At 37.0% G+C, this 144,179-nt stretch overlaps 9 protein-coding genes across 11 annotated transcripts in view; 4 read left to right on the forward strand and 5 right to left on the reverse strand.

Annotated features, from left to right (window-relative positions):
* Positions 1-1,011: 1,011 nt before the first annotated feature.
* Positions 1,012-2,185, reverse strand: LOC140147722 (uncharacterized). Its single transcript, XM_072169482.1, has one exon. It carries the CDS (start codon positions 2,028-2,030, stop codon positions 1,125-1,127), a length of 906 nt encoding a protein of 301 aa, XP_072025583.1. The 5' UTR covers positions 2,031-2,185; the 3' UTR covers positions 1,012-1,124.
* Positions 2,186-9,520: 7,335 nt separating this feature from the next.
* Positions 9,521-36,154, reverse strand: LOC140148770 (allantoicase-like). Its single transcript, XM_072170827.1, has 12 exons — positions 35,660-36,154; positions 34,490-34,552; positions 29,099-29,222; positions 28,406-28,498; positions 27,279-27,361; positions 21,112-21,232; positions 20,872-20,942; positions 20,082-20,216; positions 16,515-16,619; positions 15,923-15,980; positions 10,485-10,597; positions 9,521-10,013 (listed from the first exon to the last, which is right to left on the reverse strand). The coding sequence occupies exons 1-12, from the start codon at positions 35,708-35,710 to the stop codon at positions 9,786-9,788; spliced, it is 1,245 nt and encodes a 414-aa protein (XP_072026928.1). The 5' UTR covers positions 35,711-36,154; the 3' UTR covers positions 9,521-9,785.
* Positions 36,155-39,534: 3,380 nt separating this feature from the next.
* On the forward strand, positions 39,535-54,784 carry LOC140148771 (heparanase-like). 2 transcript variants are annotated; one of them, XM_072170829.1, is made up of 10 exons: positions 39,535-39,723; positions 44,754-44,873; positions 45,488-45,681; positions 47,165-47,338; positions 47,750-47,957; positions 49,839-50,090; positions 50,644-50,755; positions 51,229-51,377; positions 52,584-52,736; positions 54,401-54,784. In XM_072170829.1, exons 1-10 carry the CDS (start codon positions 39,584-39,586, stop codon positions 54,555-54,557), a joined length of 1,659 nt encoding a protein of 552 aa, XP_072026930.1. In that variant the 5' UTR covers positions 39,535-39,583; the 3' UTR covers positions 54,558-54,784. The 2 variants fall into 2 exon arrangements, with proteins under 2 accessions (XP_072026930.1, XP_072026929.1); XM_072170828.1 differs by lacking the exon at positions 44,754-44,873 and adding an exon at positions 44,922-45,044.
* A 2,308-nt stretch (positions 54,785-57,092) lies between these two features.
* Positions 57,093-69,254, reverse strand: LOC140148772 (protein farnesyltransferase/geranylgeranyltransferase type-1 subunit alpha-like). Its single transcript, XM_072170830.1, has 7 exons — positions 69,086-69,254; positions 64,215-64,329; positions 62,666-62,770; positions 61,450-61,722; positions 60,084-60,146; positions 59,269-59,440; positions 57,093-58,486 (listed from the first exon to the last, which is right to left on the reverse strand). Exons 1-7 carry the CDS (start codon positions 69,237-69,239, stop codon positions 58,379-58,381), a joined length of 990 nt encoding a protein of 329 aa, XP_072026931.1. The 5' UTR covers positions 69,240-69,254; the 3' UTR covers positions 57,093-58,378.
* Positions 69,255-86,035: 16,781 nt separating this feature from the next.
* On the reverse strand, positions 86,036-90,636 carry LOC140148776 (putative protein-lysine deacylase ABHD14B). Its single transcript, XM_072170838.1, has 3 exons — positions 90,269-90,636; positions 88,181-88,410; positions 86,036-87,442 (listed from the first exon to the last, which is right to left on the reverse strand). The coding sequence occupies exons 1-3, from the start codon at positions 90,528-90,530 to the stop codon at positions 87,257-87,259; spliced, it is 678 nt and encodes a 225-aa protein (XP_072026939.1). The 5' UTR covers positions 90,531-90,636; the 3' UTR covers positions 86,036-87,256.
* Positions 90,637-90,948: 312 nt separating this feature from the next.
* Positions 90,949-100,336, forward strand: LOC140148775 (putative protein-lysine deacylase ABHD14B). The gene is made up of 4 exons (XM_072170837.1): positions 90,949-91,063; positions 95,437-95,859; positions 96,583-96,806; positions 98,661-100,336. Exons 2-4 carry the CDS (start codon positions 95,487-95,489, stop codon positions 98,853-98,855), a joined length of 792 nt encoding a protein of 263 aa, XP_072026938.1. The 5' UTR covers positions 90,949-91,063; positions 95,437-95,486; the 3' UTR covers positions 98,856-100,336.
* A 10,290-nt stretch (positions 100,337-110,626) lies between these two features.
* Positions 110,627-122,240, forward strand: LOC140148778 (arylsulfatase J-like). 2 transcript variants are annotated; one of them, XM_072170839.1, is made up of 10 exons: positions 110,627-110,768; positions 111,870-112,029; positions 112,526-112,638; positions 114,246-114,356; positions 115,093-115,221; positions 116,212-116,338; positions 117,235-117,589; positions 118,061-118,206; positions 118,849-119,013; positions 119,905-122,240. In XM_072170839.1, the coding sequence occupies exons 1-10, from the start codon at positions 110,658-110,660 to the stop codon at positions 120,057-120,059; spliced, it is 1,572 nt and encodes a 523-aa protein (XP_072026940.1). In that variant the 5' UTR covers positions 110,627-110,657; the 3' UTR covers positions 120,060-122,240. The 2 variants fall into 2 exon arrangements, with proteins under 2 accessions (XP_072026940.1, XP_072026941.1); XM_072170840.1 differs by having other exon boundaries at positions 115,096-115,221.
* A 1,844-nt stretch (positions 122,241-124,084) lies between these two features.
* LOC140148779 (GATOR1 complex protein NPRL2-like) lies at positions 124,085-140,169 on the reverse strand. Its single transcript, XM_072170841.1, has 11 exons — positions 140,048-140,169; positions 138,403-138,494; positions 135,326-135,494; positions 133,096-133,204; positions 132,150-132,286; positions 131,463-131,560; positions 128,461-128,497; positions 127,820-127,913; positions 126,572-126,689; positions 125,576-125,713; positions 124,085-124,744 (listed from the first exon to the last, which is right to left on the reverse strand). The coding sequence occupies exons 1-11, from the start codon at positions 140,135-140,137 to the stop codon at positions 124,630-124,632; spliced, it is 1,197 nt and encodes a 398-aa protein (XP_072026942.1). The 5' UTR covers positions 140,138-140,169; the 3' UTR covers positions 124,085-124,629.
* A 244-nt stretch (positions 140,170-140,413) lies between these two features.
* Positions 140,414-144,179, forward strand: part of LOC140148780 (transmembrane reductase CYB561D2-like) — a 13,269-nt gene continuing 9,503 nt past the window's right edge. Inside the window, exon 1 of the mRNA XM_072170843.1 lies at positions 140,414-140,603. Coding sequence (XP_072026944.1) covers positions 140,450-140,603 — 154 coding nt within the window. The 5' untranslated portion in view covers positions 140,414-140,449. The remainder of the gene's footprint in view (positions 140,604-144,179) is intronic.

Raw genomic sequence — 144,179 nt, forward strand, 5'->3', positions numbered from 1 at the left:
GCCCTGGAAGATCTGTATGACAACACTTACGCATTTCCAGTCGCTATGGTTATTCAAACTAGACACAGAGAAGACTGTACAAATATTAATACACTTGTTATACGGTATCTTAACAGTACAGACATGTCATGATCCGAAGAATTTCAAACGAAATTATTTCTTGAAACACCATAAATATATAGAAAGATTATACAAATATTCGCACTGTATGCAAAGATTATACTAATGTTCGCGCTGCAACAACCACATAATTATTAAGAACAACTTTCGTTTCATTTTAAACCCGTCAGTAAAATGCAACAGCTATTAGCCATTATCGCAGAGTAGCTTAGGGATGAAATCAAATCAAAACTCGACCGGCGGTTGACCACCGGTTCCGTCCGGTTTCTATTGCTTTAAACAATGGAAACCGCCAGTTTTGATTTCATCCCTTAAGCTAATGGGTTTGTTTGATTGACGAGTCTCGTCAGATCTGATGTTTAATTTACCAATTAGATCTTATTTGCCAAGACTATTATATAGAAATATAGAAATATTAAGGTTTTAAAATAACCTCTAATTAGCTCTAATGAAATACTAAAAAAGGCTAAATACGTCCAAATAATTCTGGGAAAGTGTGTGTGCAAATCATACGACTAAAAAGATTTGTGACGTGGTATATCGAAAGGAGGCACTTTTGGGCAGGATCGTAAATGGAGAAACAGCAAAATAATCTGCCCGGGGTGATTTTTTTTCACAATTTGTGTTTGTTGCAAATTTGTGATTAATGTTTAAAATATTGTCTGATAGTTTCAGACCAGAATATAACTGGCATCTTGTATTTTTCTAGACATTTTTCAAGGTCATTCCTACCCTCAACATTGTCAATAATATTAATATGGCCGATATCTCAATTTCCAATTTTATAATACCATAACTTACACACTTGATATCTCCGGAGAAAACGGCATTGTGGATCAAAATATCACTATATTTAGGATATGTAAAACACTCAAAATTGAGAACCTGCCCAAAAGTGTCTCTTTTTGATATACCACGTCACATATCTTCTTGTGTCAACACGGTTTAATTTTGAACATATTTTATCACTTTTTAAGTCAGCATGTCACGAGAAAGTTACAGTATCACGATTCCCAAAATGTATTCTTGGTAAAGAAGGACGGGACATCTGCTGTTTCAAGGACATCGTTCCATTTCTTGCTGGACGGTTGTGGATGACTGAGTCTTGTAGTCAATCTCCGACCTTCCACTCTTCTGGTCGTTGACTTCTTATTCATCTCCACGGCGCTTGCAGTGTAATCTTCTTCAAGAGTGTTATCCGGTATCTCAAGATCATCTCCCCACTTCTTTAACTCTGGTTCCTTTGGAATTTCTTTAGCTCCAAGCTTAAGATCAGGATTTCTTACCCTGTTCTCAAACTTTCCCACTAAGTCATATTTGGATTTATGAATGACCTGATTTTTAGGCGCTGGGACGGGTTGTCTTTTCTTCTGTTTAGGTGGAATGGATGTAATTACTTTCGGAGGTTGCCAGTAGCCATTGTTATTTATCCAACCTTTAACATTAGTTTTCTTCACCACTTTATTATAAACTGGGTTTCCTTCCTCATCTAACTCATCACTTTCAATATCTTTCTTCCATTTTGTCAGTTCCTTTTCTTTTGGTAAAACTCTTCCTCCAATAGTCAGTGGTTTTGGTACGTGTTTAGCGCGATACCGGTCCGGTATACCTTTTGTGTCATCGGTTTTAGGTTTAACTTCTTCCTTGATTGGGACTTGTTTAGGTTTCGGTTGGAAGCTTTTCGGAGGAGGTGGAAGCATACGCCGGCCACCTTTATCGTCAATCTTACCAACCCAAGATGGTCGATATTCTTTACTTCCATAAACTCTTTCCCAAGCTTTATCGAAATTTTCCCCAGTATCGACATTCTGGACACCGCGCAACTTGTCCCTAGCAGCTTTCGCTGCAGCCGACTCACTGCTTTCATCTGCTTTTGGGATGGGCTTCTTTCTCATTGAATTAGCAGCCATCCTATTCAACCGAGTAGATATCCTCTGGTACCAATGAAAAAGTTTGCCAAAACTATTGGTGTTCGTTCACGTATTTTGATTGAATATATATGGTACACCCATATTAAATAAGGAAACCAAAGTAGAGTATAACAATGTATTCATTGGCCATTGCCAATAAGTGCGCTCAAGTTTTCAATAACAATCTTGGTGAGAAAATTGGAATATCTCGACGGTATAAGTGTACTGACAGTTTATTTATCGTTCCAATTAAGTGAACAGTTTAAGCCCTTCCTGCGAAGAAAATATGCAGATACGTAATCCAGATTATGCGTCACATGAATGTTATATAGTTGTTTTGAATATCAAAAACATGTTCCACATTAATATGCAGTTTGGAAGCTTGTCCAGCAAATCGCCAATGATCAGCATATCATCGTAATTCCCAAGTGCTTGATACTATTGCTGCGGTAATTCCTTCATTTGAGTTGTTTGTTGAGTTGTAATTACCCATCATTAGTGATAAACGCCTAACCAATTTGGGAGCTGTTGCGTGCGTACACCGAGCCAACGCCGATGCTTATTGCATATTGATCAGGAAAACCTTCAGGCACGAAAGGCCTTCATGGTAGATTATACTCATTGTAGTAAAAACACGCCCACTACACTTCCTTGATCAAACATGCCATGAAATTAAATACTAAACTAAAACGATCAAATCAATCCTAAGCAAAACAATCGAACTTAAAGTTAAGATGAACCGAAACTTGCGTTGTTTTCAACACTGTTCAAAACACGCAAGCAAGTAACGCAGCAATGTTGATTTTCCGCTTTTTGGAGATCCTCACAAAAATAACGTGTACAATTTGTTTCGACCGTTAGCTGTTCTTCCTCACCGCCGTGCTTTTTCTATATGATCCTCTCTTGTCGTTGTCGTCGTCGTCGTCATCTCTTCGTCGTCATAGTCATCATGATCATCAATTCATCATGATGAGATGTCATCATCATCATCATCATCATCATCATCATCATCATGTAATGTCGTTAGAAAATATAAACTTGCTGTAATATTAATTAGCAAGTTTATACCAGCAACGTAGGCTTTCCGGTTTCGGGATGTTCGCACAAAATACAAATATGTAATGTTCTTGCCGTTTGATTCGCTGTCAATGTTGCCCAATGTTGTTGCTGCGTTATTTTGTGTGTATATTTGATTACTTTTATTTTTAGTTAAGGAGTAAACATGTTTATATAAGAGTATTTTGACTCTTGCAGCTGTTTTACACGAGTTATTAGCTTCTTATACTACCTGATAATACAGACAAATTTGACAGTTATGGATGTTCTTTTTGTTCTTTTTGTTCTTTTTTACGCTCATGTCCTTAGCCATAACAATTGTAGGTAAAAATAAGCGTAATATGTTGTAATATTAATTAGCAAGTTTAATAGCAACGTAGACTTTCCGGTTTCGGGATGTTCGCACAAAATACAAACATGTAATGTGTGCAATGATGTCGTTTAGTACATTTAAACTGACGGACCATATTTTATATAAATTTTAAAAAGGGCTAAATTCAAATCACCACTATTTGACCGTTGATGAAATACAATATTTAATAGCAAACATGTCTAGTATATAGTTTCTGGGCGATGGTCATTGGTCAATGACATTATTATAAACCGAGACGAAACAGCCCGTGGGTAAGGGGCTCTTATTTCTTATTGGAATATGGGTACGGGGACGGCAGATTTGAGATACATTTTCAGGCTTTTGGGAATAACTTTGCGTCGCAATTTTCTGCAAACTGGTTTAAAAATGGGGTGGTTTTTTTTTCAAAATGCTCATCCCAAAATCTTGAAAAGGTGCAGATTCGTCGTTGTCTTTTAGCAAAAAATGCAGAATTTGGCAAATTTACTGCAATGTGTGTATATTTTTTTGGTCTTTTTTGTCAAATTCGGATATTTTGCGGGTAAATTTTCGGAATCCCAGCCGCCAATCCAAAAATTCTCTTGAAAACAGACCAGGCCACGTGCAAAGTGGCAGCAAACGTTTGTATGAATGTTGACGCTACAGGTATAATGTTAGCTAATCATTGACCACATCACAGCTTGGACACACAAATGGTTTCCGTGTTTTCAATTCACCTAGCAACCGTCAATCCGCGAGGAATATTTCTATTTATTTAGCATTACACATTTCTAAATTACAATTTTAATTTTTCATCAAAACATCATTATAGGCTGACATTTTCATTTTGCGTCATTCGGTCTTTATTCTATGGACATGAAGATTTGTCCGTATTGTAAAACAAATTGACGGTGGCACTTATTTTTAAAATATACGCTTTATACCTGAGCATTTTTCATAATACTGGATAATAAATAAATTATTATACCAGCTGTTGTAGGTCTCATGTCTTATTTTACTCTTTCAATTCGTTCTGTCTCCAAATTAAATAAGGCTACAATGAGACGCGTATAATTTCTAGGAAATGTTGATTTGACGTCGTCTTGGTTAAAAATTCATGCCGATAAAAAAAATCTACACTTGGTGCTGGATCTGTACTTGCTAACCATTTGTATTCTTATGTAGGTCCTACATTTAAAAAAATTACAACACTTTTTACCGTGCACCTGACAAAAAAGGGATATTTGACGACACAATTTTTATGTACAGTAGACTTTCCGGTTCCTGGATATCCATACTAAAGTAACCTCAACCTGGACTATTTGCTGTTGTCTTCGTCATCATCGGAAGGTAAAGACGAGATGACAACATACCACGGCCCCCAATTTCCTGCTGATCTCAAAAGATAATAATCGATCTTCTATATTATTATTATGTGTACCTTCCTCAAATATTTTTTTCAACAACGTGTTTAAACAATGTTCAGGTATTGACGCATTTTCATGATGAGTGACATTCTTAAAGGGACACTCTGATTTAGTACGAAATGAAATGTGAACCAAATTGCAGCTTGGCAAAAAGTATACCTTAAATGTGTTCTTTACTGCCGATATTATATTCAAAATATTATCGTGCAAATTGTAAGACACGCCCTTATGTGAACATGTCATTTTAAAATTCCGGCATAAAATGTAACTCCAGTATCATGTTTTTGGAAATTGGACGAGAAGCAGGTGTTTTAATGTTGCAGGATATATACAAGATTCTGGTCCAATGTACAAGGTATTGTACCTTTCCCTTCGAGACATCCGTATTATCAGATTATAGGATGCGACGACGCAATGGGAGGATGCGATCTTACAGACAAAAATAGGCTGACAAACAGTTATACATCAAAATCAAATATTACCCACAGGCGATTTGTCGCTGTATGGTTACAGGCCTATGCCATGAGCGAGGGCCATCCAGAGATGATTGACTGGACGAAGCCGGGGTAGAGGACAGGGCACCTTGACCTTGTGGAAAATATTTTGCTATCAAAATCGGGTCAAAAAAGGTCGACAATCGGGTCCACAATCACGAATCTCTAATTAAAAGAATCTATTCTTATGTTGGCAGTTTTCTTCACAAAGACAGGCTTATTGACATCATTTTGTGTTAAGTTTTAATTAGACCGATTTTAAAAACAATTCATAACACTTTGTAAAGTATTTTTACATGTCTATATATAGCCATGATACAAGAGCGTCTGACTTCATTTAATTATAGCTAAATTACTTAAACGCGATCGTCTTAATCAAAGTATTCTAGCCATACTTTGTCTTAATAGTCAAATATTTATATTTGAAGACAAAATCAACTGGATGATCAATATTCTTTGAGGGGGCAAAAATGCTATTGGCATAAAAATAACAAGGCAATTTATTAGGTCTTATTTGAAAATGCTTGAGTTGGCCAACCTCGAGCTCCATCATATAACAATGGACGACTAAATTATATGACCCCAGCAGCCAATGCTCCATATTTCTGTTTTTATTTGGGGATTTTCTTCTTGTCATCACCAGGCACAAAATAAAATTAAAAGAAATTGTGGTTATTGTAGAATTATGGGGGTCAATCTCAAATACTTACAGGTTATTATTTTCTATTCTTTCCTTTTGCTTTTATTCCATAATAAAATGCACTTCTTTAGAATGCGCTACTTTTATCACAGTAGTTCTTCGAAATGATATGTAATGAAATCACACAGAGTTAATATTTTGCTCGACTTCACACTTGTGGTAAAATTTATTTGGAAGACTCATAGTTGCCAAGGCACATGATTAGAGAGTAATTTACTCTTCAGTTATAATATATGAATATATAATCTTATTCTACATTTATTAATGATACTCTACATAATTTGGAAAATTCATTCTATAAAACAATACGCATAATTAATCCCACAACATATAAGACAAATATTAAAGTCAGTGGAAACCTTTTTGAAAATATTATAAAATAAAAATGTTGTGAAAATGTTTTATAACCTTTACTAGAGTCAACATTTTAATGTTCTCTGATAACCTTTGTTAGCAAGAAAATTAGAAAGGCTTTTGTGTTTGCTGGGATGTCACATTTGATATAAAATTGGATGGTCGAGCTATGAATTTTAAAATATTAGAACTCATAGCGAGACCAATACATTTGTGTATTGGGTTCAAACCATCCAATTGTATATCAAATGTGACATCCCAGCAAACACAAAAGCCTTTCTAATTTTTGGTAAAAAATGTGATTATTGGTAAAAAATTAGCGAGTCAAAAATGAGTTTTGGTCAAAAAATTGTAGAAAACAAAATTGTGGTCGAAAAAGTGAGCCTATCCAGCACAGTCCAAGTTTTGAGTCCATGTGTTGATTATATTGGACTCTTCAACTCTGTACAAAGTATAGGAAGGAAGATTCTGAGAACATAATAGGCCTAATGAATATAATTGTGCTGTATCTCTGTAAAAAAAAAACACTTGACAAGTAATGATATACCTGTACACAACAAAAATCATATTGCCAAGGAAATTAAAATTATCTTAAGAAAGTATACAATATCAGCAACCAACTTTATTGCATCCAAACACCTGACATAGTTATCTTTGGTCAATAATGGATACTTACATGAGGTACTTCTGGCATAAAAAGATCTAAACTGAAATCAGCATGGTAGATAATTTGTTGTGCTTAGGGGCTGTACAATAATTATGAGGCTTGGGGGAGGGTAAAATTGAAGGCAGGGGGGGGGCAAACAATTTTAGCAAGCCGAGAAGGGGTAAACGATTTTGGCACACATTTATAGTGCTCTAAAAAGGCTTAGGAAAACAGTACTAAAATGCCCTTTTTATACAAATTCTCATGATCGTTAGCTTGAAATATATACCTTGACTATTTAAGGTTTCCAAATTGGGAACCCAAAAATTTGCCATGTGCAAGGGGGGGGGGGGCAAAGAATTTTTGGCAGGCTGAGAGGGTGGGTGATTCGGGTTGAGGTGCCTATGTGTTGCCCACACATGGACCTCTCAAGAGGTGGCACACAGGCTGTTTGGGGTTCAGGGGCATTAAGGTAATAGCCTTAAGAATCACAAGACCAACAGAACTTTAATATGAATTCCTTGATGGATTCCTTCTACTGTGCACAAAGCATTTTTTTCTTCAAAAATCAAAGCAAAAACAAACAAAATACCTGCATGTAGGAAAATGGTAGCCATCTTGGATAGGCAGGTAATGGAAAACATATGATAGAATTCCATCTACAAGGATGTATGCCTCTAAGTAAGTGGGGTTTTTTTAATGAAAGGTAGTCACCATCCACAAAAACATTACAATAGATTGGTCTTACAATAATACATGTTTGAACAGCTGCCTGTGTCAGTAATGTAGTTGCTCAAAATCCAAAATAATGTTTTTGTGGGGAATGCCTGACTTTTGTCTCTTTCGCCAAACAATCTCTTGAGGCGTATATGCTTGTATATTGATGTACCATAGAATTCCATCCAAAGCATATTTGCCTAGAGGCATATGCTTGTAGATGGAATTCTACAGTACTTCAATTACTTCATAAACATTTCATATGATTATCCCTTATAAACAGTTTTAAAATTCACCCAAAACTTGCATTGTGAATACAATTTCCATGCCATGGCAACATCTTGGATGTGCAGGAAGGGAAATTCCAAGGTATGGGATGTGACTGTAGGAGTGTCAATGAATATAATAACATGTAAGGCTTCTAGATATATAAAATACTAATATATAATACTACTAAATTATAACAAACACAGCACACATTTTTAATATGAAAATTTGGGACACTATTAGCCGCCCCTACATACATGTACACCATAAGCAGATAATTGACACGTCTCACAGAAGTAAACTAAACCATTTTCAGTTTGCCATACAGGATAAGACACACATATATTACCCATTCCTACAAAACTAGGAATGTGGTCAAAAACGGTGGTCAAAAATTGTAGTTTTTGACCATTTTTGATAGTTTTGATAGATTGCTCTGAATAATCACCAAAAGCTAAATTTTTGTTACATAGGCAAGGTTATACATATAGGCAAGGTAGCTTTACATTAAAGGTTTACAAAACATAAAATCAACAATTAATATTTTGTTTATTACAATCACATACTGGAAAACCATCACACTGTTTAAAATTTAATTGCTCTTAACGTGTTTTTTTATCTAGGCAAGGTACGTATCTTTACATATAAGATTGACAAGAATTGTATAACATTTTCACCCCTTTCAAACTCAAATTAAAGCCTTGATATATGATTTAAGGCTCATATTGAAATTCCCTAACACAGGAAGGTGTGCGCCATCCTGCAGCTTTCCTGTGCTAGCCTTCTTTTGTTAAAATCCTGTGCAGGGTGTATCACTGATGCATATAATCCATCCGTTTTATGACCGAGCTTTCCTGAGGCGCGCGCTTAGCGAGGGGAATCCTGCCTTCTTTCTGTGTGAAAACGTGGTAGGGTATTTCAATATGAGCCCTTAATTTGTTATTCTTTGCCAATATTATTTTTAAAATATTATTATTAACAACCGTCAGGAAGTTTGGACATGTGTTGGGACATGTGTATTGTGTAAAATATTACAAATATGCCAACAAATCAGGTTTGAATAAAATTGACCAAAATCATTTTAAAAGCTTGTTTATTATGGCTTAAGCCAGCTTTTAAGTCAGATTGTTCCTGTTTTTGTAGGAACAGAAAACATACAAGAGAGTTAATGTGAAGACACACAGGACTTAAAAAAGATACTTTTATAATTGTTTGGAACAAAGATAGCCATTTGGAATCAATAGGCTAGTATTTCAAAACAAATTTGAGATATAAAGTAACTGATGGGTGCTGGGAAAGGTAAACTCATCACCATCAATTCACACCCCCGTCTTTGTCTGTTGTTTGTAGGCGTCTTTTCGTTTTTGCACTGAGGGCAATCACGTCTTTCGAGCTTTGCTCTTGTGATTGTCCTACCATCCTTTTCTCTATATTTTGTTACCTATATGATATGATGATGGTGAAATAAACTTGAACTTGTAATACTTGTAATACCCAAGACAATACACCCAGAATTTTGACAAACAATAGAATTTTGTACTTACAACAACTTAAACCAAAAACAAGATTTGTCTCTGGTCACCCGGGCACAAAATCATCAAAAAGTCCAGTGACCAGGGACAACCCTTTTTTTTTTGACTTAGTAATATTTCTTTGAAGACACTTCATAATTCAGTAAAAAATATAATAAAACTGTAGTCAAAGACCATCACAGAATATGGTGAAACTTTCCTTTTTTCAAAGAAGTTTTATTTCTATTGTCTTCATGGTTCAGCTTGAGTTTCTGCTTTTTCTTTACTTCTCTCCTCTGGAATACTTGCTTTTGGTGCTTTACTTTTCTCTTCGGGAATGCTTGGTGTACCCTGTTTGTAGCCCCATAGACGCATACGACTCACTCCACCATCAGGACGCATAGTAAGACGAACATGAGATATGGCACCGATATCTTGTACCTCAGCTCCTTTGAAGAAATGCTGCTTGTGGGCAGAAAGCTGAAAATGCATTTAATAAAATAGAGGTCAAACAAACAATGAAAATGGAACCTTAATATGCGATGTTTTCCACAAAATGCTAGTTTTCACTGTCAAATGTCCCGTTTTAATTTCAAGCTGAACAAATGAGATATTCAAAGAAAATTGCTATTTCATTCCAGCGCCTATAATTATCTTCACTGCATGTATCAGCTTGCTAATCGCTACTGAGCAGAGCTTCATCCACAGTTGTATAAATAAGATGTACAACTAAACACGAATAATGATATACAGTTTTTATCAATGATTCACACAAGCACAAGACATTTTCACCATCCCTAATATTTTGATCGGTGAACACGTTTAAGAAACCTGAAGGTGACGAGTGAACCACTTGTCCATACTAATGTAATCATATTTCTGTATAAACTGTCCTTACATGTTTACTCTCTGCAAAATATACTACAGTATTATAACTGCTTGCTAACTAACCTTGGTTTGTGGTAGAATGATCCTCCAATTGAGCCCAGTAAAACCCTGCTGAATGGGACCCATTCTGGCAACACTAACTTTTCTTTTATTTTTAGGCGCTACAACCATAGCACCTGAAATGAATCAAATCACAATGTTATTTATTCCATAGGAATATTCTAATATGTGACATGATCAAGGGGAATGAGTCACATGTCGACCCTGGTCGAAAATGAGTTTTACATACGTTTCTAAAGATGCCATTTAGAGCTTTCAGAAACTGAAACCACCATGTTGATATGACTTTTCATTGCAAAGTTACATCAATTTATCAATTGCTGAAAACAATATATAACAAAAGAATTTTAACACTTTCTTTGCCAATATCTCAAAATCGATATTAGCAATATCCAACTCATTTCCCTTGATCGTGTCACATATATGATGTGATCAAGCAAAATCATTGATATCATAAAATATTGATTTTAAGATATAGCCAAATAAAGGAAATATTTCCTTTTGTTTCCTTATGTTGGAAACTCTTTAACTGCTCATATCTTTTGAACTGGTTGTCCAATTTCAATGGGCTTTTCTGCAAAATGTAGCTTTGCAAATGTCTGTTACAATTTGATAAGAAACTGACAATTGTATATGACCAACTTCAGACTGATTTTGCTTGATCACACCATATATGATTGGTGCAATTGTATCAATTTTATTATTTTCATTCAATTAGATATAAAACTGGGTTTGTTTTTTTAACTTCTTCATAATTTGTTGCAAAATATTGAGCTGAAAAGTATCACCTTGACTGATTTTAGCCACAAAAAAACTGTGCTGATTGATATCTACATGTATACTAATGGATCCAAGCACATTTTTTGTGGGGGTGCTGATTTTGAAAAAGAGAACTTTTTTCCAAGGGGGAGCAATTTTGTGAAAAGTGGAATTTCTTCCCCAAATTTGGACCTTTTTTGACCAAAAAAGCTTTAAAAATCTGATTCTCAGCTCACTACACTTGCAAATTCTTAAATTGTGGGACTTTTTGTATACTTTTGCAATTGTTTGGGGGGTGCGTTGCACCCCCTCCCTCCCCCAGCTACGGCGCTGGATGGATCATTGTAATACACAAAATCAATGTTAATTTTAATATCTTACTTACTTACTTATACAAAAGTAAAAAGTAGGAAACTACCGTGAAGTATATAAAATTGGGCGAGCTTTCGGCCATAGGCCTTTTTCATAGCCATGATATAATACTTGTGAAAACAAAACATATACAAGGAATGAACGTTGATAAACGCGCGTCTAGTAAGGGACTAAAACGCGAGCGGAAAAGCACTAACAACGCGAACGGGAAGCATAAAAACGCGAGCGGAAAGCACAAAAACGCGAACGGAAGAAAAAAAAACGTGAAGGGCCTAACGACGGAAAGCGGGAAAATCAACGTTCATTCCTGCAGGCGTAAGTGTTCCTAAATTGAAAATTAGCTGCTGTTCGTCTTTGCGGCGACTTGCCGTGTTACCGTGGCATTTTTTGAGTCCAGTAATTTGCATGTCTTCTTGGCTGTGACCATTCGTTGAAAAATGTTTAGCAACTGGTTTGGTGATGTCCCTCTGTTGGTATCTCTGAGATGTTCCCGAAAACGTTCTGCTATCATTCGTCCAGTTTCACCGATGTACACTGAAGCGCATTTTCGACCGTAATGGCATATATGCAGTCCTTAGTGGTGCAAGTGAAGTCATCCTTGATGTTAAAGTTATCTTTGGGACCGTTGATTGTAGCAGTGTTATAGACAAACCGACAAGTTTTACATCGCGGTCTCTTACATGCGGTCATGGAGGCATTATCTTGCTTGGGTGAGACTAGGGAGTGGACGAGAGAGTCTCTGAGGTTTTGGTCTTTCCTGTTTTCTTTACTGCTACTTACTTACTTACGCGTTTTGGGTCAAGCTGGGAGAAAAAAATCCCAGGTCGACCAAAAATAGCGTATCGCACACGATAGACCACCTAAGTTATCGTAAAATGGTTTCTCCCAGGTCGACCGTAAATTTGGGGTTGCCACATTCGGCCCGCAAACACCAGGATTTTTAGCCAGGTCGACCCATGACAAGCATGCAAATATAGCCCTACATACGTGCCCCGACCATGGCGATATACATGAGTATAAACCATTGTACGGCATGATTCATCAAGCGCCGGTGTGATTTTTACGATATCAGTTTCAGTGTCTTGGCATTAATTCAGTCATAGGCCTACTCTCATTTTCGTATTTATTTAATAGAGTAGGCCCTATTCTTGTTTTAGTTTGCAAAATACAGAGGCAGATATTGTCCCGGGATATAGTCATACTTCCAAGTTTTCTACTTTCTTGAATTTGCGTCAACATGTAGGCCTAAGCGCTTAAGCTTACATCCAAGCCCCGCATCCAAGTTCGCATGGACGGTACTACGACTCGATGTTTCAGACTTTACTTGTGAGAAAAGGAAAGTAATAAAATATGAGAAGAGGTCACAAATAGGATCAAATAAAATAATCCAACAAAGAATCACCCTGCCTAAGTGCCGGACATAAGCTAGGCCTACATGTTTTAAACTTTATTATTATCCACCACGAATGGAGTGCCAATTTCTATTAGCCTAGGCTGTCTTTCTATCAACAAACGTGGAATCTCCCAGCTTGACCAATTTGGCCTTACTTACTTGCACATATCATGTCCCAGAATTAAATTAAATGCTTTAACTAAATTAAAGGCTTTGACTAATGGGCACTACCGACCCAGGTATCAGTCTTTAAGAACTATTTTGATTGGTAACAAAGAGGACTGTACTTTGATCAGCTCGTAATCGGCAGGAATTATTAGGCTTTTACCACTATGCCCAAAAGTACAACCCATGTTAAGAGTGATATAGTTGACCTGTATGGTCTATATTTTACGTATTAAAGAAATTAGACAAAGTATAGTACTTCAATTAATAATTTGTAATACTTCTGGCAAGATGTCACAAAACAATTCTCCAAATAAATTATATTAATATGTGATGTTACAAGGCCCACCGATTACGAGCTGATCAAACTATACATCACATATTGAGCCAATAAAAGGCATGGTAAGAATAGTAAGAATTTTGATTGGTTATTCAGAGGAGTACGAGGGGGTATCAAAAAGTTTTAGAAATCGCACAGAAGTGAAAGAGCTATATCAATGAAATTTTGTCAGTGCAATCACTGGTCCTTATGTACATTATGGTCCAAAAATGGTCTCATAGGTATGTTTACTTTTTTTACAGGTGGCACTAGATGCCAATAACCCGCTGCCCTAGTTATTGCGCATAAACTGCAAGATTGAGAAAATTGAGGCAAGCAGCATTATTAAGATCCTGCTTTTGAAGGGTTGCAGTGCCTAGAAAATTGATGATGAAATGAAAGTTATCTTCAATGGTGATTGTGGTATGTCACTGTTGCTTTTTGGAAAAGGAATTTTATTTCATCACAGATTTTCTGGGCACTGTAACCCTTAAATGGAACTTAATCATGCTGCATGCCTCAATTTTCTCCATTTTGCTGGTTATGCGGTTACATAGGCAGGTAGTGACATCTAGCTCCTGTAAAAAAAAGTAAACATACTTATGAGACCATTTTTGGACCATAATGTACATAAGGACAAGTGATTGCACTGACAAAATTTCATTGATATAGCTCTTTCACTTCTGTGCGATTTCTAAAACTTTTTGATACCCCCTCGTATATCATGTAATAAACCAATCAGGGGTAATATAAGAGAATATCAGTAATGCACACAGGGTTAAACACCTCAAAACAGACTATATAGTTAAGTTCAGGTGGAAATATGTTTATGCCAGTGTTCATATTGACATGCTTTGTTATTTCATATGACACTACTGATATCAAATTCACTAGTGACAGGAAATGTTTGTGAGTAAAATACAGGATACAGCAGGTGCAATATCACCTATCATAATACTGCAATATGTATACAAGATTGTGAGACTTTCTTTCTTGTTTCTATTGGTTTATACTTGGTCATCTCAGTTCGGTCTGCATTTTTTTGCCTTTTTATTTTGGTCTGAATGTGTATACAAGTATCCCATGTGTCATCAGTGGCGCACCTTTTGGCAACAGAATAAAGTTTATGGTACAAACGTGCGCGAGATGGCAGAAGTTGCCATTTTGAAGCTAAACTGATGAAATATGGTGCAAAAGTGGAATTAATTCATGCTATGCGCACAAAATTGTGCACTTTCGGGGCTAAAAAGGCAAATATGAGGTTAATTTGGTCAGAAACCCACATACAGGCATCAACATTGGGGAGGATGATTGTATGGACCATCCCCCGGCAAAATATTTGGGGATTTACCCCCCCCCCCCATCCCCGGGATCTATGCCTATGTGTTCGTTATGTATTTCCAGTGCACATGCACACTTATTCATTTCAATTATTTCCTACAGTGTCCATTATCCCTGATTGTTCGATTCTGATGAAATAAAAGAGTAAATAAGTGCCAGTAAACCTGATTTAGGATTTCAAAATCCTCTTCAAGTTTCCCTCTCCTCCAAATCAGCCCCACCCCATTTCCAACATAAAATAACAACATTACATCCCTGCATTTTCAAGGTTGTCCCACATTTTTTTTACCTATAGCTATGGGCTTGGGATATAGTGATCACTTGACAGATTAACCATAGTGTATGAAATAAATAAATAAATTTCAGGAATTTATACTGCACAATGACCACTGTGGCCCAAGACACACATTATAAACCATACAACATTCAGGGATGCAGCTTACCGTAACCACTCGGGTATAAGCCCACCCCCCTAGATGCCAGATTTCACTTCAAAATGGGGGTGGGCTTATACCCGGGGAGGGGCTAGTACTTGAATTTAGAAATAAGAAAAATCATCCCCGGGAATCATCCCCATTTGTATGCCCAATGTACCAGTAATTTCTATCATCTATGTCAATTTCTTAATCTAAATATTCTAAGTGTGGAATGTTAATTATCAGCTGATATTTTTTTTTATTTGTTATTAAATGTGAGAGAAAAGCATTGAGTTGATTTAAGAACTTGGCCAAAATTTAGTACTGGGCTTATAGCCGAGTGCACCCTTGTTCCCAGAATGTTTTGAAAAATAGGGGGTGGGCTTATACCTGAAGGTGGGCTTATACCCGGGTGGTTACGGTAATATAGACGCAGTTACCTAATCTATGTACACATTATAACCATCACAACCAGGATCAACTCCATGAGTAACCTACGGGTAAACCAAGACAAGCTAGTTCCTTGTCCAGTGGAATTTCATACTAGCGCAATTATTTTTTACAAGAACATTTTCCAATCTCACCTCTTTGTGCTAATGTGCTAACTTGATTGCCAATTACATCAGCATTTTGGCAATAAATAAAGTATAAAATGTGATATTTGTTTTTCACTCACCTTCTACTGTACATGAATCAGGAAAGTTGCCTTTGAAATGATTGGTATCTATCTCAACCTGCAACAAAAAATAAAATAGAAAAGATGATGATGAATTGAAAGAAAAGCATGTTTTAATTTACTGTCACTACGTAATTTTCACACATAGGAAAAAAATTCTTTAGTAGCTAGAAATTTTAACAAAAACTTAATTGAGGATTATTAACAGCAAGTCAAATCCTCTTGCAAATGTTGTAAATGATTATGCTGCAATATTTTAGTTGCTGAGCTTTTAATCCCACTATCATATCTTTATAGAAGACAAAATGACATGAAAATACACAAACAATCATGAATAAAGAAGTTTTATTTTTCTCTTCCTTGTTTCAACATTTTGCAATACATCCACCACAAATGGGCTGTAATGTTGACATTTTCACTTCCTGAGATATAGGACAGGCAACTTTTCTTCAAAATAAGCTTTACATTGATACATTACATGTCCCTGTTGCTTCTTTGCAAGGTAGTAAAAATCAGTAAAAGAGTTTTGAAATCCTTTGTTTTCTATTGTTTTCTGAGATTCAATGGAACACTTACTTAATTGTACACTTACTTCTTTAATAGTTCCATGATGCCCTAATCTGAATACACACCATTCACTCCCATCCACTTGTAGTACGCAATTCTCATCTGCTGTTAAGATGGCTGGACGATCAAGCTGTTGAGTTACACAGAGAAGCATAAATCAATCAAGCAATTGATCAATCTCCTAATCAATCAAACAACCAACCAAATCAGTCAGTCAATTAAGCAACGAATGAATGAATCAAGCATGCATGTTAATCTGTAGTTAAAACTAAATGGTCAGCGATAATTTCTGTTTGGTGCATCCTGTGATCCCAATACCAAGGGTCAATTGCTCATTTCAAAGTTACTAATAAGCTTACCAAAACACTCTTACCCTTTCCCTTCCTTCCTTCAGTTTTGTTTGTGATACATAATTATCGTTGATTAGTCCATTTCACTAATACCAAATGTATTCTACCCATAACCAATGGCCCTCAATTACATACATGTAAATGTACTTCCTTGATTTGTCTATAGTGGTATTTGTGCGAACAGCAAGCATCGTTATAAAAAACAACAAGAGCACCAAGGGTGCTGTAGCTCAATTGTTATTTGAAATTTAAAAAATAAATATAATGTTCAGATATATGTATAACCGTTGAATATATCAAATTGGGTTTTACCCCGCATGACTGCTCATATCCATAAGTACCAGACTTGAGTCCTGTTTATCAGGGACAGTCTGTGTAGCTCAGTGGTAAGAGCGCTCGCCCGACAAGCGAGAGGTCTGGGGTTCGAGTCCCTTTGACAGGCAGGTATGTCCGGAGTTTTTACTCTGGTATATCTGCCTATGCATGTAATGTTTCCATTTGTAAATTCATGTTTAATTGTGCTAGTGAGCGATGCGTAATTCTTCTTTCCCCTTTAAATAATATAGTATTTGGTGCATCTCACATTCTTACCAAGTTCAACAATATGACATGCTTGATCATACAAATGAATCCAATTATCTTGGTGTTACATTAGATCCACTTCTCATGGTGGGGATGTGAAACAAAATTTTAATTTTACGTGGCATAATGTACATGTATATAAAGGTCATTTATGTGCAACAGGGCCCTCCACCTTTGTTCCATAACCATTAAGGTATAGGAAATTTCTTTTGCTATAGCCCCCAAATGAAATGTATTTAATTATGTTTGTACTCACTAAGGTAGCATTGTGTGTGAATTTTACAGCCGAACTAAGTGCTATTCTTTTTTATGGTCATTTTAGTGACTAAAATGGCCCAAAATGGGCCCAAAATGAGGGTTTTCAATATTGCTGTACATTTCTAATCCCATAGACTTTACATGTAAAATAAAAAGGCCCATAAAAATTGAATAGCACTTAGTTTGGATGTAAAATTCTCACAAAATGCTTTTGAGTGATTACAAAAATAATTAAATACTTTTAATTCAGGGGCTATGTGGAAATTTTTTATTGTATTTCTTCATTTTCTTGTGCAATGACATATAGGTCCTTTCACAATAAAATGTCCATCTGAAACAAAGGTGGCCTTAGGGGCCGTCCATAATTTTCGCCATATTCACTTACGTACAAATAAAATGGCGAAGAATTTCCACGAGTAGGCCTACTACTAATAGCAAAATTGAGATGTTGGGTTGGGGTTGAGGTTAGAATTTAGGTTAATGGTTCGATTAGGTTTAGGATAAGGGTTATAGTAAGTGTTCCAAAAGGATAGTGGGTGTTTTTCCAGATAAGTTTAGAAATGCTAAAAAAACTTCCTTTTAAAATCATATTTTCATTAAAAATGAAAGCCATCAATAAATTTAAATATAGCTTAGAATACAGGCCGAATCTAAACCAAATGAATGGCTAATGCGCTCCACTCTGCTGATCATCCTAAACTCTCTTTTCCACAACCCCCACGATCACGTCATATATAAGGGGAACCAGGGGGCATCCCATATGTTTGGTGTATGTCCTTGCAATTAAACTATGGGTTTGATGTCTTTTGTCGCAAAATGTGTTCATCTACACTAGAGCCTTTGCTGCTATTGATCCTAGCGCAGACAGAAAATACTTTTTTAAGCATTTTGGTATGAAATAAATTAAGCATAATGTAAAATAGGACCACTGTGCATATTAGACTCAAAATTAAAGAGAAAATCATTTTTTGCATGGCATGTTATAGAAATTGTTAAAACGAATTGAAAAATTTGAGGTCAATTCGTTATAACTTATGAATAAAATATTGGAAAATACCATAATTTTTCACTTTCGTTTTTGTTTTATTGCTCAAACAAATCGCCATTTTTCTTACATTACACTTGCCCAGGATTTTTACCCCCTCCCTCCCTCTTACGTACGCTTTGTACGTAAGTAAAAATGGCGAAAATTATGGACGGCCCCTTAGGAACAACAGCATAGCCAGCATTTTAGTGTGCGGGAGTAAAGCCAAACTCTGTCCCCATTTGTCAATTTTTGACCTTTTTCAGTCATTTTAATGACACTTTACTCCGATCCCCATCTCCATTTTCATCACTGGAAATTTCTGTGTTGGGGATGCAACTTTTCCCCTAGCTCCCAATGCCACTGCTCAGGAGGGAGGCAAGGTGCTGAGGTTATTCTGCATATAAATTGTTAATGAATAATAAATAAATGAATGGGCACCAAATATCTTCGGGTATAAACTGACAGGAATATTAGCAGTAATAAATATTTGTCTTTAGGCATGTCCACACAGCTAGAGGAATTTTTGCTTGAGCAAAGCGGTTCTCGGACAAAAACTTGGGGAAATCTACCATGTGAACGCTCAAGGATTCCAATTACTACGCTTTACCCCAAATTTATCTGTGTCTGTTAATTAGTTGAATAAATGTAGGCTTCAAGACATCCAAATTGCACCTGCATTGCTGAAAAGCCACCCAATTTTACATGAAGATAAAAAAAGAAAAGCCACCCAATTTTTTTCTTAACCTGTGGGACAGGAAATTGTTGAAAGTCTCAAGGAAAATCTTCAAAAGTTACCCATTTGGGCTACCGAACTATGAGTTTGGCAACCCTGATTACTTTGTCCTTGTCAAGCACTTGAACTAATTCTTAAACAAACACTCTACTGTTGACAATAGGTTAAAGAGCTTTAGAATTTTACAATCTCACAGAAAATAATTACTATGTGAAACTATCCTCACAAATATCTGAGAGGTCTCTGCAAAAATACACATGCTCCAAATCTAAACCTCCATAAAACACAGTAACATCATTGGCAAAGCTAAAATGTAAACATGTAACAGATGACTTATATTGGAAAAACACCTAGGTTAAACCTGGTGAAGCATGTAAGAAATCTAGGAATGAGATTATTCTTGTGAAACTGCACAATTTTTTCGTGACAAATTGCTCGAAAAAGCACACTTCCTGTCCATTTTTTCCCAGCAAAATAAGTAACTTTCATGAACAAACTTGCAAAGATCGCCACCTCAAATTACCAGCTCCATTACTCAAACGATGTAGCAAGAGAAAGTAAAAAACATAGAGAAATTCGGATCATGTCTATAGTCTCAATTTGCCTTGCAAATTGAGCTAAAAATTATGTGAAGAAGCTCACCCTTCTTGCTGTCTCCCATCCATCCTTCATGACCTTTGATCTTGGTTTGGTCAGTAGATTTCTTGCGTGCCCATAATGGACATTACTATAACCAACACATACCCCACCATTCTCCATGGCAACCAGGTCTAAAAGCTACAAAATAAGGAAGAAATATTTTATACTACTTATATAACGCATACAAAGTTTCTTGTCATTTGATTGATCAACTACTATTGATTATTTCTGATATTTTTAGCGGCCAGCTGCAAAAGGAAAAAGGACATTGCACTTCACGTCCGTACAATAGTCATTTTTCCATTGCACGGATGCGGAACTACCACAGCAACACTGATGAACGCGCGAACATATAGCACAAGGTTTCCTCCTCGACTCGCCAATTATAGGTGGGGGTGTTGCTTCTAAAATAAATATGCATTTAGACATCTTTTTTTTTTTTTTTTTCCTGGTGATTTATAGAATTAAGTGGAAGCAAGGGAACTTATTTATGAGTTATATAAAACAAATACAGGGAAAGAATATTTCCATTTGGTGAAATATGAACTGTCCATATTTCACCTAATGAAAATTTTCTTACCATTGAACTCACACACATTCAATATTTGTATACTATTGACTGTAGCCACAGGAGGACTCCTCTATCCATCTATAAAAGCAAGGTTATTTTCAATAATATCTGCAATTGAACAGCTAGAACTCAATTGTGTTATAAAAATGTACATTTATGAGCATTCCTTTAATAGTAAAATTCTGTATTGATTGTTCATGTTCAAATAAAGACTACATGTACCTGGTTTGAAGGAATATTAGCCCAATCAGGACTAGCCACACCATATACTCTGAGTCTAGCAATACCGCCATCTGATACACAGAGATAAAAAAACAAACAGATTGATCATTGAGTTTTAAGACACTTTAAAGTACTGAGTAACCACATTTTGAAGAAATACATAGTACGCTTCTAAAAACCAACAAACAAGGTTCAGTAATTTAAATTCAAAATCTTTTGATCTGCAACACATTTACCTACCTGGGAACATATTCAGTCGTATGTGAGTCCACCTTTTACGTAGTGGAATTTCAAGTATGTTATTACATGTAGCAGGGTTCCCTGAGCCCATCTCTCTCATTGGTAGAATTTCATCCCAGGCCTTCAAGTAAAAAAACAACATATTATAGTAAATTTTAAAGGTCTTGCTTCTTCCTGGGGGGTGCAGAAAAGGTAAATTTTGCCGCCCCTTCATCAACAGCCCCAAAAAGGTTGACCCATTTGTTTTCAATGGTTTGAAAAAGTGAAGAGCAAAAAAAAAAAACAATTATAGGCACTAGTGACCTATAAGCCAAACAAGGCGGTTCTCGAACCACGAGTCTCGCCTGCTTTCGCGATCGCCTGCTTTTACAATTACTTTTGGTAGAAGTAAATGAACCTGCAACAACCCATGGCGATTTGCCTGTTCAATTTGAGCTTGATTGGACCAATATTGAATTTGACCTTTGATCCCTAAATTTTGGTGGGTCTCGGCTGGGCACAATTACCTGGCTGATGGTGACTGTACCCACCAAGTCTCATGCCCATCCGACAATTTTTACTAATTTGACCTCAGATGACCCCTACTGACCCCAAAATGACCTTCCAAAATTGGGCTCTAAATGTTGACTGTACATGTCATGCCCATACAAGTTTTTAGTCATTTGACTTCAGATGACCTCTGAGTGACCTCAGATGACCTTGCAATGACTGTCCAAAAATTTGGCTCTAAATGATGACTGTACCCACCAAGTTTCATGCCCCTGTGACAGTTTTTAGAAATTTGACCAGATAACCCATGGGTGACCTCAGATATCCCTGAAAGGACCTTCCAAAAATTTGACTTTAAATGTTGACTGTAACCACCAAGTGTCATGCCCATGGATGACCTTTGATGATCCCAAAATGACCTTCCAAAACATTGGCTCTAAATGTTGACTGTACCCACCAAGTTTCGTGCCCATACAACAGTTTTAGTAATTTGACCTCAGATGACCCTGGGTGACCCTGAAATGCCCTTCCAAAATTTGACTCTTAATGTTGACAGTGACCACTTAGTGTCATGCCCATACGACAGTTTTAGTAATGTGACCTCAGATGACCCCTGAGTGACCTTGGATGACCCTGAAATGACTTTCCAAAAAACTTGACTTTAAATGTTGACTGTACCCACCAAGTTTCATGCCCATATAACAGTTTCAAGTAATTTGACCTCAGATGACCCCTGGGTGACCTTGGATGACCCAAAAATGACCTTCCAAAAATTTGGCTCTAAAATGTTGACTGTACCCACCAAGTTTCATGCCCATACGACAGTTTTTAGTAATTTGACCTCAGATGACCCCTGGGTGACCCCGAAATGCCCTTCCAAAAATTTGACTCTTAATGTTGACTGTAACCACTAAGTGTCATGCCCGTCGACAGTTTTTAGTAATTTGACCTCAGATGACCCCTGGGTGACCTTGAATGACACCTAAATTACCTTCTGAAACTTTGACTCTAAATGTTGACTGTACCCACCAAGTTTCATGCCCATATGGCAGTTTTTAGTAATGTGACCTCAGATGACCCCTGTGTGACCTTGGATGGCCCCGAAATTACCTTCCGAAACTTTGACTCTAAATGTTGACTGTACCCACCAAGTTTCATGCCCATATGACAGTTTTTATTAATTTGACCTCAGATGACCCTTGGGTGACCTCGGATGAACCCGAAATAACCTTCCGAAAATTTTACTCCAAATGTTGACTGTACCCACCAAGTTTCATGCCCATACAACAGTTTTTAGTAATTTGACCTCAGATGACCCCTGGGTGACCTCGGATGACCCCGAAATAATCTTCCTAACATTTTACTCTAAATGTTGACTGTACCCACCAAGTTTCATGCCCATACGACAGTTTTAGTAATTTGACCTCAGATGACCCTGGGTGACCTCGGATGACCCCTGAAATAATCTTCTGAACATTTGACTCTAAATGTTGACTGTACCCACCAAGTTTCATGCCCATACGACAGTTTTAGTAGTTTGACCTTAGATGACCCCTGGGTGACCTCGGATGACCCCGAAATAATCTTCCGAACATTTGACTCTAAATGTTGATTGTACCCACCAAGTTTCATGCCCATACGACAGTATTTAGTAATTTGACCTTAGATGACCCCTGGGTGACCTCGGATGACCCCAAAAGAATCTTCCGAACATTTTACTCTAAATGTTGATTGTAACCACCAAGTTTCATGCCCATACGACAGTTTTAGTAATTTGACCTCAGATGACCCCTGGGTGACCTCGGATGACCCCGAAATAATCTTCCGAACATTTGACTCGATGTAGCACCCCAACAGAGACATTTTTGACATAAAAACCCGTTTTAGAAATTTTTTTGAAAAAATGCTTCCTTCACCCTAAAAAGGTGGTTTTAAATTTTCAGTTTCCTATACTTTTGTACATGAGAGACATTCTTCAAAGTCTTTTTTTGGCCTAATAACTTGACCTACATGACCGAAATTGATATATATAATGCGCAATATAAAAACATTATTTCATTAAATTTTTGACCCCCCCCTCAACTTCGAGTGTGTGGGAGGGGGCCACATGGGGGGGGGTGCTAGTGAACATTTGACTCGATGTAGCACCCCAACAGAGACATTTTTGTTATAATAACCAGTTTTAGACATTGTTTTGAAAAAATGCTTCCTTCACCCTAAAAAGGTGGTTTTAAATTTTCAGTTTCCTATACTTTTGTACATGGGTCACTCCATATCAAATCAAGGAGGCGCCCACCTGACCCCCTCAGATTTGCTTTATATCTTAGTCATATGTTGTACCTGTAAAAATATTAAAAACCTGCAAATTTGAGGTCTGTAGCTCTTACGGATTTTCTGTGGCAGCCATTTAAAGTTGGAGTAGGGGGTCTAAATTTGGACCCAAAAGTTGCCCTTTAAATAAATTTCATCTTTGGGCGTTTGTGCCTTCTTTATTAAAAGAAAGAGAGGTCTGAAACTTTGCATACACACTAACTGCATGCCCAATTTGTCAAAAAAATAAAAATAAAAAATTCTGTAATTGCTTGCGTTGTGTCACGGGCTCATTAAATATGCAAGAAAAAATGTAATGTTTTGTAAACTGGCAAGTTTAGCCCACCGAAATTCACATTTTTTGTCAGATTAATTATTTTTTGTTGTCACCGATGCTATATATAGGATAACTACATTGCATACCCAAAAAATTGGGGTCACAACTCATTTACATTTAGAACAGCGCCCTCACGAAGCTGGAATTTATTGCACATTCAACATTTTCAGGGGCCCAAAGTCGATGTGGTCCACCTTCAAAGTTTATAAAACATCACTTTTATATAACTACAAGTCTTAAATTACAACTTTGCTAAGTCCCAGTAATTGTATAGGTTGACTTCATATAAAATGACAAGCCCAAAGTTAACCATTTTCTTATGATTGCATGTAGTGCAAAAAGGGTGCAAATGTGCCTAATTCGGAAGGTTGAAAGTCAAATTGACCCCAATATTGAAAATAAAATGGAAATAAAAGTAAATAGGGCCAATAACTATGCATCTAGTCATTTATTTTCAATATTGTGGCCATTTTGACTTTTAAACCTTCCGAATTCGCACATTTGCAGTACATGCAATCATAAGAAAACGGTCAACTTTAGGCTTGTCGTTTTATATGAAGTCAATCTATAAAGTTAATGGGATTGAGCAAAGTTGCAATTTAAGACTAGTGGTCATATAAAAGTGATGTTTTATAAATTTTGAAGGTTGACCACATCGACTTTGGGCCCCATGCAAATGTTGAATTTGCAATAAATTTCATCTTCGTGAGGGCGCTGTTCGAAATGTAAATGAGTTGTGACAACAATTTTTTGGGTATGCATTGTATTTATCCTATATATAGCATCGGTGACAACAAAAAATAATTAATCTGACAAAAAATGTGAATTTAGGGGGGCTAAACTTGCCAGTTTACAAAACATCTTCGTGAGGGCGCTGCACTCCAACTTTAAATGGCTACCATAGAAAATCTGTATATATTGAAAACGAAATGGAAATACAAGTAAATAGGGCCAATAACTACTCATCTAATCATTTATTTTTAATATTGTGGCCAATTTGACTTTCAAGCCTTCCGAATTAAGCACATTTGCACTACATGCAATCATAAGAAAATGGTCAACTTTGGGCTTGTCATTTTATATGAAGTCAACCTATACAATTACTGGGACTTAGCAAAGTTGTAATTTAATACTAGTAGTTATATAAAAGTGATGTTTTATAAATTTTGAAGGTGGACCACATCGACTTTGGGCCCCCTGAAAATGTTGAATTTGCAATAAATTTCATCTTCGTGAGGGCGCTTTTCGAAATGTAAATGAGTTGTGACCCCAATTTTTTGGGTATGCATTGTATTTATCCTATATATAGCATCGGTGAAAACAAAAAATAATTAATCTGACAAAAATGTGAATTTAGGGGCTAAACTTGCCAGTTTACAAAACATTACATTTTTCTTGCATATTTAATGACCCCGTGACACAACACGCAATTACAGAATTTTTTTATTTTTTATTTTTTGACAAATTGGGCATGCAGTTAGTGTGTATGCAAAATTTCAGACCTCTCTTTCTTTTTATAAAGAAGGTACAGACTCCCAAAGATGAAATTTATTTAAGGGGTAACTTTTGGGTCCAAATTTAGACCTCCCTACTCCAACTTTAAATGCCTTCCACAGAAAATCCGTAAGAGCTACAGACCTCAAATTTGCAGGTTTTAATATTTTTACAGGTACAACATATGACTAAAATATAAAGCAAATCTGAGGGGGTCAGGTGGGGCGCCTCCTTGATTTGATATGGAGTGACCCACATGAGAGACATTCTTCAAAGTCTTTTTTTGGCCTAATGACTTGGCCTACATGACCAAAATTGATATATGTAATGCGCAATATAAAAACAATATTTCATTAAATTTTTGACCCCCCCAACTTTGAGTGTGTGGGAGGGGCCACATGGGGGTGGGGGGGTACTAATGTGCATCCTCTCGTCATACTACCCCCTACCACATTATGTTGACCGTACCCACCAAGTATCGTGCCCATACGACAGTTTTTAGTCATTTGACCTCAGATGACCCCTGGATGACCTTGGGTGACCTTGACGCACTAACCAATACAAACTTGTTCTGTCTGGGGTGAAGATGCACCCACCCACCAAGTTTGAAGAACGTGCGACCCCTAGTCTCCGAGAAAATAGGTTTTTGCATTTTATGCATAAATTATGCAAATTAGGTACTTAATTACCATATTTTGCGCTGAAAATCGAATCGGGTTGAGATCCTCTGGTCATACTACCCCCTACCACGTTTCATCATCATAGGGCTTAGGGATCTTACGAATCCCCCAGATACAGCTCCACAAGGCGGATTTCTTCAGATTTCCAACCATATTTGTAGAATCGTTCCATAAATTATGCAAATTAACAACTAAATCGCATACTTTTCAGCGAAAAACTAATCAGGTGATCAGCAGATGTGTATCATAGCTGACACCAGGTTTCGTTACCATGCGCCCGACGGATCTTGAGATAGTCTGTCCACAAACTCCGCTATCAATTTGCGCTGATTTGCGCATAAATTATGCATATTAGCTATGTTAATTTGCATATTTTCCCCCGAAAACATACGGTTACGGAGCAAACTTGGATACCCTTCCTCCCACCAAGTAGCGTCGCCGTAAGTCTTACGGTTCCCCAGATACAGCTCCGGACGGACACACATACATACACACCCCCCCCCCCACACACACACACACGCACGGACAGACAGAAATAGTGATTACTAAGTCCCATCCTGAACAAAGTTCAGGCGAGACAAAAATGATGTATAGACCATTTTCCAAATTTTTAAACCTTTTTCATAATTCTTCCGCCCTTTTTTCTTTGATAATTCTTTTTGCCACCCCTTCTTCTTCCACCACCCCTTCTTTTTTGACACCCCCGGACTTTCCCCCAGGGGGCTCGCGCCCTCAAAGCCACACCCAAAATATGCCTATGCTATTAAACAGGCCTGAAAATCCAATAACCATTGGTCCCAATATAGTTTTGGGTTGGTAGGCAAGATGGGCATTGTTATGTTACAAGTATTACACACCTCAGTGTTCAATTTCTTCATGGCTTCAAATTGCTCCTCTGACGCAGCTGAACCCATCTCTGAAGTTCTCTCTGGAAAACCATCTGAAAAAAAATTAAATAATAATATCATTTACAGGAAACAATTTTAAGTACAAACAATTTGTGATCTCCAAGTAGCCCTACAAGCCTCAAATTTCAAGTAAACAGATCAAAGCTGCAGATAAACTACCAGAAATTGCTAAACTTAATAGTTTTATGTTGAGTGATTGAGTAGTAGTACATTGTAATGATTGTATTAAATTTAAAGTATGTGCACTTTCCACATTATGAGCTGAGATGGATTGATTCATCTTTCTTAAAGATTAACATTACGCCAGGTTGTTTTGATTCAAGCCATCGCCGCCAAGATACTTGGCGGCTAGCGGTGTACCAGTGCAGTACCACTGCTGGTGGGTCCTATGTAGTACCACTGTCCGGGGGGGGTCACTGCCATGGTGGCCTGTACACCATCCGCGATAATGAAAACGCGTAAAATGGGTCATTTTTTAGGTGGGTAGGCACGATCTGCCGTGTCGCGCTTAGGGTGTCAAAAACATGAAAAATTGGAAAAAGGGTAGCAAAATTGCAATTGCTAAATCACGCGAAATGAAATTTAGGGTATGAAATTTGATGTTAGGAATGAAATCCCTGTTTAGGGTGTCGTTTTAGCCATGGGTTAAATCCATGTTTAGGGTGCTTTTCAAAAGTTGATTATCGCGGATGGTGTACAGGCCACAATGGGAGTGACCCCCGGGACCACTGTGTGTACCATTCAGGTACTTTGGAGATGGTGTATCTGTGCAAGTGGCCGCAATAGGAATTTTGCAGAGTAGTATAAAAGAGCGTCTAATTCTCCTAGGCTAGCAGAAACCAGTGCACACTAACTTCAATTGTGGGATGCAATTTGACAATACAGGCTAAAAATATTGCAAGAAAATAAAGAATGCTGGCTGCCACCCCAGCCCTAACCCTATTAATCAGGACCCTAATCTCAATATCCAAATCATGACCCTAAAATCTAACCCCAATCTCTTTGGGTGGCAGTCATAATTCTTAAAATTCTGAATTGCCAAATATTTATTTTGAGGCCTATCTGTATATACTTACCATCATTTTCTAAGCAGGCAGCTTGTATTGATACTCTGGGTGCATAGTTACCAGTGAAAAAGGCTGTATTTACATCAAAGCCATAGACAAGGCCTGGGGTAAGAAGACATTAACATATGACAGGTTAAATGAGTGAAACTGAGGTAGGAAATATGATATGAGTGTCACTTGACTTATTTTAAACACACTATTTGATGCTAGCATTACCCAAATCATCTACATTTATTTAATTGTACAAATGTTCAGTGTAACTCAACTATCACTAGAGAAATTTATGATGAGAATTCTTTCAAAACAGTGAGAATTGGACAAAACAATGAGAATTGAAAATTTTCTCATTTCTATCAAACTTTCTCATCCAAATGAATGAGAAATACTAATTAACCTGTCAACAACCTGTCACAAATGGTTGTTTGACACTGAAATTAATGTGAGATTCATTTTCTCATAAAAAAATTATTATGATTACTTTGTTTTGATGCAAAACGCATACCTTACGTTATTTGTGTCCAAATAGGTGTATATAAAATGTAAGTAAACCAAGATCTGAGATTTTAATCTGGCAGAATAACAATTACTTTTTATTTGATCATACGTGCCCCATTGATAGAATACCTCCTTTTAATTTTTGCATTTTCTCTGTTTTGTTGTTGTTGTTGTTGCCGTTTCTGGTATTTGTTTGCTTTTTGTTACCTGGAATGCCCAATTTGATGATGCACCAATCATGTCCTGGTATCCTCTTCCTCCTGGTCTCCCATCCATCCATCCATTTACCAAACTCTGTGAAATCCTCTTCTTTCCATACTGGGTTCTCAGGCTGAAAGCAAACAGGCATGTGTTATTAAGTTATTACATTTTTACATGCACAAATACACATGAATACCATTAGGCTAAAAAAATAGTTGACTTGCCCTTTAGGTCCCAACACCTGGGTCGGTCGGTCGATATTTAAAAAAATTTCTTTTGTGATTTCTGCAAAATACGACGTGACGCCTAATACTTTGCACAAATGTACGCATCTTCAGGTGCATATTTTATCGAGAATACTAGAGAAAAATGTGATTCAACTCAATGCAGGAAACGCGACTGAACACAATTTCCATCCCCCATTTCCCTGTTAAAGTTAGAGCATATGTTTACGCTGCCAAAATTAACGAAACAAATGCCGAAATTGAGTCAGAATTCGCAAGAAACTGATGATTTTATGTGTTTATACTGCACTTTAACGTAAATAAAAGCAGGACACCATCTGCCGTGTCTGAACACAGTACGGATACCAATCACCAAATTGACTGGGACAATGTCAAGGTTTTGAATCGTGAAGACAGAGAATACCCGCCCATGGTGCGAGAGGCGCCCTTCAAATCAGAAAACACACTCCAGCGCTCAACCGTGATCAAGGACTTGAGCTCCCTTCATTTTATAATGCCCTAATCCGATCAATAGAAAGGACATCAAAGGTCGAGAGCAGGACATTCAACACCATCAGTTCATCATTGGAGCCCTCCTGATGAGGATGTGTGTTGTACACATTGAAATATTGAGGTAACTATCTCAATATGTATATGTTTGTGTTGAATGACAGTTTAAATAGGGATGACCAATGAACCATCAACTTGATTAGAACACTCCCATAGACATGCAGGGAGCTCAACTGTGCACTGCTTGCACATACATTTCTAAATTGATCTCATTCTTTTTTTTTTCAATATTTTTCTGTAAAATTTGGGGAAGTTACTGCCAATTATATTTTGTAACTATCTTGCAAATTACAGCAACATAACTTATTTTGTTTTTCTGTAAGTGCGAGTCAAAATTGGTCCATCGCCACAGTGCGCTTAATTGCCAGTGGCTGAGTTTAGCACTGCTCAAGAATGGCACAAAATATTCAAATCAGTAAGATCAGGTGAAAAACGTGGCCTACTGAGCTGTAATTTGGCAGAATTGCCAGTAATACCTCTATCATACCCCCTGTAAAAAGGTTTAAAAATTGAACAAGTAGATCTCGAGTTACAAATTAAATCACCAGCTTCCCTTTGGAATTTTTATATTCCTTTCAAATCATGTTAAGAAGACACCTTTCTGAACATAAATGTGAAGTTTCGTGCTCATGCATTCGATGTATTGTTCACCTGATCTTAACCCTAAACGTTTTCTTATATTTAGGCCTATAACATCTACAACTTGCTGCTGGCTATACCTTGTTTAGGACTTTCAAAAGAAGTACCTGAATGTGCAACCATAACTGTTTCAAAATAGCCCGCGATAGTCATGCAGGTAACTCCGAGGTCAAGCATTGAATTGGTTTGAACAAAGATACTCATAATGTATTGAGTGCTACTTTGGTTTGAATGAGGAATACTACAGGAATACACATGAGCATGATGAGGATAATCTCTATTGTTGTGAATGAGTCAATGACCTTCAAAACTTAAGATTTTGTTTACATACACCTACTAATTGGTCATATTAAACCCAATAACATTGAAATTCTTGGTTGTGAAAAAAAAGTTCACCTACTTTAATTTTAATAGTGCAATTTTGATTTTGTGCCATATCGGCTATCTTGGATGATTTTTGGGAAATGTCCTCTAAATGCATGATTTCAATGCCTTGGTTTGAAAAAATAAGTTATGCCAGTGACTAGTTAAGTGCCATTTCATAAGAAACCCCTTTGATACTTTCACAATATGCTTGTTTCATGTTTGCAAATATGTTAAAATATAGAAATATATAAAGGTAAATATATGCTTATGCCAATTTTGCTCCCAACTGCTACTTTTGGACCTTGTCATTTTATTTCGCTCCAATGACCGGTCAGAATGGGAAACTTTGATAATTCATAATTCGAAAAGTTTTTGACCGATTTTGACCATTTAACCACCAAAATACTTCTGTTGATTAGTTCTACTCAGAAAACAAATCTTTTGTAGCAATAGGGTCAACATGAAATTTTGATGGTTATCCCTAGTTTAAATCTACTTTGCATAAATAAAACACATATTTTGAATATTATAAACCAAAATATGACATTTTCCTACAGTCAAATTTTTAAAAAAACGTGACCATGTTTTTTCAGATTTTTGGGTCGGTCGATAAAGGCAAGTCAACTTTCTTTCTTTTTTTTAAGCCTTACCACAATTTGGACTTTGGTTGCAAAAAAACTTGCAATATATAACACAATGGTTAGTTATGAAGATTCTTCTAAACAAAACCAAATTTTACTCCCTAGTTTGATGGTTTCCCTTTTCATGGTTGAGAAGCATCATCAGAATGCTGATTGATGATTACTTCTTCCGGTCGGACGAACCCAACCACAGAGGGTGTAGAATGATCCTCTACTGAGTAACAATTCTACATCCTCTGTAGTCGGATTCGTCTAACCGAAGAAGTGATCATCAATCAATAGTATCTTGTCCCGTGCAATATTATATAATATTTCTGCACAGCTTTTAATTTACTAACATTTGTTCTGATTAGTTATCACATGAACAATCTTGGAATAATAATGCTGGTAAGCGCACTTTCCAAATGAGAGCAGTTAAACTTTGGAATAATCTTCCTGTTAGTATTTGTAATAACTTTGATAATATGAGTATTTTCCAACTTAAGAATGCTGCATTTGTAAAACCTGCCTTGAAATAATATTATTGTAAAATGTTGTTATCACTGTACATGGTGATGTCATGTAAATTAATTTTAATTTATATTATCATTGTACAAATCTGCATCTCACATTTTGCTGTATTGTATTAATTATGTTATGTTTTAACTATGTTATGTTTTAACTATGTTATGTACTTGCAGGGCCTCCTTGGAAATCAGTGCTTTGTCATTGAAGAGGCTACCCTGCCTAAAGAAAGTTTAAATAAATAATCACTATCCAGGAGTGTATGAATGACATACCACTAGCGTGTCCAGGGGGGGGGCTTTGGGGGCTTCAGCCCCCCCGCAAGCACGGACCCCGAAAAAAAAGAAGAGGAGAAAGAAAGGAAGAAAGAAAAGAAAAGGAAGAAAGAAAAGGAAAGAAAGGAAGAAGTAAAGGAAAAGGAAACAAAGAAAGCCAATGATAGCCAACAATATTTGAGCCCCCCCCCCCTTCCCCCGCTTAATGGATTTAGAGTACCCGGTATGCCCGCATATTACAGGCCTATGATACGTCAGAATAGACGTAGGTAATCCAGGGGAATGGAGGAGATATGCCCCCAACATTTTAAGTGGGGGGCTGGAGTATCCTTTTGCCCTGCACCTCCCCAAAAAATCACATATAGGCCTACCCTTTTTTTCTTTGATAATTTGGTGAATTTAGACTAAAAGAGGGCCTGAAATTATGCATTGTTAGTTCACCAAATACACAATTTTCTTATGTAAGGGGCCCCCGCCAGGGGGCCACCCCCGTGGACCGCCGCAAACGCTTGGCCTGCCAGTGTTGACAAGCTTCCTAAACCCACGATCCCAATAGTGTGCATATGTATATGATCAATGTGATTTATTATTTGAGATTAGACACTTTCTAATTTTTCTGATGCGGACTTTTTGGAAACTTATATTGAATGTATTTTGATTTTTTTTTCAAAAATGTCTAATCCAAATCAACCGATTTTGGCAAAAACAGAGCTGGGTTTTCAATGATATGGGCAAAATTTTAACAAAATATTCCCCCAAAACACATTTGGGTCATCCGGCTGGTATAGAACAACCTATATTGGTATCGTCTCATCGCCTTTTCTAGAAATATGCGCCTAAAAGTATTTACCAATTTGCATGATTCCAGTTTCAAAAATACAAAACATTTTAGCTTCTCAGAGGACACATCCCCCTCAGACACCCCCGGCTATCGGTGGTGGAACCAGGGGCAGAGGCCCCTCCACTTTTTTGACCGGGCCTGCCCCCCCACTTTATCCCATAATGTGCTGTGTGTAACATGTCTGGGTGAACATAAATAATCAAATCTCTATTCTAGACCCTTAACATGCTTAAAGAAAGTGTAAAAATGATGCACCAAATGGCTTCAATTGGACCTTCATTTTGCAATTTTTTTAAACTCCCCTGTGTTAATACACAGTGTGTATGGATAAACAAATTCCCCTTTTCGCTTCACCCAACACTAAAAGCAATAATTTATACAATAATACTGACAATTTGTCCACGAATGGCTTCAATTTGGGCCTTCATTTAACCCATTTTCAGATTTTTCAAACTAAAAATTGTACACAATAATGTGCCAGAATGGTCCACCAAATGGCTTCAATTGGGCCTTCAGTTTGCAAAAGTTTCTCACTTCTGAGGGGAGCACGGACCCCCTCAGACACCCCCCCCCCCCCGTTTCACCTTTTTGGTTTCTGCTTTGGACACCCTACACTTAATATTTATAATTTATACAGTTAATAGTAGTGAGAACTTGTCCACGAATGGCTTTTTAATAGCTTCTTTTCAACAATTTTCGGCTTTTTCAAACTCAAATTGTGCACAATAATAATACCAAAATAGTCCACCAAATGGTTTCAATTGGTCCTTTATTTTGCAAAAGTTTTTCACTTCTCAGGGGGCACATCCCCTCAGACACCCCCTACGTCGCACAAGCGACGCAATATACTTAGTGGCAAACCATTTAGATTCAGCCCCCATGAGTAACAAATCCTGCACGCCCCATGCATACAGTAAAATTGATTAGAAAAAAATATGTTAGAAAAAATATGGAGTGTATAAGAGTGTCTTAAATTGCATTGCACTACATGTATGCATAGTGTATACACAGGTTTTTTAATGTGTGGATATTGCATAGGATTGATTTATTTTCCTCAAAGGTGGATGCATATATAACTTGTGACATATGAGCTGAGCTTGCTATGAAAATAGTAAAATCAAATCTGTCATAGTTCTGCATTATAATGGTTACTAGAAAAAATAGGCAAACCATGCAGTTACATGTGCTCAATATATGTTGGTGCATATCCAATATGATCCAATGTACCTGTGTGCATCAATAACTCAGCATGAGTACACTGATTTATAATATTTCTTTCTCAACAATAAATACGGTACGGTATATAGTTCAAACTAATAATCCATATACCTACTTACCTTGAGAAGGTTTTCAGCAACAGCAAACCAGTCATCTGTTGCAAATAAAATTTTGCCTCCCACCTGCAATTTCAATTAATTAAAAATGAAAAGAGCTTTAATAAGCAAAAAAAACAAACAAAAAACAACATGCAGTAAGCAACAACTATTTTTGAATTCTACATAAAATTTCAAATCTAAAAACATCATCTAAATTCAAATTGAATCCAGGAATCGAATCGGATAAGATAACGAAATTAGGGTTCAACATATATTTTCATGACTTTAACGGTTGTTTATGCCCGAGGGGCCCGCTTGCCCCATTCATACATACCAGAACATTTTGTGATTCTTTCATCAAAATATTTAAGAACAAAAAATTACAAGTATCATTATTAAAAACCATATTTTTCCTTCATTTTCCCTACCTGGCAATCGCGCAAACAGCTGCAAGGACAATACAACAATGATATAATGACATGTTTATGGACAGTGGTGGATTTTATGAGCAATTAGGTAAGGTTTTCGGCCTGTTCTGGCGTGAATATTCTCATTTTTTCTTCATCAAAGATGCTAGTGATGACCAGTTTTTGGCAGACATTGACAACAAGTAACTTTCAAACGTCATAGCCTAGGGTAGAAACGATAGCTGTATAATTGTCCAAAATATGCATTTTGTTATATACATGTAGTCCTAAAATGTACTATGTGCACAAAAATTTGTTTCCATACATTAGGCCAAGTAAAAAATAAAACATGTTTCATGTCCGGGTTTTCTAAAAAAGGAGGAGGAGGGGCTTTTTATTTTCTATTTTTATCGCAAAATTGGTGTAAATACCCATACTTAGAGCTGTTTTAGCGTGTACAATAATGCCTGGAAAAAGAAGGAGGCCCTTTTTATTTGTTGTTCTGAGAGTTACACCCTCCAATGATCACAAAACCTTCCTAAAATGTTTCTTGTATCTTAACAAGGCTATAGAAAGCATTCCAACTTCCTAGACATATTGTTTGAAAAGTTATAATTGAATTTCAAAAAATAAAAATATATTTGAGGAAACCTCAAAAAAGGAAGCGGGAGGGGATGTGAAACATGTTTATTTTTTTATTTTGCCTTACGAAAGTCTTTGGATGTAATGGACAAAATGTACAATCACAATGAAATGTTACACAAGTAATGAAAGTGTAGCTTACCCTTTCTGATGCCAAGTCATTGAGTTCTACAAAATGTGGCAGTTCACCCATACTGCAGATACAGATGTACTGATTTATTCACTGATGTACTGGGCCGGCCCACTGCTAGTGATTCCTGTAGAACTTTAAGCTTACCGAATGCAGTCACAGTGCAGAGCTAGTATAGAGCAGCCAATGCAGTGAAATTTCTGCTTGGCACTTGACAGTGCTTGGATATAACTCTCAATTTTTCAATACCAAATTCCACCAAAAACGAACTGGATGATTAAAGAATGCAATTCAGCAATGCCCTGTCGTAAAATCAGGTCATAAAAATAACCTTATGACCTTTTAGGGATGCAGATCTGTGCTTTACACATGGCGTAAAGCTAAGTTTATACTAAATCACTAAAGCGACCGACAAGCGATTGGTCTTTGATCCATGAGGTAGCCCGCTTTTCAAAAACACAACAAAAACGGCTACCTCATTGGCTAGAAAGCAATCGCTTGTCGCTCAGTGATGGAGTATAAACTTGTCTTAATTGTTTACCTTTGGCCCTTTAAGGGATCTAAAATGAGCGTTTATTGGGTTTCGACAGTATTTTTTGTGGGACATGAGAGCACCTCAGACCTATCGAATTGCATTCTGAATACGAAGCATGTCTTTCTGATATCAAATAATTTTCATTTTTGAAAATCACAATATAATACAAATTTTATGACAAATTATAAAAATTTGATATTTTCAAATTTTGATATATAACAGTCCTCGAAGTAAATTATATAAATCTAATGATATATTCTTAAAGTGTATGTAGCAGGAGGAAAAGCCGACGGTCAATTGAAAATTTTGACCTTTCATATTGAAGATATGGATTTTTTCCCAAAAGACCTATTTTTTTTGGGTGTTTTGGGAAAAAAAATCCATATCTTCAATACGAAAGGTCAAAATTTTCAATTGATCGCCGGCTTTTCATCCCACCTACATACACTTTAAGTATAAATCATCAGATTTATAAAGTTTACTTCAAGTACTGTTAAATATCAAAATATCAATTTTAATGATTTGCCATAAAATGTGTATTAAATTATTTGATATCAGAATGACATTCTTCGTATTCAGAATGCAATTCGATATGTCTGATGTGCTCTAATGTCCCAAAATAAATACTGTCCAAACGTTCATACCCCACCCCTTAAATGTTTTAGACTTTATTACAGACGTTTTGCGATCTTATTCGACACGAGCCTGGTAGAAAAGCATGTGTATAAAACTAATAAGTGGAAAATGTATCGTTGGCCATCCAAGTCACAACTACTCTTCAGAAAATTGGATTAGAATCATGGGTTTGGGTTCGGGGTGGTGCAAACCGAGCAACATGTAGGCCTATCCCCGGTGTGGTAAATTATAGGGGGGGCAAAGATTTGTTGTCAAGCAACTTTGGCAGGTCGCCGAAACTTGGGAGAGGGGGGGAAGCGATTTTTGGCACAGATATTTTACGCTCTAAAAAGGTGTAGGAAAACGTTACGAACACGTTCTAATATGCAAAAATTTCTTTAAATGATAAGACAATTTAAGGTTTTAAATTCGGTCTCCCTAAAATCTTGCAAGTGTAAAAGGGGGGGGGGGCAAAGGTTTTTTGGCACATCAAAAGTAGGGGTCAAGGTTTGCACGGTTTGGCACGTCAAAGGGGGGGGGGGGATTTTTGACGGCCAAGGGGGGGGGGCGATTTTTGCAGACCATTTTGAGAATTCACCACCGGGTACACATAATTATTGCACAGCCCCTTAGTATGGTCATGGACTCAAGTATCTATACTTTCAGGCCATGGTTGTCCCAAGTAAAAATTGGCTTAAAATTAATGTTATTCAGCTCGAGCAAAAGGGGTGTTCTGATGTGATTGGTTCCAGCAAATGCTCTAATTACAGACCACGAGCGTTCTCAGTTTTTGTATATTTTTGGTTATCAAATGAAAGAACTTTGTATACATGTGTGCAAAACAAACCGCACCCTGATATCATATTGTTTTAAATGGTCTAGATAGATGATGCGAGCGCAGCAGGAATATTTACATATTTGAATGTTTCTGTTTTCCTTTTTAGAGCGTCCTATTCTTTTTAGGGGGGCGTAAATGTGTGCCAAAACTGCCCCCCCCCCCCTCTCTGCCTGTCAAGAATTGCTTGCTTCCCTCCCGAAAAAACATCTTTGCCCACCCCTACCCCATTTTACCCTCCCCCAGGGCTCATAATTATTGCACAGCCCCTTATCAGTTGTGGCTCCTTGCCTGTTGATTTTGATATACATTTTCACATGAAGGGGCGGCACGTTGCATTAATTTGAGGCAGTGAAATTGACCTGTGTTGTGGATAAGACAAAGAGTAGTATGTACCATACCATTAAATTGGTAACTGCGCAAACAACATGTAAAGGTTCTAAGGCCTACTTGGGCAATGTATTTTTTTCACGAGATCTAATACATTTCTGCGCATTTCGCCTACCTTGAAGATCAGCAAGCGCAACAAAGGGCATTTCGTGATTCGCAGCCTCATCCCCCCACTTTTCTCAAAAAAAGTTGAGATTTTTTATACCACTGGATACTTCTGGCTCAGAGGATGATTTAAGCACTTCCCAGCAAGTCTTGCGGTTAGCACAGCTGTGTGAGTGAACATGACACCACTGCCCGCCCAGTGCATACCGGGGTGCATACACACGTGCATGGTTAAATTTGAATTTGGACAGATATATTTACAATAAAAACACCTTCAAAAAGTTGGTCGATTTCACATTTTATGTTATCTACAGAAGGTGTGAATTGTCCTCCATGCATACATCACTTTAAATCTGAAATCGACCAAGTAATAATGACACACGGGCAATTCTAAAACAACATCTTTTGCACAGAGTTCAATGGGATTTAAAGTGGCAGTTGAAACTCTAGGGATAACACTTTTACAGTGCATGATGGGGCTTCCTTAAATCATCCTCTGCTTCTGGCTACATAATGTTTATGTACCAACCATTTCTTGTATATTAATTGTTTAGCAAAAATATCGCCAAATTTGAATTCCGTTCTGGTATACCAGAACGAAATTACAACAGTGACCTATGGAGCAGTGTAATACACTAAATCATGCATAACTCACTCGCAAACGCAAAATCGGAATCAACTGAAATTTTGGGAATAAACTTTTTTCGTGGATATCTACTGAAAATGTCATAAAAAGAGGATGCTAGGATCACGAAATCCTCCTTTAATTGACGGAGGTAATTACTTTTTGTGATGTGTTCATTATTAAGGTGTTGTATGCGGTTTCCAGCTGTCCGAGTTATGACATTATTATGTTTTCAGTGTTATTAGGAGTTAAGAAAACCTAATAATGATAATATTGGATGGCTTATTTCGCATGATACCATAACATATCGGATTCGTCATACAAATATCGAACTCGCCGTTGGCTCGTCCGATATTTTTATGACTCATCCGATATGTTATGGTATCATGCTCAGCCATCCAATATTATATCAATACATGCACCTGTTAGAAGGAAAGAGCCAAACACTCCAGGGTCCCAGTCATGCCAGTAGGATTAAGTCGGCAATGTTATTGTTCGTTTGAAATAAGGCCGTTGTACTACCTTAATCCTCCAGCAGAGGATTATAAGCTTATGCCCCTACTTCATTTATCTTAGCTTGAAAGCCCAGTATCTGGTCCAGTATTGAAAGGACTTTCTACCATATGTTTAAACTAACCTTCCTTGCGAAAGTGATATCGCACCGTGATTTCCTGAATACATTTTATCTAGGCTAATTTGTATTGTTATAGTCCTGTTATATCATTCCAAGGTCTTATGATTTGCAGTTGACCAAACTTGACTTGGTCAGAACATAAAATGGCCAATTTGTTCACCAATTGGGCGCAAGTACCGTGCATTTTATTTTGTCTTATGGGACTACTGGTCGTACATGTTAATTGTTGCACATACCGACAGATAGGGAACATTATTGAACCCAGCAGCATTTTCTCACAAAAATTATTGCAGTATTTGAAAACCGATCGCTTTTTCTTTACTTTGGACAATTCAAGGTAAGTTATGTGCAGTGGTCAGAGCGACCATCATTATATAGTGGCATGACCCGTCATACGTCAGGGGGCCCCGTAGTCATGTCAAGATGATAATAATTTGTAACTAAACGGGAAACTAAAGCATTCGACGTCATCTTTATATCAAGATAACTTATTTTTAATTCCCTGTGCTTTGTGATAATTAATTTCGATAGCAAGTTTGATAATAAATATTGTGTCTATTATGAATGTATAAAATTATACATTTTTTCATCATGGCGGACACCTAGGCAGTTGGGGTGAAAACCACCACTGCAAATTTTGCGTTTTACTTCTGTTCTAGGTTGTCTTCGTCGTCTTCTGCTATCATTTCATTATCATTCGCATTTATGGACATTCCGGTAAGCATTCAATTTGCTTCATATTCTTCCGTTTGTGAGATTTTGAGCAATATTTTCACTGACATTGGATCTTTTTGCTCACCGGTGCAGTCAACGATTCCTTACCCGTGTGGTCCCGTGCACCGAACACCGTAGGGTTCACTATAATTTCTGCGTGTTGGAACCCGTGTCCTGTGTTCATCAACCATGACAAACTCATTGACTTGGATATTTGCTTTAGTGCTCGTGTCCTTGAGCGTACATTCATCTGTTTGTCACCGCTTTACTATCCCGATTTATGATGGCGATGAATGGAGTAATCATGACAAGGCTATCCGTGATTTACTGGGTCCGCTCCACTTCGAAATTGGAGCAGACGATATATCCCCTGCTTGTGCAGCTCAGAAATTTTCCGATACGCTTGTCTCCTACTTTGGTAGCCATGAAGATTTTGTTGAAGAAAAACATTCTCAAACGTACTTATCACATGAACCAAAGACTCTGTCCGCGGCCAGAAAAAAGAAGAGCATTTTACGCAAAAAAGCATTTGCTGCAAACGCAACCCGTGAAGATAAAAATATGTTTCGCCAAGCGGTTAAGACTGTCTCATACCTCAAAAAGCTGGACAAAAGCAACAAAACTACCAAAACCGTCGCCCATCAGGAAAAAATGTATCATTCGAACTTTTGGAGCTTCGCCAAAAACGCATCCAATAATACTCTTGACTCTACTTCCGCCCGACCAACTTTTACCAAAGATGTTGCCGACACATACTTCCCAAATAAATACTCTCAACAAGTGACACTCGACCTTACCCAACTTTCATGGTTCCCGAACCTTCCAGTTAAAGATGACTCGTACATTTCATTCAATATGTCTGTTATCAAACCTAAGGATGTCAAAAACATTCTCCGGACGAAGAAAGCAACCTCAGCACCCGGTGATGATGGTCTTATGTATGGGATGCTCAAGCATCTCCCGTCTACTCACCATCTTTTGGCCACCATTTTTACCAAAATGCTTCTGGTTGACCCTCTTCCTCCGGAGTCTTGGTCTCAATCCAAGGTAGTGCTTATTCATAAAGCCGGCGAAACTGACAAACCGGAAAATTTCCGGATGATTTCGCTTACTTCTTGCATTGCGAAGGTTTTCCACCAAGTCGTCGCTGAGCGATTAGGCTCATATCTGACTACTAACCTGTACATAGACCCCGCGATCCAGAAAGCGTTTCTTCAGGGAGTAAACGGATGTATTGAACATAATCAAGTATTGCAAGAAACAATCTCTTATGCCAAAACCCGGAAGAAGACTGTTCATATTACGTTTTTCGATTTGGCTGATGCCTTCGGCAGTGTAAGCCATGATCTCATTACTCACTCCATGGAACGCTGTCAGCTCCCCGAGAATGTCCAGTCCTATGTTACTAATCTCTATTCCAACCTTAACGGCCACGTCCAAGGCCCCAACTGGAATTCTTTACCATTTAAATTCAAGAGGGGGACATTCCAAGGCGATCCTTTGTCCCCCGTTATTTTTCTCATGTGTTTCAACCCATTGCTCGAATACCTGGAAACCATGCGTGAGAAGACCGGCTTTTGTTTGGACACAACCAAAATCATCACTACCCCATATGCCGACGATTTCAATCTCATCACCAATAACAAAATTCAACACCAAAAATAATGAACGAACTTCATACGAAGGCTACCAGCATGGGTCTCACATTAAAACCATCCAAATGTCGTTCACTCTCTTTATGTGGTGGCAAACCAACTCTGATTGATTTCCATATCGGTGAAAATGTCGTGAAAACCGTTAATGAGGACCCACAAAAATTCCTCGGGTCGCTGATAACGTTTCATGGAAAGGAACAAGAAATTTATGATTATGTCTATGCACAGCTCTATAGTAAATTAAATAATATTGACTTCACTTTTTTAATTCGCAATGAGTACAAACTGGCAATATATATCCGTTACTGCCTCCCCTCCATGAGATTCTGTCTTACGGTGCATGACCTGACCCATTCTAATCTTGTGCTTTTAGACCGTATGTCCGGGCAGTATGTTAAGAAATGGCTTGGGATTCCAAAACATGGTGCAAATACTGCCCTGGTCCATATGTCCCGAGGGCTTAACATCCAGCGCATTTCTGATGTTTATCGCCAGGCTCATTCCGCATCATATAGTAGATCTAGGTGCAAAGCTGATGAAGTTACTAACCTGGCTCTTGACCTCAAGCTCAACAGAGAATCTACGTGGTCTCGTAAAATTTCCATAACCAACCAGTGTGAAAACGTTCATGCACTTGCTATTGGAGCCCGGTCAACCCCCTTGGAATAAGGTCCAACCTGATGTTAAAAAGATCCTGAAGGAAGAGACGGATAACCACTGGAAATCTGTAGTTGAGCCCCTCTTGAGCCAGGGGGAGTTTCCGAAACTGCTTGAAACATGTAATTCCGATCTGTCTTGGAAATCCATTATGTTTTCATTACCAAAGGGTGTGCTTAAATTTGCAATCAATGCCTCCATAGATTCCTTGCCATCATTCACCAATTTGAAAAGATGGGGAAAAAGGCTTATGGACAGCTGTCCCCTTTGTCAGGGAAAGGTACTCTCCTGCACATTTTAAATAATTGCCAAAATATGCTGGACAGGTATCTATGGAGACACAACAACCTCATCCGTATTTTTCTTTCCACATTTCAACAGTCGGAGGCATTTCGTAATTCTCATATTAAAATCTATGCCGATCTGGAAAATTATACCATAGGAGGGGGGGACCATACCACCCAATATCATTTCCACGTCTCAAAAACCGGACATTGTGTTATACTGGCCTTCTGACAAGCGAGTCATTCTCTTTGAGTTGTCGGTACCATTTGAACCAAACATCAGTAAAGCTCATTACACCAAACTTGATCGCTATTCTTCCCTGGTTGCCGACATCACTAACGCCGGGTACTGTTGCTCACTTGTTGCTGTTGAAGTAGGCTCAAGAGGCTTCATTGACGCCGACAACAAGAATAGTCTGACTCGTCTGTCAAAAGATCTCAATCTTCCCACAAAGTATTCTGATCTCAAGACCCAGTTGATTAAATCGGCGCTAATGTCATCTTATTCCATTTTCATCGCCAGATATGAAACATCTTGGAATGTAAATGAAATTATTTAACTTTTTCTTCCCGCCATGAGTATTTCCATTTTTGTTTATTTATTTAAATGTTTGTATTTTTGTCCTGCCTTGCCTGCAACCGGAATGGGTTGCAGTAGATCTGGGCTTTATATGTGTTTTTCTTTATGTTGAATAAAGATGATTTATATACACTATAAATAGGCCCCGGTCCCCGCACTCCGTGCATCCGCGGGTATTCATGCTTGTCGGTGAACTTTAAAAACACCCCCTTTTGCATTCGCGAAGTTTTTAGGGGAAAAGCACCCCTTTTTTTTTAACGATTTCGCGAATTATTTGCCATTTGACAATACCCCTATTTTCGCTAAAACGCGAACGATATTTCTAATATACCCTTTTCTGGAAGAAACGCGTATGCTGCTCGATGAAAATACCCTTTTTTTTAAATTTCGCGAACACGTGGTTTGAATAAACACCCCTTTTTTGTGTGTTTCGCGAATCGCGTTTCTTCATCTGCAAACACCCCTTATTTCGCGAAATTTTCGACGAGCATGAATACCCACGGATGCACGGAGTGCGGGGACCGGGAAATAGGCCTATGTATCAAGAAAAGCAAAACAGAACGAAACTAGAGCTCCTGTGCTTCCAGTCCCGGGCTTCCAGTATATTTTGACATGTAAGCCTATACCCTGATCCAGGGCTATAGGGTAGTATGCATAATTGACTGGACAACGGCATGTGTTTAAATGGTGCATGGTGTGGTACCATGAGGATGATTTAAGCACTTCCCAGCAAGTCTTGCGGTTAGCACAGCTGTGTGAGTGAACATGACACCACTGCCCGCCCACTGCATACACACGTGCATGGTTAAATTTGAATTTGGACAGATATATTTACAATAAAAACACCTTCAAAAGGTTGGTCGATTTCACATTTTATGTTATCTACAAAAGGTGTGAATTATCCTTCATGCATACATCACTTTAGATCTGAAATCGACCAAGTAATAATGACACACGGGCAATTCTAAAACAACATCTTTTGCACAGAGTTCAATGGGATTTGAAAAGTAAAGTGGCAGTTGAAACTCGAGTGATAACACTTAAGTTACAGTGCATGATGGGGCCTCCTTAAATCATCCTCTGGTGTGGTACTACTAGACCTAAGGTTCAAGTTAGTCCGAAAATAAGAGTTCGCTATAGTCCGAAACATAAAAAGGTCCGAAAGTTAGTGAGGTATACCGTATAAATATGCTAACCTGGGGGTATAGAATAGGGTTAAAGTTAGGGTTTTGGGTTGGGGGAAAGGTTTATTTTATGGTTCGGGTTAGAGTGACGTTATGGTTAGTATTAGCAAACTGCAACTCCTGAGTACCATGCCGCACTTTAGGACTAACGAACCTCGGCGGATCGTTTCTGCTCAAACTATAGTCAACAGGAATTTGAACACAAACAATCATATCGGAAACTGAAACTCGTGACTTTTTTCTTACGCATTAAACATAATGTCTTTTCTCAACGTAATTTACATACCGTACAGTATATCAGGGTTGGTGTCAATAACCTCATCTGAGTCGCTACACGTTGTCGATTCACGCTTTCTGTCGATTGCACTCGGCTCAAGCTTGATCAGGGATGGATGGAGACAGTTTGATTTCAAGTAAGACATTGAACTTATCATATAATCCATATTTTGTCTTTACCCTAGTGTCACAAATGGACAAATATCTCTTAACACCACAAGAGCGTTACACCAGGTCGATAACAGGTTTTTGTCCATTGCATTGGATACACATCTTGTCAAAAAGAAATGGGAAGATTTCGATTTCAAGTGAGTAGTTATTGCAATTTATTACGTGTCCTCAAATTGCAATAAAATCAGCTACATTGTCACTCGTGTCGCTTAGAGTTTGTCCCCTGAATGAGATTTGCTCAGTGAGATATTGATAGGCCTATGTTCTGTTTTCACCAGCATTAAAGGCCATGCAGACTCCCAAACGACATGAACGACGTAAGATACTTGTCGTCATATTTTTGTTCTAAATATAAAACTGCTCTTTTCAGAGCCACCATGCATTAGAGCGAGAAACCTATAATATGAATGTTAGGTAATGCTCAGAGAAGTACCCATGCAAGGGGTGACAGAGGAGTTACCAGCTTGGGAAATATTTTTTGTCAAGTATTCGTTACGATATTCAATCTATTTCGATTTATTTCGTAAATCTATATAGGCCTACTTATCAAAATTGGTTGTTTGTGTTTTCTCCTATACAGCTCCGATAGATTGAAGAATCTTGCTCGTGCTTTATCTCCAGCAATTCTCCGCTTAGGTGGTACCGATGCCGATTTCTTAATCTTTAACAGCACACAAGGCCAGCCAACTGGCAGAGCCAGAGATGACGAACAAGGAAGTGCTGAAGACACGCGGTACAACAAACATGACTTCAGAAACAATTTCACGATGTCAGGTTTGGAGATTAGTGTGATCAAATTATTAAACGTCTATTTGTTAAGCATGCAATTAGTTTAGGTTTGTCACCCAAAGAACCTTTATTGCTTACCCCCAGCCTCCACAAGAGTGTAGTAGTATATGGCCCGGTCTATGGTAGACATTTGAATCATATTTTTATCATACTTATTCATCACCCATTTTCCCCACTTTAAATCAATCATCTTGTCACCTGAACTTAGAAGACCCATATTTTAACGTTTTATTTCCATCCGCTCGTTGTATTCAGCAACACTATCCTCGTTAAGGTCCTGTAAGTATATATATCGGCCTATTTCGTCTGCCGGCTCTAATACAAGTTCACAGCACTAAAATGGTCCCCTAAGGTGCGAAATGAAGTACAAGTGCCAATTGCTATGTCGTAAGGTCTTTTGGTTGACGAGTATCTTCACCGGTCCGTCCTCTTTGCGCTCGGCCTTTGCGGGACTATATTATGTCGAGACAAGGATTTATCGCTCTTCTTCCGTCTCATATGAGTGAAATTGTCATGGTGCCTGTGATTTTATTTGAGTATGTTTGCATTCGGCCTGCATGTCAGCAGATGCGACGGATGCGTCGTCAGTCAGATGACAAATGTATCGTCTACATAACGCTGCTATATCAAAGGCTTCCACTGTATGTTGGGCTGTAGCTATTGATTTGCCACTATATGAGGACCATCAGGGCCGATTGCATGGCCGTACCAATGCATGCTGTAAAGTGTATCGCGGATTCTATGTTGTCTTGGAGAAGTTGCGCCCATGTACATGAATGAGAAGTTCTTTGAGCTTCAGTGCTTGGAATTAATAGGTGTTTGTAATGAGGGAAACAACGTCCTCCGTGTTTACGAAATTGCGTGCAAGAACTGATTAAAAAACGTTGACATCCAACGGAAGAAACATGAACAGGAAGCTGGAAAACATTAACGACAGATCATATCACAACGAAAGACGTCTCTTGCAGAAACCACCAAATCAGCATCACGGAACGTGTAATTGGCAATAATATAATTGCGTGGATACGAGTACCGGTATCCAATGAAGAGAATCCATCAGGAATAAAAGATAGATCAGGATAAGGAAAAGAGGTACATCATAAAAAGAGATGAGGGAAACTACTTCTTACTAAACTATTTTGGCCAGCTTAACACCACAAACGGCAATAACGCCAGGAAAGAACTCTGATCCGACGAAAGCTGTGTATATAGAGCTATGTAGCAGCTTGAAAGTTAATGAAGCGAATTAAATTTTAACAAACGATGGGATTGCACGTGTTAAGGATATCTTACCAAAATCGCTAAAAATCCAGTTGGATCTCAAACTTTGTCAAACATTAATTGGTAGATAGGTTTTAATTAAGACGTCAGGTGGAGCATGTGGGTATATCGGATCGGAATTAAGCTCCATCGATTCCTTTATAAAGCTTTTTATTCATGTTAATTGGTGTCTTATTCCTCCTTGTAGTTTCAGATTGGGATAACATAAATACATTTGCAGCAGATGTTGGCTGGGATATGCTGTTCGATCTCAATATGCTGTTACGTAATCATACCTCGTGGGATCCAACAAACGCTCGAGCATTGCTGAAATACAGCACCAAGAAGGGATACCGTATTGCAGGCTGGGAACTAGGAAACGGTGAGTTTAAAATTGATTTGACTGATCTATCCATCTTTGATATTGTTAATTGTTTGAAAGATATATCCATAAAGGCCCCGTAACGTAGATGAGACAATCGGGATTCAGTTTCCACTGCACTAGCTCATCCATTGGAAGATATATGAAACAAGACCATCGTAAACGAATCTGGTACATTTTTGTTGCTAAATGTAAAACACAAAATAGTTAGCAATTTAGGGATCTTTTAGAGCTGAAACTATGGAATCAAGGGTCTTTCAGTGCTCTGTTTTCGGGGCTACGCGGTCCAAAAACAGTGGTCTTCTTTCCGAGGGAGCATATCCGTATTGTCAGTTGTATGGAGTGGCTCCCTCGGGCACAAACATACACAATTTACAATAATCTCCATTTGCCATTATTTCTTCTATATAGAACCAAACCATATCCGCCACCACTCCAATGTTACCATCCACTCATATCAGTTGGGAAAAGACTTTGTTACACTGCGTAAATTACTTGACCAATATGGCTATCAAGACTCATTTCTAATTGGACCAGACATAACCAAACCAGTCCTAAATAAAGCGTTGGATGTAGAAGACGATATAATGGGACAGAGTCCTCTGGAATTTCTGAGGAGGTATTAACCGTTTTATTATTGTGTGGTTTTTTTTAATACGATACTTGTAATAATTATAATCAAAACCTGGTACGAATTAAAACGAAGTACCAAATAAGATACTTGTCGTATTTTTGTTTTTTCCTACCAATAAAAAACGGCACTTTTCAGAGCCACCGTTCCAGAGAAATCTATATTATGAATTTTAGGACACTAGCGGGATACCCGCGCTTCGCGCGGGTCCCCGCTAGATGAGTAAATGGGAGCGTTCACTATAACAGGAATAATTACTGGGCAGGTAGAATCATCGAAAAGATACATTTTGATTTTTCGTTTCCATGTTATTTATTTATTTAAACCCGTTCCCATTTTTTTCTAAATCTGTTATTTGTTACATTTCCCTTTTAGCTTCATTTTTTATTTGCTGCTTGTGATTTTCCGTTTCCATGTTTTTATTTAATTCTGTTATCATTATTATAGCTTCTTTTTTTTCTTACATTTCCTGATTAGTTTCTTTCCTTCTTTGTTTCGTTCCCGTTTCATTTAGTTAATTTAACCCGTTGGCCTAATTACTCGTACCTCTTTTGTCATTTTAATTTCATTTTTCTTTATAGTATAGGTCTACCGCTTCATTTTGTTTATACAACACACATATTTTTCCCGTATACGTCCTCTCAGAGCGTGTATGCGAACGTGTTCATCTTTATCATAATCCCGTGACCCGTCCTTTAATTTTTATTTATTTTTCCTTCTTTCTGTATTATCATGTCCAGTGGTCTCTGGCTCGCAAGTCGCGTGGCTCTGCGCCGTTTACCCGCGCATTGGCGTAGTGCGCATTACGCTCGCGCGCCGACGCGATGCCTGCCAGCTGCAGTGACGCGCAGGCTGGTAACTGATTTTCATAACAAAAACCCCGTTTTTACCCATATTTTCACTGTTTTTGCAGCCAATTCTTGACCGATTTCAACCAAATAAAGTCGAGGCAATTTCCCGTATATTCCTCGATCTCCCGTATGAATTTGGCGACATGTGGATCGAAACTGACGGAGCCTTTTACATAAACCACATACATACACACACACACACAACATTAGCCTATTTATAGTAAGATGCGTAGAGCCGTTACCAAGGGGTGACACAGTAAGTCAGGTGGTGGCCGCATTGTATTCTCTAAATTCAGTAAATTTTCATCGTCAACCGTGTAGGCCTAATTGAATGGGATTATTTTGAAATTTTAAAACGCTTGAAATATCACAAACAAATAGGCCTATGTTGATAAATAATATAAATACAAGCTAAAACCGTTGGGGTTCGATAATGAACGCCACAAAACTAACCGAGTATCCCGCCGAGTATATTGGAAAATGCCATACGGCCGGGCGGTTTCACGAGTTGCCGGCTCGATCATGTCATCCGCCGCCTGCAGTAAGTATAGATTGCTCGCTCGGGAAATATCTCCGAGTGAAATTGGAACAGAAAAGATGAAAATAGTGAATGTTAGGTTTTTACTGCAAACTTCTTACTATGACTGGCCTTTGCACGCAGGCTTCAGGAACGACCAGGGTACATGTTACGCGCCGCGGGCTTGGAGATGCAAATTAGATTACGTATACTACACTCTAAGAAATAAAGGTTCTAAAAAGGTTCTAAAGTTGTCCTCTCAGAAGATCCCTTAGAGGATCTTTAAAGAACCAAATAATGGTTCCAAAACCGTCAAAAAATGGCCCCAATTATGTGATACATAACCACATAACCTTGAGAGGTTCAAGAGGGAGGGTTCTCCTGAGATGACAAAAAAGGTTCTATTTAGAACCTTTATTTCTTAGAGTGTAATGGTGACGATGAGTGTAAACGCTCGGCTAAAATGGAAGTAGGATTTAAACATGTTTCCTCATTTTACAGCTTTTTAAAATTCTGTGGCAATTCCACCTACGCCACAACATGGCACTCCTATAGCCTTGATGGTAGAGTCGCTACTGCTGATAACTTCACTGATCCTGGTCTTATGAATGATTTGAAGAAAGAGATCAAACAAGTACACGATGTGATACGGAGATATCGCCCATTCTTGCCGAAATCTTGGCTTGGTGAAACCGCCGGAGCATACGGTGGGGGTGCACCTGGACTGTCAAATGCTTATGCTGGAGGATTCTTGTGAGTATTACGGGTAATTAAGTTGAAATGTTTGTTTGGCGGTGAACTCCTTCCGTGCGGAATATGCATGCCACGCTCGCGTCCAGTCCTATAATGTACAATCTATATGATCCAAGTACTTAAACCATACTTTGAAGTCTCATGCATCATGTCAATATCGAAAGGAAGGACAAATAGATTTTTTACGCCAAAATGTAGGCCCCAGGTGTAACATCGGCCTAGTGCGGCGACTGCGGTCTTGTTGTATTTGCTTGTGCCTATTTCAGAGAAGACCATCTTCTCTACTTTGTAGCTATCGCTTTAGTGCAAATTATTTTGGTTTTTGACGCTCTACAAAATTAACGTGCTTCTTGTTACGTTGCGGCACAATTGGGTCTTGCATTATGGACGACTTATCATCTGGGTCAACATTCTCAGTTAATCAATCAAGAAATTGATATCAATGGCTGTCAATTTGTTGAACACGATCACGAAGTTCACCAGAGGGTCCCTTTTTCAAATGATGAAAAGTTGAATAACGTCTCGGGTACGTCCCTCTTCTTCTTCCTGTTAGATGGTTAGATAAACTTGGTGTGTCGGCTGCGAGTGGTATTGACCTCATATTTCGACAGACATTTTATGGTGGACGATATGGACTTATTGGTAAAGATCTGAAGCCTACACCGGTAAGTTACTTATAATCAATTATACAAACGCACCCCCACACGCGCATAAAAGACGTTAATATAATCAAATTCAACATTTATGAGGTTATTTTATTTGCAAGTGCTGGGGAAAAATTAATAAGATTTATTCAGTTTAAGATTTATTGAAAGAAACGCCGTAAACACATTTCGCCAGTTACTTTTATCAGAAAAGTTTGATATAAAATTGGATGGTTTGAACCCAATACACAAATTTATTGGTCGAGCTATGAGTTTTAAAATATTAAGAATTAAGCCTACCCTAAGTTAAGAGAAAAACGAAGTTATCTCTCTTTGGTTCGACCGCTGGTAAAATACCGGATTGAAAACATGGTCAAAATGCATGTTTCAAGTTTTTCATTCCATGGTTAACTAGACTGGGAAAGAATAACACATAATATTACTATAACCCTCCTCTCACTCTTTCATCCTATTTTTCACCTTAAAATTTTCAGGTATATTGGTTGTCTTTTGCATACAAGCAGTTAGTTGGTCCAATTGTTCTCAACGTCAGTGTCAGTATTACTACAGATGCATCAGATGCGACAGACAGAACTCCTACACATATACGTGCATACGCACACTGCACTAATAATCGAACGAGGTAATAGTTTTCTTCGCATTCTCACTTATACCCCCCCCCCCCCAAAAGCCGTATCGTAGTGGGGTGTAGAGGTATGTGGGGAGAGGGGAGCTAGGAGTGTGTATGCGCGAGAACTGCTAATGTGTTAATGACTCTTCATTTGCCGTGACTTTTGTGGGTATAACCAAGAACAGGAAAGACAACTTTCTTTGCCTTCTGGTACTTTGTCATACGAGTGTATCATCATCATGCAATTGAATATATGAATACAAAACCCACCCAAGTCCATGGAAAGTGATTGTGAGAAAACTAAAAAAACACTGTCTCATTCTAATTCCTTCAGTTAGATTTAATTAACCTGGTAAATAGGGCAAATTGTACATACAAATGAGTGGGTTGAACTGTATTAGGTATGACAATTGCATTTCGGGACTTCGTGGGGGGGGGGTCATTTTGTATGCTGGACTTGGGTTGTTTTTTTAATCACATAGTGTATTCTTTACCATTTTGCTCTCAGTCTTTTATTCTTGTTCTGTGCCCATTCAGCTTCATTTATGCGTTTTTTTACCACTTATTCCGTCATCACTGTTGCTATCACCTCGCCAGCCATTTTGCCCTATTTGTGAGGGCACTATAATATGTGTGCAAAAACCACCCAAGTCCTGGACTTGGGTAGTTTTTGGATTTCACATGCTCAATAGACGCACGTAAAGGGTGGCTTTGTGTTGTTCTTTTATACATATGTTAGGCCTAGTTTATGTATAAGCATCAATTTCCCATGCTTAACTCAATTTGGCCAAAGTATGGACTTGGGTGGGTTTTGTATTCTGGTATTCAATTTTTTCCTGATGCATTATCTACGGTGGGTAGTCCCAATTTGTGGGATTTGGTTATGGGTACATGTGCGTGCAAACTACAAATGTGTTTTGACCAACTTTGCCATGACCACGTTTGTGTGTACAACCAGGAACAGGAAAGACAACTTCATTTTTTTGTTTTTTGTACTTATGCAATGAGTGTATTTGACCGTTCATTTTCCGTGCCAGGTGCGTTTTGTTTGTACTTGTATAACCAGGAACAGGAAAGACAACTTTTGAGTGTTGAAGACTTGATGGGGTTGGGGGAACTATGAATGTGTTTTGGAATACCATCGGGATACCATCTTACACGCCATGCTACTTAAAAATGCCCACATACACTTCAATTTTTTCATTTTTCCCCTTGCAGACTGGGTTCGTCCTACAGCAATGGATCTGTAACCCTTTTTGTCCTAAACCTCCAAAAATCGAATCATATAAACTTAACACTTGGTGGTGATTTACGAGACAAGTCAGTGGATCAGTATCTGCTAGCACCTCATCGTGAAAACATCACATCAACGTGAGTATACTGATTATATCATAGGCTTGTGCTCCTAGTAAGGATTTCTGGGGGGGGGGGGGGACTCAAAGTGGACTTTTTTTGAAATTTTCCTTCAAACAAGGGCCGATTTCAAACGTTATACCGAAAAAAGTGAAGTGGACCTTTTCCTTCAAAAATGGGCTGATTTCAGCGGTTTTTTTTACAGAAGAAAGTGGACCTTTTCATCCACCTATTTTGAACAAAATTAACCTGTACTTATTAAGAGCCATGAATTACTGCAAATAGTGTCCTAAAATAGGTCGTTTCAAGTAGGCCTATGTTTACTTTGGAGCATTATATATCGTCCAAGTTATTTTGTAAATTCACCTTTTCAAACCCAGCTACAATAGGTGAACAATTGAATACCTGAGTGGAAGAAGGGCCCAACTCCAATTTTTTACAAAAATGAGTTAGACCCAGCATTTTATTGCCAGTAGACTGTTCTTCCTTGTGTGTGAAAGATGAGCCAAATCCACTCTCTAAATAGTCTTCCACGTACACTTAATCATGGTTTTCATGGAAGAAAGGCCCAACTCCATGGAGTTGGGCCCTTCTTCCACAAATAGTGGGTTAAAGAGGAATTTTGTTCATCCATGAAATCTGCTTTTCACTGCAATATACTTTCTTGCTAACATATTACATACTTCTACTTGTGCAATTAATAGATAATTATCAAATTTCTGTAGCTATTTATAACACATCTGCTTACGGAACTGGCACTTACAATATATTAGTGGAAGAAGGGCCCAACTCCAGCTCGTATTATGACCCGTACTGTTACCATGGAAACATCATATATAAATTAAAATGTATGTAATATTGTATTTTCATGTATTAAAGGTCCCCTGAAGATGAAAAAATTCTGGCTACAAAACTTTTCCAAATATTAAGTTTTTTCTTAATATCTCAAAAACAGTTTTGATGGAGTTGGGCCCTTCTTCCACTCAGGTATTCAATTATTTTGTAGCTCACACAGATACAAATAATAATCTTTGAGAATTTTTGAATTGAAGCATGTTTGGTGTGTTTACTTTTTGGCTCAGTGTAGTTTGAATATTAATACACAACCAAAACATATTAATCAATTTAGCTTGTCATTGATGTCTTTGTATCAAAAATGATAATTGATTGGTACCCATCAGTTTCCAGTAATTACGTACAACAAGACTATAGTTACCCAATCACAAGCAGCTTGTGGGGGGAGGGGTCAATCTTATTTGTGCAAATTTTTAATAAGTTATATCACTAGAAATTGTGATGAAGAAGGGGAGCAAAGAAAATTTGGCTGAAGTGGAGTCGAATTAACCTCTGGCTTGCTACCCTCCGATGTGTACATTGCCCATATTCATTGCCTTCATATGTATGCTTTAGGGCTCATATTGAAATTCCCTTACACAGGAAGGTGTGCGCCATCCTGCAGCTTTCCTGTGCTAGCCTTCTTTTGTTGAAATCCTGGGCAGGGTGTATCACTGATGCATATAATCCATCCGTTTTATGACCGGGCTTTCCTGAGGCGCGCCCTAGCGAGGGGAATCCTGCCTTCTTTCTGTGTGAAAACGTGGTAGGGTATTTCAATATGAGCCCTTATTAATTTAAATTTGATAAGGAAACTTATCCCCCTTGTTTTTTTGTCATAAATACAGGACAGTGAATTTGAATGGCAGGAAACTGAAGCTGACAGGGAGAGATACAATTCCATTTTTGCATGGACAACCACTTGCTAAGGATACGCCTATTAGTATTCCACCACTAACGTATGGGTTTTATGTAATTGATGCAAATGCAACTGCATGTCAGTAACTTCTGATATAGAGACTCTCAAAAGACACAAAAGAAATACCTTTGTAAAGCCTGCATCACAAGTATGGTAGCCATCAAATGAACTTGGGCTATCGGAGTGAAGGGTGAATACTACCTTTATCATTAATGGAATCAAGTAGTCATCCTTACACTATTGTAATATCCCATTTATGGCCAAAGCCAGGGGATGAAAAAATATCAAATGTCTCCCAAACAAAGCTGGAACAGGCATACATGTATAGCAGCAAAAACAAAATGTTTGACAAAAAATGTTTCAAATGGCGGACAATGATAATGGGTATAAAACATTTTGTTAACATTCAGAAACATTTTTGAGAACTTGCTGCAAAATAATCTATACTGTTTTTCTTCTTGATGAGGCTAGTTGAAGCAGATGTGTCGCACACACCTATTCGTCTTTAAATGTCTGTATGCCACGCTTTCAGAGGACGCTCATGATTTGATTTTGTGCCCAATGAAATGGGCACCAAGAAGAATTATAGTGCTGACAAAATATTTTGCAGTTAACAAAATATTTTGCAATAACATTTTGTAGTCTTTTTCATATAAAAACATTTTCATTACTTTCACGTAACCCAACATTAATATTTCATTAAAATGTTTTGACCAAAACCAAGTTTCTATGTTCAAAAACATGTTCATGCTGATTAAGATTGGCTTCCAGTCCTCTAACAACAAGTGAAGTCAAATTACATAAAAATGTTTTTATGGTACTAGCTGTAATACACTTGGGTTCAGGCTAGTCGTCAGGCTTCCTAAGCCAAGCCAGCAGGCTAGCTGTACCAAGGTGGGTCCAATAGATTGATTATTCTTTCTAGGTGACATACAATATGAAATTGTAAGCACTAATATATAGGACTAATTATTAGGCTAAAGCCTCATCGCTTATGAAGCCTGACCACTAGCCATGCTTCGAGAAAACGGCCCTAATCAATCAGACATATCACAAGATAATATACTTCCAACCTTCAGGATGCCAAAGGTTTTAATTCCTGCACTAGGCAAGATTGCCTTACATCATAGTACACAATATCAACAACGTTTTGTACACAATAGATTTACTTCATATACATTTACATGATTCATACACTTACACAATGTATATATACTTACATGATGTAAAATTTCAGCTATATGATGCAGGTTGCGCCACATTCTAAATAACAGAGGATACATGTTTTGTTTATATAGACAACAATGACACAGTAGATACATGTATATAGAGTTGTGGGTCTTCAATTTGAAGCTATAGACCATTCCTATCATTGACATTTTCCTGCCATTGATAGGGTGAACATGCATCGATATGGCACCAATATCACATGCTATAAAACAACGAAAGCAAGGTCACAAAGGGTATCATGTGATTATGAAATAATCATGTCATGCCCTTCTTGTCCTCGCTTTTGTTGTTTTATAGTACCTGATATCAATGTTAACCCCATCAACTGCAAGAAAGAATCTGTTATAGGAATTGTCTATCTTTTTTGTTTTCAGCTTCAGTTTGGTAGTGATGTCAGTGCTTTCACGTAGTTGCAGCGGTAGTGTGCCAACAAGCTGCCCTTGTATGTGTGTATATGTACACTCTCAGGGATGAGGTTAGCATGGGTGCAATTTGATACAGTAACCTGCAAAATATGCACCTACGTCACTACCAAACTCAAGGTGAAACAAATGATAGTTGAAGATGTTTAAATGGTATATACATGTACCTTTTAAGGTTATTCATGTTTTTGATTATTTGTTATTTTCCCTTGCAACTGATTGCTAACAAGCCCCATAAGCCATTTTAACATCATTCCGAAGAATATGTGAACTTCCCTCCACAGCATTGCGATGATGTTAATGACCTGCTTTTCATAACCTTTCAAGCATTGTTAATCTCATTTACCAGTCGTTTCAAGCCGATGTGAAGTTCTGTGACTAGGATTTTTGATATTTTATTTTTCCTTTTATTTTTTCATTTTCTGTCCTTTTTTCTAGCCAACAAGGATTAATAAAATCCAGAAAATCTGGGGAAATACAAAAAAATGGAAGTATCACACCCCTAGCATATAACAAAATATTTCAATTAACCATGAATACAATGCAGACTTGCGTGAGATTTCCAATGGAAAAAAGTAGGAAAATGCCAATCTGCACAATTTGGTCACCTTTGGTCAATTTTTAAGAACAATATCAGCCTATACCATTTGATGTACCAGTGACGTCAGTGCACATTATTTTCATTAGGCACAGCTTCAAGTACTAGCTAGTGGACATTCATGTCACTGCCACATTAGGGTATAAAAATATTATAGAATTACTTTGAAAGCTTGAAAACCCTCCATAATTTTCTTGTTTTTGGTAATCAGTTTTTTTGTTTATAGAATTGCAGATTCATTTGTTGTTTTAGTTGTTTTATGTTTTGTATGCAAGATTTTTAATGGAAATAAAGGAATTATATGAAACACTTCTCTAGCTAGCTCATCACTGCCTTATGATTCTCAGATGCAAATTTGAATGAACTGAATGAACCAAATTTACAGAGCAGCTAATTTGTGAAAATTAAACTATTCTCCTAAACACTTTGTTGTAAGAATTCTATCAAAGCTGCATTAGAGGGCTTATGAATAAGCGATTACATCAGCATCTATAGTTTTATAAAGGGAGGGGGGCAGTGAGTGGTTAAGATGTTCACAAAGATATTGGGCCATTGGGCGGCGAAAAAACCTGTTAAACGGGTGAATAGAGTTGCCAAGTAATGTCAGTCAATATGGATTTTAATATCTGGAAGAGGCTAAATGACCCTAAAAATCACTAAAAGCTTAAAATATCTGATATCAATCCACTTTGGCCAAAAACATGACTGTCTTTAATTTAGTACACATAAAAAAAAGATTCTCACAATGCAAAAGGTGTTTGTTTTTTTCTTCGCCTAACAGGTACACTGATAATACCGTAAACGTTCGACTCATGGCGCTATGGACTCCCTTGACATAACTGGAATTTTAGACACAAACTAAAAGTGCCCTCCCATCAGCAAGTAAGGGCAAGTACCCTTAATTCTTCTTGGGATTTTTAAAGGAGAGAGCTCTCTATTTGTACATGAAATTTACCCCAAGGCAAATGAGCCCAGGTGCACCATTAGGCGAACGTTTGTGGTATCAAGTTTATATAGCATTTGTCAGTTTGTGCGGTGGGCATAAATTGCTTTACATCTGTGGTGAAAATAATCACAATATTCAAACTTTTGTTGTTCTTCAAAAGTTAAAACAGTGTTTCTCTCACAGGACTGACCATGCACTTTCTGACCCCACCTACACATTTTGACTCATAACACACGGCTGCACATTTATGTTAAATACATCACTAACTTACTCCACTCTGGTGAAATACAAAGGTTAAATATCCATGTCAAACCAATGATGTGACCACTCGGTGACTTACTGTCCCTGCCCGTGAACCAGATAACACAATCTTGAGTAGGTGCGCCACTTCCGGCGCCAGGCAGTAGACAGGCTTATCCACATTAGTGATCAGTTGCACAGTATCTAGCTTGGTCTGACCGATTAAGTATATTATACAAGTAACATATAAGCTTGACTAGATTTGTCTTCACTATAGGAGTCCAAACCAGATGACATAATCTTGCAGAGCTGCGCCACTACACACACAGGCAGCAGACATGATCTCACATAGTTATCAGTTGTACAGTATCTAGCTTGGTCTGATGGATAAAGTATATTATACATGTAACATATAAGCTTGACTAGATTGTCTTCTCTATAGGAGTCCATTATTCTGATGACAAACAATGTTCAACTCTCTGGTGGCGAGGATCCATATTTGATTACTAGTGTCCTGGATCGGTACGCCCAATATTCCTTGCGGACGGGATCTATTTCATCTGACAACAATTTACACATCTGTGGAATACACACAATAGGTTTCCATTGATGAATGTGTTAAGAAAACCCCATGCTTACTACTACCCAGCATAAGACTACATATATGTAATAAAGTTTGTTCGGCTTATATAAGGAGGAAATTATTCAGCTTTTGTTACTGCGCGCATCAATGAAGTCCCAACCCACGCTTGAGTAAATTCACATACACGTGTGCCAGTCACGCATTACGCAATGTACAACTAGCGTAAGCATAATGACCAACTATGTGCACGCCATTCTATATCAATGCATGGTGTTGAGTTTTATTTTTTCCACCTTATATAAGCCGAACAAACTTAAGTAACTTCAGCAATATTACAGCTTTCTCATAAAAATTGTTACTACTACAGTACTGCATTATTTACCACACCACTTGTTGTTGGTAGATCATAATATATTATAGATTTCATTCAATAGTTGCCTCTTCATTATGTTTTTCTTTATACTCCAGGCAAACTAAGATTTCACTTGGAACTAATTGTAATATAACTTAGTTTACTGCATTGCATTCCTAGTCCCAAGAAAACCCTGCAGGTGAAAGATGCCTAATTTGTATAAAACCAAAAAGGAGTTTAATAAATTCAAAGCATGTCAAATCTGGTTAAAACCGACACCTATGTATACCTCTCATCATACGGATTAAAAATAAGTATAGTTTGGCCTATCTCAGACGCTCAGTTCTTGAGTTATACACAAATGGTCAAGTATCACATTTTGGGTTTCACAGGGGATTTAGAAATTGAAAACATGCAACTACTTACATCCACAGCTTTTGTAAGTATGGTTTGGTCCTCATGTTTTCCTTCCAGCATTTCTTCATACATGTCAATAATGAAACCCAGCAAGTAGGGTGATCGAATGCTATTATCATACATCTCCTGGCAAGTTTCCATCATATTTGGATAACTGTATGCGTCCCGTCCATCTAGAATTCTATAAGAGAAATGTCATATACAAAAATACTAATGATATAACACAAAGTAGGATTTGGAATAATGTAATTGTCATTTCTAGTTGGATCAATAGGTAAGGCGTAAGACTCTGGTGCATTGGAGTTTGAGCCCTGGCGCAGTCTCTGATTGTTTGCGTTAAGCCAACTTGAAATTTGTCTGGTTGTTTGTCTCAGTTACCAGTACAACAACTCTGGGAACCGTTTCTGACTGCAACAGTGTATTCTGGTGTATATATAGGGTGTGTGCCTTTTAGCAGCAAATCCCTATAAGTGATTGTTGCTAAATAGTTTATTTGGTGTGTCTTGTGGACCCCATTATAAATCACTGCGCTTTTATTTAGTTTCTTGTTTCACAATACTGCTAGCCTTTTTGTAGCAAGGGAGGGGCAGCATGCCATACAGACTCTTTGGAACTATAGATTTTAAATGAAGAAAGTGCAAGTTTTGAAGAACTGAGTCACTCTCAGGTCAAGAAAACAATGTTTTCCCGGACCCTGTTTGTACAGAAAGTCAATGGGGACTATTTACTGGTGTGCACCCACAAGTTTCCCTTTTTTGTGTGGAATCAGAACCAATTGTTTATTGTTTTATAACCACAATGTCAAAGCAAATGCTCTAACTTACCCTCTAAGGTAGTTCCATGCACTTTCATTGTTTGGTGCCTTCTTGATTTTAGCAAATGTATACCTGTAAAATGCAGTAAGTAACATATAAAATTAATGATCTCACTGAAAAAGTGCCACAATTCTTTTCATATAATATTAATATTTAATAACCCATTTTTCATTATTAGAGACTTTTCATCAAAAATATCCAAAAGATCAGAACTCAAAATGTAGCCTATCAGAGTGTTCAATAACAATATATAAATGGCGACTGTTGAAGCGGTTGTACAACACTCCAACTGCACTAGACTTTTTAAAGGATATTAAATACTATACATTTATCTCACTGGCGATTTTTATCAGACATGATATGTATTTTTCTTGCCAAAAGTGGGTTATTCCTTCATGTAATTTTACACGAAATTAGGGTTAGGGTTAAGGTTAGGGTTAGTTTAGGGTTAGAATTAGGGTTATGATTAGGGTTAGGATTAGGGTTATGATTAGGATTAGGCTTAGGGTTAGGGTTAGGATTAGGGTTAGAGTTAGGATTAGATTACACGAAATAATTACATGAAGGATCGACCCAAAAGTGCCCGTCCATAAGATGGGTTGAAGATTTCCCCACCTGTCTACTTATGAGATTGCCGTCCAAAAGACAGGTCGACGGGTCTCTGGCAAACACCTTATGTTGAATTACATGTACAACTTAATCTAGATGAACCTCTTCTCCAGGTTCTGTTTGGTGGATGTTTTAAAGTCCATGCAAGACACCTATTACTGTATTTAGGCTTACATCTTGCTCATAATCTCTTGATAAGTCATCATGAATGCACCAAGGGTTATCTGACCACATGATTGTGTACACTAAAGTTGTTTTCTTTAAACTTCCGTGGTCGTGCCTGTGCGGATCGCGTACACCAGCGTAAACACAAAAGCAATAAACAATCACGCTGATTGGCTGATCAATGCACTTGACAACAAGCCGGCTGAACCATTGGTCTTCGGGCGCCAGTAGCGTGGTTAACCTTGTCACTTCTACGCGATCGCAATTCACCAGCGCGTACCCGCATGCCCGGACCACGGAAGTTTAAAGAAAACAACTTTACACACACACATCATGCTCAACACAATCATGGCAAATAGCGTAATGTCTTTAGTCTGTTCAATGAAAATAGCACAACTTGTCTCGCATTGATTTTGAATGAAATAGTTTCTATTAGCAAGACTAATAAAATACATTTAACACACTGCGTCTTATGTGTGGTTACCCAAACTGTTTTCTTTACTATCGCTGTTTTGTTGTTATTGCAACCAAAATTATATGCTGCAGCAATTTAGTCTACAAAAATATGAGAAGACTTCATGGTCTCTTTTAATTTACGTACCGAACCTCCCTTTCCACAATTTCATTCGAAAATTCCTGGCTACGGCTGACAACATAATATCTATGGTTCCATGCCGAATTGTTCCTGACGTCCTCCTCTAGCAGGTCGTCCACATATTCCAGCTCTTTTTCCCATAGGTTATATGTGGAAAGCACCCATTGACGGTGAGACCAGGCATGGTAATTCTTGGCGTCCATCTGAAGAATACTTGAGGTGAATCTTAGCTCCTTGGAAGGATCTTTGAGCCATTCTACTAGTAGCCTCCTATGATGCCTATATTAGTGACAAAATGGTAGAAAATTGAAGTCATACAGGCCTATGACTATTGACCCTATTTTTTACTTGATTTAATTGTATGTGTCATGTACATAATTATAATATCAATAATTGTTACCATTCAGTCTGATACAATATAACCTGATCAAACGACTCAACTGATCAATTTTCAGATATATATTAATTGCTATAAAACAACATTTTTATCAACAAAATATACCAAAGATATATGTGATGTGATCAAGCAAAATCAGTCAGAACTCAGAAATATTAAATTTTTAGTTTCTTATAGGAACCTTTGATTGGCTATATCTCAAAATCAATATTTCCGAGTTCTGACTGATTTTGCTTGATCGCATCACATATTCAGATCCATGTCCCAATTTTGCTGGTAGAAATATACATTTTCAAAGATGTTGCTATACCATTTTCACCCTGATGTGGCAGTGACAACAACGCATTGAGGCAGCTGTTTGGCATGCACATTTATGCGCCGTCTTAAAACGCATGCATGCGTATGCCCACGCTGTGAACGAACGTTAGCGATTTGAAGCTGCACCAAATGGAATGCGCACTGAGGTCACTGCCACATCAGCGTGAAAAATGGTATAGCCCACTTGTCAACTATTTCTTCCCCATCCATTGGGCTGTTCCATTTGAAATCCACACTACCCCTGTGGAAGATTTTGGAAATATGTTCCATAGGGGAAGTGTTTTTCAAATGTAATTAGTCAGGGTTAATCATTTTGAAACTCATACTCCCCCTGTATTAAGGCTTTACCTTCCACAACTGGAGTGAGTATTTCAAATAGAAGTTACCCACTTGTCTATTCTATTCAAAACTCATACTCCCTCTGTGAAAGATTTCAGCTAAATCTTTCACATGGGTAGTGTGTATTTTAAATGGAAGAGCCCATTAGTGGGTTGTTTGACAACTTACCATACTTGATAATTTTTTGGATTATCCTCGATGACTCCTCGTATATATTGCATCTCCTCCCAAAGATCTTTGTTGAGTGCTTGTAAGAGGATCTGCCTGTAATGCCTGCAAATAAAAATACACATTGTGAAAGTGTTTTTTTTTCTTTTTAGTTTTTTGTATTTTATCTGTACTTGGAGCTGGTGGGGGAGAGAAAGCATAAAATACATTCAGGAAAAAATACAATTTGAACCAAAGATCAAGACTCCATTTCAAAATCATTTTTAAAAACAAAACAGACAATGAGCAGGTTCAAAGACCCACTGAAGGAAGACGAAGAAACAGAGTCCAGACCCCATTCAAATTCTATTTTGGCCTTTACATAAATAAACCACCAGCCCCCTCCTATGTGAAAGTGGTTTAATAACTTTGGCGTCATTCCATGTCATTTCACTACATCAGCAATCTAGAAAGTGCAATAAAACTGGTTATATACCTGCTTTGGTTATGGTTAGTTTGCCATTACCTCTACATGAACAAGTTTCCAGGCAAACATACTCCCTATGTTTTCTGATTTCACTTGACCTCTGCTGTAATGTGTTACAGTATGTAGATCAGGGGTCCGGAAATAGCGGCGCGCACGACACATGTGGCGCGCCGTGGCTTCCCGAGTGGCCCATGGCACCGTTTAGATTTAAAAATAAATAAATAAAACCCTTTGATCAAACTTTGCAGGATTCTATATTTCAACATTAAACAATGCAATTCCCATGTTATCCTTGTAGACAGACTAAAATAGTACAAAATGTTGCACCAAATGGCATCATTTGCACCTACCTCTGACCCCAGACAAACAAGTACTGCCTCTTACCCCAGCGACCAGGGTAGCATTAAAGGCCCGAAAGTCAGGGGTTGTTTTTCACTCCCCGAGCTTGCAGAAAATCCAAATACATGGGGTGAAAATTAAATCTCGGGGGTGAAAAATATTTTGCAGTGTATTCAGGGGTAGGAGTAAGGTCCAAAAGTAGAGGGTCAGAGTTCACCCCCAAGCTTGCACATTCCCAATATATGGAGGTTGAAAAATTAATATTTTTTTAATTTAGAGGTCATTCACCCCTGATCGGGGGTTAACGCTACCCCTGCCGGCGACTTCGCAGCTATTGAGTGGCGCTTTGCAGTTTTCTTTTATTTTATGTGGCGCTTCAACAAATCTATTTGAGGAAGCCTGATGTAGATCTTAAAACAGAGCTATTTGGTATCCCTGGTATTGCTAACACCGTCCATTATATTTACTTATATTTTGTCCAAGAAAATTTATCAGCAGGCAAGTTAATATTAATCTCCTTTAATGCCTCTATCATACTAAAATAATTAGTCGCAGCCTAGCATTTTTTTCCAATGGTGTACACCACTGAACAAAATGCTATGCTTTTTGCGGCTGCTTAGTTAGCCTCCTTCGCCATCGCCCATTGGTTTGATTTTGCTCACTCAACGCAAACCGTCTGCCAATGACTTTTCCTGTATTTAATGATTTTAATCATAAATTATTCAACACTTTAAAGGTCTTTACCAGACTGTATAATTGGCAGGGTTGAGCTCTGCTGCATCCTTTGTGAGTTGTAATGCCCTTTCACTTCTTTCATCTGTCTTTAGCACTGCACGGAAGTAGTTGTATACATCTTGAACTGTAGAAGGAGAAGATACAAAGAAGGCTCTTCTCACAAATCATCATAAATTTACTTCATAATAATATTTTTGATGAAAAGATGTTTCTACTACATGTAATACCAGCCTAAGTTATATAATGAGTCGTGACTAGAGACTCGATTTGCAAGAATGAATGACTCGGCTTAGAAGTCCAAATTTATAGAGATTGTACAGTGACTTGAGTCATTTGACTTGACTCAAGATATTGTTAGAAATGACCTTCACTCGACCTCGACTTGTTTACAACTCTTGACTAATAATATCATGTTCTTTCTTATACAAATATAATTATTAATAAGTGTTGCTTGAGAAGTCTAGCCACAAATTTGCTCACTGATAGCTCCACATTCAAGGCTAGAGACCATTGCAATTGCATTCAAAATCTAACTTCAGATTGGAAGTCCAGAAGTAAACCCAGCCGATCACAGGCGATCACATCAAAAATGTTGCTAAAATTGCACTTCAACAAAATTTTAGACTGTTTAAAATAAGTAAATTTTACTCAAAAGATACAGCTGACTTATCGATATAACTTTCATCCAAATTTCAACATTAACACAATAAATAACATCCTGTGCCAAAAAGTGTCAACGCTGTCCGACCGAAAAACGATAGCAACATACTCTAGCATTGAATGCCTAACTATCGTATGCAAATTCAAAGCTGGAGTTTAATTTAAGTGTGATGGTCAAAATATTATCACTCGGTGAAAGATGGATGATATCCACAATGTGAGAACTGACCAGTCAGCTCTAGCTTCGAATTTGCACACAAAAAGCGTTTGATGCTTGAGTATGTTGCTATAGTTTTTTGTTTGGTCAGCATTGTAGCATTGACATCTTATGCGACAGATGCTATTTATTATGTTATTGTTAAAATTTGGATGAATAACACGAAGATAGGGATGATAACGTTGTGCCCGAAGATAGGGATGATGACGCTGTGCCCATGGTGCCTGTGGGAGGTCCCATAAACATGATGGACTTCTTCAGCATTTCCGCATGACAAAAATTATAATTTTGGACGTACCGGTACTATAATAACTATTGGCAAATATTGTAATTTGGCAAACAATCTAGAATAGAACATTTGAAAATATTGAAGAAATGTTAGTACAGGGATCTATACGTTGATTTTCTTATTTTGGGTGGATCACCGTATAGGCATTTTACATTGAAAATACAACTGGTAAACAGTGAACCTGTGCAGTACCAGGCTGCTATTCAATTGCGTGGTGCATGGGTGACATGTATTTTCAATGTAAAATGCCTATACGGTGATCTAGTACAACAAGCCAGGGTCAGAATTTGGGCATGAATCAGAGAATTGATTCTCGCAAAGTGATTCTAAACTAAATTTCTAGTAAACAGATTTGCACGAATCAAAGTTGATTCCCGCAAACGTTTTTACAAATTGTAGTTTACACAGAAGTTGATTTGCGAGAATCAAATGATTCCCGCAAATTTATTCTGCAAGAATCAAGATTGCTTCTCGCACTGTGAAACGAAATTCTGACCCTGCAAGTTAGTTGCCCAGTTGGTGACGAAAGTTACCCGTCCTGTGTCAAATAGCATCCTTGACCTGATTGTTACCACAAACCCACAAATTATCAGTGATGTTGAAGTTAGTCCTGGTATCTCTGACCATAGCATCGTAACCTTCAACATAAATCTCAAACCCAAACAGCAATCCAAACCACCCAGGAAAATCTACAATTTCCTCAGGGCTGATGTTGAAAACTTGAAACAAAATGTTAAAGAACACACACAGGAGTTCCTAGCCTCTGCCCCCCAAAATAACAGTGTGGACACAAACTGGGAAAAAATTAGAGACAATCTAACTGAAGCAATGAATGCTTATGTTCCCTCAAAAATGAGCAGTGGGAAAAGACATCTTCCCTGGGTAACACCTGACATAAAACGCCAAATGAGAAAGAGGGATAAGCTACACTGTCGTGCCAGGAAGCAACAAAACAGCACTTCCTGGAAGCTTTTCCGCCAGTACAGAAACAAAGTTGCATCAACAGTCCATAGTGCCCATGAGGATTATGTTAACAATGTAGTTGGTAACAGCCTGTCTGAGAGTCCCAAAAAATTCTGGTCGTACGTCAAAATGATGCGTACAGAAAACCTTGGCATTCCAACCCTGAGGACAACAACCAAACTCTGCACCACTGACCAAGATAAGGCAACTGCACTCAACTCACATTTTCAATCTGTGTTCACCCAAGAGACTGATACATGTAGTATACCGCAAAAAGGTATTTCACCATATCCATCTATTTCGAGCTCATAATTGGAGTTGAAGGCGTTGAAAAGCAGTTATCATCTTTAAACCCAACTAAAGCATGTGGCCCAGATGAGATACCACCCAGACTCCTCAAGACAGTTGCACCTGAACTTGAACCGGCACTTTGCTTTCTCTTCCAACAATCATATGACACTGGCGTAGTTCCATCTCAATGGAAACAAGCACTTGTTACAGGTATATTCAAAAAAGGTCAAAAATCAGATCCTGCGAATTATCGCCCGATTTCACTTACAAGTTTGTGTTGTAAAGTTATGGAGCATGTGGTTTTAAGTCACCTAGCCAGTAGCCAGACATCTGAACAGCAACAGTATCCTACTGGACTCGCAGCATGGGTTCCGCGAAAAACTGTCTACCGTGACACAGTTGATCACATCCTGTCACGACTGGGCACGCACCCTTCAACAACGTGGGCAAGTTGATGTTATCCTCCTAGATTTCAGCAAGGCATTTGACAAAGTACCCCATCTGCGCCTGTCTGCCAAGCTGGAATTCTCACGCATCAGAGGTTCAACACTGACATGGATCAACTCCTTCCTTAACAACAGAAGCCAGGCAGTTTCGGTAAATGGGACCCACTCACCCTGGGGAAAGTAACATCAGGAGTACCCCAGGGCTCTGTGCTTGGACCAGCCTTGTTTTTACTCTACATTAATGACATCCAGGAGGAAATCAGTTCTAGTATGCGCTTATTTGCTGATGACAGCATCAGATACAGAGATATTGTGAGTCCTGACGATCATCAAGTACTCCAGAAAGACCTCAATGAGCTTGCAAATTGGTCCTCAAAATGGCTTATGCACTTCAATGTGGGTAAATGTGCCATCCTCCCAATAACTAACAAACGCATAAAACCAGCCTCTTTGATTATACCATCCTGGGTCAGCCTCTTGCTAGAGTCGATCAACATGAGTACCTTGGAGTTACAATATCCAGTAAACTTCGATGGGATGCACACTGCAACAAAATCACGCAGAAGGCTAACCGCACCCTCGGTCTGATACGTCGCACCCTATCACCATGTTCTCAAGAGGTCAAGGCCAGAGCATACCAAGCCCTAGTCCGCCTCAAATTGAATACGCATCGGAAGCTTGGAATCCGCATACCATCACCACTGTGGACCGCCTTGAACGTGTTCAAAGGGCAGCGGCACGATTCGTTTTCCGGGACTACCGCAGAACAACATCCGTATCAGCACTAATCAACACCCTGGGCTGGGACTCACTGCACAACAGGCGTTTAGCTGCTCAACTGTCCATGTTTTACAAGATACACTATGGCCTAGTAAACATCCAGTTCCCCACCATCATACAACCAGCTACATACTTCAGCAGACATGACCACCAACTTAAGTTCAAGCTACCAGAAGCAACAATAGACAGCTATAAGTTCTCCTTCTATCCACGCACCGTGAGACTCTGGAACCATCTACCAACTCCTGCAGTATTGGCTCCTTCACTACCAGCATTCCAGGAAGTCAGCCTGCCGGCCATCCAGCAGATGAGGCTTCCTGTTGGTGCCAAGCTGCTGTAGTTCACCAATCCTTGTATATAGTGCACCCTCAGTTCATCACCAGTCTTGGTTTCGTCATTTTGTTACAGTCTTCACCTTATCTTCACCCTTGTTTCTGCACCCTTGCCTGTGACTTCACTTCTGCACCAAGTCCCAGTATAGCTGTTGCTGCATAGGGATAGCACCTTTGAAGATTGAAGTGCATAAATCCAGGCTATGGAAAGGTGCAAAATTCGGCAGTCAACACGGTCATGACGTAGTCCTGCCAGCAAGACTTTAGTCTTTATCATAAACATAATGACATCTACGGACCTGAAGTCTTGCAGCGGTACATAGGGATGCACTGTACGTTTAAGAAATCCAAACTTCAAGCATCAAGAAATATACCTTGTATTTGTCAGTTTTACCTCAGAGATGCTGTAGACCCTCTCTACACAGTGTAGAAACATCACAAGTAGAATGCTGCTCAATATGATAAATCCAAATCATGAAAATCAAGATATTTTGCAGAGCAATATTTTGACCACTTTTGCACTAAGTAAATTACTCCCATGAAGATTGCAGGTTTTGCCAACTCAGGGAATTTTGAACTCACCCAAAAGATGAGATCAATGTAGATCAATTACCTCAACTTTGTGAGTATAGACTAGTACAGTAAAATCATCCACGCACGCCCAAACCCTGGTACAATGGGATTAAAAAATCATCAGTGCATGCCCAAACTGTCCTTGAGAGAGTTCCTCAGCTACATCCTTAGAGCCCAAAAGGAGCCCACATATTGTGATGTTTCTTATTTGTGGAATAGATATTAATAGAGTGCACTGTAACTCTAGGTACGAAGAGTTACAGTTATTGGAACTAGGTCATGACGGTACTACCGAAGCCAGGAAATGATCTTTTACTCCCACTTCTTACATTTTTCTGAGTATGCTATTCTAACTACTGGATTGGGTCCGTCATCCTGGGGTAATGGCGTCACATCTTTCCAATCATCTCTGTCCTTATACATTGTAAATGGCGAATCAACTTCCCCATCGGAGTACGATTCTCTATCAACTTCGCCGGCCATTTTGCAGAAATTGGGCATGAGAGTGACGTCACGAAGTGTCAACTAGATGACGTCATGGAATGGACGTTAGAAGTTTTTGGATACATTTGGATTCGCTTCCCTGCCCTGGGCAAATTTATTATTTATAATTTCGAAAAAAACCAAAAAAAAATTTGCAAATGCAAATGCAAATGCAAATGCAAATGCAAATGCAAATGCAAATGCAAAACAAAAACAAAACAAAAACAAAAACAAAACAACAAATCACACACACAATGCCCCGGAGCAATGCACCCCGCCCACACGCACAAAAAAAAATCATTGGTTGATAAAAATGCTATAAAGAAATGCTAAAATGACGACGTTGATCAAAAGTTAAAACGGCACTTATAGGCCTATAGCAGAGAATATCCGGAACATGAAGGAACAAATTAAGAAACAAAAATGCAAAACATGGCTGATATTAAAAAGAAAATGATGATTCAGTAGCCTACGGTGCAAGAAATTGTTCTTTGTCTTATATAAACCCACCGTAATTAGGCCTACTAATAGCAATTACGGCGGGTTTATATAAGACAATTTACAGTGGGTTTATATAAGACAAAGGATAATATCTTTCGCCGTACCATTTATTTGCTGTCTTCAGTAGATACGGTGTCAAAATTCTGAAAAAAATCATTAAACATAAAGAAAGAAATATAATTATACGAAGAAATTTTTTAACAGATTTCGCTGGATGCTTACTACTGAAGATCAAGTTAAAAAAATATTCAAGCAGTTAGGTAAATACTGATTTTTCTCGTTCAGCAGAACTGAAAACGTCAATCAACAGAATTCCAATCAACATACACTTAAAATTGAGCAGTATTCAGCAAAATCTATAGTTGATAGCAAAAAACACACGAGTGTAACATACACCAAATGAAATAAAACAGAGAAATGTAATGGCTTTATTTCACAATTTGTCCCAGCGTCATACATTGCAAAGTGATCTTGGAAAAAACCAAGGGTTATATATTACAATAGAGAACTTTGTGAGCATCACTGCCTTTGCTGAATAGGTCTATTATAGTATTTTTAGAATGTTTGAATCTCGCGCGTATCATTGCTAGATGATTTTGGACCGCAACACCAACCACTAAATATTATGACCATGGCGTGCATTTTGTTGATATAGCTAGGCCTATAGGCCTATTGAAGTTGAATCCCCGCACGTTGTTGCTGTGATGAAAACTTCAAGTATTGACAGAGATATTAAAATTGTCATTCACCCCCACCCCATAGAAAACACTCTGCAAGCCTAACTGCTTGAATGTTTACTTGATCTCCAGCAGATAGCACACTCGGACACCAAAATGATTTAATTTAATTTAAGCTACAGAAGATCATAAAAACACGAACCGTGATTTTTAAAGAAAATGTCGCAAGACATGCCGTAATTTGCTCGATTTTGGTACCCGGTGTCTATTAAGCTCATGCATTGACTTGCACGGTGAATGTTAAAATTGAAATATCTCAAGAACGGAATATCGTATGACGCTGAAACAAACTTTGAAACAAAGCTATTAGATTTCTCTATCTGTTGTTTTTAATTTTGCGTATGTTGAATTCGTGTGTTTTTTTTTTTTTTTTCCGATAGCTCAAATTTAAATGCGTAGTTGGCTGTCGTCTTTATCTGCTGAACGAGATAAGGAGGCACACCACTGACGTTAAAAAGATTTCGTAATCAAAAAGTGCAACCCGTAAAATAGTCCCCGTAATACGTCGAAATTGAGCTTATTTGTTTAATTTTTCAGCCAAAATGTGTCTGAGATACGTTTCTTTGATGCTATAAACCTGAGATGGTTTTTATGAAATTATCATGTATCGATGTAAAATCTCAAATTAAGTTTTCAACAGCTTAGAAATCACGGGATGCGGTAAAATGTCAAATTATCATGTATCGATGTAAAATCTCAAATTAAGTTTTCAACAGCTTAGAAATCACGGGATGCGGTAAAAATGTCAAATTGAAGATTGCATCAAATAAAATGAAGTTTTAATTTTTGTCTGCTGAGCACAGAATTCGATAGAACAGTGTGCTCCTGATCGAGATATATTGATATTATATAATAGAAGTATGCCTACCGGTGCTATATCTACTGAAGTTCAAATTGAAATTTCAAGCAGTGAAGATTTCTTTTAAACCTGTTTATTTTATGCTGGCTTAAAAAACGTTTATTTTTGATCGTCATAATTATTGGAAATTTCTTTGTCTTCAGTAGACAGCACCACTAACACGGCTTTAAAATAATAAGATACCTCGTTGAAGAGACAAAATGACAACATCCATTTAATCTGAATTAGGCATCTCTTCAATAGATAGCAAAAACACGTGGATGTAACAAAATTATAGGCCTATCGAGAGAAAATATCATAACGCTAAAGAAATTTTAATTCGATCTTTAGCAGATAGCACCGCTATTACAACAGTAAAAACATCGATTTATTTCGTTATAGGAAATAACAAAATGCATTAAATTTGACCTATCTTTAGTAGATAGCAAAAGAGCAAAATATTGATTGAAATAAACGAAATGCTGTCGTACACAATTTATAATTTAATAATATACTGACTTAGTTTGACAATAGAGGAAAAAAATCCCATCGTTTATTCGGCAATTAGGCCGAATGCAAAGCTATAAAGAAATGTTTAAATGACGAAGCTGACCAAAATTGATATCTTCAGAAGATAGCAAGCAAAAAACATAAAACATAATAATATTCAAAAAAAAAAAAAAAAAAAAAAAAAAAGGAAAGGAAAGAAACAAAACATTGGCAAACACGCGAAGTAGATGATGATTCAGTACGGCACGAAATGGCAAAACTGCATTGATGGGGCTGCGCGCTTAGAGAAAAATTGGCATTAGGCCGAAAGCAAAGCTATAAAGAAATGTTAAAATGACGAAGCTGACCAAAATTGTTATCTTCAGAAGATAGCAATAAAAAAACATGAAAAATAATAATATTCAAAAAAGGAAAAAAAAAATATAGCCTAACACGCGTGGCAGAAGATAATTCAGTACGGCACGAAATGGCAAAACTGCATTGACCGGGGCTGCGCGCTAGAGCAAAATCGGCATTAGGCCGAATGCAAAGCTTATAAAGAAATGTTAAAATGACGAAGCTGACAAAAATTGCTATCTTCAGAAGATAGCAAGCAAAAAACATAAAAAATAATAATTTAATTCGTGCAGTTTAACCGTGCGTGTTTTAGGATTTTCCCCCCTATATATCTACTGAAGATAGTATTTAGAATCTCATCCCGATTCATTGCATCTTTCTACTCTAGAAGTAATGTTTTACATTATTTTCTCTACATTTTACTTCATCATGTAGCGGCGACTTTTTTCTTTCTAATACATCAGTCCCGATTAGAAAGTTTAAAGCGAATTACAGACTCATCACTTTCCGCATCTGCCTGTTTCTCTATTTTTACCTCTTTTTCCCCTTTGTTTTGTTTCTCATGCTGGTTTTGCTATTTACTGCAGATTGATCGAATGGCGAGAGCGATTGCGTAAAAAACGCGCGACTTTGGTGCCACGCGTTGTGCGCGCAGCTGTTTTGCGCTTTGTATGACGTACGGACTAGGCCTACATCTTTTTCAAAATAATGTCAAAACACTCTGCAAGCCTGAATGTTTGCTTGTTTGAATGTTTACTTGATCTCCAGCAGATAGCACACTCGGGGACCAAAATTACTCCATATGAATTTAATTTAAGCTACAGAAGACAGTAAAACACGAATTTAACCATGATTTTTTAAAGAAAGAAAATGTCGCAAGACATGCCGTAATTTGCTCGATTTTGGTACCCGGTGTCTATTAAGCTCATGCATTGACTTGTACGGTGAATGTTAAAATTGAAATATCTCAAGAACGGAATATCGTATGACGCTGAAACAAACTTTGAAACAAAGCTATTAGATTTCTCTATCTGTTGTTTTTAATTTTGCGTATGTTGAATTCGTGTGTTTTTGCTATCAACTGCCGATAGCTCAAATTTAAATGCGTAGTTGGCTGTCGTCTTTATCTGCTGAACGAGATAAGGAGGCACACCACTGACGTTAAAAGATTTCGTAATCAAAAAGTGCAACCCGTAAAATAGTCCCCGTAATACGTCGAAATTGAGCTTATTTGTTTAATTTTTCAGCCAAAATGTGTCTGAGATACGTTTCTTTGATGCTATAAACCTGAGATGGTTTTTATGAAATTATGTGCAGAAAAAAAATCGAGGCTGTTCCGGCGGACTAATCGCGCAAATTATCATGTATCGATGTAAAATCTCAAATTAAGTTTTCAACAGCTTAGAAATCACGGGATGCGGTAAAAATGTCAAATTGAAGATTGCATCAAATAAAATGAAGTTTTAATTTTTGTCTGCTGAGCACAGAATTCGATAGAACAGTGTGCTCCTGATCGAGATATATTGATATTATATAATAGAAGTATGCCTACCGATGCTATATCTACTGAAGTTCAAATTGAAATTTCAAGCAGTGAAGATTTCTTTTAAACCTGTTTATTTTATGCTGGCTTAAAAAACGTTTATTTTTGATCGTCATAATTATTGGAAATTTCTTTGTCTTCAGTAGACAGCACCACTAACACGGCTTTAAAATAATAAGATACCTCGTTGAAGAGACAAAATGACAACATCCATTTAATCTGAATTAGGCATCTCTTCAATAGATAGCAAAAACACGTGGATGTAACAAAATTATAGGCCTATCGAGAGAAAATATCATAACGCTAAAGAAATTTTAATTCGATCTTTAGCAGATAGCACCGCTATTACAACAGTAAAAACATCGATTTATTTCGTTATAGGAAATAACAAAATGCATTAAATTTGAGCTATCTTTAGTAGATAGCAAAAGAGCAAAATATTGATTGAAATAAACGAAATGCTGTCGTACACAATTTATAATTTAATAATATACTGACTTAGGATTGTGAACAAAAGTTTTTCAGTATTGTCATTTTAGAAATTGAGAAAGGTTGAATATAATTTTGTTAGGCCTATCTACTGATGATAGCCTTTTTAAACCTAATGAAATAATACAAAAAAAGAAGGAAATCGTAAGACTTAGCATGATGAGACGAGTCAGAAAGATCATTTGGTATATTTTTTAAATTTCATGTTTGTTTGTCTGTCTGTCTGTTTGTTTGTTTGTTTGTTTGTTTGTGTTTTATCTACCTAAGATACCATTTACGGTGCGATTTTGCAATATCACCCGTTGCGACATGCATCATCTTCTGTGAACACGCGCGAGCCCAATTACGTCATGCATCATTTACGATCTGCATCATTTTCTCGGAACGCGCCCGCAAACGGTTATCTTCTGAAGATAGCATTGCGGGCCTAATAAAACATCAGAAAATATTTCACAAATTTAGAAACCATCTGTTAGGAAAGTTTGTTTTTGATTTGTTTTGTTTATTTGAAGCTGACAAAAATTGCTATCTTCAGAAGATAGCAAGCAAAAAACATAAAAAATAATAATTTAATTCGCGCAGTTTAACCGTGCGAGTTTATGATTTTTCCCCCTATATATCTACTGAAGATAGTATTTAGAATCTCATCCCGATTCATTGCATCTTTCTACTCTAGAAGTAATGTTTTACATTATTTTCTCTACATTTTTACTTCATCATGTAGCGGCGACTTTTTTCTTTCTAATACATCAGTCCCGATTAGAAAGTTTAAAGCGAATTACAGACTCATCACTTTCCGCATCTGCCTGTTTCTCTATTTTTACCTCTTTTTTCCCCTTTGTTTTGTTTCTCATGCTGGTTTTGCTTTTTACTGTAGATTGATCGAATGGCGAGAGCGATTGCGTAAAAAACGCGTGACTTTGGTGCCACGCGTTGTGCGCGCAGCTGTTTTGCGCTTTGTATGACGTACGGACCCTATGGTACGGACTAGGCCTACATCTTTTTCAAAATAATGTCAAAACACTCTGCAAGCCTGAATGTTTCCTTGTTTGATGTTTACTTGATCTCCAGCAGATAGCACACTCGGGGACCAAAATTACTCCATATGAATTTAATTTAAGCTACAGAAGACAGTAAAAACACGAATTTAACCATGATTTTTTAAAGAAAGAAAATGTCGCAAGACATGCCGTAATTTGCTCGATTTTGGTACCCGGTGTCTATTAAGCTCATGCATTGACTTGTACGGTGAATGTTAAAATTGAAATATCTCAAGAACGGAATATCGTATGACGCTGAAACAAACTTTGAAACAAAGCTATTAGATTTCTCTATCTGTTGTTTTTAATTTTGCGTATGTTGAATTCGTGTTAATTTTTGTCTGCTGAGCACAGAATTCGATAGAACAGTGTGCTCCTGATCGAGATATATTGATATTATATAATAGAAGTATGCCTACCGGTGCTATATCTACTGAAGTTCAAATTGAAATTTCAAGCAGTGAAGATTTCTTTTAAACCTGTTTATTTTATGCTGGCTTAAAAAACGTTTATTTTTGATCGTCATAATTATTGGAAATTTCTTTGTCTTCATCATTTCAGTAGACAGCACCACTAACACGGCTTTAAAATAATAAGATACCTCGTTGAAGAGACAAAATGACAACATCCATTTAGCAAAAACACGTGGATGTAACAAAATTATAGGCCTATCGAGAGAAAATATCATAACGCTAAAGAAATTTTAATTCGATCTTTAGCAGATAGCACCGCTATTACAACAGTAAAAACATCGATTTATTTCGTTATAGGAAATAACAAAATGCATTAAATTTGAGCTATCTTTAGTAGATAGCAAAAGAGCAAAATATTGATTGAAATAAACGAAATGCTGTCGTACACAATTTATAATTTAATAATATTCTGACTTAGGATTGTGAACAAAGGGTTTTCAGTATTGTCATTTTAGAAATTGAGAAAGGTTGAATATATTTTGTTAGGCCTATCTGCTGATGATAGCATTTTTAAACCTAATGAAATATAACAAAAAAAGAAGGAAATCGTAAGACTTAGCATGAGACGAGTCAGAAAGATCATCTATATTTTTAAATTTCATGTTTTTTTTGTCTGTCTGTTTGTTTGTTTGTTTGTGTTTTATCTACCTAAGATACCATTTACGGTGCGATTTTGCAAATCACCCGTTGCGATATGCTTCATCTTCTGTGAATACGCGCGAGCCCACTTACGGCATGCATCATTTACGATCTGCATCATTTTCTCGGAACGCGCCCGCAAACGGCTATCTTCTGAAGATAGCATTGCGTGCCTAATAAAACATCAGAAAATATTTCACAAATTTCGAAAGCATATGTTAGGAAAGTTTGTTTTTGATTTGTTTTGTTTATTTGTTTGTTTGTTTTTCCGCTATCTACTCAAGATTTTATTTGTTTTTATAAAATACAAAAAGGTAAGAAAGTTTGACAATAATGGAAAGTAAATACAAAAATTCCCATCGTTTATTCGGCAATTAGGCCGATAAAAATCGGCATTAGGCCGAATGCAAAGCTATAAAGAAATGTTTAAATGACGAAGCTGACCAAAATTGATATCTTCAGAAGATAGCAAGCAAAAAACATAAAACATAATAATATTTAAAAAAGAAGGAAAAAATTAAAAAACAAAAAAACAAAACATTGGCAAACACGTGTTGTAGATGATGATTCAGTACGGCACGAAATGGCAAAACTGCATTGACCGGGGCTGCGCGCTTAGAGAAAAATCGGTATTAGGCCGAATGCAAATCTTATAAAGAAATGTTAAAATGACGAAGCTGGCAAAATTGCTATCTTCAGAAGATAGCAAGCAAAAACATAAAAATAATAATTTAATTCTCGCAGTGTAACCGTGCGCGTTTTAGGATTTCTTTTTCGCTATATCTACTGAAGATAGTATTTAGAATCTCATCCCGATTCATTGCATCTTTTTACTCTAGAAGTAATGTTTTACATTATTTTCTCTACATTTTTACTTCATCATGTAGCGGCGAATTTTTTCTTTCTCAGTCTCGATTAGAAAGTTTAAAGCGATATTACAGACTCATCACTTTCCGCATCTGCCTGTTTCTCTATTTTTACCTCTTTTTTCCCCTTTGTTTTGTTTCTCATGCTGGTTTTGCTATTTACTGCAGATTGATCGAATGGCGAGAGCGATTGCGTAAAAAACGCGCGATTTTGGTGCAACGCGTTATGCTCGCATCCGTTTTACGCTATATATGACGTACGGACTAGGCCTACATCTTTTTCAAAATAATGTCAAAACTAAGGTCAAAATACTCTGCAAGCCTATAACTGCTTGAATGTTTACTTGATCTCCAGCAGATAGCACACTCGGAGACCAAAATTACTCCATATCAATTTAATTTAAGCTACAGAAGATAGTAAAAACACGAATTTAACCATGATTTTTTAAAGAAAGAAAATGTCGCAAGACATGCCGTAATTTGCTCGATTTTGGTATCCGGTGTCTATTGAGCTCATGCATTGACTTGCACGGTGAATGTTAAAATTGAAATTGATCAAGAACGGAATATCGTATGACGCTGAAACAAACTTTGAAACAAAGCTATTAGATTTCTCTATCTGTTGTTTTTAATTTTGCGTATGTTGAATTCGTGTGTTTTTGCTATCAACTGCCGATAGCTCAAATTTAAATGCGTAGTTGGCTGTCGTCTTTATCTGCTGAACGAGATAAGGAGGCACACCACTGACGTTAAAAGATTTCGCAATCAAAAAGTGCAACCCGTAAAATAGTCCCCGTACGTCGAAATTGAGCTTATTTGTTTAATTTTTCAGCCAATGTGTGTCTGAGATACGTTTCTTTGATGCTATATTAAACCTGAGATGGTTTTTATGAAATTATGTGCATAAAAAAAAATCCAGGCTGTTCTGGCGGACTAATCGCGCAAATTATCATGTATCGATGTAAAAACTCAAATTAAGTTTTCAACAGCTTAGAAATCACGGGATGCGGTAAAAATGTCAAATTGAAGATTGCATCAAATAAAATGAAGTTTTAATTTTTGTCTGCTGAGCACAGAATTCGATAGAACAGTGTGCTCCTTATCGAGATATATTGATATTATACAATAGAAGTAGGCCTACCGGTGCTAGGCCCCCTATATCTACTGAAGTTCAAATTGAAATTTCAAGCAGTGAAGATTTCTTTTAAATCTGTTTATTTCCTGCTTGCTTAAAAAAACGTTTATTTTTGACCGTCATAATTATTGGAAATTTCTTTGTCTTCAGTAGACAGCACCACTAACACGGCTTTAAAATAATAAGATACCTCGTTGAAGAGACAAAATGACAACATCCATTTAATCTGAATTAGGCATCTCTTCAATAGATAGCAAAAACACGTGGATGTAACAAAATTATAGGCCTATCGAGAGAAAATATCATAACGCTAAAGAAATTTTAATTCGATCTTTAGCAGATAGCACCGCTATTACAACAGTAAAAACATCGATTTATTTCGTTATAGGAAATAACAAAATGTATTAAATTTTAGCTATCTTTAGTAGATAGCAAAAGAGCAAAATATTGATTGAAATAAACGAAATGCTGTCGTACACAATTTATAATTTAATAATATTCTTACTTAGCATTGTGAACAAAGGTTTTTCAGTATTGTCATTTTAGAAATTGAGAAAGGTTGAATATATTTTGTTAGGCCTATCTACTGATGATAGCATTTTTAAACCTAATGAAATAATACAAAAAAAAAAGAAGGAAATCGTAAGACTTAGCATGAGACGAGTCAGAAAGATCATTTGGTATATTTTTTAAATTTCATGTTTGTTTGTCTGTCTGTCTGTCTGTTTGTTTGTTTGTTTGTTTGTTTGTTTGTTTGTGTTTTATCTACCTAAGATACCATTTACGGTGCGATTTTGCAAATCACCCGTTGCGATATGCTTCATCTTCTGTGAATACGCGCGAGCCCACTTACGGCATGCATCATTTACGATCTGCATCATTTTCTCGGAACGCGCCCGCAAACGGCTATCTTCTGAAGATAGCATTGCGGGCCTAATAAAACATCAGAAAATATTTCACAAATTTAGATAACATCTGTTAGGAAAGTTTGTTTTTGATTTGTTTTGTTTATTTGTTTGTTTGTTTTTTCCGCTATCTACTCAAGATTTTATTTGTTTTTATAAAATACAAAAAGGTAAGAAAGTTTGACAATAATATACAAATATTGACTGCTATGAGGGGCATGGTTAAAATTATAGGCCCAAGGTGATCTCAAAACTATGACTATGTCCCGAGGCGTAGCCGAGGGGCATAGTCATGGTTTTGAGATCACCGCGTTTTTCCCAGCGTAAAATGATATTACGCACGCGTTGATGTTTTCACGCGTTATAAACACGCAGAAATCGCAGATTGTAATCTGTGTGCCGTTCGCATTGAAACTATTAATTTCTCTTCCCAAAATCGATGCTTTTAACCAAACAGATGACAAGAATCTTAACATTTGGTATATAAAACAAATATTGACTGCTTTTTATTCGGGGCATGGTTAAAATTATGGGCCCGCGGTGATCTCAAAACCATGACTATGCCCCTCGGCTACGCCTCGGGGCATAGTCATGGTTTTGAGATCACCTTGGGCCTATAATTTTAACCATGCCCCTCATAGCAGTCAATATTTGTATAGTAAATACAAAAATTCCCATCGTTTATTCGACAATTAGGCCGATAAAAATCGGCATTAGGCCGAATGCAAAGCTATAAAGAAATGTTTAAATGACGAAGCTGACCAAAATTGATATCTTCAGAAGATAGCAAGCAAAAAACATAAAACATAATAATATTTTTTTTTTTTAAAGGAAAAAAATTAAAAAGGAAAAAATCAAAAATTGCCTAACACGCGTTGTAGATGATGATTCAGTACGGCACGAAATGACAAAACTGCATTGACCGGGGCTGCACGCTTAGAGAAAAATCTGCATCAGGCCGAATGCAAAGCTATAAAGAAATGTTAATATGACGAAGCTGACCAAAATTGATATCTTCAGAAGATAGCAAGCAAAAAACATAAAAAAATAATAATTTAATTCTCGCAGTGTAACCGTGCGCGTTTTAGGATTTTTTTTCGCTATATCTATATAGAAGGGCGTGTTAGGCAATGTTTATTTTTTTGAACATTATTATTTTGCATGTTTTTTTTTGCTTAGGTTGCTATCTTCTGTAGTCTGTAGATAGCATTTAGGGCCTACAAAGAAAATAATTCATACCTCTATTTTTTCTTTATGTTTAATGATTTATTTAATGATTATCATTTTGACTGTCTACCGAAGATAGCAATCACGGCAGATTGATATGAGACAAAAAGTATTTTTTGCGCACTGAATCATCATTGTTTTTTGTTTTGTTTTGTTTTGTTTTTATTTTTATTTTTTTATTTTGTTTCTTCTTTTCTTTTCTTCGTGTTCCCAATAATCTCAGCTATATAAGTGCTGTTTTATATTTTGGTCTGCTTTGTCATTTTTACATTTCTTTATAGCTTTGCACTCGGCCTTTTTTTTTCTAAGCGCGCAGTCAATATTAGTATTGCCGTTTTGCCCCATCCTATCTTTTTTTTAAACGCGCGGTCAATTAGTATTACGCCGTACTGAATCATCATCTGCAACACGTGTTAGGCAATGTTTTTTTGGAATATTATTTTTTTGCATGTTTTTTGTTTTGATTGCTATCTTCTGTAGATAGCATTTAGGGCCTTCGAAGAAAATAATTAATACCACTGATTTTTCCTTTATGTTTAATGATTTTTTTAATGATTATCATTTTGACTGTCTACCGAAGATAGCAATCACGGCTGCGTTGTTTTGCTTTTTTGTGTTGTTTCTTATTTTCTTCGTGTTACCAATAATCTTTGCTATATAAGTGCCGTTTTAAATTTTGGTCAGCTCCTTCATTTTAACACTTTCTTATAGCTTTGCATTCGGCCTAGTGCCGATTTTTTTCTTTTTAGCGCTACAAATTATCGCCGTTTTACCGGCCCCGGATTTTGCGCACTGAATCCTCACATTTTGCGTACTGAATCATCATCATCTAGAACCCGTGTTAGGCAATGTTTTTTGTAACATTATTATTTTGCATGTTTTTTGCTTTGCTTGATATCTTCTGTAGATAGCAATTAGGGTCTACAAAGAAAATAATTCACACCTCTATTTTTTTTTCATGTTTAATGATTTATTTAATGATTACCATTTTGACTGTCTTCCGAAGATATACGGCGGGTTGATATGAGACAAAAAGTATTTTTTGCGCACTGAATCATCATTGTTTTTTTTTGTTTTGTTTTGTTTTGTTTTGTTTTGTTTTGTTTTGTTTTGTTTTTGTTTCTTATTTTCTTTTCTTCGTGTTCCCAATAATCTCTGCTATTATAAGTGGCGTTTTTGGTCTGCTTTGTCATTTTAACATTTCTTTATAGCTTTGCATTCGGCCTATTTCCTATCTTTTTTTTTAAACGCGCGGTCAATTAGTATTGCCGTCTTGAATCAACATCTGCAACGCGTGTTAGGCAATGTTTTTTGGAACATTATTTTTTTGCATGTTTTTTGCTTTGATTGCTATCATCTGAAGATAGCATTTAGGGCCGTCAAAGAAAAAAATTAATACCACTGATTTTTCCTTTATGTTTAATGATTTCTTTTAATGATTATCATTTTGACTGTTTACGGAAGAAAGCAACCACGGCGGTTATAATGAGATAAAAAGTTTTTTTTTTTGCGTACTGAATCATCAATGTTTTTTGTTTTGTTTTTTTGTTTTGTGTCTTATTTTCTTTTCTTCGTGTTCCCAATTATCTCTCCAATGTAAGTGCCGTTTTAAATTTTGGTCAGCTTCTTCGTTTTAACATTTATTTATAGCTTTGCATTCGGCCTAGTGCCGATTTTTTTTCCTTAGCGCGCTACAAATTATAGCCGTTTTACCGGCCCCGGGATTTTGCGCACTGAATCCTCACATTTTGCGTACCGTGTTAGGCAATGTTTTTTGTAACATTATTATTTTGCATGTTTTTTGCTTTGCATTTAGGGCCTGCAAAGAAAATAATTCATACCTCTATTTTTTTCTTAATGTTTAATTATTTTTTGAATGATTATCATTTTGACTGTCTACCGAAGATAGCAATCACGGCGGGTTTATATGAGACAAAAAGTAATTTTTTGCGTAATGAATCATCATTGTATTTTGTTTTTGTTTTGTTTTTCTTTTGCTTTTTTGTGTTGTTTCTTATTTTCTTCGTGTTACCAATAATCTTTGCTATATAAGTGCCGTTTTAAATTTTGGTCAGCTCCTTCATTTTAACACTTTCTTATAGCTTTGCATTCGGCCTAGTGCCGATTTTTTCCCTTAGCGCGCTACAAATTATCGCCGTTTTACCGGCCCCGGGATTTTGCGCACTGAATCCTCACATTTTGCGTACTGAATCATCATCATCTAGAACCCGTGTTAGGCAATGTTTTTTGTAACATTATTATTTTGCATGTTTTTTGCTTTGCTTGATATCTTCTGTAGATAGCAATTAGGGTCTACAAAGAAAATAATTCACACCTCTATTTTTTTTTTCATGTTTAATGATTTATTTAATGAGTATCATTTTGACTGTCTTCCGAAGATATACGGCGGGTTGATATGAGACAAAAAGTATTTTTTGCGCACTGAATCATCATTGTTTTTTGTTTTGTTTTGTTTTTATTTTGCCTTTTTTTCTTTTGTTTCTTATTTTCTTTTCTTCGTGTTCCCAATAATCTCTGCTATTATAAGTGGCGTTTTTGGTCTGCTTTGTCATTTTAACATTTCTTTATAGCTTTGCATTCGGCCTATTTCCTATCTTTTTTTTTAAACGCGCGGTCAATTAGGATTGCCGTCTTGAATCATCATCTGCAACGCGTGTTAGGCAATGTTTTTTGGAACATTATTTTTTTGCATGTTTTTTGCTTTGATTGCTATCATCTGAAGATAGCATTTAGGGCCGTCAAAGAAAAAAAAATTAATACCACTGATTTTTCCTTTATGTTTAATGATTTCTTTTAATGATTATCATTTTGACTGTTTACGGAAGAAAGCAACCACGGCGGTTATAATGAGATAAAAAGTTTTGTTTTTTGCGTACTGAATCATCAATGTTTTTTGTTTTGTTTTTTTGTTTTGTGTCTTATTTTCTTTTCTTCGTGTTCCCAATTATCTCTCCAATGTAAGTGCCGTTTTAAATTTTGGTCAGCTTCTTCGTTTTAACATTTATTTATAGCTTTGCATTCGGCCTAGTGCCGATTTTTTTTTTCCTTAGCGCGCTACAAATTATAGCCGTTTTACCGGCCCCGGGATTTTGCGCACTGAATCCTCACATTTTGCGTACCGTGTTAGGCAATGTTTTTTGTAACATTATTATTTTGCATGTTTTTTGCTTTGCATTTAGGGCCTGCAAAGAAAATAATTCATACCTCTATTTTTGTCTTAATGTTTAATTATTTTTTGAATGATTATCATTTTGACTGTCTACCGAAGATAGCAATCACGGACAAAAAGTAATGTTTTGCGTAATGAATCATCATTGTATTTTGTTTTTGTTTTGTTTTTCTTTTGCTTTTTTGTGTTGTTTCTTATTTTCTTTTCTTCGTGTTCCCAATAATCTCAGCTATATAAGTGCCGTTTTAAATTTTGGTCTGCTTTGTCGAGTCATTTTAACATTTCTTTATAGCTTTGCATTCGGCCTATTTCCTATCTTTTTTCTAAGCGCGCAGTCAATTAGTATTGCCGTCTTACGCCGTACTGAATCATCATCTGCAACGCGTGTTAGGCAATGTTTTTTGGAACATTATTATTTTGCATGTTTTTTGCTTTGCTTGCTATCTTCTGTAGAGAGCATTTAGGGCCTACAAAGAAAATGATTCATACCTCTATTTTTCTTCATGTTTAATAATTTTTTAAATTATTTTGACTGTCTACCGAAGATAGCAATCACGGCGGGTTTATATGAGACAAAAAGGTTTTTTTTTTTTGTAATGAATCATCATTGTATTTTGTTTCGTTTTGTTTTGTTTTATTTTGTTTTTGTTTTGCTTTTTTGTTTTGTTTCTTCTTTTCTTTTCTTCGTGTTCCCAATAATCTCAGCTATATAAGTGTCGTTTTCAATTTTGGTCAGGTTTGTCATTTTAACATTTCTTTATAGCTTTGCATTCGGCCTATTGCCTATCTTTTTTCTAAGCGTGCGGTCAATTTTCAAAACGTTCTACCTGTTGGGTCATAACTTTTGTTTTGTTGAAGGAAGCTACTTAACTTTGCATACATATAGTTCGTAAAGACACTTACAAATGGTGAAAAAATCATGTCAAGAGCATTTTCAGATATTTGTTAGTGACCTGAAAACCACAGTAAGATATGGTTCACCAAAAACGATCTAAATAATATGTACAATATTTACAAAGGCCTCTGAAGTACAGTGTGTTGAAGATCCCATAATTATTCTATTTGGTCATGTTATACAGTAAAAACTGTATAAAACACAATAATAATCTTAAAATTATACGGTATGTACTGGTTAAAAGCTTGCCACAAACTGAAAATGATGGTATGCACAAAACTAATAGAACAAATAGCCAGTGTAATAACATTAGTATAGATGACCACAAACACAGTTTATGAAGATATTGACTTTAATATAACATGGTGTAAAACGGTGGCATTATGTCGCTTTCTTTGGAATAAAATATCACAAAGGGAACTAAATTTACTTTTTTGACTGAAAAATGTGTTATAGTAGATTTATGTTTTTTTTAAATCTAAAATCGCAGCTAGAAAAGTCACGCTGTAAGGATGGACACGATGCTGATTATCATTACCTGAGATGTTACAAGTGTTCAAGTACAATATCTTACTGTTTTTCAGGTCACCTATACTACAAAATTCTGAAAACGGTTGTGACATGATTTTTTCACCACCTGTAGGTGACATTACGAACTATATGTATGCAAATTTTTCAAGTAGCTACCTTCAACAAAACAAAAGTTATGACCCAATCTTGTGCAAAAAGTTACTATTTTCGTCTGTTTTGTCATACGGTTGTAAATTCAATGAACTATGACTTGGCTAAAGAACGCTTACAAATTGATCTATATTTTTTTCTTTATGTTTAAATGTAAAACCTCGTCTACAAGCATATAGAGTACTTCTGACGAAAGCTACTTTAATCCAGGCGCCATTATGGAGTTTGGTAGGCCCATAGATGTGTTGAATCCACAACTCTCCTATCTAATGAAGATAACTCATTAAAATGCATGTTGTCATTCTTTCTCCTAAAAAAACAAACAAACAAACAAAACAAACAAACAAAAACATTTTTTTATTTTATTTATTTTGCTCCCAGGAAGGAGCTTCTTGAGCCCCATCCCCCTTTCCCACCATGATATCATAGGATAGATAGGTTGTTATTATGGCACACTCCCCGGGTGCCACACTTAGGTTTCAATGTTTACCAAAACAGATGATAGAAAATTTCAACCATTTGAGAATAAACTTAAGTACTAGACACACGTTTTCATGGTGTACCTAAAAATGCAGTCCACTTAAAGGGGCATTTCGTGATCCACAGCCTCATCCCCCACTTTTCTCAAAAAAAGTTGAGATATTCATACCACTGGAAACCTACATAATAATCTTGCAGATGAATTCATTTAGCAAATATATTGAATTACGTTGTTCTGTTACAACACAATGGCCTATGGAGCAGTGTGATACACATAATCATGCATAACTGAAATAAGCTTTTTTCGTGGATATCTACTGAAAATGTCACAAAAAGAGGATGCGAGGATCACAAAATACTCCTTTTAATAATAAGCTAAGGTTCGCACCTAGGTTTCATTATCATTGAGGCATAGGACTTTTATTTTTTCGGAGAAGAGCAGGTAGGGCAACTACTTGATTATATTTCTACATGTTCATACTACATACTCTGAAAATTTTAGAAAATTAGCTTGGGTCATTTTTTTAAAATCACATTTTTGTTCCTAAAATGGGGGTTATAGCGCCATCAACGGGCACTCTCTCCATAGGGCTACATGTAAGGACCAGTTATAAAATGGCCCTAAAATAAAATTGACTTGGTCATTTTTCCTCAAATTTTGCATATGATGTAGATTTAACATCTGGAATGTAATGCAAGTGGTGTCGTTGCTGCCCTTCTAAATTCATTTATAAAATGTCCGCTCCAGACCAAGGTGTTTGACTCGTTATTGTAACAAGCCTAGTGTTAGACTGTTGGTGTTGTCTAGCTGTGGCAACATATTTACTCCACTTAACACTCTTGATTTACACACATTGGTTTGCCTGTGCTATATCCCCTCTTCCCCAGCATTCACAATAAATTTCTACATTTAAAATTGAGCTTTCCTATCCCAAAAGAGATTTGTTACAAGAAAATTATATTCCTATAAAACATTGACTGGTCACAGAGTTTCTTGCCTATTGAGTTCACAAGGTTACCCACTCCTATTTTATATATTACTTATTTATCTTCTGTAAGGGAACAAACCAAAAGTTGTTTTTTTTTCTCGTTTTTTTTTCTTTTTCAAAAGTTTGTTTGTTAGGAAGATGACCTCCTCCCTCTCTCCCTGCAACACAAGAGAGGGAGGGAGATCTTGAAAATCTGTGGTATCTTGAAAATTCCATCCTGAAAGGCAACTTTAATCAAAGTTTTGACTAGTTTTCAGACGTAATCAGACTTGTTGGCTCCTCCCACACCCCCAAGGATTTTCATTTATAAGACATCATCAAACTTTTGGTTTGTTCCATAACCCCAAAAGAGACCAAGAATGTAGGAGCTACCTGAAAGGCCTGTTGGCATAAATATATAGATATTACCTGAATACAAACAATTTAGAATATAATTTAATAGGACACCTTTTTACGGGTCATTATTTCGATCCAACATTTCTTATTGCTTATTCCATGATAAAATCTCAGTTGAGCTCAACCCATGGCTCACCCCAACACTAATTACTGGGGTAGGCTGTTGATAAAGTTCAAAAGCAGTTGATGCCATTGACCAGGGTTATCCATATAAGGATGATGTCCAGCTCCTAGGAACTCTTCAGCGGTATGATTAGGAAGATTCTTCAGATTGGCGACTGCTACACGTCCAGCTTCAGTGTCATTTTCTCCATATGTAATCAATGCATTGGTCTATTCAAAGTAAAAATAGAAAGGAATAAGATTAACAGATCATTTTTGTTTAAACATTCGTTCAGTCAATTGAATGATGGCCAGTTAGCATCATAGCCAGCCTTTTAGTGTGAGTCGGCAAAGCTAAATATTTGTCTTATTTGTCAATTTTTGTCACATTTTTGGTCATTTTAATGTCACTTTACCCTTTGCCACCCCCAATTTCATGACTGTTAATTTCTGTGGGGGAAGTCCACCCCCCTGGCCTGCCCCCTGGCTATGCCACTGTGACCAGTCCACCCCAGAATATATTGAAAACTCCCTTATCTTTCACATCTATTTAAATTTGCCTGCTTCTTTACATTTTTAAAAGACAACAATCCATATAAATAAGTTATTATTTATTCCAAAATCATTTGGCATGGTGGCGCAAGGTGCAGTGTTAAAGACTCTGATAATCTGATTCCTAATCAGTGGTAGCTTGAGACATGGGTTCAAATCCTTGCAGCACCAACGTGTTATGCACTTGGGAAAGGCACTTAACCTCACTTAAAGGGTCTTTTTTGGCTTTCTGGTTGACAAAACCCAGAAATGTGAGGAATGAGCAATTTCGGGGCATTATAGAGCTGAAATTATCAAAATCAAGGGTCTTTCAGGGCTCTGTTTTGGTCTAAATTAAGAGATCTTTGGGAGCCATGCAGTCCAAAAACGGGTCTTTCCTGGGGAGCATATGGCCATTTATGTTCCCCCGATACATACCTGATTTCCTCTATACCTCTCTGCACTATATTTATCTGTTGAATGTGGTGACACAGGCACGTAACCTCTGACCAGCTCTGGGCATTCTATGATAAGGGGTATGGTCAAGTCTCCACTCCTTGAAGGACTAACAATAATGGGATAAGGGATCCCAAGAACCTGGATGAGGGACTTCATGAAGTCAATAGGATCACCAGTGTCCATCTTAACACCACCAGTTTCACCATAACCTGTGATTAGTAAAAATATATAAAGATACTATTGCATTCATATATGAGGCCAAGTAAATTAAACAACATGTACTAGTATATCGAACCCGCCCTCACCAATTTTTGGAGATTTTTTTTTCTATATTGCAGTAAAATGGCCTAGCCAGGGTTATTTCAGAGGGATGGGCAATATGACTTTTAGTGGGGGACTTAAATTGGACAAAAATGTGCAACCTGAAAATCCAAAATACCCTGCGAGCAAACTGAAAATCCAAAATATCCCAAATACCCAGGACCAACAGCTGCATGATTGGATTTTAAAATATTTCCAAATTTACAGATTGAGGTGAATCGGGGCATATTATCATCAGGTTAGAGTTTTCGCCAAGTTGAAATGGAGCAGGGTTCTTTCTTTCGAGTCAGGATCAGGAAAAAAAATGTATCAAGAGTTGAGAGCTAAAAAGTTTTTGTTCCGAATCGGTCAGGTTTGTTCTAAATTTTTCGGGATGGGTTGGGTCAGGTTGGTATTACTCGGAGAATAGAATGCCAGGATTGGACTGGAAAAAATGTTGCATCACAGAGCATTATTTAGTATGCTCCACAGTGCCACAAGGGGGTGGTGGGGTCACCCCCTCCCTTCAATTGGCCATACCGTAAAGCGGGGTGACTTTGGACAGTGGGGTGAATTTGGACACACATATAGGACAGGGTTGCTTGATTTAAATCACAATTTTTTTCAAAAAATCATTGATTTAAATTTAAATCAATGATTTTTTAGAAAAAAATCATTGATTTAAATTGAGCAACCCTGTCCTATAAGCGTGTCCAAAGTCACCCCACTGTCCAAAGTCACCCCGCTTTACGGTACCACTGCGTATTGCTGTATGGAACCAGATATACATCAGACATAGACTTTAAGGTACTAATTTCGAGGAGCATAAACACCAAATTGGTGTCGTATGACCTTTGACATGCATGCATTCTTTTGTCGAGAGTTGACATGGTCTTTCAATTTGTGCCGAGTGTCCTTGGCAGACTTGACTATGCTTCAGTGGTCATGAAAGGATTCAATAGATAACCTCTGCCCCACTAATCCCCAGCTATTGTCTGAAATTGCTCCTCGGAAGATATATCATAACAACTCAGTCCTCAAATGATAGTCATATAACGACCAAAAGATAAATGACTGACTATCATTGAGGACTGAGTTCCGCAGTCTAGATCTGCATAGCTCTGCATGTCCATATGTCTGAAAGTTGTGTAATAATCCTTCATATAAGAAGTACCTGGATAAGATAGGTCATACATAGTTCAGATTCGGAAGAAAGTGATGTGTCGACATTTTAATACTCTTAGCTAAGTCCACGTGTTTTCAGTGCTACTGCCCTCTCCTTTGGAGAATATGCCATTCTAAAGTAGGATACACAGACAGTAGAGTCGGAGTTGTGTGTAGCTATTCAACAGAGAATGAGCTAAGACCATCACTGGGAAGTGAGTTGGTAATTAAAGCTGATAGTTAACTATGTAGAAGTTAACAGGTTTCAATATGGCATGATTCTATAGGCAGGAGAAGTACACTGAGAACTCGTCTTATTAAACATTAAGGCACGGGCCAGGATGATTTGCACATCGATCCTGAATGCCCATCGTTAATAAAGGAGAGGTATCTCGACAGTAGTAACAAAAAGAATGTCTTAACGTCTTTCGATCAAGTCACACGTTTGTCTCTCCAGATCAAGATAACCGGACCCAGATGGATTGTAGGCCCATTCGCGTATCTTTTAACATAAACGTACTTCCCTTCCCCACAGGATAAGAGGACGAATACGAATTCCTACAGTTGTTTACGTCATGTAAAATACTATAATACAAATAATACCTGGCATGTCTATAGCAGCAGTCCTAAATCCACGGTTCGCCATTACATGCATAGTACCATGGTCAAGCCATGTCTGCGAGGAATAGCATCCCGCATGAAGTAACAGTATATTGCCCTGCCTGTCACACTGTGGGATGTTTTCATTGACAACAACACGATGAAATATGCTGCGATTATTTATGATAACTTTGCCATTACTAACAGTAATGTCTTCATTGTTCTTGGAAGTTTGCTTTATTGAATCCCAGCTTTGTAAATCCATTTCACAACCGATTTGATTGAGATGCAGGTGTTTAAATGTTCGATATAAAAGTGATACAACTAAACTACAAGTTCATGAGTTGTTTTGATGCCACACAGTTCTGGGTCATCGTGTCAAGGGCCATGTCAGGGGTTTGTGGTTCCGGGATTTTCCCATAGAGAAGCCTGTTGCCGCATTGCATAATTGAGTCCAATGCAGTGAGGTGGTTTGTTTTTGCACGAATAGTGCAATTGTGGACACGCAAGAACACACAGCCTGACACATTTTTTTTTTCAGTTGGGCCGAAAAAAGAAAGAAAGAACTTTATAAAACAGGCAAAATAAAACGATTTCTGAAGTTGTTTCTGGCAACTGGCAACCCAACTTCGGGGTCAATACATTTTGGGTCAAAGTGTACCAGTTCCAGGTCAGCACTCACATCACTCAGCAGCATGAGCGAAAAACAAACAACGGGAAACTGAAAAATAAAATCGAGAAATGGTTTGTGCGAATACTGTGTCCTATAAAACTGATAAAAGAAGCTAACATTATAAGGTGACAATCAGATTTTTGTATACAATGGCATGCATAAATTCCGTAACGTTTTTTTAATTTTATTTTTAGTAAGCTTACCTTTTTTAAAACATGTTAAAACAAGTATGTTACTATTTCTTGCCAGCAAGACTTCAGTCTTTATCATAAACATTTAGGGATTCAATCATGTTTCACCGTTGTTCATCTCGCGTCTGGCGCGTCTGCGTGATTTACTCTGGTCGGGTCAAAGTCCCGGGTCAAAGTAAACCATGCAGACGATGCGAACGATTAACGGTGAATCATGATTGAATCCCTTTCAACAACGTCGAAAACAAGCTAAAGTAAAGATTGTATAATTCACATGATTATTTCATGAGCAATGTCAGGCAGCCTTACAAAAAGATTGGTGATTTGATATCAGCAATAAAACTGAATAAAACAGCAATCTTTATCTGATACTTCCAAAAGACTGAATTCAACTTGTAAGCGTGATACGCGCACAGAATCAGATTCCAAACGCTGGCATTCGTGTATACGCTTACTGTAAAAGTGTGGATTCATCACGGATTAACAATGGTTGGCTCCTGTACAAAAGTATAGGAAGAGTTGTTGAAAATGACATCTATGCACCTGAAGTCTTGCAGTGGTACATGTACATATGTAGAGATGCACTGTACGTTTAAGAAATCCAAACTTCAAGCATCAAGAAATATGCCTTGCATTTGTCAGTTTTACCTCAGAGATGTTACAGACACTCTACACAGTCTGACAGTGCAGAAACATCACAAGGAGAATGCTGCTCAATATGATAAATCCAAATCGTGAAAATTAAGAAATTTTGCAGAGCAATATTTTGACTACTTTTGAACTAAGTAAATTACTCCCATGAAGATTGCAGGTTTTGCCAACTCAGGGAATGTTGAACCCATCCACTACATGGACAAATTGAACCGTACCATAATTCAATTGTGCCAGACTAACCCAGGAGCTGCGATTTGGATATCTGGTGATATTAATCTTCCAGACATTGACTGGAGCACCGGCATCATCATCTCGCATCAGTACAGAATCTCAATAAATGAGTCCTTCCTCAAAGTTATGGATCGTGCAGGACTCGACCAGTTGATCGATTTCCCAACACGAGGCGATAATATCCTGGACGTTATAGTGACTAATAGACCCTCCCTGGTTAACAGATGCTCGGGTCTACCAGGCCTAAGCGACCATGATGTCATCTATATATGGATGTTAATGTAAGGGCTCACAGAAGAAAGCCAGTTCGCCGCAAGATCCTGTTGTGGAAAAGAGCAGACCTTGACGCCATACGTGACAGAATCAAGAAATGGGCCAGTCATTTCACGTCTGAGTTTACTACTTCCACCCCAGTAAAGGAACTAGCCAATGCCATTCAACACGAGTTGGAACGAGTCATAGAGGACTGTGTGCCTTCGAAATTTAGCTCAACCAGGCCCAACCAACCTTGGTTTAACTCCAGCACTAAGCGGGCCACCAGACGCAAGGCGCGAGCCTATCGTAAAGCTCGTAAAACCAACAAGGAGAGGGATTGGCTTCGATTCAAACATCTAAAGAAAGAATCCCAGAAGACATGCCGAAGGTCATACAACAAGTACATCTATGACATAGTGCACAGTGACCCTAGTTATTAAGTCGAAGAGATGGGACCAGATGGGTGTTGCTCCACTGAAGGAAGGTGGGTTCCTACACTCTGACCCCAAGACCAAAGCTGCTATACTCAACCGGCAGTTTACATCTGTGTTTTCTGTTGACGATGGCTCTTCTGTACCTGATCTTGATCACAAACAACATCCCTCCATGGACAGCATCACTGTAGACCGGAATGGAGTTACCAAGCTGCTCAGAAACCTGAAGCCCTTCTCAGCATCTGGACCCGATGGTATACCAACTAAGCTACTAAAAGAAACAGCAGAAGAAATCTCTCCTGTAGTGACTCTTCTATTTCAAGCTTCCATCGATCAAGGCAAGGTTCCATCCCAGTGGAAGAAAGCGCAGATTGTTCCGATCTTCAAGAAGGGCAGCCGTTCTGATGCAGCCAACTACCGCCAATCTCCCTCACTTCAGTCTTATGCAAGCTATGTGAGCATATCGTGCACTGTGCCGTTATTCGTCATCTCAACACATGTAAGATTCTATCTGACGACAACACGGATTTCGCCAACGAAGATCTTGCGAGACCCAGCTCATTGTCACCTTGGATGACCTGGCCAAAGGATTGGATAACAAATCCCAGACTGACGTGATTCTCCTAGACTACGAGAAGGCATTCGACAAGGTTTCACATCGTCACCTACTGAAGAAAGTGGAACACTACGGCGTCCATGGTAGTTCTCTCAACTGGATCAGAGACTTTCTTTCCAGCAGATCCCGATCAGTCGTAGTTGATGGCAGCAAGAGCCCTGAAGCACCTGTGACATCTGGTGTCCCTCAGGGCAGTGTGTTAGGACCCCTGTTGTTTGTTATCTACATCAACGATCTTCCTGATTGTGTCTCTGACTCCACAACAAGACTGTTCGCCGATGATAGCCTCATCTACCGAAACATCACATCTCCAGAGGACTCAGCTGCTCTTCAACATGACCTTGACGCTCTCCAGAAGTGGGAATCTGACTGGCTAATGAGCTTCAACGAAACAAAGTGCCAAGTATTGCAGGTGACCAACAAACGCAAGCCCACTCCAGCGTCCTATTCCAACCAAGGAGGCAAATTCAACCAAGGCTTTCCTGTCACGCAACATCAGCCAATGCAGTCAGAAAGTTAAGGAAGCAGCCTACACAACCTTCATCAGACCCACTGTGGAGTATGCAGCATCAGCTTGGGATACCCACACACAGCGTAATACAAAGAAGCTCGAACAGGTGCAACAAAATTCTGCCCGTTTTGTCACAGGAATCTACGACAGAAGAAGTAGCGTCACCTCAATGCTCCGCAACCTGAACTGGACATCTCTCCAGGACCGACGCCTTTGCAGTCACCTACTGATGATGTACAAGATCAGATTTGACCTGGTTGATATCACATGGAACCAATACCTCATCCATCATCGTTCATCGACCAGAGGCCATTCATCCAGGTTCTTGCAACCCCACACCAACTCTTCAGTGTTTGCTAATTCATTTTTCCCACACACCATCCGGGATTGGAACAAGCTCCCAGTAGATCCAGCAAACTACCAATCTCTCGACAGCTTTAAGACCATGTTGAGGGATTCTCCACTGAAGTAGTCTCATCACCAGCCTAGTTTTTACTCGCACATCTGTATATATTTTGCACCTGTCTTCAGTTTCATGCTACGTTTATTGTTCCGGCCCATGCACACCACGCAGTGCGCCTGTTCTCACTCATGTGAGCATTGCACTTTTAAGGAAGGAAGGAAGGAAAAGATGAGATCAATGTAGATCAATTATCTCAACTTTGTTGTATGAGTATAGTACAATGGGATTAAAATCATCCATGCTTGCCCAAACTGTCCTTGAGAGAGTTCCTCAGCTACATCCTTGGAGCCCAAAATGAGCCAATAAATAGATGTCAATAGGAGGCCGGTCGAGTGCAGATCCGTCGGAACACGCTTTTCAATACGGAATAAATGCTAACCTCATCGTGACATCATCCAAGCAGCAAAGTTCATTTCCCATTGAAAAAGCGTTATCCGACAGATCAGCAGTCAACTATTTTGATAGTGTGCCGTGTAACTTCCTAATAATGTCCTAATGATAAATGAAGATACTGAGTTAACAGTTACTGAAACTACATTGAACATAATTATATTGAGTATAAAAATTGTGTGTTTAGCCCAATATTGCATATTTAGGCAGTAAAAATTTAGAATGTGAATCACCCAACTGAGAGGAAAAGCACTTGACTTATAAAACTTACCGTATTTATAAACCTATTTGGGATAGTTTTTAACTAGGTTTAACATTCACAAAGGTCAAGCTGTATTTTATGTGGACCATAACTGCAATATGTAGGGAAAGAATCTACAAGAATTTTATGCACACAAACATTTTCCGATGTATAAAAATCTCAACCTTTTTTTTAGAAAAGTGGGGGAATGAGGCTGTGGATCACAAAATGTCTCTTTTAAAATGTAATAGCTTTTATTATCATCCTGTGTCCATTCCAAGTTGGGATGAAAAACGACATGATGTTTTGATAGAAAAACTAATGAATAAACACATCAAGCAACTGTGCCAGGGTGAAGCATATATACATTGTATATGCATAATACTATAGGCCACCTCATTTCTTCATCAAGTGCTATATTTTGTTAAAGTTTTTGAAAATGCTCCAAGTCTACAATAACACATTATAATGTTGTAATTTTTTCCATTGATATCAACATATTTTGTATGCAGATTTTTGGTGCCAGGAGTTGAACTGCTCAATGCAGATGCCAAGGTCTTGAATGGCCAATGCCATACCACCCAAGCGGTCCAATAAGTGTATCATCTACACGTTGGTTCTCTTCCTGCTCGTCTTCTTCACCTATGCCTACTATATACATAGCCGTTACCCACAAGTCAACATGGCCCTGTGGCGGGATATGGTTACAAATGCCAAGAAGGACATGGCCCTGAAACTAACTGAAGGTTTCGTATACAGTGAAGGCTTAGCTGTGTATAGAAGAGAAGTGTCTGATAGTGGCATCGGAGACCAGATTTTTGGTACTTTCCTATTCTTGCATGGAGCAAGTTTTTCATCCAAAACATGGTTGGATCTAGGAACATTGCATTATATGGCTAGCTTGGGATATAGAGCTGTGGCTGTGGATTTACCTGGTGAGTGAGTGTTAATTGTATGACATGACATGTTTACAAAAAATGTATTGTAGAAAGCAGTGATACATGTAGATCATGGCAAAAGGAGACCTATCTTTGACACCATGATGATGATGAGGAGGAGCAGGAGGAGGAGGAAGAGTCTTTCAAAGTGTCACAAATGTGGACCAGTCGAACAAAGGAGATGTTGGCTTATTTTGAGCATTGAGTGACTTTAAGGAGGAATTACTGTGAAGTATTATTTGTGAAAGAATCTAATTTTGTTCCAACTTTGTTTCTTAAGCTCAGAATTTAATTCCAAATCAGTTTCCTGAAACCCTGCTGATGAAAATGGATGTTTCACACAAGATGATTTTGTACCTTCCTTATACAGTACAATTTATGGTTATTATTGTCTTATGTTAATTTTCAAATTCAGAATTAATTTAAATACTTCATCATCATCATCATCGTTATCGTCACCGTCACCATAATCATAATCATCATCATCATCACCATCACCATCATCATCATCATCATCACCATCATCATCATCATCATCATCATCATCATCATCATCATCACCATCATCATCATTGTCATCGCCATCATCATTATCATTTTTATTATTATTATTGTTGTTGTTGTTGTTGTTGTTGTTGTTGTTGTTGTTGTTGTTGTTGTTGTTATTGTTGTTGTCATCATAATCACATATTATTATTATTATTATTATTATTTATGCAGGATATGGCAACACATCTCCGCACACAATTGATGATAATGTCTCATTCATGATAGGCCTGTTTCATGCCCTGCATATAAAGAAAGCCATGGTTGTTAGTCCCTCAATGAGTGGGGAATATTCTATTCCTCTTCTTCGCTATAACCCAGAGTTATTTGATGGCTTTGTAGCGGTATCACCTGTCAACACAGAGAGTCTCAGTCCAGATGAATATAAGTCTATTCAGGTAAGTGAGAAGAGGGCACCTAGCAGCGTCTTAGCTAGCCACCTGTCTGGTCGTCATTTTAGACGAGAGTTTTCTCCTGGGACGGGAAAAATCAATGCCTTTGACAGATGCTACATTATTATTGTAGGTGTTTAGAAAGTCTATTGACATTTTCAGTAGATCAGGTTTGCAAACCAAGGCTATAGCAGCACATATTTGAACTCTTTGAACCCCTGATGGGCTGTAGAAGTCTGGTAAATGTTTTGAAGATCAAATTGGGACAGGCAAATTTATTCAAATGACGGGCAAGTCTGAATTCCTAGCTAAGACCCTAGCACCTAGGTTTCATTATCATTGAGGTACAGGACTTTTTATTTTTTCAGAGAAGAGCAGGTACCAGGGGGGGGGGACAATCGAATATGAAAGTGACGTACCTGTGCCCACCAGCGTATGAAGCTAGGGGTCTATCTGTGTAGAAATTTTCAGAAAAGAGGGGGTCATTCGTTGTTGGCAATGTCTAAAATGGGGTGACTTTGTATGGGAGTACCCAAAATTTCACATCATTAACAATCAAAAATAGCATTTTGCCCAATTTTACAGTACAAAATAGACTAAACTCTTTTTTTTATTTAAAAAGAGTGCTTCGGGCGCTGAAATTTCAATTTTGAGGACTAATTGTTGGAATGCCTCCCCCCGGGCAGGTACATACTGTGTCTCATCTCAAGTTGAGAGTAATACCATATTGGATTTTGTGGTTGCAGACTCGCATCAGTACATTTACGTGATTGAGTCACTAGCGTACTGACAAATCGCCCTTGCTTGTGTTGAATACACCCCGCAGGATTAGGTTAGCATGTGTGATTTAAATCTGCCACTACTAAATCCAATATGGCTTTATTTATCAACTTGAGATGAGCCAGACTAAACTTCTAAAGGGCAACTACTTGATTATATTTGTACATGTTCATGCTACATACTCTGAAACTTTCAGAAAAAAACATGGTCAATGTTCACACTCTCCATGCATAGAACTACATGTAAAGACAAACGGCCCTAACATAAAAACACCAGATTCTTTTTTCCCTAGATTTTGTATTTAATTTGTAGATCTAACATCTGGAATGTAATGAAAGTGGTGTCTTAGATCTGCTCTTATAAATTTGCTTATAAAATCTGGCCAAGGTGAGAGCTGCATAAATAATAACATAAAAAATCATAGACGCATCACAAAGAGTATTTACCCCTTATTATACAATAATAACTCAAAATCTGTGTATCAACTTTTCAAAATTGATATAACAAAGCGATAAACCCAATTATGTTGATTTGTCTTAATCAAAATTTGTCATGTGGTGACCCTTTGAATCAAAACGATGCAGATTCAAAAGTTTCACTTAGGGCTCATTGAAATACCCTACCACCTTTTCACACAGAAAGAAGGCAGGATTCCCCTCGCTAAGCGGGCGCCTCAGGAAAGTGATACACCCTGCCCAGGCTTTTAACAAAAGAAGGCTAGCAAAGGAAAGCTGCAGGATGGCGCACACCTTCCTGTGTAAGGGAATTTCAATATGAGCCCTTAAAAAAATGGTACTTTGGAAACATTTATACATAGGGGAATGAAAAAGGTGTTCTGCGAGTGGATGAACCTTTCAAATTAGAGTCATTTGATACTTTTTTTGTTTTTCACATGTCAGAAATTACCCTAAAAATCACCAAACTTTGTAAAATTTAACACATTTTTCACACTTCAGGCTTCACTGATGTTTTTAGAGCAAAAATCAGTCCCCTTTTGCCATAAAATGCCTGTACATGTGGGTATTTTTTGGTCAAACCTAACCTCAAGTCTTATTTGATATTTTATACTTACTCCCTTAGGTCACTACAATGATCTTATATGGCAAGAATGACAAGGGAATCATCGGTAAGACAGCTTTAAAAAATCTAAAGGATCTTCCTAACCATGAGATTCACAAGTTATCTGATGCTAGGCATGCATGCTACATGAACAATCCCAAAGATTTCCACCATCAGCTGGTATTCTTTGCTAAGAGAATGTACGGCATCGGTTAGAAGTAATAAGCTGATGGCATTGCAAATTAGCAATGCATTGTGGGACAGTTTTGATATAGTTGAACTCTGACCTATATGGAAAAATTGCTTTAATTATGAATTATACCATTACCAGACCTTTTCAAATCGAAGTTTTCCTAGAAAGACAGTTGTTTGTTGATGATTGATTTGAAAATGTCTTGTAATATGTTATTAAAAATATTTTAAATACCGTACTTAATTTGTGATACTGAAATACTTTTTTGTAAAACATTTTAAAACAATATTTTATAAACATAAAATAATTTTCCAGATAGGTCAGAGTTCAGCCAAGATTAGCATAAACTATCCCATAATGCAATAGGAACTTGTAATGCTGAATATAAACTATGCAGGGGAAGATTGTTCATTGGATCTTTCAATGTGACAAAGACATCCAACTTTCCTGAAGTCAGGCTGGAACTGATCTGCTTGCATTCAAAACTGCTGGCCATGTGGTAAAAGGTAAAATAACAGGGTTTGAACCGGGCTTTACTTTGAGACGGATTTTGTGTGAACCAGGAGCTACTTGACACCAACCAAGTGTTTACACACTGGCTTGCAAATATAAAATATTGAGACTTGTTTGCTAGAAGACAGTTTCAGGATGAATAATAAGTATCTCATGGTCATTTTATATAAGTGGCTAATCAGAAGCTATTTCAAGGTAACCTGTGGGCAATAAAGAGAAAGTAGCAATAACATTAATACAAGCTGTATCAAAATGATTGGTACTCGTCAGTTTTCAATGGTATTGGATGAGTCTGACACATCAAAATTCAACATATGATGTAGATTAATGTGTACAATGTAGATTAATTGTATAACAAGTCATAAACTATACATTCTGGACATTTCATGAGTATCAAATGCTGCATTTTGAAATGGCAAACTTTTCAATAAATATTGAAAAATCATTAAAAATTGATGGGTACCAATCATTTTGATACACCCTGTAAAGAATATACATATTCAGTATCGAAATTACGTAATGTTACTATGTCAATAGAATCACGCTCTTGAGCATAAGGCATAAGTGTAGATCCCGGGGGATGGGGGTGGGGATAAATCACCCAATATTTTGCCGGGGGAATGGTCCATACAATCACCTCCCCCCCCCCCAATGTTGATGCCTGTATGTTGGTTTTTGACCAAATTAACCTCACATTTGGCCATTTTAGCACCAAAAGTGCAAATGTATCTGCGCTTCGCACAAATTTGTTCAACTTTTACACCATATTTCATCAATTTCCCTTCAATATGGCAAAATTTTGTGCGTGTTTCGCGCCCATTTGTACCATTAACTAATTCTGTTGTTAAAAAGTGCTTGATTCACTATACTTTCCAACCCCATCCCCATATTTGTCAAAAAGAAATCTACGCCACTGCTCTTGAGTAATGAACCATGATCAAAACGATCACCACACAAAGTATATGGCACTTGAAGGCATACCAAAATAGTGTGATGACATTTCTTATTTTTATATGCTCTCTCTTAAAAGGGCATTTCGTGATCCACAGCCTCATCCTCCACTTTTCTCAAAAAAAGTTTTTTATACCACTGGAAACCTCTGGCTACATAATGTTTAATGTACAAAAATTTGAATGTATACCAGAATGAAATTACAACACATTGTCTATGGAGCAGTGTAATGCACATAATTATGCATAACTCCCAAACGCAAAATCGGAAGCAACTGAAATTTTGGGAATAAGCTTTTTTGTGGATATCTACTGAAAAATGTCATAAACAGAGGATGCTAGGATCACAAAATACTCCTTTAATTGATTTTATTTGATAAATGAGAATGATCTTTGATCTTGTAACCCAAATCATTGGACCAATTTATGGATATTTTGATTTTGATATAATATACTGTAAAATACTTTAATTTCAAGGCAACTTAATTTGGCAAATTGGCAAAAATTCATCTTTTTATAGCAATTAATAATTAAATTCACAAATATGTTTCCTCTAGTCTTGCTATGTTAAACCATTATAAATGAGCTATTATTTAGCGGCAATTTAATTAAGCGATTGAAGGCGCTAGCGAAGTTAGCGAAATTAAATTGCTAGCAAAATTAAGTTGTTTTACAGTATACATCATACATGTACATGTTTATTATTGTGATTGAATTTGTCTTGTCTGTTTTCTTCATATTATATTCTTTTTAAATAGAGTGCTCTTGAATATAAACAGCACAATCATGATCAATTTATTCCATTGTGTGTGTAGTATATGGCTGTCATCATAAAACCTTTGGTGTGACATGCTGTAAGGTAAATTAATATAGCCTAATCATGACCAATCCAAATTATGCAAATTTCTGTTCATATTATTGCATTGCTTACTTTAGGTGTAAATGATTTTTTTCTTAGAAATGAAATTAAGGGTGCACAACCATATAATACTATTTGGTAGTGTGAAATTATAAATGAGTTTGGACTGTGCTATAACATGCAGCTGTGTACTCTAAGATGCAGCTCTTAATAGCATTAGGTAAAAAAATAAGATATTTTCTAAATTATTAATGATCAAGTCTTTCTAATAAGAAGTGTGTACTTTATATGAAACTATCAAATTTTATGATAGAAAGTAGATGCTTAATTTATATACTCTTTTTTATTATTGTAAATGTCATATAATAATGTATGTACAAATTTAAAATATCTGATTGGGGATGTAACAATATCGTAATCCTGGCAAAGGAAATGAGTTTAATGTCAAATATATTCAATTCCAAGCTTTTTACATCAGTTACTAGCATTTCAAAAATGCTAAATTTGTCTGCATTACTCAAAAGAAAATGGTTTAAGGGGTATTTCTCCCAATTTATCAACCATTTTAAAGCAACTTTGGACAACTTTAAAGACTTTTTGGTTCTTGCCGGATCTCTGAAAGTCCATTTAATGTTGCAAAACCACTACATACATGTGACATTAAATTGCAGCCTAACACCAAATATAGTTAGTAAGCAAAGTGTTGAAATTGTGGTATTTGGCTGGCAGAATTAGGGCATTTCTCTTATTTTGTGATTTTATTACCAGGTTTATTAGATGCTTAAGGGTATTTCATACACTCTTAGAGAGTGAGAACCAATCAGAGCAATAGTTAGTAAATTACTAACCGTGCATAAATGTTGTATAATTGCATGGGCGCAAGCATGCCGCGTAGTACACACAGTGCTTTCGGGCGTGTTCATTTTTTTGCGGGTGGATGCACTTCTATATATTTGCTTTGTGACAATTTTGTTATAAATATAGCAAAAATCATGGGATTTTTTTCTCGTATATGAAATATGTTAATAAATGCACTCCCCCCTTCGGGGCTTGTGCATTAGACGCATCAACATCTCAGTATGCGTGCATTATTTTGTACAATTTCACTCCCAACAAGTGATACTCATGTATTAACCTATAAACGATGTATTTTTGGTCGAAGCAGCAAAAAAAAAAGTAGTTCACAGCATCTTGCGAATGGTAGTGAGCTTTAGCAAAAATTGCATTGCTCAATTCATAGCGAGTGTGTAGAAGAATTCAAATATCACAGATATGCTCTTATAGTTTCTGTGGTTCTTGAGTTATGTTGTAAAGAGGACTGAAACAACAACACTTTTGTAAAACGTACATAACTAATTAACAACAATAAATTAAGCAAGTTTTCAAAGTACACAATTTGTTGAATGAACGTTTGCAAAACACCAAAGTGTTATTTTTCAATAATATATTGATTTAGATAATGAAAATCAATTTTTTGGCTGCTTCGACCAACAGTACCTCATATACCCTTAAAAGAAAACCTTTGTAGAGATTTGTAACAGTCAACTAAGAGCCAGTCCTATAATGCTTTCTCTCTCAGGCTCTCTTGCTCTCTCTCTCTCTCTCTCTCTTCTGGTTTGCATCAGTACTTGATTGTGTATTTTAAATGTACATGTACCAAAGAATTTATGAAGTATAACTTCATATTAATTGAGGCCTGGTTGAGTATAATATTACTTGCATGTATTTACTGTAAATGTGTGATTTTCTATTTTCATATTTTCTATTGCTGTGTTTTCTATTATCATACTCTTAGCAGAGTACAGTCAGCACTATAAATAACGTAGCAGTGCAGGCGGCGGATGACATGATCGAGCCGGCAACTTGTGAAACCGCCCGGCCGTATGGCATTTTCCAATATACTCGGTTAGTTTTGTGGGGTTCATTATCAAACCCCAACGGTTTTAGCTTGTATTTATATTATTTATCAACATAGGCCTATTTGTTTGTGATATTTCAAGTGTTTTAAAATTTCAAAATAATCCCATTCAATTACACGGTTGACGATGAAAATTTACTGAATCTAGAGAATGCAATGCGGCCACCACCTGTAGCAGTGCATGAATCACGACCTAACCTTGCAGCCAAACTGTGGGTTGATTTAACTAAGTTATGAAACTAAAACCAATAGAAGGTATATATACAGAAGTTGCTCTCCTATTGGGTTGTGGACATGACAATGATGTGTGTAACATGTTCAATCATGGCGAGTGCTGCAGACAATGCTACGGCAATGCTGACCATGTTGCTACGGCAATGTTGACCATGTTGACCGAAAGTAAAACTCATGACATGCATGATGTGTACAAACCACAGAATTAAAGAAGGAGAACCGGGACTCCCTATACCGCCACGTACAATCGCGCCGTCAGCTATGGGGAGAAAATTGGGGGTATTCGGGTCCTTGCCGACGGTGCACGGAGACGAACGAAAACAATTCTGCGTCTCATCTGAAGCGTCATGGTACTCGCGCGCAGGTCGCATCAAGTGCGTCTCTCAAATGCGCCCATCATCCATGTCGCGCTTGCATGACAACGAATGCCTCGAGCGCATTCCGAGGGAAACCGAATACCCCCAATTTTTGCTCCATGCCTGTATCAAGATGGCGGCTGAGTCCTGGTTCTCTGGTTTTAATTCTGTGGTACAAACCAATAAACTTCTGAATTTGAACTTTCCATCAGTTTTAGTTTCCTAATCTGGTTATTTCTGCATCATTTGCATCAGTAATATCCCAAATTAAAGAAAACATCCTTGCGGTCAGTAACGTCACCATGATTTTCAAAATCAACCGTCACTTTGGCTATAAGGTCATGATTCATGAACTGTTACCTTATTTAATATTGTACTGATTATATAGCAATATGTACATAGACTACTCTATATTTATATGATATTCATTTTCTTTCTTTTTGATCACTTCATTCCACAATATTTTCTACAATGACATCTATATTTAAATTTCAGTAGAAGCAAGATGTCCAGTTCCTCACGCTTGCCTTGGAGTGCACAGCGCAAGTTAGAGAGGGTCTGTCATGTTCCCTTACGCCCCGCGCAAGTGCTACACAGGGAATTTGCAGGAGAGCATTAAATAGCTCTTCTGGAGCTTTCAAGGAGAGCTGTTTAGAGCATTTACAATAGAATGTAAGGAGAGAATGGTCAACTAAAGAGAGCTAAAAATCACTCTCCTATATTAGATTTAAGGTAGAGCAGCAGAAATGGATTGTTCTTGCTCTCTTAAAAAGGCAGTCCCTGGCTACAACATGTTTGCTGTGGATCTATTATAGAGCTTACCCATTTGATATCCCCCTCATGTGGAAGACTTTGACATTTCATTCAAATTCAACAGTTTAAATAATGCCAGATCCACATATTTTCATCCATTAAACAAGGAGAAGGTGTAGAAGATTTCAATTTCTAAACAACATTTTCTCATTTGAGATTAAATGTAAATTTCAAATGGATTGTATAATGTCAGCAATGTTCAACTGGAATTTATTATAACAGTGGCAGCATTAATCAGCTGGATCAAACATAAGCTGCAACTGAAATTTCAGTGGCAGTATGATCTTCCAAAGGGGGTGTGTGGATTTTAAATGGAATTACTATTTTGTTTTATCTAGGAAAATAACAGATATTAAAGGAAGTCTCCGGCAATCACAACATTATTCCTTAAATGTTAGAAAAATAATTATCAAGCACGAATCACATGGTTTTATTTAAAACAAACTCATAGTGACCATAAAAACGAATAAAAACATCCGTTTCTCAACACACGATATTCAAAATTCCCGGCGCCGAGTGCAATGACGTCCCAGTAATACAATGAAGGCTGACGACAATTGAACACAAATAACCATTACATCATTGCACTTAGACAATTTCGGCGCGGGAATTTTGAATATCGCGTGTTGAGATGCCGACTGTTTTTATTCGTTTTTATGGTCAATATGAGTTTGTTTTAAATAAAACAATGTGATTCGTGATTGATAATTATTTTTCTAACATATAAGGCATGATGTTATGATTGCCGGAGTCCCCCTTTGAAGTGTACTGACATCATGATTTGTGTGCCAACTTTATTTATTGTATATTTAGGGTTAGCTATGGCGTTTTGAATTGATGAATGACAAAAATATCGTATCAAAATGTGTGTGCAGTAAATGTGTTAATTTACATATAAGCTTACAATTGAATACCTGAGTGGAAGAAGGGCCCAACTCCAATTTTTTACAAAAATGAGTTAGACCCAGCATTTTATTGTCAGCATACTGTTCTTCCTTGTGTGTGAAATATGAACCAAAATCCACTCTCTAAATAGTCTTCCACGTACATTTAATCATGGTTTTCATAGAAGAAAGGCCCAACTCCATGGAGTTAGGCCCTTCTTCCACAAATATTGGGTAAAAGAGGAATTTTACTCATCCATGAAATCTCCTTTTCACTGCAATAAACTTTCTTGCTAACATTATTAGATGCTTCTACTTCTGCAATTAATGGATAATTTACCCATTTTCTGTAGCTATTTATAACGCATCTGCTTACAGAATTGGCGCTTGCAGTATACTAAAGTATATTAGTGGAAGAAGGGCCCAACTCCAGCTCGCATTAAGACCTGTACCGTTGCCATGGAAACATCATATATAATTTTGAATGTATGTAATACTGTATGTTCATGTTTTAAACGTCCCCTGAAGATGAAAACATTCTGTCTATAAAACTTTTCCAAATATTAAGTTTTTTCTTAATATCTCAAAAACAGTTTTGATGGAGTCGGGCCCTTCTTCCACTCAGGTATTCAATTATTGTTTGGGACCAATTTGATTTTAATCATGGTAAAGTAAAGTAGTTCTTTCATTATGCTGCCTATTGTTTTCAGATGTAAAAAGTTTCAAAGTAGATCAATATTTTTGTTTGGTTTATCCAGTAAAACACACAATTTTAGGATTATATTGCCAACATATTGATCAGACAAAAGTCACCAGCATCATGCCAGTTGACTGCAAAATTCAAGACAACTTGGTCACTATATTGATTATTGCTAGCCACAAAGGAACACTGGTAGCGTTTGCGCAATTGGTAGCAGCATTTGATCACTAGCGATTTTGATGTGGAACGCTGCAATTGCTGCAGACCTGCCAACTGTCCCTCATTTTGAGGGACTGTCCCTCATTTGGGGTTTACCGAAGTGAAAATGAGGGACAGTCCTGTTTTCTGTAAATTTCAGTGATGGCAAATTTAAATGTATGAACAGCAGAAAATGATGAAAATGTCACTTTAAAATTTGCTATGGCATTCTTATTAGTCTATTGTGATAATTCAGACCTGCAAAACTGGTTTGTGTACATGTACAAAGTTTTGGTCTCAATGTCCTTCATTCTGACTTTGGTAGGTTGGCAGGTCTGTTGCTGGTATGATATTGGTATTGCAGTGCTTGCAAGAATCATCTGAATCATAATGGGTTATTCCAGTTGAAATCCAAACACCCCTATGAAAGATGCGACCTTAATCTCCCACACATGGGATATAAATGGAGTCACCCATCCAGAAGTCATCCATCCATTGGGGTGTATAGATTTCAACTAGAATAGCCCAATGGTGCAATCTAGGAGGGACATATGTATAGACAAAGAAAATCCACATTGTTGAATAAGAAGATAAAATTACTATTGTTTTCTACATGTATAAATTGTAATGTGCGAGATATTTCTCTCGATCCAATCTGCCATTTCAAGCATAATAATTATGTATCATTGATAATATATAATTTATTATGGTTGCTAAGTACTAGTGTACTGATGTACAAATTGGCAAGATGTACATATATTTTTAAGCTTCTATTTCATTTACCTGGTGTAAGATTATATACTATTTATGTTTTACTAACTCAGAGGTGTGTGAAATGAAATTAAACCAAATATTGTTGGTAATGTTGACTCTTGCTGATCTGTTCTGATTATTTCAGTTGCAAATTATGTTTAAGTGTTTCTCCATATGGATTGATTAAAAAACCCAAAAAAACTGCATGTTGAAAGTTTTATGGAAAATTAGCCACCCCTGGCAAATTTTGGTACAATCTCACCAGTCAATCCAGTGAGTTAAAAATGAAAATGTTTATACGGGGTACCAAATATAGGCCTACCTACTTTACGTGATTATTTCAGACCTACAAGTAGGGGAGCTCTTTTATAATTTAACTTCTCAAGAGAGGGGTTGATATTTATTATTATATAACTCATACAAAGTTTCTTGTCATTTGATTGGCTAACTACTATTGATTATTTGTGCTATTTTTAGCAGCCAGCTGCAAAAGGGCTATTGCACTCTGTGTCCGTGCAATATTTCTTTTTCTTTTTTAAATTTATTAATTTTTTTGGAACGTCAAAAGGGGGGGACAAAGATTTTTGGCACGTCAAAAGGGGAGGGTAAAGATTTTTGGCACCTCAAAGGGAGGGGGCAAAGATTTTTTAGCATGGCCAAGGGGGGGAAGCAATTTTGGCAGACCATTTTAAGAATTCACCACCCCGGGGTACACATAATTATTGCACAGCCCCTCATTTATGAGTTATATAAACCAAATATTGAATGTTTTTATTCGTTCAATGGAAAGAATTATTTCCATTCAAAGCCTCGTTGAATGGAACATTCCATATTTCACGCCATGAAAATATTCTTACCATAAACATTCATTTATATTATCTTTCATAAGGGGTTCAGTACTCAGTAGTTTTTGTGATGGGCAAGCTCCAGATTCTCCGCCCCAAGAAAATATTTATAAACACTCCCTATCAGAAGATCAATACCCTAGAGTAAAACATACATGTAAGTGAAGAAAATCTCAGATAAATGAAATAATACAATTCAAGAAACATAATTATTTTTCACAACTTCAATAATACATGATATAAATAAATAAAATCAAAATAGATGAATAATGAAGTAAGTATAAACTAAATAATTATAATAGATAAAAAAACATAAAAAGTAACAGCATAAAATTGAAATAAGAATAAATATAAATGAATGAATAGGCTAAATGAAGATAAAATGAGAAATAAAAATAAGCAAACAAGCAATTATTAGACAAAAAAACTCCAATAAATAGCAATAAAATCACAAATATGGTATATGCCTACAAAACAACCAAACAATGAAATAATATTATTTTAAAAGTATTGAGTAGTGGAAAATAGGTAGTTTGCAGTGGCAAACTTAAAAAAAAACTGGGCAAATCAGATGTGTCGTTTATTATGGGTATGACATTTTCGTTATTGATTCCTCCCTATTTTAAGCCTGAGACGAATATACTTTAGGTATATTCGTCTCAGTTTAAGCTATAGTCAGATTTTAAAAAGGGAACGACCATGGTATAGGCGGGGGTATAGGTTCCTATATTCTACAAAATTAGCATAATTCATACAAAGGCAAAGGCAATTCGGATAGATTTATTGGTGCACTCGATACGATAATCTGTCTGAACCTCGGGAGTAAACAAGAGGAGGAGCGATAATGTTACCGCCTCGTTATAATTTTTTTATAGTTACGTTTTACTAAAATTATGGTTTCAATTTCATATTGCCCGGTTCGTTGTCACCTTAATTTGTGATCCAATCACATTGCGTTGTTACAGAGAGCCCAACCATATCCGGCAACTTGATACAGAGAGCCTGTAACTAGCTTATTTGGCTGTTTTGTGTTGTCCTTGACTTCGTGTAGCTGTATATTAAACCCTGCAAAACACTTAAACAATGTAAAAGTTTATAAAAACCTTTTAACAATAAACTTTGTAGCCAGAATTTACCCAGCAGAATTAGCAGTGACGATTGACTTGTGTTTGGTAGCTTAATTGATGATTATTCATTTGAGGCACTGGAGGAGGTAAGCTTAAATTAAAAAGTACACCATTATTTAAATTAATATATCATTCTGTATGATCCATGTCCGTCCATTGATTAAATATTGTATGTTTTTTTCTTCACAAAATGTTAAATTTCACTGTCAGATATGTCCTCTTTTTTTGGCCCAAATAGAAGAAGCAATACAAAGGAAATCGCTAGTATTAAATATACACTGTCACTGTACCAGCGCAAATGACATGTCACGTGTCGCCAATTGTGAGTTGTTCGAAATACTATCCGTCATGTCCGTGAGCAAATTTGGGGCTAGTGTTTCTCGAGTAAATTGCGATCCACTTTTTCGGATGTGAGTTGGGTCAGATATCATGTTCATGACTGTGTTTAGACGACTGCTGCCGGCACGCCATGTATGTACTGTGTACGTCATTGTGTACACAATTTTGACTGATATTTTTTCTGCTTCTGCTTCTGCTTGAATACTTTCCAACACCCCAAGTGGAGTCAAGCGGGAAGGAATCTAGTGTGTGTGCGCACTAGTGAAGACTAGATGCGTTTTAGGATGTGATCTTGTATGCTTTTCTTAAATGCAAATGGGTCTGGTTGCTGAGTAAGTGTTGCTGGTAGAGAATTCCACTCTTTGATAGTTCTTGGGTACCGTAGAAGGAGTATTTGAAAACGTCCTTGTTGACTTGTAATTCGATATGAATTTGCGTTTTTATCATAATACGTGGACATGCAGTTGCACTGGACAAGTACCGGTAGGTAGAATCATAAAAAAGTTTAAAATATCTCCTTCAAAATGTAATAAAATGAAAGATGACCATTTTCTTTAAAAAAATGATGGTTCAACCATGTCTGCAGCAGATTAAATAATTACAAAGTTATGACCAAAAGTTTGTCGCTTTTTTATTGCCCAAATTTGCATTGGCAATTGCATTTTTTTTGGATCGCAAAAAGTTTGTTCACCTCCTAATATTAATGACTTGCCATTTAGCATGACTCAACATTCTCCCATTGAAACCTGTGCTTAATTTTAAACCATTTGAGCTAAAATGAGCTTTACTTTTATGGTGTCCAGTTGCTTGTATGTGGTTATTTAGGCATCAGTGAATACACATACATTAACAATGTAAGGATAAAATGAATGCCTAATAATCAATGATGAGAATAATCTGCCTAACGTAAGTTCCATCTTGTTAATAAATAAAATTGTTCAGACAGTTTACATGTACAAAAATGTGTGCAGATTAATTTGCTTATAAATATATAGCAAAATGTTCGCAAAATTGCCGCAAAAAGCAGGAATGTACGTAATTTTGGGGGGTTTGCCACTTTGCCTCAAAACTGGGGAGGCAAACTGGAGGTGGCAAGGAAAATATTGGGGGGGCAATGCTTCTATCAAATGCAACATAGGATCCTCTTGGAATGACCAGAATTTATACATTTTGTAGCTCATAACCTTTTAATGTATTAATTTTTTAAACAACAATAATTGGTGGATCATACATGTACATGTATGTTACTTGAATCACTGAAAGCTGATGGGTCATTTCGATACAGCCTGTATGTTTATTTTTAATTTTCTTGTCTTGTCAGATTTCTTCTAACAAAATGAAGAACTACTATTCCATGTTATGCGTGACCCTGATGACCTTGGTCGCAGTCTTTGACACATGTGGAGCAGCCAAACCCCACATCATCTTCATCATAGCTGATGACTTGGTAAGAGTTCCAAAAGAGTTATTTATCATTTCTTGATGAAAGTCAATGATTTTTTATTTATGGATGAAATTAAGGCAACAAGGAAAGACCCTGATCTGCAGCTGGATAGACTTTTGGAGTTGGGTCAGTCTGTCTTCTTTAAAATTCCATAGTAAATCTTCAATTAAAACTAAAAGGTAAATATTGACTGCTCAGTGCCAGCAATGGGTATGTGCAATAGCTGCCATGTGTAGCTGCCTTGTAGATGAGTATAATATACTGTGTTTAAATTGCCTAATGTTCACAGGGCAGCTATTGCACTTAACCACTTCTGGCACTGAGCAGTCGATATGACCATTTATAGCTTTGACAGACTCAATGGTTAAGTCTTTTCATCAGTCACCTTGCTGGTTAATCTAATGTCAGGAACAGATAGTTTTCTACTGATTATTTGAGGTCAGAAAGCATACATATTGTAATACTTACTGTAGTCCAAATTATATATGAAGCTTAATTATTACCAAAACTTGGAACAGGGAGGAGACATAAACGAGAACAGTTACGATGTGAAATGTGAAAAGTTAAATTGGGTCAAAGCAAAAATTCAGTTTGCGAAACATAAGGGTTTGATTTCTCCCTTAAACCTGTCAAAAAACAGACAGAGTAGGATATCATGTGGATGCTGAATTGTCTTTTCTGCAGTCAACTATCGTCAAAGCTATAAATAAGATATTAGAGAGATTGTGATTTCCAAATGTAGCATCGAATGTATGTGGAATCTATTCAAAACCCTGTCACAGGAGAGTGATTTTGAATAGATTCCACATTCGATACGTATGTTCGGAAATCGCAATCTCTCTATTACCTGCATGTCTTTGGCACTTGGGTAATATATCTCACTATATCAGTGTTTAAATAATACTCTTCTCCATGCTCTGTTTTTCCAAGAAATTATATTTCATTCACTTTTGCAGTATTACATAAAAAAATCCCATAAATTTTCAATAAAGTTGGTCAATCATGACTCATGAGTTTGTTTTTTTGTTCATTTGTTTGCTTTTTTAAAACCAACTTCTTCTGTGATCCCAAGTTGTTATTGTTAATTATTGTCATATTTGTCAGGGTTGGAATGATGTGAGTTTTCATGGTTCAGACCAGATCCCAACACCAAATATAGACAAGCTAGCCAACGACGGTGTTAGTCTCTTCAACTATTATGTGTCACCGATATGTACACCTACACGGAGTGCCGTCATGACTGGCAGACACCCAATACATACAGGTAAAACTTGGTAATTAATCGGATGAAACCAATCAAATTACTAATTATCAAATCTGACATGTTTCAAGTCAGTAACAGGTCACCAGTGTACCGGTTCGAGTCAGAACTATGCCAGGAATGCCATGCAGCTTGTCAGCATGTACATGTATGTAGGACTTGAACTTCATTGTTTTGGAAGCGATAGCATAGAGAGTGATGGTGTCATCAGATGCATTGGTGTTGAGTCCCCATCAGTTTGTTTGCTTTTTTACTTTTAGTAATCTCACGCCAAATGAGGTAGTAATATCTCACTGTTGTCCCTACCACCCTATTAGATTCTTGAGTGCCCTGGCTCAAATAATCATGAAAAATGAGCAATTATAGTCAGCAAATGATAATTCTCCACTGTATCTCACACAAGCAATTTCAAAAAGTAAGCCTCACCTCTTTTAAATCTAAACTGTGTGATCCATCACAATAATACCACTCATGAATGTCAGCATGTCATTGTTTGCAGGTATGCAACATCAGACCGTTGGTGGTCCTACTCCATATGGCCTTCCACTGAATGAAACTACAATAGCTCAAAGACTTAAAACACTAGGCTATATGACTCATATGGTTGGAAAAGTGAGTATTCATGATAGCTCATACTATACTTTGGTTCACCCTAAGTTTGGCAGTGATTGTATTGTGTTTTTATCTGGGCGCAGTAGTAATCGTGCAGTTAACCGTGCGAAGTGTATGGACACATTCAAAGGGTGGTTTACCACTTTTGTTGGCATGCTTTTAGCACAACCATGAAAAAGCATCGATGTGATGTCACTTCCAAATTTAAGGTGAACCAAAATATTTTATGTGAACTACACCCAGCAGGCCAGGGTGACATATTTCAATGTTGAATCAACATTGTATATCAACCTGTGCCCGCTGAGCAGTGTGCAAGATGTTTATAATTATTATTCTATGAGATATCACTCACACAAGATGTTTATTCACTGGCTTATTTGCTACCATACTCAATTATTAGATTGCTCACTTGCTAGCTTTCTTACACATTTGCTCACATACATGCATGTACTTCCTATTTACTTGCATTCTGTTCTCCCTTGCACTCTCACACGACTTGATGATATTTACCTGCATGTCTAAATAAAAGCCTGTTCCATCTATAAAGCTGAATTTATACCTCATCACTGAGTTACGAGTCACTGAGTCATTTGACAAATGAGGTAGCGTAACTGCTTTTCCCAAGGCAACAAATAGCATGCTACCTCATTGGCTAGAAACCAATTGCTTGTCGCTCAGGGATGGAGTTATAAACGCATAATGCATTTACTACTCCTTATTCCAGAAATATACAAAACTAATTTTTTGGACTTAATAAAATAGTATCCTGTTTTGCCAAATGAAACATACCTAAATCCTAATCCTTTAGTTAGTCCTAACTGGCAATAAAAGTCAAATTTTAATATTCAGATTCTTGTTTAATATTGGTAGTTTGATGTTTCTTAATATTTTACCCTATGATGTGTTCTGATAAAGCCACACATAGCCTATTTCACCTTTTTTTAATTTTGCCGTTAAACTTTGGTACCCTAAGCAAATATTTTGCTTGGAAAAGTATGCCCTTTTTCCTGATTTTTGGCGTTTCTGACACCCTAAACAGGTACAGCGCTGTACTTGCCCAATGCTGAAAAACAACCCTTTTTACTTGTTTTTGTACACGAGCATGGTGTCCACCTAGAAATACACGTGCCCCGGTCGCTTGTCACTAATATTGATTTTTGAGACACAGCCAATAATAGTGCTCATTTACCTTTGTGTTTTAATGTTCTGAGCAACAGTAAAATTACAATTTCTCTGGAACCATAATCAAAATAAAGCTCTGAAAATGAAAAACTGGATTTTGATTTTGCTCAACAAATTAGTCATGTTGCTTGATCGCATCATGTTGAATTCCAGTTGAAATCTACACTACCCATGTGGAAGATATAGCTAAAGTCTTCCAAAGAGGGAGTATGAGTTTTGAAGACAATAGACAATTAGGTAACTTCCATTTGAAATACTCACACCACTTGTGGAAGATACGTGTGGATTTCAACTGGAATAGCCCATTGGCAGTCTAAGAGCTCAATTTTGATCGGTTAGTCAGATGAGTATATTGTGTAACTAGCCCACTGAAAAGTAATGGTGTTACAAAACTTTGCCATTTTGTTTCTTGTATGATCATCCAGTGGCACTTAGGATACTTTGCTGAGGAATACACACCCACAAGACGAGGATTTGATACCCATATTGGATACTACCTAGGCAGCGGAGACTATTTTGATCACACATCGAAAGAGGTATATATTCGCTAGGTTTTCAAGTAATAATATTAAAGGGGAAAAGTAGGATTTCAGTGGTCAATGTGTCATATACACTCAGTTTAATCTGGATTCCTGAACTTTCCCTTAAACCTGTGTACTGATGTATTGGTGCTCTTGGTGATGTATTATAATGTTGCCACAATTCTTTTGAGGAGAAAAGGGCAAACTTTGATGGGAAATTACTGTTCAGCCACTTTTGTCAGGAGCCTGTCCGCTATAACATGTATGATGGACCAGTAAGAGCAAGAATCTTTTGGAAAACACTATGGAAGTACACTAATTTTGTTTTATGTGGCTAACCAAAGTGTTGCTTTGAAGTTTCAATAGATAAGAATACGCATTACGTTTTGTTACCTGGAGAGATTTGATCATGTCTCACCTCCTTTTTAAACCAAATCGATGGTAATAACTCTTGTACTTGTAGTGAGGGATCAACATTTAACCACAAATTGCCTCAGGCAAAACTCACTTCCTGGGAACCAAATACCACACAAGGTCATTTTCATGTAACTCATTGACCCATTTGACCTCTAGCTATAATGACATCCTTGTGATCTGGTCAATTCATTGACAGATACGAACCTCAGGAGGGATTTCAATTTTTGATCAATTCTCTCCAGGTAGTAATGCTTCATTTTAAAATATTACCTAATAAACATCTTATTATAGATTTCAATCTTGCATAGGTAATTTTTATTTTTATTTTTCTTAGCAGAAAGGTTACTGGGGCTATGACTTTTGGCAGAATGGTGAAATCTACAAGCCAGTGTTTGGTCAGTATTCCACAGAGCTCTACACAACAGCTGCCATGGAAGTACTACAACAGCATGATCCATCAAAAGTAGGTTGAGTTTGTCAATCAGCTATTTTAGTTGAAGTTCATACACCCCCTATGGAAGGGGTCCTTAATCCTTAATCTTCCACACAGAGTGTGAATTTCACACTTCCTGTGTGTAAGATTAAGGTCATGTCTTATATAAGGGGTGTATGGATTTCAACAGGAATAGCCCACTAGGTAGAGTGATGGTTGTATCATACTATTACTAAACTTTGGTTCACCTCAACTTTTGTATAATCTTGTGCAGTAAACTTTGAAGAGCGCGTATTATAAGCATACATCACATATTTACTGTGTTGAAATGCACTTGTCTCTGATTGGCTGCTGATGCGACTGAGTGGAAATTTATGAATGAACTTTGCGACATACGCATTGTTAGCTCTGACTTTGCAACATCACAGTAGCACGCTTGTCAAAGGTTTTCAGCAAAATATTATAGTGACGTTGAGCAGGGTCTTAAACTCTTAGTGGAAAAATGCCCATCATATTCACCATATGTGGCTTTCCTAAATTTAACCTAAAAACAAAACCAGACCTCTGCACCTTCAGGGGGCAGGGAGTCCAAAAGCTATTGCTATCACCTTGATTTATTAGTCTGGGCTTGTTTTGAGTTCACAAAACTTATTCAAGCATTATTTTTAGAATTGCCCATCCCGGGAGCAAAATGCCAGCCAAAAATGACAGGTGGATGGTTGGCTAGACACTGACATTGATACTTTTACCATTTCATAAAGTTCAGGTGCTGTGTAAGTTCATAAAAGAGTACCATTTTGTTATCAGCAGAGGACACCAAATAAATTCAGTAAGCATTTTGACTACCTCAAAGAAGCCATTCAAGCTTCAGCAAATGTGAACCATCACTACTTGGAAAGTGCATCATTTCTATCCCTCCTTTAAAAATCTTTTAATGGTAACTTGAAATTATTGAAGATCATACAGCGGTTTCAAAAAGTGAAAAATGTTAAGAAACATTTTGCAATTTACTATTTTCAGCCACTCTTCCTATATGTTGCCTACCAAGCAGTACATAGTGCCAACCCTGATCAGCCTCTTCAAGCTCCATACAAGTATATAAAGAGATTCTCTACCATCAAGAATACAAAAAGACGTACATTTGCAGGTAATCACAGGGACTGAATTTTTCAGATCCACCTTTTGTGGATGTTATTCTTTACCAGGCCATGAAACTATATTCTGATTACTTGAAGAGGATTCAGTGTTGTACTTGGATGAATCATTCTTTTTAATAGATCAAAACTGATAGAATGGGGTCAGGGTTGCCAAAATATTTCAGCCCGAATCGCGGGTAAAATAATCGAAAAGTCACCCTATATTTCTTCTAACCCATTGGTTTTAATGAGATTATAGATAGGAAACTTCCAATGGCTGCCGTAGGCGTATTTATTCACTGTGAGCAAAGAGTGAGATTTTTCTGTTGTAAGGGAAGGAATTGTTAAACCCAATCAATCGTCCCATTGTGACTGTGTTATGCAGATGACAAGCCTACGAAATTGATCAAAATTGCATTCATGTACAAACGTTGCTCTGAGTTACCATGTAAAGTTTTGGTAAGTCCTAGACAAACTTGCACAGGGCAAAAAGAAATGTAACATTACCGTAACCACTCGGGTATAAGCCCACCCCCCTAGATGGGCAATTTAACTTCAAAAATGGGGGTGGGCTTATAACCGGGGAGGGGCTAGTAGTTGAATTTAAAAATAAGAAAAATCTTCCCCATTTGTACATGTGCCCAATGTATCAGTATTTTCTATCATCTTTGTCAATTTTTTAAAAATTTTAAGTATGGAATGTTAATTTTTAACTGATATTTTCTTAAATGTGAAAGAAAAGCATTGATATGATTTAAAAACTTAGCCAAAATGACTACTGGGCTTATAACCGAGTGCACCCTTGTTCCCTGAATGGTTTAAAAAATAGGGGGTGGGCTTATAGCCGAAGGTGGGCTTATACCCGAGTGGTTACGGTAATAGAACACTGCTCTCTTTTTTATTTCAGCAATGGTATCAGCAATGGATGATTCCATAGGATATATAGCACAGACATTAAAAGACACAGGCCTATACAATAACTCGGTGATATTCTTTACCACCGATAATGGTGGACCTTCGGCTGGTTTTGACTACAATTATGCTAACAACTGGCCCTTACGAGGCAGGAAGAACACCATGTGGGAAGGTGGTGTCCGTGGGACTGGTTTTGTGAATAGTCCTCTGCTGGAGAAACCTGGGCGCATATCAGAGGACATGTTGCATGTGTGTGACTGGTTTCCAACTATGTATAAGCTGGCTGGAGGAAACGTTGGCGAACTAACAAACTTAGATGGATATGATGTGTGGGATACCTTATCAAAGTAAGATGATGCTTTCTTTATTAAACACAATTTGTTATAATTGGTTGACTTCATATTGGAAAGTAACATTTTGATGTTAAAAAGTAGAAGACCAGTTGAATCTTCTAAGCTCATTGGATGATGCAAATGTTAAATGATCAGTATTGAACTAAATGTGTATTGACATACAATCAGTGGTGGTGCCATGGGGAGCATATTCCCGCCAGTCATAGCTCATGCCATCATTAAAAATCCAAAATTAAAAAATGTCCACTTTTTGCAGCAATTTTGCATAAAATGAATTCTTCAGTTTTCCCCATATGCCCCCCAAAACAAAAACAAAAAACAAACACACACAATAATTTCTGGTGCTGCCACTTCATTTCATTCATATCAAATGTTGAGATGCTCAAATTTTTTTTTTGTAAGTTTAACCAATGTGACATTGAGGAATATTTTCCCAATAATTATTGTCGTTATTTGTTTTGACAGAGGAGTCGCATCACCCAGGACAGAGATTCTACATAACATAGATCCAATATTCAACTTCTCAGCATTACGCAGTGGTGACTACAAGATAGTGATTGGTAGAAATAATGCTGGCAGTGGATGGTACTTTCCTGAGGGTGTTGACAAAGGTGAGGGAGCTTCATTCATTAAAAGTATAGATCTGGGTGTAGATTATTCATAACTACATTATTCCAACTCAATTTACTATGTTGCACCTGAGGGGCTAATCAAGTATAAATGATGTACATGTGTGTGACCAAAAAATGTGTGAAAAAGAAGTGATTTTTAGTCTCAAGACTTTTAATCTCAAAGACCAAGACAAGATTGTGAATAGGTGGTAGGACATGTGACATGTGATGTACGAGGCTGGCGAAACTACAAGGTTGACAGCCCGTCCAAAATAAAATGTTAGCAATCACAAACATTGGAGCATGTTGTTATGCTCCTGGAGCATGGTTTTAGAAAAACATAATTTTGCTTGATAACACATGACACATTTAGAATTGTTTGTGACAATTTCATAATCCAATCCAATGGCAGCATAAAAAATGGCGATATCAAATCCGACACCTTTGATTATGAAATGCCAAGTGTATTTTAAATTTAAAGCAAGTGAACTAGTCATACTGTAAATTGAATGCATTTGGAATAGCAGAAATTAATGTTTAGGAAACTGTATTGTATTGTTTTAGGGATAATTACGAATTAAAACCTCAGTATGTATCAAATGTATTTGAATAGTAATAGCATTTCACTATTTCATTCCATAGATGAATCTGTATCTGTAAGAAAATTTGGAAGGGAAAGAGAGATGGTGTATTGCCCACCTAAACCAGTGAATGCATCTACCAACTGTAACTCTACAATAGCGCCATGTTTGTTTAACATCAGGAATGATCCGTGTGAATTCTACAATATAGCACCATGGAATCAAGGTAATTACAGTTCAAAGAAGGGTGTCTCCCCGTCAGTCCGAAACACCGTCAATCCGATTAGGGTTGACATCTTTTTCAGTTAGATTTTTCGGACTGACTGGGGTTCAGATTATGGTGTTTCGGACTGACGGTGTGTACCCCAAAGAAGGGCCATCAATTTCAGTTGCACATCAAAATCCCCTATTTGTTGCTGCACTGAATGTTTTCACCAGTTTTCAGAAAAGAACATTCAGTTTGACACATGTAACCCTGTTAATGAACGACATATGTGGGGATTTGCATTCGCATGAACGTCACTATGCTGAACGAAGCTTTGATGCATAAGCGGCCAATCCGATGCTGTGTATGCTAGAGACCAAAGTTTTCCGTTTTAAGAAAAAAACAGAATTTAGTGTTTTGGTGGAAAATCAGTAAATGTCATAACTTCTTGGAGAAGACTTTGTCAGACTAATTGATGTCATTTTAAGCTTTGCTTTAAATACTCCAAATTCATGCTAACAATAATGGTCTGTGTATGTTGAGGGTACAATTTTTCAATTTGAAAACTGTTGGAAATTGTTATTGCAATTCAGAAAATAGAATTTGTCATTTAGAAAATGGAAAACTTTGGTCTTTAGTGTATGCCCATCATGCCCACCCTTTTTCTCTGAAACCTAGTGTAATTGGGGTATGTTACAAATGAATAATCGTTTTTGATGGGAAATATAATTATTGGTGTTTGCTTTTGAATGTAGTGATCTTTTTAATTAAATCCACATTTCAAAGGTGTTGTAACAATTTGTACTTTTTGAAGAACTCCAGATTTGAATGTTTCCATGTTTTTTATGTGACTGTCTGGTGCAACTTGATGCAATTTTGTTTAAAGCTCTCATAATTCTTTTCTACTTCTAGATCTTGTCAAGGAACTGCAAGCCCGAGTCCAAGCTTGGAATGCTACAGCAGTGACCCCAGCTAACCAACCAATTGATCCGAAAGCTGATCCTAAACTTCATGGAGGTTATTGGGTACCATGGGTTAATTTAACACAGAGTAAAGCAATTGTATAGTAGGAAATATGGTGATTAAGAACTCTAAATCTTCCAAGAGTTGAGCCTGGTCAAACTGCACAATGCCAAACACTGCCAAAACTGTATAACTTAAAATCAAATCCTGAATGGAATCTGGCACCAGACCACATATATTTTCCCATATTGGTAGATGAATTCATCCTTTCAGCACTGAACATATATCCTGTTGTTAAACGTAGTTTTAAAAACTTATTAAGACTGACCGAGAGTAAAGTACCATACATAATTCATTGCATATTCATTTTTCATGTCAATTTCCAATCCTCTATTTGGGAAAACTTTTCTGCTTCTCCTTGAAGCAAGCCATAACTGCTTGTGTGGGCAAAGTCCCTGCTGTGAAATATCCACATTGTCAATACCCCCATTATATTCCTGTCTATACTTAGATCAAAACCAAAATATTGATTCTGGATTTGTCCTTAGCAAGTCAATTTATACCCAAATTCCTTGCATAATGCATAACAAAGGAGATGGATAACCTTCTATCTGTACATGTATCTGTTGCTATGGAAAAAAGCCTTGTGAGGATGAATTTTGGTACAAATTGGCTTCCAGTACTGGAGAAACCGAGGACCCACATATTGGGAGACCTCCATTTTGTTCATTTTTGCGTGCTGTTCTTAACTTTGTCACTTCGTTTCTGTTTTCCTTAGCATTGGCAGTCACTCTCTACTTTGCCATAATGTGATCAAGGTCTTTTGCCAGAAACATCAGTGTTGTATAGAATCAGTCATGGAACATAAATGTGTGTTCTGATTATTCAAGACTCTTCTTGCATACTAAACAAAGTGGTTCACGGGTGCAACCAGATTCCATTTTATTCCTGATAAGTGTTGTTAAAGATGTATTCTTTCAAAGGTCAAGTGTGTGAAGGGGTTTTTCTTGTATTCTTTTTTCAGAATGTACAGAGTAATAATAATATATTAAGGTGTTAGTCTTTCAGCTCTGTAAGGGCCTCATAGATCATGAAATGTTCTCTGAGTTTATATATGTGACATGAATTTGTGATCCAATAAGATCAAAGTCGGCAATAATGAAGAGATATAGGCAAAAATAAAGAGCAACAAAACAATTAAAAACATAAGCAAATGTATACATGTATAAAAAGTTCTTAACTCTGCAACCAAATATGTCTAGGATTTCTGCATCAGTTAGTTTTAGGTACTGAGCAAGTGGGAAGCCTAGTGGTTAGGGTGCAAGCTTCATAATCAAAAGGTTGCGGGTTCGAGCCCCACCACGGCCAGTGTGTTGTGTCCCTGATCAAGATAGCTTAATTCCCAATTGCTTCACTCCACCCAGGTGTAAAAATGGGGAGCTGCTGGAGGTAATTACAATCTAAGTCGCTGAGAGTACCTGCACATCAATTGCGGACTTGGTGAAGCGGAAATGATTCTGATGCATCCTAATGGCAGCGGAATAATTGTTAATTGTTGAAGTGTGCTGATGCTTAGGCGAAGCGCACATTAAAACAACCAGCATTTAAGTTAGTGATCAGTGGTAATAACTCAATTTTTAAAATGTCTGACTTTGGTCTAAGTGGATCAGATTTTGTTACATATGGGTCAAGAAAAAAGGTGCTCAGAATGTCACTCTAACAGCTATGTGCTATGCCTTTTTCACTATGCAGCTTTCAATTTCTATAAGGCCCAAATTGGGCGATTACATAAGCAATGTGGCAAGGGGGGTACTCAATTTGGTTTTGGTAGGAGTGTGCCGCTGAAAATACGAAAGTGGCCCCATCAATATACCGATTTTTAAAGAAATTTGGACCCATCGATATACCAAATGTCAAAATTTAACCCAAATTGTCATAGTTTTTACTAATTTTCTGAAAATTGGCATAGAAAAAGGCTGAAAATGCTACCCATGTTTGCAGAACATCCCATATATTAATTTGTACCGAGTACCCTCTCGCCGGGTGTGGCAATAGATTTCTGAGACTTTTTTTCTGCACCTAGAGTTTGTTATACCATTTAGTGTTGCATAAAACTGTATCAGATACAATAATATGATGGAAATTTGTACTTTTTTTATAAGATATTTATATTTAAATTACTCTAGATTTAAAGTTAATAGCACATTGTTTTTTACTTTTATATGCACATTTTGTATGTTTTGATACCAAACATATTTGAAAATAAATTCAAATATAATTATGAAGTCTTGCTGTAATTGCTTACAATTGTTGGTCTCATCAGTCTTTTATATATGTACCAATACAAACTTAGTCCAGCTAAATTTCGGCTGGACTTAAGTTTTTCAGCAGTTTCCTCTTCTTCTTTCTTCTGGCAAACTGATATAATTTGATCTAGCACTTAGTAATTTGAACGATTATGATATAAAATTGGATCAATTGAGCCCATATTATTGGTCGAGCTAAGAGTTTTAAAATATTAAAACTTTTTGATATCCATTATGATCACTCAGTATCACTGGAAGCAATAAAACAAATGGCAGCTATTTTAACCTGTGGTAGCAAAGGTGTCTCTTATAGCTGCCGTATGTGAGAAAGCAATTTCAATACCTCGCAACTTCAATGCCACCCTAGACCACCTCCAATTTTTTTCAAATTTTACACGGTGTTTTCTAGTCCAATGGAACATTTTGAGACTAGGTAGAAAAAATCTGAATGATATGAGTGGCGTTTGATGCACCCTAATGGGGGAGTGAATGGGGACAAAATCAACATATTTGTGCAAAATAGTTGCAAAAAGTGGACATTTTTGTAATTTTGAGTTTTACTGGAGGAGAGCTTGGGGGGGGGGAGCAAGAAAAAAAATTTATGGGGCACATGCTCGCCCCCATAGTGCCGCACTGCAAAGAGCTTTTAAGGTATATGGGTCCCAGTACGCACCTCAACAATATCCGACTCCATGCGATTCCGAAAAGATGAAGCCCTGTGGAGGTGTGCCACCACCAGCAGAGAGGACTATGACATACAACACTGTCAGGTCAGTGTCAAAAATTTTGTTTGTAAAATGAAAATTCCAAAATTCTAAAAAGATGCTCCCTGAGACTATATTTACATGCAACCTTAAAGTACTTGATTTCTATTGTTCCATGATATTTTTTTGCTGGGTACGATATCTAAAACCATGCTAAATGTTATTTACTGTCCCAAGTTTTAAAAACTCATTAATTCAAAAAGTGACACCAATGCTACAATCAATCATTGTTTGATAATAAAATAACATTGTTTAATTTCAACTGGTATTTCATAGCCACAATTAGTAGAAAATAATACCAATTATTCATGGACTACCTCCTTATTAATTATTCATTTTTCAATTTATTCATAAACCACTCCATAACATGATGACTTTACAAGCTTGGCCACATTCATGAAAAGAAAGGAAATGTAAAGTATTGCATTTTCAGTCTGGTTGGCAGGACATCGTATGCAAACTAGTCTTTTTAATTCGGTTTCAAGTTATGGCCATGGTCCTCGCATGGTCTTCATCATTATCATTGTCTTCATCATATTGACTAGTAATTTAGAAATATGATTGTTTGAACTTCATATAAATCCTTTATGCAGAGAGGACCGAGAGCTGGTTGCAAGAGATCATATGGGAAAGAGTTGTGCAACTGTCACTTAAAACAAAATAACTGTTTCCTTGTGGACACCTGTGAAACAAACTGAAACTTATCTCCTTTCTCTGGACCCACAGGTCTTTCCATAGGCCAGCATGCATATAGACTTCTTGAACCTACAGTCCAATTGACTTCCTCAAGACAGCAGTATCCGTGTGAAATGCAACTATAGGTTAATAAATGTGTATTACTTGTTGGGAGTGAAATTGTACAAAATAATGCACGTATACTGAGACGTAGATGCGTCTAATGCACAAGCCCCGAAGGGGGAGTGCATTAGATGCATCAATATCTCGGTACAAGTGCATTATTTTGTACAATTTCTCGAGCAACAAGTGATACGCATCATGTATTAACCTATTTAATACACAAGAAAATAAAATCCACTAAAAATGTTGGAAAATATAAGCAAATAAAAATGCATCAACCCAATACTAAAAATTAAAATGAACCCGTCCGAAAGCATTGCGCATAGTACGTGCCTATGCATGTATACACAATCAATGCATGTTTCACATTTTTCTAACATTTGCTCTGATTGGTTCTTGCTATCTAAGAAGAGAGTGTATGAATCAAAGACAATGTATCTGATGGGCGCAGTCACTTCACACGCTACAGATGCACCACTTTTGATTGTGTATATCACACATGGACGCGACTGTCTTGAGAAAGCCAAATAGACTATAGTCACATCAGGACTCAAGTGTATCTCCACACAGAGCGACTGTTAAACCATCATGTGACAAAACCTCCAGCGTGTCTCTGCACAATATCTTGAATACCTGGTGTAGGTGTGTGCAAAAATTATACTTTTTGTAAAACAGGCTTGAGAAAAACCTGCCACATTTTACGGTTTTAAATCTTCATTTATAAAAATATATATGCTTAATATTTCATATAGTTATCTTCAATTGCTGCACCAAAGTTTGAACCAATAATTTATTCATTCTCAAGCTCACTTCCAGCAGACAAACACATTTTCATCTTTCTCCACAATGCCTTCAAGTTCCACATAGCTTTTGCTTGTCTTGCAACAGATTTCATCAAAGTTCAGACGTCCTTGCATCAATCTGAAAGAGAAGTGAAAATAAATCAAACATGTTAAATATAGTTAGTAATCCTGCACAAGAACACACTGGGGAACGATTGCTCGGTACAAGAGGAAACCAAATATAATTAATAAGAAAGAAAGAACAGTTTACCAAAGAAAGAACAGTTAAACATCAGTAAATAATGATATCCTGTACTTGTGTACTTATTAGTGTGTATTGTATACCTCAACTGCCTACATTAGTACCCAGTTTTCAAAAACAAAAAAAAAAACAATTCAGGGACTTTGCTGCTTCAAGAGCGCAAACCCTAGACATTCCACAAATAACCTTCGCAACCAGGATCAGCTCCCTGAGTTTCGTACGGGTTACAACGAGACAAATTAGCAGTAAGTTCCATGTCCAGGAGAATTTCAAGCTAACTCAATTTTTACCACGAGAGCATACTAGGCACCGCCAGGGTTCGAACCCGCAACCTCTCGCACCATAGTCGAACGCCTTATCGATTGAGCTAACTTGACTGCTAAAGTTTTCAACCCATTTATCAGTTTATCCATCTAGTGATTGGAAGGTTGTGGGTTAGATATAAGTTCGAATAAGTTGGGTTGTGTGCCGCTCAGGATTTGTATTTATTTGTTGTCTTGTTTAATTGTAACAGTATGGGTTGGTTAACTATGGGTTGATCCATTAAACACATGCTTGTCTTGGTTTGCAAGGTAGGCATTATTCATGAAAAATTATTATCAATTCCTTCATGGGAATAGTTGTATCAGATGTAAGCGCAAGTGCCACCTTCATTGAGGTGATAAGATGCTGATGTAATTGTTGAGACTACATTTTCTATTTCCATACCTGTCTAATGGCTCTCTATTTCGATATTGCACATCTCTCTCCTCTTGTCCACCCTGCTCTAGTCTAGGTACTACTTTCACAGGATACTGGTGCACCCGTCTGATGAGACCTCGTAATAATCCAAACTGGATCAGGTGTCTGCAAAATTTAAAGACAACACTGTAGTGAAGGGCATGTTAGCATGTTAGCATGGCAGAAAGCCAGAAAACAGTTCTACAGAGTTTTCTAAATTTCCATGTTTTTGTCTACAAAACTCAAAAAATGTCACCATGTGAAAGGTTTTCACACATAATCTTGCAAACTAATACAAGATTAATCCGCCATTAGGCGATGAAAAACAACAACCCTGTTCTATGGGGTGGATCTAAGGTGGATCGGTCAATCATTCCACCCCCCTTTTTTCTGGAGGTTAAAATTACCCTAAATTTTCACCAAAATCTGAAAAAAGATTTTTTGCAAACATATTTTCTATAAATGTTCAGCCAAAATTAATAAATTTTGGCCCCAAAACACCAGATTTTACATGATTTTAGCAAAAATTAAAAAAAAAATCATCAAAACATAAATTCTGGGTCAGTCGGGCCCGTAAAACACATTTTTTGTCACCTTAGAGATGCACATTTGCCACTCAGGAGTATAAAAGTTCAACAAATCAAATGTTACTCTCTTCATCCAACATGCACACTCCCCCGTCATAATATATACATATGTGATGCGATCAAGCACAATCAGTCGGAACTCGGAAATGTAAAATTTTCAGCTTTTTATAGGATATTAAAAGTATTTTCAAAGCTGGATTTTGCAGAAAACTCCATTGAAATTGAGCAAACAGTTTCAAAGATATGACCAATTAAAAGAGTTTCCAAAACAAAAGGAAACAAAAGGAAATATTTCTTTTGTTTGGCTGTATCTCAAAATCAGTATTTCCGAGTTCCAACTGATTTTGCTTGATCGCATCACATATAGTTAAACCTCAGCATGCATCATAGTTGTTACCTTTCATCGATGTGCAAAGCTCTTGGGTCGTGGCGCATACATAAATCCTTCACTGTTGTGCTGGGACCTAGGCTACAATACAGCAACATTACTGAGTGAACAGTTGGTGGACTGGTACCTGATAACGTAAGAACAACACAACCAAATTCATCTTCATTATGTATTGCAGGATATAGGCACATCTTTATGTGTTCAAATTAATGTTCAAATTGTGAGTAATCTGTGTCAATCAGGCTAACATCACAAATAACAATATTAAGATACAAACAAAAATAATATTAGATGGCAAAACATTAAAAACACAAGGAATTTGTTCACTGGCAATTTTTATTTACAACCTTTGTTATTTATAATCTTAATGAACAAACAAACAAAATATACCCTAAAGATGTAAATTAATAGTTCCATCCCAAATTCCAGTTCTCAACATTTAATGACTGGATCATAATATGTTAAAATGTGATTCAATTAAGCTAAAATAGTAGTTTGGGAAATCACATGATACCAAAATCCACTCTTTAATATTATTTTTCTTCCCCATTCAACTGAATATAATGGCTGAAATCAGATGACACTGTACTTATGGCTCCTTGGATACATTTGAATTTTGCCGACAAAAATAATATACAAAGAAGTTGGACATTTCTCTTTAAAAGATTTAATTAAGGGACAGACGACTTATCCTACAAGGGGTTAACTTTGCTGTCAGGTGGGTAAAATACAAAAGTACCAACCTCTCTGGTAGGTAATACATGTACTTTTAGATTGATGTGGCTCTGAATTTAAATGTTGGATTAGCATTTTTTGAACTTGAACCTGTGACTTCCTAAAATTATTAGCACATCACTGACTACAGGTAAATTAAGTAATTCTTAGCCAAGCTCAAATGTACCTGTTGTGTCCATGTAGCATACTAAGCATGCTCGCAATGTAAGGCATGCTTTCTTCAGTACCGTGCTATGTGCGCATGTTTATCGCGGAGCCACTAGCGTTCCGAGTGTTTGAGTTTGGCCAAGAATTACCTAATTTACCTGTAGTGTAAAAAAGTTATTGTACAGGACAGGTCTCAACTTCCTTGATCACATCATGTATAAAGATTCTTTCCGATACTCACAGAGATTATTTACGACCTTACCTTTCAGTTTACACCTTATCCCAATCCATTACAATATTCTTCCCCATATCTTTACTACAATCACACATTTAATACAACTAAATTTAAGCAAAGCATGAACATATTCTACTCACCTGGTTTAGCAACATATTCTAAACACTCCTCCTGTAATTCCTTATCTTCCATAAGCTTGTCAATTTCAGGTGTTATCATGTAAACATTAGAATACTGCAAAAACAATGTTCATTTTAAAAATGAAATTCATTCATGGTGAACAACAGGGACCGGTGTCCCAAACAAATTGTCATATTCCTGGGAGAGGTGGCAAAATGACCTTGAATGACTTAATTATTCTGTTGACCCTAAGGTGCATGTAGCCTGTACAAAACTTGGGTCAGTGATTCTTGCGATCAATGTGGTTTCAATACAAGATAACTAATTTTATGTGCAATTTGTTCTATTTCTCTCTGTTTGATATTTCTCTTTCGTTCTGAAATGGTGATTCTATTGTAATCACCATTAAAAAGTTTGGGAATGACTTTCAATTCTATTGTAATCACCATTAATTTGGAACGACTTTCAATTCTATTGTAGTCACCATTAAAAAGTGTGGGAACAACTTTCATTCTTCACTTAGCACCTTGTTAATGAAATATTGAGGGTGGTCCTGAACAAACACCTGTGAACCAGAGGCAGCTTATCATAAAAAGTACCTCTGATTTTTAAAAATAATTTTTGATCCCTTTGAGAAGAAATTCTAACAACACACACCTACCTGAAATATTGGAACTACTGTTATTACACCATAGTATCTGAAATAAAAATAAACCATTATTACATTAGATTAGAGATGAAAACTCACCGTGAGGAAATGATGTTGATACAGTGATGTAATCTCACAAGATCAAATGGTCTAAGTTGATACATCAAAATTAACCTGGAACTCACACATCAATAGTATGGTATCAAAGGCAAATAGAACTCTGGGGTTCATAAAAAGAAATTTGTATTCCTGCTCAAAAGAAATTAAGAACCTGGCATATAAATCTCTAGTACGACCACGTCTAGAGTATTGTGGGTCACTTTGGGATACACATACTAAAGAACTCACACAAAAGATAGAAGCAGTGCAGAACAGAAGTGCAAGATTTGTATGTAGCGACTCACGGAAGGCTGAGTAGCGTAACATCTATGAAAGAAAGCCTAGACTGGGATTTTTCCTCAAGACCTAAAACTTGCCAAGGTCATTCCTCTCTTTAAAAAGAACAGCCGTCTGGAAGTGGGCAACTACCGTCCTGTCAGCCTTCTTAGCACAGTTTCTAAAATTCTTGAGAAAAGTATTTATGTACAATTGGAACACTATTTGAGCTCTAATAATTTAATTTACCAATATCAATCTGGCTTTCGCCGTGGCTTTTCAACTGAAACATGTTTAATTTTTTTAACAGACTACATTAGGACTCAACTCGATCTTGGCAATTATGTTGGCATGCTTCTTTTAGATGTCAGAAAAACATTTGACAGTGTCAACCATGATGTTTTGTGTTATAAGCTAGAGGCTATGGGAATCGAATCTGCTTGGTTCAGATCTTATCTATCTAACAGGCAGCAACTTGTCAGTATCGATGGCATACAATCCGATCTTATGCAACTCTCCTGCGGAGTTCCGCAGGGGAGCTTGCTTGGTCCCCTGCTATATTTATGTTATAGCAATGACATGGTTACATCCGTGAAAAACAAGTTGCTCCTGTATGCTGATGATAGTGTGATCATTTCTTCCAATAAGAACCCAGATGTGGTTGCACATGAACTAAGCATGGATTTGAGTTCCTGTAACAACTGGCTTATTAACAATAAATTATCATTACATGTTGGTAAAACCGAGCTCATTTGATTTGGTTCGCACAGAAAACTTAAAAAAGCTTCTGATTTCCACGTATCTCATACAACAGTCATACAATTAATCCTGTCCCATCCATAAAATACCTTGGTGTCACACTAGACCAACATCTATCTGGGGAAGTTATGGTTGATTCTCTTGTTAAGAAAGCTATTGGCAGGCTCAAATTTTTATATAGACACACACAATATTTCAACCAAAAGCTACGAAAAAATCTCTGCTCTGCATTATTGCAGTGTCATTTAGATTATTGTAGCACCTCCTGGTTTACTGGTTTATCAAAGGAAAGTCAACGTAAGCTTCAAATCACTCAAAACAAAATGGTTAGTTTTATTTTGAACTTATCCTCGAGAGATCATGTTGGTCAAATCAATTTGGACACTGTCAAACTGCTTGATACCCAAAACAGGGCTAGACAATTAAGGCTAAATCACATGTTTAATATTTTTCACTCACTGGCCCCGTCTTATCTTGATCAATTCTTTACAAAAATATCTCATATTCATAATTATACCACTAGGTCTAGTGCTTCAAATTTCCATGTCCCGAGAGTAGGGTCTTACACCAAAAGGTCTTTTTCTATCAATCCACACTTGATTGGAATAATTTACCATCCCAAATCAAAGCTATTATTGACAAAAATACTTTTAAATATGCCATAAAAAACACCTTGCCAGAAGTGTGTTAACCCAAGAGTCAGCTGCATTTGTGTAACCTGTTCCTTTCTGTCCTTTTGCTTGTTTTGTCCTCCGTCCCAGGCACCGTCTTGTCTTTATGTTGGACCCCATTGGAAATAAGTTTACACATTTGCAGCTAGACTTTATGGGTTATCCTGGCATTTTGGCTTTTTGGTGTCTTTGCTTATATCCATGTATTTCATATATGCTAAATTTGTGATAATTTGTGATTGATTATATTTATTGTTCTTGTCGATTTTGCCGAATAAATATGAATGAATGAATGAATGAATGATCTGTTAGAAACTCGCAGGAAAGCTACAAGAGTCACCATCTTCCACCAAGCGCTAACAGGTCACCTCGCCATTCCACTGGAAAACATCGTGCACCCAGTCCAACGCTCATCCAGACACAGCAAATTCATACAATTTCAAACATCAAAGAACTGCCTGAAGTACTCATTTATACCACGTACCTGTTGACTGGAATAATTTACCTCCAACTGTAACATCAAATCCGGACAAGAAAAAGTTTAAAGAAGCAGCATTACAGCATTACACAAGAAAAGCAACTAACAACTAAGAACAGCAGCCTAGCACCAACTGCTTGTTTGACCCCTTTCAGGGGTGTTAGGCAGTATCCAACCAGAACCAGAACCAGGTGATATTGTATTACCAAAACCCAAGGATTTAACCAATACCACTGAAGGTGTAGCACTTATTACGGCTCCAACCTAAACATTTCCATGTTACAATGAACAAATATTTTGTTTTTGTTTTCTGAGATGTTTGAAGTCCAAAAGTGCCAAGAAATTGTCTTCACTCACCATCCACTACATTTGTGGATCCTTTGGGGCTGGCTACTTAAAGTTTCACATACCGGCAAGACTCGGTGGAAAATTCATCTACCACTGGCAGATTAAAATGTTTGCCCATAACTCTACTGCAATAAAATTATTTGTTGGAACACATAACCAAAAGTCAGAGCTAAGTCAGAGTTAAGTTTCCCTATACACATACAATATTGGTGTTTCGATCATTTTCACAAACGTTGCTGTTTGGTCAAAATAGCATGTTGCTGCAAGTTTCATTTGGTATTTTATGTTAAATTATGAATGTACCACATCATGAAGTAAAAAGAAAATAGGATATTATTCAGCTGTGATTGTGCCTTTAAGTAATCAAAGGAATTGTAACTTACAGCATATTTTGTAAACATATTTTGACTAAGTCTAGATCTACATCAGCTTCTGCAGCTATCCTTTGTACATGGTTAATCCCATCTATGTATGGAAGAATCTGTAGAAAATAATGAAATGGAAATATTACAATAAATCAATTTTATTAGCTATTTCATTGTGCAGGGAGTGCTGCAGGGTACAATTTCATTTTATCCCTGTTTACTGCTTACTCTGTGTTTATTTTGATTCCAGTTTGTTTGTGTAGTGTACTGCATTTAGTCCATTTGTCCACACTTTATTTCTAAACTTGCACTGGGGTCTATCTATTGTGTAGTTTGCAATAAAATTACTGCTGGAGCAATTCAATTCTTGCATCAATCTTTATGAAACAAAATAACCATAATAGGCCTACATAATATACAAGTTGAAATACATGCACCGTAATAAAGCATATCTAGTTTCTCTACTACCAAAAATTTGGTTCCATGTATGCAAGCAGGCAAAATAAAATTTCCATACAAGTTTCATTTAACACAACACAAACTACTGAATTTGCTACACCCTATTCTGATATAAGAATCAAAAACCACAATATTCCACGTCATACATATAACTATTTAGAAATCTACTGTAACAGGATGAATAAGGTACTTTCTTTCCTGTAAAAATGTATAGGATTGATAACGTACATTCCTGTCTTTTCTCACCTGTTGTGTAGTAAGATCCCATTGACTGAAATTGTAACTATATTTATCAGCAAGAAACATAGGTACATGATGCTCCAGGACAGGTGATGGATCTTTAGTTGAAGGCACTATTTTCAAATGGATGGTGTTGGATTCATCTGCAATAATAAAAGACACTTGGGTTTAGAGTTCTACTTCTGATTTCAGAAAATACACAATGCCTCTTAGGATAGTACAGAAAGTAATACTTCTGGTGGTGGGTATCACTTTTTAGCTTGTTTTTGTTCACACCATCTAACTAAAAATATCTTGCGCATATAACATTTTATTGGGGTGATAAGAAAAATATAACAATTAGTATCAAAATTTCAGTTTCTATGAGGTCAAATGTGCCCATCCACCACAAACTGGTTGTAAAGTCGGCATTTTCCATTTTGAGATACAATCAAAAACAGTATATGGATTTCTATGTAAAATATATTAGGAATTTGACCTTTGATGAACCATAACTTCACTTCCAGATGTCCGATGAAGCTGGTTGAGGTGTCATTTTGAAGCTGAAAGTGCATTCCTTTAATATCTGCAATAAACAGAAAATGATCTAGAGCCGACTTTACTACTACTTTGTGGGGGATGGTCACAAATGTAAGACAAGGCTGTTGCGCTGGTCACACATCTTTATTGGGTGATTAATGTTACATTTCAGTAATGACTTAAAGGTAGGTGGTCAGATTTTTTCGTATTGTTGTACCTCACATTGAGGCCGGTACCAAAATAATCCAATTCCACAATTCACATTGACCCATAGAACAGGATTAGGAGAAGGTTTCTGATGCCAAAATCACCATTTTGATAGGAAAAAGTGGGAGGATGAAGCTGTCAATCAGGTACCCATCTTTAAAAGTCATAAGCTAAACTGTTTACAGTACCTTTTGCTTAAAAGGTACATGGGAAAATATACACTTACTGATTGGAATAGAGCATTTGCCATGCTCATTAAGCTGCTTCAGTAAAGCCGATAGGATCCCTGGCAGGGCTGACTTACTGTTCTCGTCAGATATATAGCCACTTTCCAACTGTAATGAAACGTTGAAAGCATGTGTGTTACTATCTGTTATTATTGGCAGTACTTTTGAGGTCTTTGGTTGGTGGAGTGAATACAGAATTTGACATTTGTCAAGATTACTGATACCCTAATCAGATATTTCATATTGAATTTGATCACCCCTATTTGACACTGTCAGTACTTTCTCAAAATTAGACAAGATCCTAAAAAACAGTGCCCTCAGTATAGAGACCAGAATTCGGGTACTCAACTGCTATGTCGTCCCTGTATTAATGTATGGAAGTGAAGCATGGTCAATAACAACAGACATTAAAAGAAGATTGGAGAGCTGCGAGATGTGGTTCCTTAGAAGAATGATGAAGATCCCGTGGACTGATAAAGTGTCTAATGACGATGTCCTAAGTAGAGCAAATGTGAACAGGAAGCTGTTACTTGAAATCAGAGTTAAGCAGCTCAAATTCCTTGGTCATATCCTCAGAAAGGATGGTTTCGAGAACCTACATGTAGTATTGACAGGAAAAAGAGAAGGAACAAGGAGCAGAGGCAGGAAGAGAGTGATGTGGTTATCAAATCTGAAAGACTGGCTAAAAGAAAGGGGAGCTGAACATAAAGCGACAGAACTTCTGGAGATGGCTTATAACAGAGAATTGTGGCACGACATGATCGCCAACGTCTTAGGATATGGCACCTAGAGAGAGAGAGAGAGAGTACTTTACAATGAAGCCATGTCACCCTATACTTAGACTATGCCATAGTCGAATTTTGTTTAAAAAATATATTATTATTATTTAATCATTTTATGATGATGAACACATTCCTTTGAAGTTGAATTCAAAATTATACTGATGTTTATTAAACATGTTAAAATTAAAGTGCTCAATAGTAAAATGGTCATAAAGATTATATAATTAGATGATTAGTGACAATAAAAGTTATTGAATGCAAAATATCTTGCATAATTATAATGGCTCATTTCAATACTAAACAATTCTGATTTTGGAATCTACCAGTTTATTGACCGTGAAAGGCGGAGTAAAAAATCCGACTATGTACTTTGACTTCTAAGCAGAACTTTACCCTGGGACTTTGGTCTCTAAAACACACTGTCAATCATACTTGTTTATCAATCCAATTAACCGCAAGTACATTGTACTAAGCATGGTAGTATATGACGTGCTAAAATGTACGTCCATACATTACTGAGAGTTTAACTTTCGCGCCACCACAAACTGTGCCGCAACTTCCATAGATTGTTGTGTACGATGTAGTTAATGGTAATGGCAGGTGCCCGGAGGATTCAAACAATAGTGTGATCTGGGCGACCAATCACAAGCCAGATCCATTTAAAGATGCATTACATCATGGCCAATTTTAGTTAGGCCAGAAATTGGCCTAACTCTCCATAGAGTCCCGTGTTAAAAATGTTAACCGCAAGTCAAAGTAAGTAGTCCACTTGGGAAGCTAACAAACAGAGGGAGTATGGTGACTGAAAATTTAAGATGTGAAAATCTATCAATTGCACACAAATTAATACAAATCAGTGTTTTATGCTTAAATGTAATAGCCAGAGTATGCAAAATGGGCAAGTGGACAATGGACTGTCTACCCTATACTCTATCAGACATAAGATACTATTCCAAATATTGATTTAAACAAATATTGCGCTATGTTAGCAAGGACTTACTGCCTGCTGTCCATCAAAATAAAGGTCAAGTAACAAGACTAAAATGAAATAAAGAAAGCAATGCTTTTATAATGTTATCACTAATTTGCAATAATCAGTGATTCTGTGCACCTAAGGGAAGACACAGTTAAATAGATTTGATCATTTGGGAGAACAGGGGCTTACAAGAACGAGGACACCCTGTTAGTCTGAAATACCGTCAATCCAAACCCCGTCAGTACGAAAACCTGTTAGGGTTATGGTTAACCCTAACCCTTACCCTAACGGATTTTCGGACTGACGGGGGTTCGGATTGACAATGTTTCGGACTGACGGAGAGACCCCACAAGACCTGTCTGTTCTGGGGTTCGACTACTGTTGAGTATATAGTAAGCAATCTAAACAAAAAACTAAAGTAAAGACTAAAGACTACATTAAAAATCATCAAAATAATCAAGCTGAACTCACCTCAAATGTGATAAGATAGCTTGCCAACTTCTTGATCAGTGGTTCATATGGAACTGTGTCCGTTTGGATGTCACACACAAAACACAGATTAAACACCAGTGCATTCCTGGAATATTTGGCATTCTTAATGCTCACTGGACATCCAATGATCTTCTTACCAAGGGCATTCCTGAAGGATAATCAAATCAACTAAGTCTTTTATAATATAACAACATTATATAAAATACATTTGGTACATGTACAACTTTCGGGAAGATGACATAAATCTCTCTCACTATGTTTATATTGTGATAATAGTATAAAAACAAAAGAAAATACTGACAGAGGTACAGAAATCAAGGAAGGGATAAAATGTAACATATGCAAATAGGAGGGTACAATGTGGTCCAAATAAAATGCAATTTTAGGCTGGATGTCAGTGTACTAGCAAAGACCAAATAGATAATGTTATCAACTGGCATAATGATGGAGGGGTCTTGGTCTTATATTCCAACCGGAATTACACTTTTTCATGTGTTCAAACCCGTGCAGAATTCATCTGGATAGCCATTTTACATGTTCTCTTATCTTCACCATTGCTTGGTCAATCCTAAGAGCTTCTTTTGTGTTTGAAATTCATAATAATTATGTAGATACTAATAGTACGAATACTAAACATCTGCGATTGTCATCAACAAAATGCCTGTGGTCTTATATTCCAACCGGAATTACACTTTTTCATGTGTTCAAACCCGTGCAGAATTCATCCGGATAGCCCATTTTATGTGTTCTTTTATCTTCACCATTACTTGGTCAATCCTAAGAACTTCTTTTGTGTTTGAAATTCATAATAATTATATGTAGATACTAATAGTATGGATATTAAATGTCTGCAATTGTCATCAACAAAATGACCAGGACTACACAAGTTTGCCTTTCCATGAAAACATAGCTTGATTGACAGAAGATGTTAAGGGCAGAGTAATGGGAGAGAACATGGACCTTTTCGAGCTTCATTATTTCTGAATTGTATGTCCAAAGTATATAAAACTATACATTTTTGGAAAGGAAATGAGTCAAGGAATCCCATGGTGACATCAGATTTGTTCAAAAATCTCAAGTTTTTGAAAAAATCACAAAAATTCACTTTTTTACCCCAATTTTTTGTGACAACTTAGAAAAATCCGCTCGAGTAAAAAAAATTCAGTTAGCTTTTCATGAAGAAGAGACATGAACTTAGGAAGGTTTTTTATTTTTTGAAATTCGCCTCTTTTTTCAAATATTGAAAAAAAACGTGAAAAAGCCATTTTGTCACATTATTAAGCTAAAAATTGCACATAATGGTGTATATTTTTGTTTAAAATAAATATTTAGAAAAAATGAAAAAACCTTCCCTAGACTTTGATGTACGGTACTCTAAAGGATAGTGCAAAAAGTTTACCCTTTGCTTGCATATTTTTCGAGTTATCGTGTCACAAAAATCGCGCAATATTGTCAAAAGTGAACTCTGAGAAATCGATGTTTTAGTAAAAAAATGTCAAAATTATGCACAAAACGTCCTTAAATTTTAAAACGGTAAGACTTTCACACTTGTAAAAGCTGTATCTGGTGCATGGTCTAAATATGCACCAATGAATCTATAATCTCTGCTTTCAGTGCGCCAAAATTCAAAATAATTAAAAAATCTAAGTGGCATTTTGACTGCAAATTTTTGTTTTGTTTACACCACATTTGCTGGCGTTCACAACATATTCTTAGTCAGTGGGAGTGGTCTAGTTCGTAGACACATTTCTGATTGGACAATCGCATGATTTCGGTGCCGCTTATCAGGCCGTAGACGCACCCCACGCCATCATGCGCCTCGATAATGTGTAACACGCGTGTAGAGGTGCCCGTATGTATCGCGCTGGATGCTTAGACTAGTGCGGAATACACGAACGCGCTAGCAATACGCACAACAGAATACGTGAAGTTGTAAACAAGTTTCGTTCAGTTTATAATGAGGGGAGTTTTTATGACGGTAACTTAGTTTTTGCTTTAAAAATTTGTTTACAGTTATTAAAATAATATTTAACTGATTGAGAATGAGAATAACGATAGAATTTTTATTTTGCCTATCCTCTACCTATGATAGATTTACAGGCAGGTCCAATATTTTTATCGTAGTGGATACCGCTGCGCCGGCATCCACTACTCAAAATATTGGACCTGCCTGTCGCCTATCACACGGTAGAGGATAGGCAAAATAAAAATTCCTATCGCTTATTCTCTAACCGAATGCGCCTTGACTGCGTTGGACATACGTGCAGAGTTGCGCGTCACGCTGACGCGAATCGCTAGTGAATCACAATATTTTGCATTCGCGCATTTCTGACTCATTATTTCGCGCCAATTTACTAAGCTGTCTTGAGCCATGTGACTTTTTAGAGTTGAAAAGAGTGAAAGAAATCAAGCAAAAAGACGAATAAATATTAGCAAGTTGTATTTTATCAGTTTCAAGTGAAAGAATACATCTTAGTGTTGATAAATATCAAAAAATCTCAAATTCGGTCGTGGACAAATGTGTCTTCCATTACTCTGGCCTTAACACTGAGGAAAGGGAATTAATGTACACTATAGATACACTGTATAGTATAAACCACTTGACATCATTGTTTATCAACACAGGCGAGGGACTGGTCTATTGATATGCTTGAATGAACCGCTATACTGGACTGTCAATGGCTTTCTTGTACTATATGAATTGTGGTGGGCGATTTAAAATGCACATGTCCTGAGCAAATTAAGATGCGTACATTTTTTTGTACCCGCACTGCAGGGCAAAGAACAATGGAAATTGCCATAATGCGCGCGCATACTGTTGGGCAATGACGTCATATGTCAAGTGATTTATACAGGCTTAATATTTTTAAATTAAGAAGAAATCAGGGGACTGTTACTAAGAATTTGCTGACTTCTTGGATGAATGTAGCTCCATATCAACTTCTGCCAAATGGAGCTTCATCAGTTCATTATTGTTGTTCAAATTGTTGTGAAGTATGCATGTCAGTAAATTGGATTTATAAGTATCATGAAACAAGAAACAGCTAAATACTCACACTGTGATAAGTCTATTTTGTAATTTTGGTTTGGTAATGATGTAAACATGGACTGTATCAAAAAGTTCACGAGATATGTAATCTTCTGGAACCTGTTGGTAAAGTGAAATAAAAATACACAGATTTGAGTGAATGTTTAATAGAGTACTTCCTTTTTATCCAACTGTTAAACTGGTGACAAACATATTGGGTTATAAATACAAGATTTCATAATGTGATTTAATTGGCCAATTAGGACCCTGCATATATATATAATTTACACTACATCAGCCTAAAAAAAGGAACTCTGATGGGTGTGGTAGGCCTTTGCTTTGTCCTGTTTGTATCTTTAATTTAAATCCAAAGGGTGCAGAATTCAAATTGGAAATAAAAATTTCTAATCTTTCTTCTTCTTCTTCTTTCTGTTTAAACTGTGCCAAGCGCGGATCCAGGGGGGGTGCTTTGGTGGCTGCAGCACCCCGGGTATGAATCGCAACAAAAAAGTTCTGAAATGTAAAATTTCCGGGGAACGCTTCCAACACCCTGGACCCCCGTATTTGTCACTAACTTTACAGCAGGTGCAGTTTAGGGGGGCGGGCCCTCCTCCAACAAAAAAGAGGAAATGAAGAGAAAGGGAAAAAGCAAAAAAAAAAAAGAGAAAAGGACAATCCAGTTCCCATTCAAATGCGTGGGAAACTGAAAGTCCATAACAACTCCGACTGTTGAGAATCGCAAGCGACATCTTGTTCAAAAAATTTCTTTAATGCAAAGCTTGTTCGAAATATTCTCCAACGTATGTGTGAGGGATAATTAAGGTACGGTAATAATTAAAAGTTACCTCGTGCCTATTTAAAGATCTTGAACAGTAAGTCTAAGAATTAATGTGAAGAGCCTAATTAATGCATAGTTTCTGACATGTTTGGGCCATTGTCCCCATTGACTTCGCAGTGCAAAACATCACATCGGATCTGAGTACTACTAGTACGAGGAACCCATACCGCTCTGCACAACGGTATGGGACGAAGTGTATACAAAAAGCTAGTGCAACGTTGCACTAAAAAATACAAGGCTCATGTAGCCAAAATAGTTGCATGTTTGTCATAATATTAATTACACAGCTTCTTGTACTTCTTGTCTAACTCTATATGCTTGTAATTGTAATTAATACCCCATTATTTATCCAGAATTTAAAAAAATTCATTAACACATGATCCACATCGGCGCACCAAAACTGAGATGGCACTTCAGTGCAAACTTAGATAGGGCAGCACCAATACGAAAATGTCATACCGATAAATGATGTGTCTGTTTTGCCCTGTTATTTAAGTTTGTGTTGCGAACTAGACTAGAGTACTACTAAGTGCAGGACAAACAAAATCACTCCGGTCACTCCAATCAAATACTGACGTGGTGATCAACTAAAAAGGTAGGGTGTTCCTCACTACTATAGTCTTTAATAGTCTATAGAATTTTTGAGCCCAAAGTCAGCAAATGCATGATGATGAATGCCACACATGCACAGCAATCAACATGCATGGCTTCCAAATTCGTGGGGTTTAAGTTTCTCCGGAAGATTCCGCTTAGAAAAAAACTAAGAAAAACGTTAACAAATATAACGTGATTCAGCTACACTTACAAAACAATATCATAGTATCGCACTACTCACCTGAAAAGTGATCTTTGGACCCAACGTAGGATGAAATTCACTGAAAAAGATACACTTCAATTTCCCTTCGTTCGGAAAAGATTCGGCCATTTTTAATGTTTACTGTTTTGGATTAGTTCACTTGATTCATGGGGGTGGCTTTTACATAAAAGCTGATTCTGCACAAAATCTTTTTCTACGCATCGCACTATAAATCACTAATAAATACGAAAATATACTGATTTCCCATTGCCTTAATTTTAGAGTACATTTTAACACTTTTATTTGTCCTCAATGTACAGAAAAGATTGAAAATTGAATTGACAGAAGGTTTGACAACAGATTACTCCTTCCTACAAAGTAGTAGACTTGTCTACAGAGTTTGCGCAGTTCATTTCTAATGATAAACGTCATTGTGTACACATGGCAGACAAAATTGGCAGTGATCGGCCAAAAATTCCAGATCTACCAAAGCCTGGGTTTTGCAAGAAGTTGTTCGTGTTCTTCACCATGGTTGCACACATTGCTGCTATCGTTTTCACTGGCTATGTGGTGTTCCTTGCTTTACCTGGAAACTGTAAGTGGGTGGGTGTGGTTAAACTAAATTAATTTTTATTTTTTAAGCTTTCATCAGTTTCACTTCATGATTACAAATTTTGTTTACACTTCATTTGCTCTAGTATACTCTGTTATACTATTCAGCAAATTACTTCAGCAGTGTCAGTCTGCTCTGTCTGATTACTGCGTAAAAAGAACTTATTCACACGATGCTACACAGCTTGACCAGCGAATCGAATGAGGTGCCGATGCAAATGGATGTGATGACGTGATTCAATCCATTCAGAATCCCACTTCCGTATATGCCCTAAACTAAGACTGCGCCAAATTGGTAGACCGCTGAAGTACTGTGCTGAACTTTTACTCACAGTTTAAAGGGGGGTAACCCTATCAGTTTAGGATATGGATTGTCTTCAAACTTACATACAATTTCAAATATTGTCCCCTTTATGCATCTATGTGAGAAAACGAGAACATTTTCAGCGTAAAAGTGAATAATTAGCACAATTTTAGTAAGCCAATACGTTGGTACCATGAATTGCATTGTAGTCCGGCATCCAGAAACAACACTCCCGTCGAGTGCTTCGCCTTACCACTACGCTCATCTTTCTTGTGACAAAATATCTCATTCTTTTTATTTTAATTTGACACTGATACATTTCCTTTTAATTTAGTATATTATCATCACGTACATTTTACACTTATCTTTTATTTTAGGAACTGTTTTAATGAAAAAATGGGATTTTTATAATATTTTTAAGCGTTTATCATTATAGCGCCCTCATTGATTCGGACCTATTTCCGTTCGTGCGAATTGGCACAGGAGTAAAACGGCTCTTATTCACGGAATCATTTTTTCCTACCCAGAGTGTCGAAGGTGGTTACCAGTATAGCCTGTTTGTTTCTTGATTTCTCCGAAAATACATCAAATTGGATCGTCAAATTTCAGGATGGTAATGAGAAAAATATAATTTATTAAATAATACCAAAAACCACAGACCCTAGAAAAAAAATGAGAAAAATCAGGGGGGGGGATGATGCTGTCGATCGGGTCACGGACCTTTAAGTGGCAAACTTAAAAACAAGCTCTATGTTACACCCTTATGGCAGAGGAGGTCGCACCTGGGAAGATGAATGAGACAAGATTCTTCTAAGTGGAGTTATCATGCACTGTTATTTTAATTACTATTTCATGTTAATTAACATTCATCCAATCTATTGTTTTTACTGACTACTATGTTAATTAATAAAATATCATAAGAAAACGTTAACTATTTATTAATGTTTACCAACAATAAAAGAGTGACAAATCTACTATAATAGTGGTGCATCTGACTGCGATTCCTGTAAAACCCATTGTCACGCTTGCATGTCAATAAACAATAATAACATTTCATTATTGATCATGTTTACCATTATACTTTATCGTATTATTTACAACTGTTACTTATTAAATGAATCAGAATAACAAAGTTTGTAAAGTATCTGTACAATCAAGCCTTAATACAATAATCTCTTAATAGTTATTTAATTGATCCATGCTTGAATAATAATTTGCATATTTAAATAACCTTTTGAAACAATGTTCCTTTGTTTACTGTCTTGAATTGGCAAAATACCATAACCAAACATCGAATTGATCACTGTATATAGATGGTCACAATTTGCTAATTTCATGCATCTCACCAAAACAGAACTTAACTTATACAATAGAGCCAAGGTTAGATTTGAGCATGTTGAAATGAATTAATAAACAAATAACTTTCTTTCCAAATATATTCGAAATCATCTATGATCACATCTGAAAGTTATCTAATAATTGTGTCAATTGATTGAAATAAATCAAATGAGTTGAACTTGTTTAAACCAAATATAAAATACATAAAAGGCCTATTTAAATTGTATGTTAGTATTAATATTTACATGTACATGTATTTACACATAGGCATTTCCTTCTCATATTAACTTGTACCAAAATTACTCTCTACATAGACTTGCATGGGAGAGAGAAATGCAAATCCTTCTTTTTCAACTTTATCTTATCTATTCAGATGACTTGGCCAATGTTTTGCTAAGGTTACCACAATTTCTAAAGATTCTCTTAAATCTCCCTATAGAACTTTCACTGGAATCAGCTTAAGTAAACACAATCTGTTTGGGTGTATTCTAAGAATAGGGTTGTTCCTTTGGAGCCCAAATATCAAAAATATGAAAGGGTGTGCACTATCATCTTAAACCTATTGCTTATTAATACACCTAATATTGGGTGCCTAAACTAGAACTACTTGGTTACATATTTTCCTTTATATCTCTTTAATCATGGAGCATCGGAAACTACTTACTTTTACAAAACAATATATAGTAGGCACTTTCTACACTTGCATTTCAATCATGGCCTACAATCATTATTCCAATTATCTCAAAGCTTACAAATATAATTGGAATCATAAAAATAAATACTAATTAATCAACATGTATGCATGAATTAATGAGAGCAACATATGATCATTTCGTAATTAGCCAAAATGATCATGATGATATGCTCAATGATATCTTCAATTTAGTCAAAGTTATTCTTATTTTACTTTGCTTCAAACTTCATCAATAATCCAAAATATACTGAAACTTGAACTATGACACTATTATATCTATCTCATCAATTCATGCAAGTTAAACATTAAATATATAATTATAGAAAACATCAAAATTTGTGTACATACCTGGGAAGATGAATGAGACAAGATTCTTCTAAGTGGATTCTTCTAAATGCACTGACGTAATGCATGATCAGCTTTTTAACCCATCTAGTGGACTATACCAAAATTTATGGGGGTGGCCTATTTTCAGCCAACTTTGGGTTTGATGGGGCCCTTACACCCTCCCCCACTTAAAAGAATGGTGTCCTCACCTTCCCAGTCTGCAATTCATCAAAAAGGATATTGTTGTCGTCAGAAGGGCACAACACTCTGTTAAGACTGGTCTGGGACTGCTCTATCACGGATTGGTCCATCACGCTGTCAGAGACTGGTTCATCCCGCAGGTCTGCCACATTACTTCGGTGCACTAGTTGGACGTCTCCTCCTAGTAGCCTCGTATGATGCGAAGATCATCTGTGGTGTGGGACAGCCTGGTATCGTGGTTACCATACCACCAATATGATCAGCTCTCAGATGCTGAATGGATATGACAATTGTAATTTATGGGACATTTCCTTCCCAACGGACATATTGCAGCCCAGGAGGATTCATGCGCCTCTGTCGCCTGCTACACTCTGCAATACAATTGTCAATCCATCAGATGTCATGTGTGCTTTCTCCTTTCAGTCAGTCACCAGTCTTTCGTCCTTCAAGGTGTACTGCTATTGATTGAAGTATAGCTAGTACATCAATTCATTGACGAACTCAAGAGTTGCGGGCCTCCTTACGGAATGATGAGAGCCAACAAGGTGATCTTCCATTTGAATTACTACTTCATCAGCCCTTGGTGCTCTGAAATCTGAAGAGGTTGCATCCAGTGCATTTAAACGCACTCTAGAGCGGGTGTGCCGGGCTGGAGATGCTTCCTCATCTGATTCCTGGTCGCTGTCACTACTCCA

Source organism: Amphiura filiformis, chromosome 3 (genome assembly GCF_039555335.1).
Source record: "Amphiura filiformis chromosome 3, Afil_fr2py, whole genome shotgun sequence".
NCBI lineage: Eukaryota > Metazoa > Echinodermata > Ophiuroidea > Amphilepidida > Amphiuridae > Amphiura > Amphiura filiformis.

Bases quoted from the DNA above. Each gene is read 5' to 3' on its own strand.
- LOC140148770 (XM_072170827.1), bottom strand. From the start codon at position 35,710: ATGGGTGAACTGCCACATTTTGTAGAACTCAATGACTTGGCATCAGAA. The intron at 16,620-20,081 runs GTGAGCTTCTTC...GTAACTCAACAG, and splicing joins GATGGGAGACAGCAAGAAGG to CTTGATCGTCCAGCCATCTT. The intron at 10,014-10,484 runs GTTAGTTAGCAA...ATGCATTTTCAG, and splicing joins TCATTCTACCACAAACCAAG to CTTTCTGCCCACAAGCAGCA.
- LOC140148776 (XM_072170838.1), bottom strand. From the start codon at position 90,530: ATGGATTTACAAAGCTGGGATTCAATAAAGCAAACTTCCAAGAACAAT. The intron at 88,411-90,268 runs GTATTATTTGTA...TACTAATCACAG, and splicing joins TGCTGCTATAGACATGCCAG to GTTATGGTGAAACTGGTGGT. The intron at 87,443-88,180 runs GTATGTATCGGG...TACTTTGAATAG, and splicing joins AGAGGTATAGAGGAAATCAG to ACCAATGCATTGATTACATA.
- LOC140148771 (XM_072170828.1), top strand. From the start codon at position 39,584: ATGGGACTACTGGTCGTACATGTTAATTGTTGCACATACCGACAGATA. The intron at 47,339-47,749 runs GTGAGTTTAAAA...TCTTCTATATAG, and splicing joins AGGCTGGGAACTAGGAAACG to AACCAAACCATATCCGCCAC. The intron at 50,756-51,228 runs GTAAGTTACTTA...TAAAATTTTCAG, and splicing joins AAGATCTGAAGCCTACACCG to GTATATTGGTTGTCTTTTGC.
- LOC140148772 (XM_072170830.1), bottom strand. From the start codon at position 69,239: ATGGCCGGCGAAGTTGATAGAGAATCGTACTCCGATGGGGAAGTTGAT. The intron at 64,330-69,085 runs GTAAGAAGTGGG...CTCCTTCTACAG, and splicing joins AATAGCATACTCAGAAAAAT to TTCAAGATGTATACAACTAC. The intron at 59,441-60,083 runs GTAAGTTAGAGC...TTTCTCTTATAG, and splicing joins GCATGGAACTACCTTAGAGG to AATTCTAGATGGACGGGACG.
- LOC140148778 (XM_072170839.1), top strand. From the start codon at position 110,658: ATGAAGAACTACTATTCCATGTTATGCGTGACCCTGATGACCTTGGTC. The intron at 112,639-114,245 runs GTGAGTATTCAT...ATGATCATCCAG, and splicing joins TGACTCATATGGTTGGAAAA to TGGCACTTAGGATACTTTGC. The intron at 117,590-118,060 runs GTAAGATGATGC...TTGTTTTGACAG, and splicing joins GTGTGGGATACCTTATCAAA to AGGAGTCGCATCACCCAGGA.
- LOC140147722 (XM_072169482.1), bottom strand. From the start codon at position 2,030: ATGGCTGCTAATTCAATGAGAAAGAAGCCCATCCCAAAAGCAGATGAA.
- LOC140148775 (XM_072170837.1), top strand. From the start codon at position 95,487: ATGGCCAATGCCATACCACCCAAGCGGTCCAATAAGTGTATCATCTAC. The intron at 95,860-96,582 runs GTGAGTGAGTGT...TTATTTATGCAG, and splicing joins TGTGGCTGTGGATTTACCTG to GATATGGCAACACATCTCCG. The intron at 96,807-98,660 runs GTAAGTGAGAAG...TTACTCCCTTAG, and splicing joins ATGAATATAAGTCTATTCAG to GTCACTACAATGATCTTATA.
- LOC140148779 (XM_072170841.1), bottom strand. From the start codon at position 140,137: ATGGCCGAATCTTTTCCGAACGAAGGGAAATTGAAGTGTATCTTTTTC. The intron at 133,205-135,325 runs GTGAGTTCAGCT...GTTTCATTACAG, and splicing joins GCTATCTTATCACATTTGAG to TTGGAAAGTGGCTATATATC. The intron at 131,561-132,149 runs GTGAGAAAAGAC...TATTTTCTACAG, and splicing joins GGGATCTTACTACACAACAG to ATTCTTCCATACATAGATGG.